Source organism: Schistocerca cancellata, chromosome 4, assembly GCF_023864275.1.
Source record: "Schistocerca cancellata isolate TAMUIC-IGC-003103 chromosome 4, iqSchCanc2.1, whole genome shotgun sequence".
In the NCBI taxonomy this organism is placed as follows: Eukaryota; Metazoa; Arthropoda; class Insecta; order Orthoptera; family Acrididae; genus Schistocerca; species Schistocerca cancellata.
In genome coordinates this window covers 175,038,908-175,183,086 of record NC_064629.1, presented here as the reverse complement: position 1 = coordinate 175,183,086, position 144,179 = coordinate 175,038,908, and the positions used below count along the sequence as shown (strand labels likewise).

The 144,179-nt window shown below is 43.6% G+C and overlaps 1 protein-coding gene across 1 annotated transcript; it reads right to left on the bottom strand.

Annotated features, from left to right (window-relative positions):
• Positions 1–76,400: 76,400 nt before the first annotated feature.
• On the bottom strand, positions 76,401–134,183 carry LOC126185033 (28S ribosomal protein S21, mitochondrial). Its single transcript, XM_049927773.1, has 3 exons — positions 133,996–134,183; positions 86,940–87,006; positions 76,401–77,009 (listed from the first exon to the last, which is right to left on the bottom strand). Exons 1-3 carry the CDS (start codon positions 134,079–134,081, stop codon positions 76,893–76,895), a joined length of 270 nt encoding a protein of 89 aa, XP_049783730.1. The 5' UTR covers positions 134,082–134,183; the 3' UTR covers positions 76,401–76,892.
• Between the last annotated feature and the right edge of the window lie 9,996 nt (positions 134,184–144,179).

Below are 144,179 nucleotides of genomic sequence, written 5' to 3'. Positions count from 1 at the left end.
TGAAGGTATGTCCAGCATGTGAATGTGTGCCATTACCTGGTTAGAATGGAATTGGTTAGGCTGCAAGCCCATTAACTACGATTGTGAGCACAGGTCTGCAGATTACCTCTCTACATGCATATAAATGAGAGTAAATGTAGTTTCACTTAATCATTTCTGCATATGTTCAGAAACTGGCCCTTTCATCCCCTAGTGGAAGGTCTTTCCTGTTAATGTATTCCTTTATTAAATATTGTGTAGTCTGCTGGGTTTGCTTGTGGATTCGTCATCTGTGCACATATTTGTCTTTGATGGAAGGTGTGGTCAGCGTGTGAATGTGTGCCTTTACCCAGATGTAATGTTACTGTTCAGGCTGCAAGCCCAGCCACTACGATTGTGAACACAGGTCTGCAGACTATGTCTGTATGAGCATATAAATGAAGGCAAATGCTGTTTCTTTCAAAAGTTTCTGTCTACAGTCAGCAAATCAGGCTTTTTTTCCACCTTAGTGGAATGACTTTCCCGTTTACATCTTCCTTTAACATATATTGTGTGGTTTGCAATTTATGCCAATTGAATCACAAACTGTGCACAGATTTATCATTAAAAAAAATGGTTCAAATGGCTCTGAGCACTATGGGACTTAACTGCTGTGATCATCAGTCCCCTAGAACTTAGAACTACTTAAACCTAACTAACCTAAGGACATCACACACATCCATGCCTGAGGCAGGATTCGAACCTGCGACCGTAGCGGTCACGCGGTTCCAGACTGAAGCCCCCAGACCTGCACGGCCACACCGGCTGGCGATTTATCATCGATGGGAGGTATGGTCATCATGTGATTGTGTGCCTGTACCTAGCTCGAACTTTAACAGTCTAGCTGCAAGCCAGTTCACTACAATTGTGAACACAGGTCTACCCTACCTATCCCACCCCCTGCTCAGGTGCCACAGCTGCCACTGTTAGATGCAACACAGCTAAGGCAGATGCTTCAGTTTCAGAGCCAGCAAATATCCCTGCTACTAAACACGGTACAGCAGCTCCTGACGAACCAAACTACTAATGCAGCACAAGCAACATCTACCACTGCTCCAAGTGCTATACCGCCTTTTCACCACTTTCATGAACAAGAAGAGGAATGGCTTGAGTGGTTGCAACAGTTTGAAGCCCATGTAATTTCACACAACATATCAGGTACTGTGAAACTCCCCTATTTCTTGTCTATGGTAGGAAGTGCAGTGTTTTGCCTCCTACAGAAGTTATTCCCTAACGCCACTCTGAGAGAACTTTCATATGATCAGGTTGTAGATTCGTTAAGTAACTATTATGACCAACAAGTGAATGTGGTAGCAGATAGGTATCAATTCTTTAATTGAAAAAAATGATCAGAACAAACTTATCATGAGTGAGTATAGTAACAGATTTGGGGGGTATGACAAGGAAACGCAAATTCAAATGTGCTTGTGGTACTTTATATTCAGATGTTATGTTGCGTGATGTGATCGTGTCAAACTCACAGAACAGATTTTGAAACAGTATGATCCATCATTTCAGCAAGTAGTGAAATACTAGATCAGTATAATTCAGGTGCCCTTTTGGCCAATAAGTTTGAGCAGGCAGCATCTTGTCGGGTTGAGTCCCTTGTTTGTGACCAGCCCATTCGGCAGTAGCAGCTTGTGCTCGCCACACCATGTAAACAACTCTCCACACCACGTAAGCAGCTCACTAAAGAGGCAGCAACACAGATGAACAGGATTAAGCCATGCCCTCAGTGTTATTCACAGCACAAATGCCAAGACTGCCTCTCCCAACAAGCACAGTGTTATGCTTGTGGCAAGAAAGGACATGTACAATCTGTATGTTTGCAACTGAACAAACATAAGAATTCTGCCCACCACAAAAATGTAGTCACACGGCCAATGCCATTAATGCAGTATATTCAAAGTCTGCAAAGCCATTAGCAAAACTAGCAAGCGAGCAGTTTCTTAAGTGCTACACCAGGTCAACAAACTTCTTGTTCATTTGCTTCTTTGTGGGAAACATGTGAAATTTCAGTTGGACATGAGAGCCTCTGTTGCATTTCTGAATTGCCATGCATATGAAACATTAGGCTCCCCACGCATGTCTAAGTCTGCCACACACCTGACGGCTTATAGTGGACAAGACATTCTCGTTCTCAGAAAATGTACTTTGCCTGCCAGGTATCACTCTCATATACGAACAGTGACTTTTACAGTGCTACAATCATGCGATTGTGAGAACATATTTGGTCTTAATTCATCTGATTTGTTTGGCTTTAACATTCAGGACAATGTGTTCTCAGTGTCTGCATTCCATGCAAAATACGTGTAGCCAGCTTGCTGAAAGAATTCCTGGAACTCTTTTTTCAAGGTTTAGGCAAGGCCAAAAATTTTGTTGCACAATGCTCAGCTGAAATTTTGTCAGGTCAGAACTGTCCCCATTGCATTACAGGCCAAAGTCGCTGATGAACTTAAAGAATTGCAAGATAGTGGAGCTATTGCGCCCATACAAGCTAGTCAGTGGGCAAGTCCACTGGTTTTGTTCCTCAGACCTTTGGGTCACATTTGCCTCTGTGTTGACTTTAATTCTATGGTCAACCCACAAACTGTGATTGATACTTACCCATTGCCACGCCCAGAAGATCTCATGGACAAATTAGGCGCGGGATGCTACATTCCAAAAACTGATTTGTGCGATGCTATCTTCAAATACCACTCAATGAAGAATCTCTAAAAGTATGAGTAGTGAATACACATTTGGGCTTGTTTAAATATTTGAATTTGCCTATTGGCAGTGCTTCTGCACCCGCCATTATCCAATGGGATTTGGAACAGCTGACTGCTCAAGTGCCAAACTGTTCAACCTACACTCCTGGAAATGGAAAAAAGAACACATTGACACCGGTGTGTCAGACCCACCATACTTGCTCTGGACATTGTGAGAGGGCTGTACAAGCAATGATCACACGCACGGCACAGCGGACACACCAGGAACCGCGGTGTTGGCCGTCGAATGGCGCTAGCTGCGCAGCATTTGTGCACCGCCGCCGTCAGTGTCAGCCAGTTTGCCGTGGCATACGGAGCTCCATCGCAGTCTTTAACACTGGTAGCATGCCGCGACAGCGGCGACGTGAACCGTATGTGCAGTTGACGGACTTTGAGCGAGGGCGTATAGTGGGCATGCGGGAGGCCGGGTGGACGTACCGCCGAATTGCTCAACACGTGGGGCGTGAGGTCTCCACAGTACATCGATGTTGTCGCCAGTGGTCGGCGGAAGGTGCACGTGCCCGTCGACCTGGGACTGGACCGCAGCGACGCACGGATGCACGCCAAGACCGTAGGATCCTACGCAGTGCCGTAGGGGACCACACCGCCACTTCCCAGCAAATTAGGGACACTGTTGCTCCTGGGGTATCGGCGAGGACCATTCGCAACCGTCTCCATGAAGCTGGGCTACGGTCCCGCACACCGTTAGGCCGTCTTCCGTTCACGCCCCAACATCGTGCAGCCCGCCTCCACTGGTGTCGCGACAGGCGTGAATGGAGGGACGAATGGAGACGTGTCGTCTTCAGCGATGAGAGTCGCTTCTGCCTTGGTATCAATGATGGTCGTATGCGTGTTTGGCGCCGTGCAGGTGAGCGCCACAATCAGGACTGCATACGACCGAGGCACACAGGGCCAACACCCGGCATCATGGTGTGGGGAGCGATCTCCTACACTGGCCATACACCACTGGTGATCGTCAAGGGGACACTGAATAGTGCACGGTACGTCCAAACCGTCATCGAACCCATCGTTCTACCATTCCTAGACCGGCAAGGGAACTTGCTGTTCCAACAGGGCAATGCACGTCCGCATGTATCCTGTGCCACCCAAAGTGCTCTAGAAGGTGTTAGTCAACTACCCTGGCCAGCAAGATCTCCGGATCTGTCCCCCATTGAGCATGTTTGGGACTGGATGAAGCGTCGTCTCACGCGGTCTGCACGTCCAGCACGAACGCTGGTCCAACTGAGGCGCCAGGTGGAAATTGCATGGCAAGCCGTTCCACAGGACTACATCCAGCATCTCTACGATCGTCTCCATGGGCGAATAGCAGCCTGCATTGCTGCGAAAGGTGGATATACACTGTACTAGTGCCGACATTGTGCATGCTCTGTTGCCTGTGTCTATGTGCCTGTGGTTCTGTCAGTGTGATCATGTGATGTATCTGACCTCAGGAATGTGTCAATAAAGTTTCCCCTTCCTGGGACAATGAATTCACGGTGTTCTTATTTCAATTTCCAGGAGTGTATGTGGACAATACTGTCATAGCAGGTCGTACACCTGAAGATCATATTGCAAATTTGTGTTCTTTGTTTCATGTGTTATCTGATGCAGGACTTAAGTGTAGACTGGGCAAGTGTGAGCAGGGTATGGACACCCAAACAGAACAGATGATGTCACAGTGTCACACATGTGCAAAAAATCAGTTCGCTCCACCACAAAAATTCTTTACTTGGCCTAAGTCGCAATCACCATGGCAACGTGTGCACATAGACTTTGCGGGACCTTTTTGGAACACTCGTTGGTTCATTGTATTTGACTCATCTAGCAAGTTTCCTTTCACTGTGCCAACGAACTTGACAACTTCACGTAGCACAAGTCAGGTGTTGTCCTCTATTTTTTGCCTCGAAGGTTTACTTGAAGTAATAGTGTCAGACAACGGCCCTCAGTTCCTGTCAAATGAATCTGAAACATTATGTGAACGTAATGGCATACAGCATCTAACTAGTGCACCATTCCATCCACAGTCCAATGGCGAAGCAGAACGTTTTGGCTCAAATGGCTCTGAGCACTATGGGACTTAACTTCTGAGGTCATCAGTCCCCTACAACTTAGAACTACTTAAACCTAACTAACCTAAGGACATCACACATATTCATGACCGAGGCAGATTCGAACCTACGACTGTAGCGGTCACGCAGTTCCAGACTGTAGCACCTATAACCACTCGGCCAACGGAACATTTTGTCAGACCCTTCAAGCAGCAGATGGCCAAACTTAGCTCTGCACACACCAGGGATTAAGCATGCAACTGTTTCTCGCCTCCTATCGTTTGCACCCACAAGATGGACGATAGCTGGTGGAATTGCCATGGCCGCTTCTTGTTTGATCGAAGGCCACAAACATTCCATTGGAGGAGAGTCACGATGAGCGATGGGAAGGAGGGGGAAAATGAAGGGGTGTCACTTCGGCAGCTGCCGAAGACTAGTCTTTGAAGACTCTCTGCTAGTCTGGAGGATCCTACTCCATGAGGTTTGCAGAGGTGTCGGCATTCTCTGTCTGTCGGTCTGCAGAGTCCAGGGCAGAAAAACGGTTGGTGGTACGCATTGGAGACACGGAGGTCAGCTGGGTGAGGTATCATGTGGTGACACTGTTGAAGAGGATTTCCGAGTTGGCAAAGGAGAAGACGGTTCGCCCCTGCTTAATTTCTTGGAAGCTGTGCTATTGGCAGATGACAATTCAGATTTTTGTCGGCTGGAGGGATGTAAAATGTTGCCATGGGAGTATTCCTTCTGTACTTTCTGGTATGCTGGTTGTGTAGCAGGTGGCTTCACCAAGTGAGGCAAAAATTTGGTGGCTTGTAGCAAAGCTGGAGGAGAAGGAGACAGGGATGCTACCGTGAGACTGAGTGATTTTACAACCACAGTGTTGAATTTGAGGTCGCATGTCTGCGTGGCCATGTCCATGGAGAGAGACGTGGCAGGAACAGTACTGTAAGTATTGGATGGTAAAAGGCTTGGTTTCCAACAAGTCAACAACTTGCAAGGGAGAGGGTAAGGTGCTTCTTTCTTCACCCGGATCTCCTGGGTGGCCCAATCATCGAAACACACGGGAAAATATCGGGAGGAGGCTGCATAGTCGCCATAGCAACGGATACAATGGGGAGAAGGAGCCAGTCCATTCCTGCTGTGAGCATCCCTACCACAGGTTACACATTCAGCAGAGTGTCAACAGAACAGTCGATTGTGGTTGCAACGATGACACTGGTAACAGTGGACCAGGTTCAGAATATACAGTCAGACTGTGATAACTTCATATGCTGCTTCGATCTTTGATGGAAGCACTACTCTTTCAAACGTGAGAAAAAGTATGTGTGAGTGGGCACTAAGGAAGCATCTACCTTTTTCATCGCTCAGTGGGCTACAATGATGCCCTGATCGGAAAGGTAAGTTTAGATTTCTGCCTCGGTCAGATCTTCGAGCAGCCTAGTGCAAATAACACCACACGAAGCATTTGATGGCCTTCAACACGAATGGGATAGCCACGGAGGAGCGAAGCTGCAAGCAGTTGTTGTGCTTGACAGTCACAAGTAGTCTCCAAAAGCAAAGTGCCATTGTGTAAACGAGAGCAGGATTTCACAGAGCCAGCAATTACATCAACACCTTTCTGAATAATAAACGGATTTACCGCAGAAAAGGACTGACCATCCTCGGTACGTGAAACCACGAGAAACCATGGTGTAGCTGGGAGAGTGTTTGAATCGTTAGCCTGATCCCGTTTACGTTTCGTGGACGTAGACTGTGAAGAAGATGATTGGCTCATTGTGAGAAAATCCCCATGATTACCAGCATCTCCAAAGGCGGGCTCCTTCCAACTGGTGGGCCCCCTCAGAGAGAGTGCACCGCCTGACATAATTGTTCACACCTCAGGTCACTTGTCCCAAACACCTGACAGAGAGCAACTGGCAATTTGGGAAGGTGGCAGCTCAGGCGATCACCCCTCCCTAGGCCTGGCCTGTACCACGGCTACATGCGGACCCTATCTGTCGACCCAGCCCTGGGAATTACGAGTTACCCTGTTACCTGTTATGCGTCAGATGCGTGGGCCAGTCTTTGGGAGCACACATGGAGGAAGAAGAAAAAGAGGAGCCTCAAACACTGAAAGCTGAGTAAGGGGAGAAAAAGGGGAGCAAAGAAAGCAAGAAAGAACGAAAAACCATAGAAAGACTGTTCTGAAGTCAAGTTACTGAAAATGGAGAACACATTCCCAAAAACTTCCCAGACATGTTCCCCTAGAGAGGGGAAAAGGAATACCAACAGGATAGACTCCGCCGCTCGTGGTCTCGCGGTAGCGTTCTCGCTTCCCGAGCATGGGGTCCCGGGTTCGATGCCCGGCGGGGTCAGGGATTTTCACCTGCCTCGAGATGACTGGGTGTTTGTGTTGTCCTCATCATTTCATCATCATCCAGGAAAGTGGCGAAATTGGACTGAGCAAAGATTGGGTAATTGTACGGGCGCTGATAACCACGCAGTTGAGCGCCCCACAAACCAAACATCATCATCATCAACAGGATAGACATGCAACAAGGAAGAGAAAAGATGCTGCAAAGGCTGTGGCCCTGTAGTAGCCAAGCACGAACTCACCAAAGAGTGGTGCGCCCCGTGGGGCATGCAACGTATTTAGCTCAAACCTATATTTGCAATATTTTCCTGCGACTTGTTAAGGCTAATGCCACACTAAGCGACTTTCTCCCTTTGATAATAATCGAGGCTGAAAAAGTCGCCTAGGGTGACGCACTTCAGACGATTATAATTGTGGTGGATGAAGTCACGTCGACATATCTGGGTGCCACACTAGCAACAAAAATCACTGCTTCTGCAGCTGTGTTGCGACAAGCCACGAGAGACACCTTGCACGATGAGCTGTCATTCAGAACTTAAATAGACTGCTGCAGTAGCATTATACATCAATATATCTCATTCGTCGTTACCTAAGGTTTAACTGCCAACAACGTGGCGGATGCATTCAACTATTATGAATCGTCCAGGTGAAGGAAAGTCTGTGTTGTTACACAAGAAACTTGGGAATTATCCGGAGAAATTCTCTGATTATTACTGCATGTCTGTACCATCTTTCAACTTACTCTGTCGAATATTAAAACTCACTTACAAAATCAAGATACTAAGTTAAGAGTACATGACTGTTGGTGCAGACGCAAAACTAGCAGTAACATTGAGGTACGTTTTTTTAATTAAATAGAGTAAATAATTTATTAAAATGAGCATACACTTAACATAACATTAATATAAACCAGGTTGCATCAAAAGAGTTTGCGTTAGTAGTTCATGTCAGTTGCCTAATCACTTATACGAGGGCAGTTCAATAAGTAATGCAACACATTTTTTTTCTCGGCCAATTTTGGTTGAAAAAACCGGAAATTTCTTGTGGAATATTTTGAAACATTCCCACTTCGTCTCGTATAGTTTCATTGACTTCCGACAGGTGGCAGCGCTGTACGGAGCTGTTAAAATGGCGTCTGTAACGGATGTGCGTTGCAAACAATGCGCAGTGATCGAGTTTCTTTTCGCGGAAAACCAGGGCATCTCAGATCTTCATAGGCGCTTGCAGAATGTCTATGGTGATCTGGCAGTGGACAAAAGCACGGTGAGTCGTTGGGCAAAGTGTGTGTCATCATCGCCGCAAGATCAAGCAAGACTGACTGATCTCCCGCGTGCGGGCCGGCTGTGCACAGCTGTGACTCCTGCAATGGCGGAGCGTGCGAACACACTCGTTCGAGATGATCGACGGATCACCATCAAACAACTCAGTGCTCAACTTGACATCTCTGTTGTTAGTGCTGTCACAATTGTTCACCAGTTGGGATATTCAAAGGTTTGTTCCCGCTGGGTCCCTCGTTGTCTAACCGAACACCATAAAGAGCAAAGGAGAACCATCTGTGCGGAATTGCTTGCTCGTCATGTGGCTGAGGGTGACAATTTCTTGTCAAAGATTGTTACAGGCGATGAAACATGGGTTCATCACTTCGAACCTGAAACAAAATGGCAATCAATGGAGTGGCGCCACACCCACTCCCCTACCAAGAAAAAGTTTAAAGCCATACCCTCAGCCGGTAAAGTCATGGTTACAGTCTTCTGGGACGCTGAAGGGGTTATTCTGTTCGATGTCCTTCCCCATGGTCAAACGATCAACTCTGAAGTGTGTTGTGCTACTCTTCAGAAATTGAAGAAACGACTTCAGCGTGTTCGTAGGCACAAAAATCTGAACGAACTTCTCCTTCTTCATGACAACGCAAGACCTCACACAAGTCTTCGCACCCGAGAGGAGCTCACAAAACTTCAGTGGACTGTTCTTCCTCATGCATCCTACAGCCCCAATCTCGCACCGTCGGATTTCCATATGTTTGGCCCAATGAAGGACGCAATCCGTGGGAGGCACCTCGCGGATGATGAAGAAGTTATTGATGCAGTACGACGTTGGCTCCGACATCGACCAGTGGAATGGTACCGTGCAGGCATACAGGCCCTCATTTTAAGGTGGCGTAAGGCCGTAGCATTGAATGGAGATTACGTTGAAAAATAGTGTTGTGTAGCTAAAAGATTGGGGAATAACCTGGTGTATTTCAATGCTGAATAAAACAACCCTTGTTTCAGAAAAAAAAATGTGTTGCATTACTTATTGAACTGCCCTCGTAATATTCTTCAAGCGACGAAATCGAGTGTTGATCCACCACTCCAGTAATTGGTGACAAAAAAGTGACTCGTCTCTCAGGTGTAGAGGTTTGTGTGCTTGTCGATATCGATGTACCCGACAGCGCAGTATTTACAAAGGAATCAGTAGTAGTGCTGCTGTCTACAGTCTTTCGAGTGTAAGGTTTTATTAACTGTAACGTTTTATTTGAAAGTGTAGTTTATCTTCGGTAGTTATTTCTTTTAAGTAAGGAAAAAATTTTGTCAGAAACAACGCATCAGGATCCTCTTGTAGAGCAGCACAAGTTGAACTACGTGTCAAAACTCTTATCAAGTCTCTTTCAAATGCGTCCTGAAGTTTCCTTAATTTTGCTTTAGGAGCAGAACGTTTAGCAGCAGTGTTACGTGGCGGTGCACTGTCTTCATTATGCTTTCCGCTTCATCATCCTCAAGGATAGAGGTGTCATTCACATTTTCTGAGGTCCTGAAATTAAAAGAAACATTTTTGGAAAAACCCAAGTATCACCTTGTACTGTGCAAATGTGCGTGATGTGATGACTATATAGTAAGTCTGGATTACGCAGGTAATTAACGACCATATCCATTTAAAATACAGTTAAAAGTTACAAAACTTTTTACTTTCTGCCTCACTTTCGTGGTTTCTTGCAGGAAAGTCATCTGTCTCTGGTAGACATATGGTTTTTTTGTAGTCGTTGTGCTATCTTTCTTCTTAAATTTTTGTAACTCTTTCAGGCAGCGACTATATGCAACACGCACATTTTTCCACCGCTTTTGTACTTATTTTCCTGTAGGAAAGTTGAAAGTATTTATTCTTACACTTGTTCATAGAATTTCATTTATTTCTACCAACCTGGTATTGTGTTTTACATTCTATTTGTTTATAACAGGTATCTTGAAACGGGATACTCCATGAAGTCTGTACATTCTGGGTTTTTACTAGGTCGCTTGACTATTGCTTCTAGAATTGAAGATACATGAGTACATGCCAATGCCAACAAAAAAGACTTACAAGAAATAGCTCTGAATTTTGATAAAACTACAAATTTTCCTCACTGCGTACATGCCATTGACGGTAAGCATGTGCTGGTTGGTGATGTCCTGGAATATTGGAAGTGAATTATTTGTCATAAACAGTTTCATTCTGTAGTGCTTATGGCAGTTATGGATACTGACTATTGTTTGTGATACATTGATATAGGAGGATATGGACACGTTTGTGATTCAAATACTTTAAAATGAATTAACTTTGGAAGATCACTGTATAATAGAAGGTTACTATTTCCAGACGCCAAACCTTTTAACCAAACAATGAAACGGTGCCGTTTGAATTTATAGGTTATGGAACTTTTGCTCTTGATAAACACTTGATGTGAGCCTCTGCAAGTAAATCGCTCTCATTCTCAAGGAAGTGTTTAATTATATGCAGAGTAGAGCAAGGCATGTAGCAGAGTGTTTGTTTGGCATCCTAGCTAACCAGTGGCGAATTTTGCACAAAGCCATAGGTGTTAATATCAACTTGACTGAGAGCATTATAAAGGCTTATTGACAGCTGCATACCTTTGTGCAGAGGCCTGATGGCTATCGGTTTGAAGATACTTGAACCTGTTCTCTGCAATAAATGGAAAACATAGGAATAAGAGGTGGTGGAGGAGGAGAAGATTAGTGGTAGGACTGTAGCGACCCCAGCTCGCTGGTCGCTACACACTAACAACTTGGCAACGTCGCGAACGGCTGACGCCAGAAGACTGCGCTCTCCAGTAGGCAGTCGGCCTCTACCTACCGCGGCATGAGCATCAGTGTGTGTTTTGTTGTCGGAAGCGTGCTATCTGTAGTAACCGTGTTAATACTGTTGTCGATCAGCTTGTATTGAAGACGATCGAGGAAATAAAGTGCCTTAAAGTGAAGTGTACCCTTAATAAATACCTACAAAGTGGTGACCCCGACGAAAGTATCATGGAGCAGTTACAACAACAGTTAGGACAGGAACAAGAAGCGATGAAGCACTTGCAGCAACAATTACGCCACCAGGAAAAACTTATACAACAACAGCAGCAGCTACTGTGCAATCAGCAGCGCCAACACATGGAAGAGATGGCCGCACTACAACAGTGACGCACGGAGCAGCTTCTAATGTGGCTGGAAGAAAGGAGACCGCCTACCGCAGAACAACAATAGCGGGCAGAGGCGCGCTGCCAGGAAAGCGAGTGTCCGGCCTCCCTGGCACCCCCGCCGCCCCCCTGCCTACAGCATACGGCAGTTCTATCTGCACCTCAGGCAGGACCGTCCCATTACCTGCCTGCAGCCCCAAGGTCGCCGAGTCCTTCTACCCGCCGCCACCCCCCCCTCCCCCCCCCAGGACACCCCAGCTGCTTAAGTGAACTGCATGGCTTTCAAAGCACCAGCCCTCTGGAAGGAGTGTTCGTCACTTTGGTTCATGCACATCACAAGCCATTTCGTCATTGCCAGGATAACGCAAGATGCCACAAAATATCCACATATGGTGGCACTACTGGGCAACCGCACCAGCAGCGAGGTCAGTGATGTGATCACCGACCCGCCGGTTTCTGGGAAGTACGAAATTCTGAAAGGCGAGCTCATTCGGCGTCTCTCCCTCTCTAACATGCAGCGCTTAAGACAGTTGTTGCATAGGGAGGAACTCGGCGATGGGAAGCCGTCTCAGTTTCTGCGACATCTCTGCACCTTGGCTGGACCGGGTGTCCTGGATCCTCTGCTACGATCCATACGGATGTCACGATTGCCGGAAATGCATCTCACCCTCCTCACAGTGCCGGCCACTGTGGCCGAGCCGTTCTAGGCGCTTCAGTCCAGAACGGTGCTGCTGCTACGGTCGCAGGTTCGAATCCTCCCTCGGGCATGGATATGTGTGATGTCCTTAGGTTAGTTAGGTTTAAGTAGTTCTAAGACTAGGGGACTGATGACCTCAGATGTTGAGTCCCATAGTGCTCAGAGCCATTTGAACCACTTAAACCTCCTCACAGTGACGCAAGAGGAGAACTTTAGCAAGCTGGCAGAGATAGTGGACACAGTAACTGATGCTGCAGCTCCGCAGGTTTTCACTAAAACACCCACCAAAGACAGGCTGGACAACATCAGTTCGCGCCTCGACGAGTTGACGTAGCAGGTTGCAGCTCTCGGCATATCCAAACGGCAAGACTGCACACCATCACGTGGACGACGCAGCGTGCACTCCTCGCCCTCGCCGGACCGGAACGAGTGCTTTTACCACCGTCGTTTCGGCGACAGAGCACGTAGATGCAGGTCGCCGTGTTCCTGGGCGGGAAACGCGAATGGTAGCGCCCCACGCCCGGCGGGCAGGTCTGCCAGCAGCACCAGCCCGGGCAAACATCGCAAAGTTTAGAGGTACCATGCAGGACAACTAAGTTGCAGTTTTTAATGGATCGGACGTATGTGTATTTCCTAAGCGCCTGCTGTGGCAACAGCGACCGCGCGCAAATTACGACTTAGCAGCTTCAAATGGTTCGGTCATGTGTACATATGGCCTTGTGACTTTAAATCTGAACATCGGGTTACGGATGTCATTCGAGTGGCGATTTATAGTCGCAGACGTGACCCGCGCTATAATCGGGCTGGATTTCCTGTCCTATTACGACTTCATACTGGATGTAAGGAATGCTTCCCTTTTGGACCGTGTTACTTTTGCTGAAGTTGGGATGCCAGCCTACGCAGTGCAGTGAGTCGTCGGTACACTTCCTTGCGGTGCCAGCGCCGTTATCGCAACTGCTAAACGATTTCCCGACAGCCATGCGACCAGCCGGAGTGCCGTCATCGCCCCACCACTTGACAGTTCATCACATCAGGACCACGCCCGGTCCTTCAGTTTTCTCACAGCCCAGACGGTTGGCCCCCAAAAAACTGCGCATTGCAAAAGCAGAATTCGACGCAATGATCCAAGCAGACACGGCACTACCATCTGAAAGCAACTGAGCGTCTGCTGTGCACCTGGTACCAAAGAAACCAGGTGGCTGGCGTCCCTGTGGTGACTATAGAGGACTCAACACCCGTACAATTGCCGACCGATACCCCATGCACCACATCGGAGATTTTGCTTTCCAATTGGCGGGGTGCAACGTTTTCTTGACTTTAGACCTAGTAAAAGCCTACTACCAAATACCAGTGGCAACAAAGGATGTCCATAAAACTGCAATAACCACGCCCTTTGAACTGTTTGAATTCCCATACATGTCATATGGCCTCCAAAACGTAGCACAGACCTTTCGGCGTTTTATCGATGAAGTTTTGCATGGATTGGATTTTTGCTTCGCATACATCTACGATGTGTTGGTGGCATCATCATGCACAGAAGAACATGAAAGACACCTACGCATGCTTTTCCAAAGATCTGATGACTACAGAATCCTCATAAATCCAGCCAAATGCATTATTGGAACTAAGGAAGTGACATTCCTTGGATTTCGGGTTTCCACGACCGGTACGTACCCACCAGCTGAGCATATCACCGCACTCACAACTTACCCGGCTCCAAATACAGTGCATGAATTGCGCGTCGTTACCTGGGGATGATACACTTCTACCGTCGTTTCTTACCCTGAGCTGCTGAAGTGCAGGCACCATTCCATGCCACCCTCACTGGCCCCAAAGTGTGTGGCTCCACACCTGTCATGTGGACTGATGAATTGCAGACAACATTTGAAGCCTGCCAGACAAGCCTCGAGCAGGCCACTCTCCTTGCGCACCCAATCGCCGATGCCCCATTAGCCATTTTCTCAGACGCCTCATCCGGTGCTGTTGGTGCTGCCTTACAACAGAAGGTAAATGCGTGCTGGCAACAACTGGGTTTCTTCTCCAAGAACATCACAGAGAAACAGCGCTCTTGGCCATAATTTTACACTGAAATGTTAGCAGCCTATGAGGCAGTCAGATACTTCAAATTCATGGTGGAAGGGCATACTTTCACTATATACACAGATCACCTGCCATTGACTTTCGCGTTTTCACAGCCAAGAAATAACTATCCCCCAGTGCAAATCAACCAACTAAATTTTATTTCGCGGTTCACAACAGACATCCGGCATATAAGTGGTTCGAAAAACGTCACTGCTGACGACTTGTCTAGAGTGGAAAGCATTTCCGCACCTGTGAATTTCGCTGAACTAGCTGCAGCACAAAATGGCGATGAAGAGTTAAAGGACTTGTTCAAAGGCAAGACAGCTTTGCACTTGCATCGCGTACCACTGCCAGGTATTGAGGAGCTGCTATATTGTGATGAGTCAGCAGGCCGACAGCAGCCATACTTACTTGTCCCCTGTACGACGAAGGGTTTTCAATTCTCTACATGGACCACGCCACCCAGAAATCTGCACTACGAGGGCACTAGTAATGCAGTGTTTGGTGCGGCCTGGTATAGGGAGGGACTGCCGTACATGGACTCAGACCTGTGTTCCCTTCAAAAAGTGTAAAGTAACGCGGCATGTACGAGCTCCGCTAGGAAGATTTGACATCCCAGAGGCTCGGTTCTCACACATCCACCTGGATTTGGTAGGACCACTCCCAGTCGCCCATAACTACCGGCACTGCCTCACAGCAATTGACAGGAATAGCAGGTGGCCAGAAGTATTCCCGCTGGAAACACAGACAGCCGAGAATGTGGCGCACGCCTTCACCGGTGGTTGGATTTCACGTTTTGGCTGTCCCCAACAAGTAACATCCGACGAGGGTCGGCAGAAGGAAGCGGACATCTTCCGTGCAATGGCCGGGTTGTTTGGGATACACCTGACAAGGACTTCACCATACCACGCAGCCTCAAATGGCATTGAGGATCATCTGCACCATTCCTCGAAGGCCACTATAATGTGCCACATGGACTGACACCCTCCCGGTAGTGCTATTGGGAGAGTGCAGTGCACTAAAAGAAGACCTACAGGCATCTCCAGCGGTACTAGTGTATGGCGAACACCTGCGTCTACCAGGAGATTTTTTCACACAACAAACTGGACCCCTGCACTCTACTCAAGACTTCCTCACAGAACTCCGCAAGCAAATTGAGGCCGTGCAACCAAGTGAAACTTCACAGCATGGAAAACAGGCTACCTTAGTGTTCAAAGATTTGGGAACAATGAAGCACATTTTTCTCCAATGCGGTCCACTGCGCAGGGCACTGGAACCGCCCTACCAAGGCCCGTACGCAGTCATGGGACAGAATGACAGAACCCTCACTTTCTGCATTACAGGGGTAGACACAGTAGTGTCCGTCGACCGGTGCAAGCCAGCCTACCTAAGTACAGAAGACACCGCCAAAATGCAGGCCACCACCAGTCACAGGGCATCCGTCACACCACAGCCGACGGCACACCAACGTCACACAGAGCAGCCCTGCTTGCCACGAAAACAACCAGCTACCGGCCACCCAGACGCAGCAGTTACTCCGCAACAACAGCCGACCCACGAATGTCCAGCCACAACAGAAACCCGAAATGGACGAAAAGTGTGGTTCCGTTTCGACCCAGTGGACATTCACAGTTCAACATTTTTCTTTCCTCCTTGCTTTTTTTTCTCCCTTGTGGGGGTGTGGTGTAGCGATCCTAGCTCGCTGGTCGCTCCACACTAACAAGTTGGCAACGTCGCGAACGGCCAACACCTGAAGACCGAGCTCTCCAGTAGCCAGTCAGCCTCTACCTACCGTGGCGCGAGCATCGGAGTGTGTGCAGTTGTCGGAAGCTTGCTACCTGTAGTAACCGTGTTAATACTGTTGTCGGTCAGCTTGTATTGTAGACGATCGAGGAAATAGTGTATCAGTGCGTTAAAGTGAAGTGTGCCATTAATAAATACCTACAGGACTAAGAGATACATTAGAGATACATTTTGCAATTACTTCTGCTCTGTGGAAGGGTCAGTTCCTTGACAAAATTCATATATTGTCAACAAAGATAAATAGAGGTTTGTAGATGGAGATGTGATTGTTGTCATAAGCTATACTTAGTTTTTGTAATAGCTGATGGATTTCATGTTCACATTGTCATGTTACACTATTTGGTTTATGAATTAAATATATAATGCTATGAATACTTTCACAAGAATACTGTTCTTTCAAACAATCGTTTGTAGTTTCCCTGTTAACTTCTTCTCCTCAAGATTCTGTAAATACTGTTCCAGTGGATCAGTTGGACAGCGAACTTATAATAATTGAGATGGAGATGTACTCCTGCCTCTACAACATATGCACTACAGAATGAAACTGTTCATGACAAAAAATTCACTTCCACTATTCTGGGACTTCATATGCTTACGTCAATGGGACGTATGCAGTGAGGAAAATTTGTAGTCTTATCAAAATTCAGCGCTATTTCTTGTAAGTCCTTTTTTGTTGGCAGTGGCATTTACTTTGGTTGTAAGCTGTTGCAAATTTTTCTGAATGGATCTTCAGTTATAAGAGCAATAGTTGAGTGACCTAGTAAAAACTCGTAGTGTAGAGACTTCAGGGAGCATCCTGTTCCAAGACACCTGTTTAAGTATATACACAGTATCAGGTTGATGGAAATTAATTTCTATGAGTAGGTGTAAGAACAACTATTTTTAACGTTCCTATGGCAAAATAAGTATAAAAGTGGTGGAAAAATACCCGTGTTGCATATAGTCACTGACTGAAAGATACGGTGGCCGGCCGGGTATGGCCATGCGGTTCTAGGCGCTATAGTCTGGAACCGAGCGACCACTATGGTCGCAGGTTCGAATCCTACTTCTGGTATGGATGTGTGTGATGTCCTTATGTTAGTTATGTTTAATTAGTTCTAAGTTCTAGGGGACTGATGACCTCAGAAGTTAAGTCGCATAGTGCTCAGAGCCATTTGAACCATTTTTTGAAAGATACGGTCGCAGATCTGAATCCTGCCTTGGGCATGGTTGTGTGTGATGTCCTTAGGTTGGTTAGGTTTACGTAGTTCTAAGTTCTAGGAGACTGATGACCTCAGATGTTAAGTCCCATAGTGCTCAGAGCCATTTGAACCATTTGACTGAAAGAACTGCATAAAACTAACAAGAGTGGCAGTACAACGACTGCAAAAAAATCATATGTCTACCATACACAGATGTCTTTCCTGCAAGAAGCCATGGAATTGAGACAGGAAGTAAAAAGTTTCTTCTGCTATTTTGTAACATTTAAATGTATTTCTAGTGGATATAGTAGTTGGTTGGTTGGTTGATTTGGGGGATGGAACCAAACAGCGAGGTCATCAATCCCATCGGATTAGGGAAGGATGGGGAAGGAAGTCAGCTGTGGCATTTCGAAAGAATCATCCCAGTATTTACCTGAAGCTACGTAGGGAAATCACGGAAAACCTAATTCAGGATGGTCGGACGCGGGTTTGAGCCGTCATCCTCTTGAATGCGAGTCCAGTGTACTAACCACTGCATCAACTTGCTCCGTCATATGCTAGTTAATTACCTACTTAATACAGACTTACTACATACTTATCACATCTGCACAGTATAAAGTGTTACGTGGGATTTTTCAAAAATGTTTCTTTCAATTTAGGGACCTCAGGAAATATGAATGATGTCTCTATCCTCGAGGATGCTGAAGCAAAAAATCGTAATGAAGACAGTGCATTGCCACCTAACACTGCTGCTAAGCCTTCTGCTTCTAAAGCAGAAAAAAAGGGAAACTTGAGGACGAATCTAGAAGAGACTTGATAAGAGTTTTGACACATAGTGCAACTTGAACTGCTCTACAAGAGGACCGTAATGAGTTGTTTTTGACATCTCTTTTGCCCCAATTAAAAGAAATGAATACGAACGATGACTACATTTTCAAATAAAAACATTACGAAACTTCCTGGCAGATTAAAACTGTGTGCCGAGTGCCGGACCGAGACTCGAACTCGGGACCTTTGCCTTTCGCTGGCAAGTGCTCTACCAATTTTATTTATTTATTTATTTATTTATTTTTACGTGACGAGACATCCGTTCACGTTGATCATTGGTTCCTTGACTCAGTTTTTTTTATTACAGAGAGCACACACCCCTCTGACCGAACACGCTGAGCTACCGTGCCGGCTAAAATGTAAGCGAAACGAATATAGAAATTAAAATTTCACAGATGATGGGAGTTTTGAACTCACGACCCTCCACGCAACAGTCTAGTATCATAACCAGTACACCACAGTGACTGTAACCAAGATATTCCCGCACGACTCACGCCTCGCCCTCACAGCTTTAATTCCGCCAGTACCTCGTCTCCTACCTTCCAAACTTCACAGAAGCTCTCCTGCGAACCTTGCAGAACTAGCAATCCTGTAAGAAAGGATACTGCGGAGACATGGCTTAGCCACAGCCTGGGGGATGTTTCATTCTAAAAACATTACAGTCAATAAAGCCTTCCAGACAAAAGACTGTAACCAGTAGCACTACCACTGATGCCTTCATAAATGTTGTGTCAGCTACTGTAGAAGTCAGCACAGACACAAACAATGAAGGAGAGAAGTTGAAATGGCAAGTGACAGGAATCCAAAATGATCTGTCAGATTTATAGGACACTTTATTTCTAAAACCAGAAGAAACATAACTTCTCATTATGAAGTGGCTTCCTGTGCCTCCTCCATGCAACATCATTTACTCTCTATTACTATGCGCAGAACACTGGCTAAATATCGTTTTTCCTATTACTCAATACTGATGCTCTCGAAGTCTGCGACTGAACTGGGGCCGACCAGCGATGGGTGACTGATTAAATCAGTGTTGACAGGGGGCACTGAACTCTGTCTTCTTGGAAGTGTGGTGCTGCCCGTTCTTTTTATTGGGATGCAGTAAGCATCTTGATACCGTTTTGTGGAGCCGCAGCTGGGACTGACACTGAGCTCCCAGCTGTGCTCCTACATCCGTCCTGTGCTCCGAGGGAACATTGGTCAGATAACGCTCAGAAGGACACCCACCATCTTCCTGAGCCGGTCTGCCGAAAATGGAGTGGACAGTGATGACAGCGGCGGCGGCGTTGACAACGACAACGATGTTGGGTCCACAGCGGGTGCTGGGCGAGCACCAGGAAGTTGAGCCGCTGTGGCGGTGAACGTGATGGGTCTAGCAACATCAGTTCCACAGGCAGTGCCGAAGAGGCCTCCAGGGTTGGATGCGGCGGCCGCAAGGTCCCGGTAGGATGTGAATCTGGGGACAGAAAATCTGCAGCAGAATCTCGCAACCGACAAGCATGAACAAGGTTCTGATGGCGGCGCAGCAACCCAGCAGGACCCTGAACTAAATACAGGGCTATTACAAATGATTGAAGCGATTTAATAAATTCACTGTAGCTCCATTCATTGACGTATGGTCACGGCACACTACAGATACGTAGAAAAACTCATAAAGTTTTGTTCGGCTGAAGCCGCACTTCAGGTTTCTGCCGTCAGAGCGCTCGAGAGCGCAGTGAGACAAAATGGTGACAGGAGCCGAGAAAGCGTATGTCGTGCTTGAAATGCACTCACATCAGTCAGTCATAACAGTGCAACGACACTTCAGGACGAAGTTCAACAAAGATCCACCAACTGCTAACGCCATTCGGCGATGGTATGCGCAGTTTAAAGCTTCTGGATGCCTCTGTAAGGGAAAATCAACGGGTCGGCCTGCAGTGAGCGAAGAAACGGTTGAACGCGTGCGGGCAAGTTTCACGCGTAGCCCGCGGAAAATTGGCTCATGCCACAACTGGAGACCGACAGCGCCGACTTCATCTTTCAACAAGATGGTGCTCCACCGCACTTCCATCACGATGTTCGGCATTTCTTAAACAGGAGATTGGAAAAACGATGGATCGGTCATGGTGGAGATCATGATTAGCAATTCATGTCATGGCCTCCACGCTCTCCCGACTTAACCCCATGCGATTTCTTTCTGTGGGGTTATGTGAAAGATTCAGTGTTTAAACCTCCTCTACCAAGATACGTGCCAGAACTGCGAGCTCGCATCAACGATGCTTTCGAACTCATTGATGGGGACAAGCTGCGCCGAGTGTGGGAGGAACTTGATTATCGGCTTGATGTCTGCCGAATCACTAAAGGGGCACCTATCGAACATTTGTGAATGCCTAAAAAAACTTTTTGAGTTTTTGTATGTGTGTGCAAAGCATTGTGAAAATATCTCAAATAATAAAGTTATTGTAGAGCTGTGAAATCGCTTCAATCATTTGTAATAACCCTGTACATACAAGCGACCAGATTTCAAAGACTCTTTCCTCTCTCCCAGCGCCAGGTGCGACCAAAAACTGAGAAAAAAATACCATTGGTTGTACAAACCCGTTCAAAATCCTGAGCTGTAAACTATGGTCCATTGTCTATAACCAACACTTCAGGCAAACCTTCCAAGCAAAAAATAGATGACAAAGCCTGAACGGTACTATGCGATGTAGTCGAGTTCATGGCCACTGCAAACGGATATTTGCTAAAAGAGTCCACAACAATAAGCCAACGAGTGTTCCAAAAGGGACTAGCAAGGTCAATATGCAATCGCTGCCATGGCGATTGAGACTTTGGCCAAGCTGAAAACATTTATAGTGGACCGATAGAGTTTCAGCACAAGTGTACCACTGTGGTCATCTGTTAAATGTGGCCAAGTCCACTGCCGACGCACTAACCGTTTTGTGCGTATAATTCTCCAATGTCCTCGTTGGAGTAACCGCAACATATAACACTCCTCAACAGTGTTACCCTCTGAGAGGAATTCTGCTAGGTTGACCGTGTTGTACCTAACGGGAATGGCTTATCGGAAATGAAAGTCAGAATTACGTAAATCTTCGAACAGTAACAAACAAAATGTTGCCTATCTGCACTGTTCAACGGATAAAGAAAACGATCGCCAGCCTAACTAGGCAAGAGAATGATTAACATTCTCGTTCAAGAAAATAGTTATTAGTAACTTTAATGGATAAACACAACCTATACTTTGTCACACGCGAGTGCAGTGAACTCTGACACATATATATGTTTACGGTAAGATTGAAACTAACAGTTAGAGCAGCAGAAACTATTTGCAAAATTATAAGAGATACCGAAACACCCTATTACTTTCAGACTTTAAAGAAATTATGGTTTTTATAATTAGTGGTCTTTCCGTTACTTGCTACCGAGCATTAACACAATAGACAAACTGTGGATCCTTTTATATTATTAATATGCACTTCTAATACACAAGAGGGACAAACACTTAGCAAACATGAGTATATAACGTTTCACAACTGCAGCTTTCTACTTTTACTACAGTGAGACACAAAATTAACATATATGTAAGATACTGACTCACCTTCTGCGATTTACAACAATCAGTAATGTGATCATTTACTAAGCAAAACTTTATAAGCCTCAGTCTTAAGAACTTTTAATTTGAAGTTAGCAACAACACATTAATAAGCAGTTTTACTAGGAAAATTATTTTCAGCAAGCATCATTAACTTTAACTCACTCTCTTGCCACATTAACTTTAACTTTCTCTTTACTATGTTCAAGAGGCATTAATTAGAAAAAAACACTGGTTTTTTTCATGTTCTTTCAGTAGGGACACTCGGTAATCACTTTAGTTCAAACGGAGAGGATCCTGAGAGGTGTTATGATGAGGAAAAAAATCAAGGTAGGTACTGAAATTCAGATATAAATTACCTTATATTTGAGCACACTAACACATCCATTAAGCTGATCCTTCACTGTACATCATTGTAGCTTTCCGATGCAATGGTTGCGCAATGTGGTGGCAACTGCATGTTGGTAGGTGGAATTGCAGGTAGAATTGCTGGACTCTGTCATTTCTTGGTGGCGATGATAGATACAAATTCCAGAATAGTTCCAACTATTTATCCATCCATCCGAGGCATTGGAAAGTAGCAGAAAAAGCCTCTCTCGGAACCAGCACATTATGCATCTTTTACATGGCAGTGCACAGTTTGGTAGCTCATCCCCGACTCGTAGCTTGTCCCCGACTGACTATCAGTTCCACCTTTTCTACATAGGCCAACCACAATTTGCGCGCGCTACACAGTTCCGTTCCCGAGGGGAACCACTACACCTTTTACATACAAACTAACTAAGAACGCTAAGTGAGGATCAGCAGTTTACATAACAGTAACCAAATACATTAAATAAAACAGAACATTTGCACATATTGACATTTCTACAAAAAATTATTCACACAAAAATTACAATTACATACAGTAAGTTTTGTTCCCTCCAAATGGGACAAAGAATTTAAATGACAGATACACTACTTTGCATAGAACCAAACTATGACATCAAAGATTGTACAATGAAAGGAGTATATAATTTTGTGTTATCTATTCAATCAAACACATTTACAGATACTCAGTGTTATAACATTAAATAAAACAAAAGCAAAATAAATCAATAGAGTATTAGAGCTATAGTGTTACAAACAGACCTTTTAGAAACACTTTGCGAATACGCACACGCGATTGTCCTGAGTTATTTTGCAATAAAATCACACCGTTCTGGATGGAGAGGCTATGCTGACGAGCACAATATCAGCACACAAAATAATTCTGAATGTTTTTCACTGAACGAGGCCAAGCACTACGGATGGAGTTCAACAAAAGGTGCAAGTCAGGGTCTGCTTCTGTGGCTTGTGACTTGTGAAATTTTCCTATACTGCAGTGGAAAAGTCTGTAAAAGTTCAGTGTCCTGTGCAACAATCTGAAAAAAAAATTTGGCAGTAGCATCGAATACAGGATCAGGACCAACAGGAAGAGGAGAAGGGGCATCAGCTTTTGCATGCACTGACGTGGATCGGTACAATATTTCGTACTGATACTGCGACAATAATAAAGACCAATGTCGCAGGTTCTCAGCCGAGTGCAGCGAACAGGTTGCGACAGATGAAAGAAAGACTGAAGTGGCTTATGGTCCGTCCTAAGGTAAGACTTGCGATCAGCACGCATCTCGTGGTCGTGCGGTAGTGTTCTCGCTTCCCACGCCCGGGTTCCCGGGTTCGATTCCCGGCGGGGTCAGGGATTTTCTCTGCCTCGTGATGGCTGGGTGTTGTGTGCTGTCCTTAAGTTAGTTAGGTTTAAGTAGTTCTAAGTTATAGGGAACTGATGACCATAGATGTTAAGTCCCATAGTGCTCAGAGCCATTTGAACAATTTTTGGAACTTCCGATCAAACAGATAATGGTGAAACTTTGTCACGCCACAGATAATAGAGAGCGCTTCCTCCTAGATTTGGAAATGGTTACATTGAGTCTTGGTCAATAACTTGGAAGCGAAAGCAACTGGCCTGTCCTGTGAACCATATATGTGTCAGAGCACAGCTCCAATTCCATACGAAGACGAGTCCACTGCCAAAACGATGGCTTAGCGGGATCGAAATGAACAAGACATATATCATTTAACAAGGCATTTTTAAATTTCTGGAATGCATCCTGACACTCTTCAGTACAAACAAAAGGCACATTCTTCTGCCGCAAACGATGTAGTGGAGCCACAACCTGGGCTGCGTTGGGTATAAACTGCATATAATGTCATCTTTCTGAGAACTGACTACAATTCCATGATGTTCCATGGGGCACGGAGGCCTCGGATGGCCAGCAAATGTGAGTGAACGGGATGAACCCCTTAGCTACTAAGAACATGGCGTAAGTACTGAATTTTAGTCTGGAAACGGTACATTTGTCCACGCGACACTTCAAACCTGCAGCTGAAAGTATTTGAAAAAGTGTACGAAAGTTACTGGTATGTTCCTCTGTTGTACGTCCTGACACCACAATATCGTCCAAGTAATTTGAACACAATGGAACTTTTGCAGTAAGCTGTTCTGTTCTATGTAGTGTTGGAAAATGGCAGGCACGGAAGCATTGCTAGAGGGTATGCGCAAAAATCTGAACAACCCTAAATGTGATCACAAACAGTTTCTGAGATGCCTCTTCTAGCAGAATTTGCAAATACTCATTGCGTATGTCAATTTTTGAAAAATAGTGGCTTGCACGAAGCCTGTCCATTAATTCCTCAGGGTGAGGCAATGGATAAGTATCAATTATTGATTGTCGATTCACAGTGGATTTAAAGTCAACACAAAGACGAAGTCTTCCAGAAGACTTTGGTAAGATTACTAAGGGAGATGGCCATTGTCCAGCCTGGATAGGAGCAATAACATCTTTGTCTTGCTGTTCTTTAAATTCACTTGCAACTTTTTCTTTAAGTGCACAAGCGACGGAACATGCCCACACAACTTAGGTTGCACATTCGTGTGCCACAAAATTATTTGCCCTGCCAAGTCCTTCACAAAATAAATCATGAAATTATTCTATCAAATTAGTAACACTGTCTTTTGGGTTGAAAGCACAAACAGAGAGAACACTGTCCTGAATGTAAAGACCAAACAAATCAAATGAATTTAACCCGCAAATATTTTCACAGTCTCGCGAATGAACAATTGTAAATGTCACTCTTCTAGGGCGAGACTGGAATGTGGCAGGCAAACTACTTGCACCAAAGATTGGAATGTCCTGACCGTTATATGCAGTAAGTTGAGATTGGAATGTCCTGACCGTTATATGCAGTAAGTTGCATGCAAGATTTTGTCAACTGTGGCGAGCCCAGCTGATCATAAGTGGTACGATTAAGCAATGCAATGGAAGCGCCGGTGTCTAACTGAAGTTACACAAAATGCCTGGCAATGACTAAGCTCACAAACAGTTTGACTGTCATTGCACAGCACTTGGGTGGAATGAGCGCACATCCTGAGGTTGGACATTACTAGTACTGGTAGCCGGTTTAAAAAAACTACATTCATTGAGTGAGAAGGCACTCCGCGTGTACGAGAGTGAACGTGGGTAGAGTTCTTTTTCTGTTGCCAGCACACAGACTGTACATGACCTGGCTTCTCACAAGCAAAGCAATTCGCATTCCACCAAGGGCAATTTTGTCTTTTTTGCATGGAAAAGCGGCAGGGACATGATTTCACATCAAACACATGTGTTGACACAGTTTACTCTGAGCACGGCGCAGTGGTTTGTTTGCACGCAGTGGTCGGTTGTAAGGCCTTATCTGTTTGACACACTGTTACATTGCAGACTGGAGCTACCTCAAAGTTTTCCACAGCACTGTCACATGTGTCCTGATGTTCGTAATTGGTAACCCTTGTTTCGAAGTAGGCTCAGAATGTTTGGGAGTCTGTTCACGAATCCTTCTGTCTGAAAAGTTGTACAAATTATACATAATTGCACCACAAATCATTACGTCACTATAGCACTGTCCACAGCTACACTTAAAACGATGCTGTCGTGTCAAAACCTGAAGTTCAGTGACCCACTGACAGTATGCCTGTTCTGGATTTTTCCGCAATCGAAAGAGCTTGTAATGAGCTGCAGCAACCTCAACCTGATCCTCGTAATACTTACAAGGGAACCTCCCCATCGCACCCCCCCCCCCTCAGATTTAATTATAAGTTGGCACAGTGGATAGGCCTTGAAAAACTGAACACAGATCAATCGAGAAAACAGGAAGAAGTTGTGTGGAACTATGAAAAAAATAAGCAAAATATACAAACTGAGTAGTCCATGCTGAAGATAGGCAACATTAAGGAGAGTCTCAGCTTGGTAGCGCCGTGGCCCTCTGGTTAACGTGAGCAGCTGTCGAACGATTGGTCCTTGGTTCAAATCCACCCTCAATAGAAAATTTTAATTTTTTATTTTCAGACAATTATCAAAGTTCAGGCACTCACACACAATCAACTTCGCTCTCCAAAATTCCAGGACATATGCAGGATTTGACGGTGTACACACGGAAAAATTTGAAAAAGTTAAAAACATATTTTTTGACAGAGCACAGGGAAAACAGTGCGACTGTGAAACTGTTGCATTCATTTGTTGCAGTTTATGTGACAAACTCTTACGTTTTCATCACTTTTTTGGGAGTGATTATCACACCCACAAGAAAACGTAAATCGGGCAAGGTAGAAGAATCTTTTTACCCATTTGCCAAGTGTACAAGTTAGGTGGGTCAACAACATATTCCTGTCATGTGACGCACGTGCCGTCACCAGACGTGTTTTCCTGTGGAGGAATTGGTTGACCTATGACCTTGCGATCAAATGTTTTCGGTTCCCATTGGAGAGGCACGTCCTTTCGTCTACTAATCGCACGGTTTTGCGGTGCGGTCGCAAAACACGGACACTAAACTTATTACAGTAAACAGAGACGTCAATGAACGAACGGACAGATCATAACTGCGAAAATAAAGAAATTAAACTTTTCACTCGAGGGAAGACTTGAACCAAAGACCTCTCGTTCCACAGCTGCTCAGGCTAACCACGGGACCACGGCGCTCCTGATCGCACACTATCCTTGTGTTGCCCATCTTACACATAGACTATTCAGTTTGTATATTTTGCTTATTTTTTTCCTAGTTCCACACAACTTCTTCCTGTTTTCTTGATTGATCTGTGTTCAGTATTTCAAGGCCTATCCACTGTGACAACTTATAACTAAATCTGAGGGGGGTGCTATGGGGAGGTTTCCTTGTTAGCGAGGGCTGAAACTAAATCATCAAAAAGTAGCAACTGTGGTCTACTAATGGGGAATAACTTCTGAGCCAGGTGGTTAACTCCTGCGCCGGCCTACTACTACTGCTACTACTACGTGATCAGACCCAGTGGACCGCACGCATCCTCCTCCGCTGCATTCTGTCCATTACTGCTATCCGCCATGCGTTCACATCTATTGACACTTGGTTTAAATCTTCATGGAATCCATCCCTTCAACGCTTCTTGGGTCTCCCTGGCGGTCTCCTTCCTGTAGGTGTGAAATTCAGGAGCTTTCAAGGCTATCTGTGATCCTCCATCCAGGCCACAAGGCCGGCCCACTGCATTCGTTTGGCTTTGACAGTTCCTGCTATGTTGGGCTGCTGGTATAGTTCCTTCAGCTCTTGGTTGTATCCTCCATTCCCCTGTATCTGCACCCAGAACCGGACCGAAGATATTCCGAAGCACTTTTCTCTCAAAAACAAAGAGCTTATGGAAATCCTGTTTCCGGATACTTCATGTCTCACAGCCATATAGAACAACAGGCTGGATCAGGGTTTTGTACAGTTGAATCTTGAACTGTCTGGAGAGCTTCACAGTACCTTGCACTGGAACCGCGAGACCGCTACGGTCGCAGGTTTCTAATCCTGCCTCGGGCATGGATGTGTGTGATGTCCTTAGGATAGTTAGGTTTCACTAGTTCTAAGTTCTAGGGGACTAATGACCTCAGAAGTTGAGTCCCATAGTGCTCAGAGCCATTTGAACCATTTTTTGAAGTACCTTGCACTTGATGTGTAGCACAATGAGCGTTGAACTTAGAGTAGTACTCGGAATGGTTCAAATGGTTCTGAGCACTATGGGACTGAAAATCTGAGGTCATCAGTCCCCTAGAACTTAGAACTACTTAAACCTAACTAACCTAAGGACATCGCACACATCCATGCCCGAGGCAGTATTCGAACCTGCGATCGTAGTGGTCGCGCGGTTCCAGACGGAAGCGCCTAGAACCATCACGTTTCCGACTTTGATAAAGGTCGGATTGTAGCCTATCGCGACATTGCTGCTCGCGTTGGTCGAGATCCAATAACTGTTAGCAGAATATGGAATAGGTGGGTTCAAGAGGGGAATACGGAACTCCGTGCTGGATCCCAACGGCCTCGTATCACTAGCAGTCGAGATGACAGGCATCTTATCCGCATGGCTGTAACGGATCGTGCAGCCACGTCTCGATCCCTGAGTCAACAGGTGCGGACGTTTGCAAGACAACAACCATCTGCACGAACAGTTCGACGACGTTTGCAGCAACATGGACTATCAGCTCGGAGACCATGGCTGCGGTTACGCTTGAAGCTGCATCACAGACAGGAGCGCCTGCTATGGTATACTGAACGACGAACCTGGGTGCACGAATGGCAAAACGTCACTTTTTCGGATGAATCCAGGTTCTGTTTACAGCATCATGATGGTCGCATCCGTGTTTGGCGACATCGCGGTGAACGCACATTGGAAGCATGTATTCCCCATCGCCATACTGGCGTATCACCCGGCGTTATGGTATGGGGTTGCCATTGGTTACACGTCTCGGTCACCTCTTGTTCGCATTGACGGCACTTTGAACAGTGGACGTTACATTTCAGATGTGTTACGACCAGTGGCTCTACCCTTCATTCGATCCCTGCGAAACCCTACATTTCAGCAGGATAATGCACGACCACATGTGGCGGATCCTGTACGGGCCTTTTTGGATACAGAAAATGTTCGACTGCTGCCCTGGCCAACGCGTTCTCCAGATCTCTCACCAATTGAAAACGTCTGGTGAATGGTGGCCGAGCAACTGGCTCGTCACAATACGCCAGTCACTGCTCTTGATGAACTGTGGTATCGTGTTGAAGCTGCATGGGCACCTGTGCCTGTGCACGCCATCCAAGCTCTGTTTGACTCAATGCCCAGGCGTATCGAGGCTGTTATTACGGCCACAGGTGGTTGTTCTGGGTACTGATTTCTCAGGATCTATGCACCCAAATTGCGTGAAAATGTAATCACATGCCGGTTAAAGGCGCTACAGTCTGGAACCGCGCGACCGCTACGGTCGCAGGTTCGAATCCTGCCTCGGGCATGGATGTGTGTGATGTCCTTAGGTTAGTTAGGTTTAAGTAGTTCTAAGTTCTAGGGGACTTATGACCACAGCAGTTGAGTCCCATAGTGCTCAGAGCCATTTGAACCATTTGATGTAATCACATGTCAGTTCTAGTATAATATATTTGTCCAATTAATACCCGTTTATCATCTGCGTTTCTTCTTGGTGTAGCAATTTTAATGGCCAGTAGTGTACATTTACTCTCTATTACTACTAGCAGAACGCAGGCTAAGTATTGTCTTCCTATTACTCTGTACTGATACGCTCAAAGAGTGTGACCTAACTGGAGCCAACCAGCAATGGGCGGCTGGTTAAATCAGTGTAGACATGGGCAGCTGTAGTCTTGTCTTCATGGAGGTGTGGCGCTGTCTGCTCTTTCCACTTGCGCGCGGGTCAGCACGTTCTCGATGCCGTTCTGCGGCACTGTGCTGGTCGGTTTGCAATTGATGCTTTACGGCTGCATCATAAAAATTGCGCCATCAAGTATGTCGACATCGACAAGCAGACAAATCTGTACACCTGAGAGTCCAATCACTTATATGTCGCCAATTACTGGAGTGGTGGATGAAGACTCGATTTTTTTAATATTATAAGTGATCAGGCAGTTGACATGTACTTGTAATGTAAACTCTTTCAATGCAACCTAGTTTATGTTCATATCATCTCAAGTGTATGTTCATTTCAATAAATTACTTACTCTGTTTAATTAAAAAATCGTATCTGCTAGTTTTTCATTTGAGCCAACAGTCATGTAACTTAGTATCCTGTTGTAAGTTAGTTTTAATATTCGACAGCAGCAAGTTGGAAGATGCTGCGGACGTGCCGTAATAATCAGAGACTTTTTCCAGATAATCCTGAGTTTCTTATGCAACAACACAGACTTTCCTTCACTTGAAGAAGTCATAAAGAGTGGATGAATCCACCATTTTCGTTAGCAGTTACGCTTTCTACGACGACAAATTAAATAAAATGCTACCGCTGATAAATATTTAAGCTTTGAATTACAGCTCATCATGCATGGTGTCTCTCGTGGCTCGTTGCACCATGACTGCAGAAGCCACCGATTTTGTTCACTAATGTGGCATCCAGTTTTGTTGGCGTGGTTTCATCTGTCGCGATTATAATCGATCGAAGTGTGGCACCCCAGGCAATTATTTCAGCCGCGATTATTATCGATGGGAGAAAATTGCCTAGTGTGGCATTAGCCTTATGTCATAAGCACACGGGACGAGTTAGCTAACGTTGATGTGGCGCTCAACGAGTTTTCTGACGTCGCCTCCCGCTATTTCTCGTTAAGAAGTCATTTTGTTACGTCAAACACAAAATAATTTCGCTGTTATTTCGGCAACGTAAAGTAGAACTAACAGGAAGCACGAACGCTCTCTACGTCACAAGCAGAAAGCAAGACGCCATACTATACTTGTGTTCAGCAGAAGGCGATATTCGACGGGTTTTATGTTATATGTTATACCCTATGAATATACGCTGTTTCTAAGCAACAGCACGTTGAATTTCTCGAGATGAATCGTCATTGGAACGAGTTGTTGTAATAAATTCCGACACAGTCTGTTAACAAAGTTTCAAGAATCGGCTTTAAGTAATTAATCTACGTACAGGATGTTTCAAAAATGACCTGTATATTTGAAACGGCAATAAAAACTAAACGAGCAGCGATAGAAATACACCGTTTGTTGCAATATGCTTGGAACAACAGTACATTTTCAGGCAGACAAACTTTCGAAATTACAGTAGTTACAATTTTCAACAACAGATGGCGCTGCGGTCTGGGAAACTCTATAGTACGATATTTTCCACATATCCACCATGCGTAGCAATAATATGGCGTAGTCTCTGAATGAAATTACCCGAAACCTTTGACAACGTGTCTGGCGGAATGGCTTCACATGCAGATGAGATGTACTGCTTCAGCTGTTCAATTGTTTCTGGATTCTGGCGGTACACCTGGTCTTTCAAGTGTCCCCACAGAAAGAAGTCACAGGGGTTCATGTCTGGCGAATAGGGAGGCCAATCCACGCCGCCTCCTGTATGTTTCGGATAGCCCAAAGCAATAACACGATCATCGAAATATTCATTCAGGAAATTAAAGACGTCGGCCGTGCGATGTGGCCGGGCACCATCTTGCATAAACCACGAGGTGTTCGCAGTGTCGTCTAAGGCAGTTTGCACCGCCACAAATTCACGAAGAATGTCCAGATAGCGTGATGCAGTAATCGTTTCGGATCTGAAAAATGGGCCAATGATTCCTTTGGAAGAAATGGCGGCCCAGACCAGTACTTTTTGAGGATGCAGGGACGATGGGACTGCAACATGGGGCTTTTCGGTTCCCCATATGCGCCAGTTCTGTTTATTGACGAAGCCGTCCAGGTAAAAATAAGCTTCGTCAGTAAACCAAATGCTGCCCACATGCATATCGCCGTCATCAATCCTGTGCACTATATCGTTAGCGAATGTCTCTCGTGCAGCAATGGTAGTGGCGCTGAGGCGTTGCCGCGTTTGAATTTTGTATGGATAGAGGTGTAAACTCTGGCGCATGAGACGATACGTGGACGTTGGCGTCATTTGGACTGCAGCTGCAACACGGCAAACGGAAACCCGAGGCCGCTGTTGGATCACCTGCTGCACTAGCTGCGCGTTGCCCTCTGTGGTTGCCGTACGCGGTCGCCCTACCTTTCCAGCACATTCATCCGTCACGTTCCCAGTCCGTTGAAATTTTTCAAACAGATCCTTTATTGTATCGCTTTTCGGTCCTTTGGTTACATTAAACCTCCGTTGAAAACTTCGTCTTGTTGCAACAACACTGTGTTCTAGGCGGTGGAATTCCAACACCAGAAAAATCCTCTGTTCTAAGGAATAAACCATGTTGTCTACAGCACATTTGCACGTTGTGAACAGCACACGCTTACAGCAGAAAGACGACGTACAGAATGGCGCACCCACAGACTGCGTTGTCTTCTATATCTTTCACATCACTTGCAGTGCCATCTGTTGTTGAAAATTGTAACTACTGTAATTTCGAAAGTTTGTCCGCCTGAAAATGTACTGTTGTCCCAAGCACATTGCAACAAACGGTGTATTTCTATCGCTGCTCGTTTAGTTTTTATTGCCGTTTCAAATATACCGGTCATTTTTGAAACACCCTGTATATACTACAACCCCCTACATATCGCTCACATAGGGATGTATCTATGTATGTATTAAACTGGGGACCTAGAAACGATGGAGAGGCTTTGTCCCCCCGTAGTCCTCAGTGGTTCACAACCCCACAACAGGCTACAGCAGTCCACCCACCACAGCGCTGCCCCACACCGAACCCAGGGTTATTGTGCGGTTCGGACCCCAGTGGATCCCCCTGGGAACATCTCACACCAGAAGAGGGTAATCCCAAATGTTTGCGTGGTAGAATAATTATGGTGTACGCCTACGTGGAAACGGTGTATACGCAGCAATCGTTGACACAGTGTAACTGAGGCGGAATTAGAGGAACCAGCCCGCAGTCGCCGAGGCAGATGGAAAACCGCCTTAAAAATCATCCACAGGCTGGCCGGCACACCGGACCTCGACATTAATCCGCCGGGCAGATTCGTGCCAGGGACTGGCACGCCTTCCCGCTCGGGAAGCAGCGGGTTAGACCGCGCGGCTAGCCGGATGGGCTTCACATAGGGATCGTGAGGATATGATCAGAATAATCATTGCGTGCACAGAGGCATTCAAACAGTCGTCCTTCCCGCACTTTATCCGTGAATGGAACAGGGAAAAACCCTAATAACTGGTACAATGGGACGTATCCTATGCCATGCACCCAGTGGAGGATACATATACCCCCCCCCCTCTCCTTGCGGGGCCACCCGCATTGCCACCTGCGCCGCCCCCGCCAGTATGCCCACACACTATTCGTTCGTTTCTTTCGTCAGTCGCCTCGACTGAATCGAGTTATCGAGTGTTGTACTTTCCTATGTAGCACGCGCGCCTGCGTCATTGTATTTTATACGTTTTTGTCTGGCACATAGATAGTTCACACACACCTGCAAGAAAAGTCGCGGTCTTTCTAGTGATCTCGATTCATTATTCTGTCTGGCATTCGTTCGAGAAAAGTCGCGAATATTCTGCTTTCTTGTACAGAGGACCATAGATATGTAGCGTTATAAAAACGGGTTATTAGCAGAATAGGAAGCTAGTTTACATTCCGAAGCAGAATGGAGAATGAATAAGTAAAAAATGCTATCTGTAGCAAGTGCAAGTGTGAAGATTAGTCAAGAGTGAGAGTGATCAGTTGATTGTGAAGTATTGTTGAAGAGCAGGGCAGGTATGGAAGAGTTAGACGTAAAGATGAGTGTTCCTCGTCTTACAGGCAGACAAAGACACAGGGAAAACTGCGATCATAATGATGATCTATGTCATATTGGAAAAGAACTGTTTTTATTCCAACACTGGACCATGTTACGACTGGCGTGAGAGAACGTTTAGCTGTAGAAAATATTTATCATTTAAAATTCAACATACTTTTGCCCTCACAACTACTGAAACATGACGGTAATGATCTGGCACATAAATTGAATCAGTGCTTAACTGAACTACTGTTCTTTGAAGAATAATCAGACTAATGGGAGAGAATCTTCAATACAAGCACACCGAGCATAAACGCCCTTCATGATCGTGATTCTGTTATGCAAGCGTTGTCTGTTTGTCCTAGATCTGACTATCCTACTTTGCATACGCTGTACAAAACATTTGCTTGTCTACCTCCATCTATTGCTACATTAGAAAGAAATTTTTCAACATTGCGGCGTACAAAGACATGGCTGACTTCGACAATAAAGGAGGATCGACTTAATGGGTTAGTTCTGTCGAACAATAACCCTGACATTGATTGTCCTATTGACGATGTAATTAACCAATTTGCCAGGAAGAATAGGTGCATAGAATTCATCATTTAAGGAAGAGTACCACAATTGTAACTTTTTTATAACATAAGATGGCATTGTATGTGTATAATCAGTTTAAATAAAACTTTCTTAAACTTTGCATGTGAGTTGATTATCTTTTATTACGGTAAACGTAAAGGTAGCTCAAGATATCTTTAGCACCCCCTCATTGAGGTTTTTCTGTATCCGTCACTACATGCACCTCACGTTGGGTTACAGAGTATACAGGGTGGTCCACTGATCGTGACCGGGCCAAATATCTCACGAAATAAGCGTCAAACGAAAAAACCACAAAGAACGAAACTAGTCTAGCTTGAAGGGGGAAACCAGATGGCGCTATGGTTGGCCCGCTAGATGGCGCTGCCATAGGTCAAACGGATATCAACTGCGGTTTTTTTTAATATAGGAACCCCCATTTTTATTACATATTCGTGTAGTACGTAAAGAAATATGAATGTTTTTTTGGACCACTTTTTTCGCTTTGTGATAGATAGCGCTGTAATAGTCACAAACATATGGCTCACAATTTTAGACGAACAGTTGGTAACAGGTAAGTTTTTTTAAATTAAAATACGGAACGTAGGTACGTTTGAACATTTTATTTCGGTTGTTCCAATGTGATACATGTACCTTTGTGAACCTATCATTTCTGAGAACGCATGCTGTTACATTGGCAATACGTGTAACGACATTCCTCTCAACAGCGAGTAGTTCGCCTTCCTTAATGTTCGCACATGCATTGACAATGCGCTGATGCATGTTGTCAGGCGTTGTCGGTGGATCACGATAGAAAATATCCTTCAACTTTCCCCACAGAAAGAAATTCGGGGACGTCGGATCCGGTGAACGTGCGGGCCATGGTATGGTGCTTAGACGACCAATCCACCTGTCATGAAATATGCTATTCAATACCGCTTCAAACGCATGCGAGAACCATAGCGCCATCTGGTTTACCCCTTCAAGCTAGACGAGTTCCGTTCTTTGTAGTTTTTTCGTTTGATGCTTATTTCGTGAGATATTTGGCCCGGTCACTATCAATGGACCACTCTGTAGATGTAGATGTAGAATAAAATGACTGGAAAAGTCATATTGGTGGTTAATGAATTTTCGTATTTAGTCATTTTCGCGTTATAGCTTGTGTGTAATGAGAGTAAGCCATTTTAAAGCAACGACCCATTTGCGATTAATGAAAACATGTCGTTCTTATTATGATTTACATTATAATAATGAATCCGTAACATTTCGGAGAATAAAAGACATAACAAGGAGGAAGTATAAGGCGCATTTCAGCTTAGTGTAGTAGGTAGAGGCAGTGCCTCAGGTACATCTACATCTACATTTATACTCCGCAAGCCATTAAACGGTGTGTGGCGGAGGGCACTTTACGTGCCACTGTCATTACCTCCCTTTCCTGTTCCAGTCGCGTATGGTTCGCGGGAAGAACGACTGTCTGAAAGCCTCCGTGCGCGCTCTAATCTCTCTAATTTTACATTCCTGATCTCCTCGGGAGGTATAAGTAGGGGGAAGCAATATATTCGATACCTCAGCCAGAAACGCACCCTATCGAAACCTGGCGAGCAAGCTACACCGCGATGCAGAGCGCCTCTCTTGCAGAGTCTGCCACTTGAGTTTGTTAAACATCTCCGTAACGCTATCACGGTTACCAAATAACCCTGTGACGAAATGCGCCGCTCTTCTTTGGATCTTCTCTATCTCCTCCGTCAACCCGATCTGGTACGGATCCCACACTGATGAGCAATACTCAAGTATAGGTCGAACGAGTGTTCTGTAAGCCACCTCCTTTGTTGATGGACTACATTTTCTAAGGACTCTCCCAATGAATCTCAACCTGGTACCCGCCTTACCAACAATTAATTTTATATGATCATTCCACTTCAAATCGTTCTGCACGCATACTCCCAGATATTTTACAGAAGTAACTGCTACCAGTGTTTGTTCCGCTATCATATAATCATACAATAAAGGATCCTTCTTTCTATTTTTTCGCAATACATTACATTTGTCTATGTTAAGGGTCAGTTGCCACTCCCTGCACCAAGTGCCTATCCGCTGCAGATCTTCCTGCATTTCGCTACAATTTTCTAATGCTGCAACTTCTCTGTATATTACAGCATCATCCGCGAAAAGCCGCATGGAACTTCCGACACTATCTACTAGGTCATTTATATATATTGTGAAAAGCAATGGTCCCATAACACTCCCCTGTGGCACGCCAGAGGTTACTTTAACGTCTGTAGACGTCTCTCCATTGATAACAACATGCTGTGTTCTGTTTGCTAAAAACTCTTCAATCCAGCCACACAGCTGGTCTGATATTCCGTAGGCTCTTACTTTGTTTATCAGGCGACAGTGCGGAACTGTATCGAACGCCTTCCGGAACTCAAGAAAAATAGCATCTACCTGGGAGCCTGTATCTAATATTTTCTGGGTCTCATGAACAAATAAAGCGAGTTGGGTCTCACACGATCGCTGTTTCCGGAATCCATGTTGATTCCTACATAGTAGATTCTGGGTTTCCAAAAACGACATGATACTCGAGCAAAAAACATGTTCTAAAATTCTACAACAGATCGACGTCAGAGATATAGGTCTATAGTTTTGCGCATCTGCTCGACGACCATTCTTGAAGACTGGAACTACCTGTGCTCTTTTCCAATCATTTGGAACCTTCCGTTCCTCTAGAGACTTGCGGTACACGGCTGTTAGAAGGGGGGCAAGTTCTTTCGCGTACTCTGTGTAGAATCGAATTGGTATCCCGTCAGGTCCAGTGGACTTTCCTCTCTTGAGTGATTCCAGTTGCTTTTCTATTCCTTGGACACTTATTTCGATGTCAGCCATTTTTTCGTTTGTGCGAGGATTTAGAGAAGGAACTGCAGTGCGGTCTTCCTCTGTGAAACAACTTTGGAAAAAGGTGTTTAGTATTTCAGCTTTACGCGTGTCATCCTCTGTTTCAATGCCTTCATCATCCCGGAGTGTCTGGGTATGCTGTTTCGAGCCACTTACTGATTTAACGTAAGACCAGAACTTCCTTGGATTTTCTGTCAAGTCGGTACATAGAATTTTACTTTCGAATTCACCGAACGCTTCACGCATAGCCCTCCTTACGCTAACTTTGACATCGTTTAGCTTCTGATTGTCTGAGAGGTTTTGGCTGCGTTTAAACTTGGAGTGAAGCTCTCTTTGCTTTCGCAGTAGTTTCCTAACTTTGTTGTTGTACCACGGTGGCTTTTTCCCGTCCCTCACAGTTTTACTCGGCACGTACCTGTCTAAAACGCATTTTACGATTGCCTTGAACGTTTTCCATAAACACTCAACATTGTCAGTGTCGGAACAGAAATTTTCGTTTTGATCTGTTAGGTAGTCTGAAATCTGCCTTCTATTACTCTTGCTAAACAGATAAACCTTCCTCCCTTTTTTTTATATTCCTATTAACTTCCATATTCAGGGATGCTGCAACGGCCTTATGATCACTGATTCCCTGTTCTGCACATACAGACTCGAAAAGTTCGGGTCTGTTTGTTATCAGTAGGTCCAAGATGTTATCTCCACGAGTCGGTTCTCTGTTTAATTGCTCGAGGTAATTTTCGGATAGTGCACTCAGTATAATGTCACTCGATGCTCTGTCCCTACCACCCGTCCTAAACATCTGAGTGTCCCATTCTATATCTGGTAAATTGAAATCTCCACCTAAGACTATAACATGCTGAGAAAATTTATGTGAAATGTATTCCAAATTTTCTCTCAGTTGTTCTGCCACTAATGCTGCACAGTCGGGAGGTCGGTAAAAGGAGCCAATTATTAACCTAGCTCGGTTGTTGAGTGTAACCTCCACCCATAATAATTCACAGGAACTATCCACTTCTACTTCACTACAGGATAAACTACTACTAACAGCGACGAACACTCCACCACCGGTTGCATGCAATCTATCCTTTCTAAACACCGTCTGTGCCTTTGTAAAAATTTCAGCAGAATTTATCTCTGGCTTCAGCCAGCTTTCTGTACCTATAACGATTTCAGCTTCGGTGCTTTCTATCAGCGCTTGAAGTTCCGGTACTTTACCAACGCAGCTTCGACAGTTGACAATTACAATACCGATTGCTGCTTGGTCCCCGCATGTCCTGACTGCCCCGCACCCGTTGAAGCTGTTGCCCTTTCTGTACTTGCCCAAGGCCATCTAACCTAAAAAACCGCCCAGCCCACGCCACACAACCCCTGCTACCCGTGTAGCCGCTTGTTGCGTGTAGTAGGTAATAATCAATAGATCGGACCCTCGTTCATGTACCGCTGCACCAATTTTTTTTTCCACCTTCGTGATTTCCAAAAGGTTGTGGAATTTCATATGAAATTAACAGAAATAATTTCTGTTATATTTATTGTTGTGTAAATATGAGTGCGCTATCTGTCAGAAATGAGTGTGTTTGAATTTGGTGAACTTTTATAAGCTGGTGTTTTTCCTGAGTGGGCGTGTATCTTCCATTTTTAACTTATTAAACATTCACGGATATTAAAATTTTTATATATGTATACCACAAAAAATGGTTCAAATGGCTCTAAACACTGTGGGACTTAACATCTGAGGTCATCAGTCCCCTAGACTTAGAACTACTTAAACCTAACTAACCTAAGGACATCACACACATCCATGCCCGAGGCAGGATTCGAACTTGCGACCGTAGCAGCAGCGCGGTTCCGGACTGAAGCGCCTAGAACCGCACGGTCACAGCGACCGACTGTATACCACAGAGAGAAAAAGATGACTAGCATGCGGCCAGTAGAGGAAATGTTCGTTTTAATAGAGCTAAGGTAGGAATTCTACGCACATCCATTTTTGTGAACACATAGTATAGTCCGCGAGCCAAATAAATCCGACAACGCCGATGGAGAGCGCTGGGAACGCAAAATCACACCAACCAGCTCGTTCCGTGTGGCCGACGGCGCTGTGTCTCTGGTGACGTGAGATATCCCCGTTTGGGTGCAGGTCAACGTTAACTACCTCGTCCCGTGTGCCGACGCCTTTCGCCTAAATGAACATACACTACTGGCCATTAAAATTGCTACACTAAGAAGAAATGCAGATGATAAACGGGTATTCATTGGACAAATATATTATACTACAACTGACATGTGATTACATTTTCACGCAATTTGGGTGCATAGATCCTAAGAAATCAGTACCCAGAACAACCACCTCTGGCCGTAATAACGGCCTTGATACGCATGGGCATTGAGTCAAAACAGAGCTTGGATGGCGTGTACAGGTACAGCTGCCCATGCAGCTTCAACACGATACCACAGTTCATCAAGAGTAGTGACTGGCGTATTGTGACGAGCCAGTTGCTCGGCCACCATTGACCAGACGTTTTCAGTTGGTGAGAGATCTGGAGACTGTGCTGGCTAGGGCAGCAGTCGAACATTTTCTGTATCCAGAAAGGCCCGTACAGGACCTGCAACATGCGGTTGTGCATTATTCTGCTGAAACGTAGGGTTTCGTAGGGATTGAATGAATGATACAGCCACGGGTCGTAACACATCTGAAATGTAACGTCCACTGTTCAAAGTGCCGTCAATGCGAACAAGAGGTGACTGAGACGTGTAACCAATGGCACCCCATACCATCACGCCGGGTGATACGCCAGTATGGCGATGATGAACACACGTTTCCAATGTGCGTTCACCGCGATGTCGCCAAACACGGATGCGACCATCATGATGCTGTAAACAGAACCTGGATTCATCCGAAAAAATGACGTTTTGCCGTTCTTGCGCCCAGGTTCGTCGTTGAGTACACCATCGTAGGCGCTCCTGTCTGTGATGCAGTGTCAAGGTAACCGCAGACATGGTTTCCGAGCTGATAGTCCATGCTACTGCAAACGTCGTCGAACTGTTCGTGCAGATGGTTGTTGTCTTGCAAACGTCCCCATCTGTTGACTCAGGGATCGAGACGTGGCTGCCCAATCCGTTACAGCCATGCGGATAAGATGCCTGTCATCTCGACTGTTAGTGTTACGAGACCGTTGGGATCCAGCACGGCGTTCCGTATCACCCTCCTGAACCCACCGATTCCATATTCTGCTAACAGTCATTGGATCTCGACCAACGCGAGCAGCAATGTCGCGATACGATGAACCGCAATCGCGATAGGCTAAAATTCGACCTTTATCAAAGACGGAAACGTGATGGTACGCATTTCTCCTCCTTACACGAGGCATCACAACAACGTTTCACCAGGCAACGCCGGTCAACTGCTGTTTGTGTATGAGAAATCGGTTGGAAACTTTCCTCATGTCAGCATTTTGCAGGTGTTGCCACCGGCGCCAGCCTTGTGTGAATGCTCTGAAAAGCTAATCATTTGCATATCACAGCATCTTCTTCCTATCGGTTAAATTTCGCGTCTGTAGCACGTCATCTTCGTGGTGAAGCAATTTTTATGGCCAGTAGTGTATATGTTTAGCGGCAGCTGCAGTTCATTTCCGTATCCACACAAATACTTGCGAAACATAAATTTACAACAGGCTAGAATTATACCTTGTTTTGCAATGCCTTTCTTGGGAACTGTAGGCTACGTTACAGAATATATCACATTTTCCATTGACGTCAAATGGGTTGTGTAAAACATTACAGTTCGTTTCAAGTTCATTAGTCCTCTATTCATTTTTTATTCACTAGTGTTACTGTTTAATTGTAATCTTTTGGCCTACACAATTTACTCGATGTTTCTACAGAGATGTTGCCAATACCAGCACAACTGATTACTACAACTCTTATTACAAATCGTATTAAGGAGAATGTTCCAAAACTATCTGCAATAAGGTAACACATTTCTTTAAATATTTTACACGAAATGCCTGTTTCGGCTTATTGCCACTATCAAGTTATGTCTATATATTCTGACAGTTAAATTTCGACAGTTCTTTACTGGTAAAGAACTGTCAAAATATCTGACAAAACCTTATTTTTACGTTTCGTAACTACAGAAAGTAATATTCTTACCAAGCCATTGAAAAAAAAAAAGATTTTTTACCATATGATCGTCATTCCCAACTAGACATCACTGGATAATGGTAATAAGCCGAAACAGGCCTGTCGTGTAAAATATTTAAAGAAATATATTACCTTATTGTAGCTAGTTCCGTAGCATTCATTTTCATTATATCTTATACTTACGTTTATTGTGCTGTATAATAGATTTGCGCTGAACATTTAACTAAACTGTCCTCTTAACGTTATGGGTGCGTATGTTATTCTGTTTAGAAGTCAAAAACTGTTATTTCATAACTAACACAAAATCCTAAGATGGAGCTCATGGTATCGCGACTATTACTATGAACTTGCCATCAGCTCTAGTGCTATAACACAAGCTTCAAAATGTTCATCACTGCAAAATCGGAGGGCGTATTTTGTATTGCGTCTTAATATAAATGGTATATCCGGCTTTCACTTCACTTCTCAGATTAGTTCGTGATCCCTGGATAACTATAAATTCTAATGCAGATTTCTTACCCAACGACCGCAAAGCCAAACGAAACAAAACTGCAGAACGACGCTTGATGAACAGAGAAACGAGTCGCAGTCCTATTGCCACACACCGCTCCTAACCAGCCAGGCAGTTGTATTGCAAGCACAAATGACATCAGATTGCCTGGGATTTCCATGCGATCAGCGACAGATCGCTGTGATTTGCGCATACAGAGCGATTAAAACAGAAGCGATCGGTCACCGCAAGGAGGTTAGAAAATAGGGAGTGCCCTTACGCCGCAAAAGTGAAACCTGCTCTCTGTCTGCGTCCATCGTATTGCTGCGTCTTGGTAAGTGTTGATATCGCTGTGCTGCTTTTCGAAACAGAATCGCAAATTCGTTAAGAATAGTTTATTGTGTTGCCTATGACTGTAGCAATAAAACTAGGAAGTCAGGTGTTACTTTACACAAGTAATTACATTAGCTAAATTAATATTTATAGTTAAAATATGGACTCTTCATTTCGACTAAACAACTTCAAATTGTTTGTAGGATCCCGAAGGACAGTGAAAAAAGAATCTTGTGTAGCAAGAAGGCATTGCAACGAAAAGATTGGAAACCATCTGAATATAGCAGAGTATGTTCTGATCATTTTCGCAAAGCTGACATTGATCGAACGTCGTTGTCGTGCGTTCATATCAGACACTGTGCAGTGCCATACATTTTCTCGTCGTTTCCGTCATACATGCAGAATGAAAGTTTCACGAGATGTTACTGAAATGATTGTAATGTTTCAGTGTGCTGCGTACTTTTTGGAATTTGAAGTTTGGCTATTATTCATGTTGTGTTGGTATCCGATATGTCTGTACTGCATACTAAAATTTAACGTTTTGAACTAACACAAGGAATAAATATTGTGACCCGACTAAAAATAATTCTTTCGAGATGTTTAGTCTTTTTTGTTCCTACACGTGTGTGTAGTGCTAATTATACTTTTGAAGATCCCTCTGCTTTCTTCGAAGCCATTGTACTTTATGACTGTTAGCAATATGTATGGATAAATATAAGATGAACATCAACAAAAACAAAGAGAGGATAATGGAATGTAGTCGAATTAAATAGGGTGGTGCTGAGGGTATTAGATTAGGAAATGAGACGCTTAAAGTAGTAAATGAGTTTTGCTATTTGGGGAGCAAAATAACTGATGATGGTCTAAGTAGAGAGGATATAAAATGTCTCAGGAAGTCTTTTCTGAAAGTATTTGTATGGAGTGTAGCCATGTTTGGAAGTGAGACGTGGACGATAAATAGTTTAGACAAAAAGAGAATAGAAGCTTTCGAAATGTGGTGCTACAGAAGAATGCTGAAGATTAGATGGGTAGATCACGTAACTAATGAGGAGGTATTGACTAGAACTGGGGAGAAGAAAATTTTGTGGCACAACTGGACTAGAAGAAGGGATCGGTTGGTAGGACATATTCTGAGGCATCAAGGGATCACCAATTTAGTACTGGAGGGCAGCGTGAAGGGTAAAAATCGTAGAGGGGACCAAGAAATGAATACACTATATAGATTCAGAAGGATGTAGGTTGCAGTAGGTACTGGGAGATGAAGAAGCTTGCACAGGATAGAGTAGCATGGAGAGCTGCATCAAACCAGTCTCTGGACTGAAGACCACAACAACAACAATGGAAAGAAGGGTGGGGTTAAAAAAATTTTCCGTGAATTGGATGGACTACTTAACCTCCTCTTACATGGTTTTGTGCAGCTTTCTAAAATCCTTCTGACGATTGTATACAGTACCTAAATGGCATGAAGCACACTGTGATGTGATGACTAGTGGTGACGAAACTGCTCGTGGGGCAGCGTAATTAGGTTAAATAGTCTTGAATACAGTTACTCTCTTATTTCATGTAAAAATTCATTTCATGTGATAAGAGAGATGTATCTCCTGACACCTTCGGAAGCTATCTTGTTACTACCAAATTAAAGTGGAGTTGGGAAAAAAAAAAGGAATGGATGGTTCCAGCTTAAGATCTGTTGAGAAATGCACTATCAGGAGACCAGTCTCCATGGTCACTGTATAACTCTTTCAAGTAGATAACCTGCTTTTGACCCATATATAATGTACAATTGTAACCTGTCTGTATTGCACTATTTGTTTCAATTTTTGTTTTGTTTTCTATTCTACTGGTGTCCATACGAATTATATGAGTTCATTTCACTGCGGTAACATTGTCAATTCAGAGCATAGATCTCGAGCACAGCATGCCTTAATATAAGCTGTATTTTTGAGCAATTATTGCAATGTTGCAGGTTCCCAAACAGAGAAGTATTTTGCAGAGGTCAACACAGAAAATGACCTCTGTGAGATGTAACCACCAATTCCGAAGAAATCAAGTTTTCCACTAATTGTGCAACAACTAATCCAGTGATTCTCAAACTTTTTCGGTACATCTTTACTTCATGTGCACTCTAGATTAGTTCTTGTTAGCTGCGAGTCTACACATATCAAGTGTCATTGTACTTTTATGTTCAAGTTTTTAGAATAACTTTGAATGGCAAAGTCCCCTCAGTCTGCCTTGTGTTTTACCTGTTAAATGTGTTTCAAGATAGTGCTACAACAAGGGCTGTAAGAGGAGCTTACGTTTTCAGTAAAGTTACTGTCACGGCAACAGGTTGTGGGAGCTGTCAACAAAATACTTTGGGATCTATGGATCATAGACTGAGAACACCTGCTTCATTAAGTATTCATTTCTGAGCTTCCAAAACTTGTGAAACGCTACTTTCGTAGTTTAATGCTTTTTTTGTGTACTGCCAACAGAAGTGCCACCAAATCCCGTCATACCACCTCATGAGCCCGTTGTAACAATGAAGCGTAAATTGGACACTATCTCAGAAGAAAACATACGGTACAGGAAAAAAAGCTTCTTCAGCAGACAAACTGTCGCCTCGAGAAGCGAAGCTCTGGTCTGAAAGACATTATAAAGACTTAGCAGAGGAAGAACTATTTCAAATGGCTCTGAGCACTATGGGACTTAACATCTATGGTCATCAGTCCCCTAGAACTTAGAACTACTTAAACCTAACTAACCTAAGAACAGCACACAACACCCAGTCATCACGAGGCAGAGAAAATCCCTGACCCCGCCGGGAATCGAACCCGGGAACCCGGGCGTGGGAAGCGAGAACGCTACCGCACGACCACGAGCTGCGGACAAGAACTATTTAGTGAAGACAATGTTTCGGTGCTCAAGATTATGTTGTTGTTGTTGTTGTTGTTGTTGTTGTCTTCAGTCCTGAGACTGGTTTGATGCAGCTCTCCATGGTACTCTATCCTGTGCAAGCTTCTTCATCTCCCAGTACCTACTGCAACCTACATCCTTCTGGATCTGCTTGGTGTATTCATCTCTTGGTCTCCCTCTACGATTTTTACCCTCCACGCTGCCCTCCAATACTAAATTGGTGATCCCTTGATGCCTCAGAATATGTCCTACCAACCGATCCCTTCTTCTAGTCAAGTTGTGCCACAAACTTCTCTTCTCCCCAATCCTATTCAACACCTCATTAGTTATGTGATCTACCCATCTAATCTTCAGCATTCTTCTGTAGCACCACATTTCGAAAGCTTCTATTCTCTTCTTGTCCAAACTATTTATCGTCCACGTTTCACTTCCATACATGACTACACCCCATACAAATAGCTTCAGAAACGACTTCCTGACATTTAAATCTATACTCGATGTTAACAAATTTCTCTTCTTCAGAAACGCTTACCTTCCCATTGCCAGTCTACATTTTGTATCCTCTCTACTTCGAGCATCATCAGTTATTTCGCTCCCCAAATAGCAAAACTCCTGTACTACTTTAAGTGTCTCATTTCCTAATCTAATTCCCTCTGCATCACCCGACTTAATTTGACTACATTCCATTATCCTCGTTTTGCTTTTGTTGATGTTCATCTTATATCCTCCCTTCAAGACACTATCCATTCCGTTCAACTGCTCTTCCAAGTCCTTTGCTGTCTCTGACAGAATTACAATGTCATCGGCGAACCTCAAAGTTTTTATTTCTTCTCCATGGATTTTAATACCTACTCCGAATTTTTCTTTTGTTTCCTTTACTGCTTGCTTAATATACAGATTGAATAACATCGGGGAGAGGCTACAACCCTGTCTCACTCCCTTCCCAACCACAGCTTTCCTTTCATGCCCCTCAACTCTTATAACTGCCATTTGGTTTTCTATACAAATTGTAAATAGCCTTTCGCTACCTATATTTTACCCCTGCCACCTTCAGAATTTGAAAGAGAGTATTCCAGTCAACATTGTCAAAAGCTTTCTCTAAGTCTACAAATGCTAGAAACGTAGGTTTGCCTTTCCTTAATCTAGCTTCTAAGATAAGCCGTAGGGTCAGTATTGCCTCATGTGTTCCAATATTTCTACGGAATCCAAACTGATCTTCCCCAAGGTCGGCTTCTACTAGTTTTTCCATTCGTCTGTAAAGAATTCGCGTTAGTATTTTGCAGCCGTGACTTATTAAACTGATAGTTCGGTAATTTTCACATCTGTCAACACCTGCTTTCTTTGGGATTGGAACTGTTATATTCTTCTTGAAGTCTGAGGGTATTTCGCCTGTCTCATACATCTTGCTCACCAGATGGTAGAGTTTTTTCAGGACTGGCTCTCCCAAGGCCGTCAGTAGTTCTAATGGAATGTTGTCTACTCCCGGGGCCTTGTTTCGACTCAGGTTTTTCAGTGCTCTGTCAAACTCTTCACGCAGTATCATATCTCCCATTTCATCTTCATCTACATCCTCTTCCAGTTCCATAATATTGTCCTCAAGTACATCGCCCTTGTATAGACCCTCTACATACTCCTTCCACCTTTCTGCTTTTCCTTCTTTGCTTAGAACTGGGTTTCCATCTGAGCTCTTGATATTCATACAAGTGGTTCTCTTTTCTCCAAAGGTCTCTTTAATTTTCCTGTAGGCAGTAACAGATGTAAATGAACAGTTGTTGTCACGTCAGTAGTAGGGAGATGGTGGCGTCACTGCACGTTTGATGTCAAATTGATATGCAAATTAATTAAATCGATCAATTAATCACCCCACCCTGACCACCCCCGCGCTCGACCACGCTCACCCCCATCCTCAGATGATGTCACGTGTTTTTCTCAGCCTGCTCATTGGCCCCAGCCCCCTCCCGTCACCCCTCCCCAAACCTGCCCTATTTGCGGAAATTTAGAAGTTTGGCGAGAATTCCGAATTTTTGTGGGAATTTCTTTGTCCCAGAGCTGCGTCAACGTCCCTCCCCACCCCACACCACCCGGGAATTGGCGGGCAATTAAAATTGGCGGTGCCCTTTCCGGAAATCGAACCCTGGTCCTCCTGGGTGGGAAGTCCAAGTGCACTCCCCCAACACAATTTAACCACCAGGGCCCTTGAAATTGATAGTAGCCAATAGGAACGCAGCATCCGATCACATCGGCAATATAAGGTGGGTCCAGCAGCTCTGCACAGCCTCAGTTGCAGTCAGTCACCCAGAATGAAGCGCCAGTCAAGATCGTCCAGCGCCGTCCAGTCACAGCAGCAATGGAATACGAAGAAGCTGCAGAAAAGTAAGTACCCTGTTCTTAACGTCTTGTTTACTGCCATGTGAGGGTCTTTGTGTCTCTGTGGAGGCTCTGAGCACTATGCGACTTAACATCTGAGGTCATCAGTCCCCTAGAACTTAGAACTACTTAAACCTAACTAACCTAAGGACATCACACACATCCATGCCCAAGGCAGGATTCGAACCTGCGACCATAGCGGTCGTGGGATTCCAGACAGAAGCGCCTAGTACTGCTCGGACACACAGGCCCGCTGTGCTTCTATCATCGCTTGTAACTGTGTTTCTTCTTTGCTCATCAGCAGATGTGACTGTCAGGGTCTGCAACTGTGACATGTCCCAGCCCGTTGGGACCCACATCCTGGGATCCTGTCATGCACCTGGTCAGCTTGATGGAGCACGACAATCAGCTGTTATTATCGGTTGAAGACACCCAGCCAGTCCCTGACTCGCTGAAGTGCACTGGGGATCCTAATCAGCACGACGCAGGTCGGTAATGGATTCCAGTGACACTGCATGGACAGAGTGAGGATGTAGTGGATGAGAAGATACCAATTAAGCCTTGTGCACTACTACTCTTCTTTTCAGTGTATAACTTAACTGCTGGTATTTCGAAATGTTTACATATTGGTATAGAAGCAGCCACAGAGAGTGGCGTATTGTGATAGAGATCGAGGATGCAGCTAAAAGTATTAAATTGCGGTTTACGGAGGTGGAATGGGATGAATTCTGTCATGCAAAAGCATATATCAAGCATTGACCGCTGAGTATCACCCAAGTCTTCCTCCTCTGCATATTTATTGTGCTGTTCTAACTATACTCATTACAACCACATCCATTTATCTACAGCACTCAACCATTAAAAGCTTTTTCAATCTACAGATGGTGCTATCCATTGGGTTGGAAAAACTGAACAGATGGCTATCTTGTGTTAAAGCTGTGTATCGAGACATTGCCGAATATCTAAGTATGAACAGTGTGCATGTAGATGATTTCGAACAGTGGGTTAGTATGGTGCCAGCGATAACTAATGTACTACCAATAAGTTTGAGAGAAATACATGCTGAATTCTGTGCTTACAAAAAGCCTTTATTTTTTATATTCTGTACTAGCGTTAGGATAAAGAAAGAGCCAGTTAATGTGGTGCATCATGTGTCTGATTATTGAATAAAGAAAAGTATATAACCATGTGTGTGTTTCTTATTTCTTACCTCTTATTATATTGCAAGTACTAAAGCTTTTGCCCCAGTATTTTCACTGGAAACAGGCAACAGCAAAATATTATGTCATTTAACTAAATTCTCCATAGAAGCCTCTTGTACACCAGTACCTGAAATGGTTGGTATCATGGAAAGCACATAGTGTTAATCATTTTCTATAAAAATCCTTTGCACGCCAGTACCTGACGTAGTATGTATCATAGCAGGGTGGGTGAAGCATCAAGACTTTGTTGTAAGTGACTGGAGCTGTGACAGAGCACAAAAAGACAAGAAGAAGAGGAATGGCACATCCCTTCCCGACAAGAGACATGCAATAATTGTAGGTCCATCCAACTGCGGCAAGACAAATGTTCTCATGTTGCTGCTAACACATCCAGATGGAGTCCGCTTTGAGCATGTATGCATATTTTTAAAAACACTGTTTCAGCCCAAATACCAACTGTTACAGGAGATTCTGCACGGTGTAAATGGTGTGACATACACGACATTCAGTGAGAGTAGTGATATCCCTCCAACAGAAAAAGTAAAGCCAAACACAGTTTTCATATTTGATGATGGTGCTGTGGAAACTCAAGATCAAATTAGGCGATATTTCTTGTTTCGGTCGCCATATGGCAGTTGATGTATTTTATCTGAGTCAGACATATTCCAGAATCCCAAAACAGCTCGTGAGAGATAATGCAAACCTAATCATAGCATTCAAACAGGACGATCTGAGCTTAAAACACATTTACCAAGCTCATGTAGGAACTGACATGTTGTTCAATGATTTTGTAAGGATATGTGCAGATTGCCGGAATCAACCACAATATGGATTTCTCATTATTGATAAAACAAGGAAACTGAATGATGGCAGGTACAAATGGAACTTCGAGGAGTTCCTATATAAACATAGCCATGTAAAGAGGTGAGTACATCAGTATACACATCAGCATGGATAAATTCACACCCATGCCGACAGCTCAGTTTTATAGGATGGGTGTACATAGACAAAACATTCGCTTGTGCGTGTACACAAAAATTCAAGCTGTCGAACATAAAGTTGGAGGTGTGGGCAAGAAACTAGACATGTACTGTCAAACTTTTCTGAGACTGAACAATACGCTGAATGATCGGGTTGATGCAATCGAGAAGAAAGTAAACGATTTAACTGAAGGGGGAATAGCTGTCATTGAGAACGGGACATTGCACGAACGAGTTAATGCAATTGAAAAGATGATAGGCAACTTAACTGAAGGGAAAATAGCTGTTACCGAGAAGGGGGAGCAGCATAAGAAGAAGAAGAGCGGATATATAAAACCTCATGCTGCACAGAAGTCTGATTAGTATACACCGACATGTTGACTAAGCATAAAGTCATCAAGGCACGGAAGCCCATTCGCGAGAATCATGGAAGGCAGTTTGTGAGAAGTTACGGTTGCTGAGGTTAGGGCATTTGAAGCGGGAGCAGACACTGCGGTAAACCTTTAAACCAGTTACTGACTCTCTTGATGAACTCTCAGTGAAATTCTGCAATGACGCTATTGCCAGTTTCATTAATCGTCACAGAAATGCTAGGATAGACAAAACATTCGTTGTCAGTGTTGAGAAACCATACATGTTGGGCACACAGTCTGTAACTTCAAATGAAAAAACAATACAGACTGGCGATAAACAATTTCAAAGGTCACCCGGTCTACTGAACCTTATTTTTCTAAGACCCACAAAAACTGTAAATTATTAGCCTAAGGATCTGGAAATGTATCGTGGAATATTGCTTTTAACTGATCTGCATAAGAATGCAAAAAGTCAAAGCAATGTGAAATACAAATCCATTACAAGACCTATTTCGGATGGTGAAAAAAATAGTGGTGATGGAATTGACATTCAGCATAGAAGAGTAAGCAATCGACTCTCGCAGTATACAGGGTGAGTCACTTACTATTGCCACCAAGAATAACTCCAAAAGTATGATAGTGGCTGAAAAGTTTGTGGGACAAAAGTTGCATGAGACAAAGGGGGCCATAATATGACGTTGTTTTTCTGTTGCTAAGTGGGGTCGCTTCACAGATATGAAGGTCAACTTTGTTTTTTTAAATGGGATGGTATAGTTTGGTACTTATTTTCTGATAGCAGCTATCGAGATGAATCCAATGATGTGTAACAGCCCCTATCATACTTTCGGAGTTATTCTTGGTGGCAATAGTTAGTGACTCACCCTGTATATATCATGACGACCCCAAGGAGCTAATAGACTGGCTACAACTGCTCAAGGCATCAGATGCTCATTAAAATGAAGTTGTTTCAATAATTTCTGAGCTTAGAGAGAGAGGCATCATCGAATAAGTATGGAGACTGAAGTTAGAGAGCTGCACAAACCAGTACGCAAAACATACCCTCAAAGATATGTTATGATAAGAGGTTTGGATGAACTGTGGCAGAGGGATCTTGTTGACAGGAGAGAATACTCATGTGTGACTAACGTATTCAAATATATTTTAATGATCATTGATACTTATTCTAAATATGCCTGGTCATTACCCGTGAAAGTGAAAACAGGGCAGGAAGTCGCGCATGTGCTGGAGATCGGGACGAATCGAAGCACAGACAACATTCAAAGAGATCACAGTGGTGAGTTTTACAATAAATATTACAAGGCCATGATGGAATATTCTGTAATACATCACTACTCGACATTCACCCACCTGAAGGTGAGTATTGGGGAACGTATGAACAGAACAGTGAAAAGTCAAATGTGAATGCAATTCAATCTTCGTGGCTCACACAGATGGATCAATATCCTCCCGCAAATAATTGCACAGTATAATCGAACCAAACATCAAGCAATAAAAATGAGACCAATCAACGTTCATGATAATAGACTTCCAGATACAGTATACAAACATATTAAAATTAAAGATCCAAGCAAACAGTAGTTTAATGAAGGTGATTTAGTACGTATTTCAAAACACAAGACAACATTTGAGAAGTCATACATGCCAAACTGATCAACCGAGATTTTCACAGTGCAAAGAACGAATCCTAGAACCTACCTTTTAAAAGACAGCAGTGGTACTGAAATTGCAGGATGCTTTTACACACAAGAGTTACACAAGAGCTCGGAACCAGATATGTATCTCATGGAGAGGGTCATACGGCGTCGAGGGAATAGAGCATTGATTAAATGGCTTGGTTTTCCCACATCACAAAACAGCTGGGTCAATGCTGACGATTTGTTATGTAACAGGGAGCACAGATCACAAGCACCTCCGTAGCATGACATGCGTGATAAGAGACGCATTAGAGGATAAGGTGGTATTCTCAACAAACTACCAGTCGAATTGCACATTCCTGGATAGAACTAATGTGGACCTGGAACAAAACTTCAAAAACGGTTGGCACACGGTTATAGAGGAATAGGTCTCTCATAAAAAAAAAAAAAAAAAAAAAAAAAAAAAACACCTAGAAGTCCTACCTGACAGGGCGCTTACAAATACAGATCTGCTTTTCAACATTCTGAGGTCTGTTTATGCAGAATACATTACTGAAGTCTATGTGGAAATCAGAATAATTCAGAATTGTGAATCTAGAAGTAGCTGGAGGACCTGGAACTCACTGGGTAGCATATGATATAAAAAGAAATACAAATGTCTACTATTTCGACTCATTTGGCGACCTGCAATCCCCGGAAGAATTGCAATACTTCACAGGTAGAAGACGTGTTCTACAATTTGCGACGCTACCAAGACTTTAATACACTTCTGTGTGTCATCTATGCATGTTCCTCCTGATTTTTACTAATGATATACAAGGTTGGGTATTAAGCACCCATTCACAAGTCAATGTTTAGATGCAATGTTGTACAGTCTGACATTAAAAGAACAATCGTCCGTACTACATGCGAATTACTTCCCACCAATTGATTTAAGCATTGGAGACTGGAGCACGACGCTGATTGGACTGGAGATATACAACGCCATCCCAAATATCACAGAGGCTAACAGTAAACTGCATCTGGAAATTTATGGTAAAGAAGGAAGTGTAGATATTGAACTTGATGCATATGATACTGACAATTTAAATGAAGTTTTAAAACAGCCTGGAAAAGGGATTGAGCTCCGTGCAAACATCAGTACACTTAAATCTGAAATAAGGATGGTGAATGCTTTGACCAATTTTAAGCATAAAGGTTCAGTAGTCCTACTACAGGGTTTCACAGAGAGACAGGTTTTGAAGACAGATCCAAATAAATTTTACAAATCGGACAGTGGATATCCTCCCTGTCAGTAAAACCCGTGTTGAGTGTAACATTGCAACGAACTCATATCTCAACGATAGATTGGTTCATTCCATTTACAGATTCTTCCCATCAGTTGGAACAGGGTATAAGATTGTTGAGACTCCTACCACAGTTATACACATTCCATTGATGGTTCAGACATTGGACTATCTGGAGCTGCATATTGTGGATCAGAACAACCAACTTGTTGACTTTTGTGGTGAGTAATTCACTGCACGACTACATCTACGACAAGATGGGCGTAAGGTATAAAACATCAGCGCACACAGCGTAGCACTTCGCAGCAGAACCGCAAGGTCATAACACATGTGAACTATGAGTTTCTTGTATCAGTAGGCTTGAAACCTCACAATGACGTCGTCACTAAATATCTCTCACCCAGTGGAGTATGATGAGCGAATCATATGCCAGGAATACTTCTCGCATAAGCCTTATGCTTCAACAACATTTAACAAGAACAATGAAATTAGGATTGTCATCCAGCATCAAGACGCTATAACTCTTCCATGCAAGAGTTTCATATATTTGGATGGATCCTTTAAGAAAAAAGATGGTGGTCATTCAGTGGGATCAAGGCTTACATGTAATGCTTTGGCATTCCTGTTCCAGGAAATACGTTAAGAACATAATGGGGTAGAGATTGATCGTACACGTAATGTTGGCATAGCATCAACCCTTAAAACATATGTCTCATCATCGCCCTCAGATTTGAATGGCTTAGAAAATGCACAATGGTTCATAGACGAGCCAACGAGCCTGTGGGCAGAACAGCAGAAGAGTACCACCGATTTACTGCATGCATACCTCTAAAAATGCTTATGGCGTACTTTGAGGACATGCAGCCAATTATTATGAATCCTAAATAGTACCTTGTTCTGGTACGGAGCGCAACAGATAGCAACTCACATTTAAGGAGCTCAAGAGGAGAATCAGATCATCATCAATAAAATCATATGGAAAATGCCACACATCACTGTGGCATATGAGGAGCGTTTGAAGCTTTTAAAAGTTCTGAATACTGGTACATATCTGCCATTAAGTTTCTGGTCATAGGAGATTTTTGCGTACCCGGTGCTACCAACAGCGAGCAAACATAGGCTATTAACACTTCAGTGCAGCTGGAAACACCACGATTCATCATAATTGCATTCCAGACGAATAGAAGGGGGAATTTAGCAAATGATTCCACCATATTTGACAACTGTAATTTAACTAAGGCCAGAGTCTACTTGCATTCGAAATTCTATCCATATGACAATTTACTGCTACAGTGGGATCAGATTGTATACAGTCTAGCATTTGACACGTACGCAAGGGTCCATGCTTCTTACTATGAAGGTGTTGAAGAGGAGGGATGCCCTCTCAGAGCATGGAAATTCAAGGAGCTGGCACCAATCATTGTGACAGACTGTAATAAGCAGAATGAGATAATTAAATCAGAACCAATAGATTTACAAATCGAATTTGAATCATCAAATTTCCCAGAACATGTTCTAGTTCTACATGACCATGTGATTAACTATCGCACACTTACTGGTATGCAGCGTACTGTATAAATGACCCAGTGCTGTGGCATGCCCAGAGCATTTCACAATGACAACTTGCAGTGTGAACGTTGTTGCCGACATTCAAGGGTTCTATGGTGATGAGTGTACACAATTCATATTTAAAGATGTTGCACTCATAACACACACAAGATGCTGGTATAACAGAGACATTCTCAGCAAGAATTGCATCTCAGAGGCCTTTCAATGATGTGAACTGTCCTAAAACATGGAGGACTGCAAAGTGGCTAACATGTTTCTTTCATGGACTCCACTGGGATGATCCTGGTATACCTTATAAAAAATTATGTCACTGCGAATATTTGATCATTCTGATACCATCATCTACATCAAAGGGGATGAGATCACATGGATACAGTGAATCTTCAAGTTTGCATCTATGGAAGACCTGCTATCCTGAAGCTCAAGAAGAAGATTTGTGAAAATAGTGTTGTGTCTGCTCAGGAAAATGTAAAATTACTTTTAAGTTGGATTATTGAAAATAAATGAATTTTTTACCTCACATTCTGTGTTTTTTTTTCTTTCTACCTAGCTCCTATTTAGATAGTATGTAGCTTTGCCCAGATCCTTTGTCTGTGGCTTTGTTCAAGCACAGGAGATATAATTTCAGCCATAGCACGGTAGGCAAGATCCCATGCAATCATTACATATATTTTGTTTTCCTCCATCTTAAACGTCACTTCCTTCATGCTTTAAACTAATATCTTGTGCATTTTGCACAGCCTTTATATACGGGTAGGGATTGGTGAAATAATAAGTAAGATATGTGGTAACAAATAACAATTTTTTATTCAGACATGAATACTCACAGCAGTAATACAGCTTTACATCCACAAATCTCGTTTTTTGTACCATACACGAATTAATACTGCTTTTAAATTCACAGTTCTAGTAACTGCTTGAAATTTGGTTTTTACAGTTAATAGTTTTTCAAAATAATAGTACTGTTTGAAAAAATTTTGTTTGTACTTTACATTGCAGTACTGTTTACGGCAATTGCAGAGGTATAGTTTCTCTTACATTAATACTATTACTAGTGCAATTCCACCCAAACAAAAGACCTAATTTATAATTTGAACTGGGTGGCTCTAAACATTTTCCACCTCAAGCAGCTGAAATAATTTAATAATACAATGAAATGGAAGGCCCTAAAATGTTCATCCCAAACACTGCACTAAAATGAACTGGGTGGAACTCACACTTACAACTAGTATAACTTGGATAGCTAGCAGTAGGTGAAACTTAATAGCTAATCTCTCTCTCTCTCATTCACACCATCAGACTCCCACACCCCCTCTTGTACTTCAAGTAAATAGTGTGAGTACGGGAGGGTTTTGATCCCGTCATCACAAATGGCTCTTTTTATCATCAAGAGGTGACGATCTGACTTTAGATTGCAGCACAGTGTACACCTCATGACCTCACGATCGAATACTAGTTTACTGTACCAAATGCGGAGGTTGCGGCGGAGCACCGCGAACACCACCGTACAGGCACTGCAAGTAGTCCTCGACCGTGAGGACATGTGATGCCGCACATCGCACACCCTTAGCCAAGCTCTCGGTGTCTCCATTTGTTGTACAGTAATTTTGGATCTTAGAGCCACAAACTCCACAATCGCGAATCCATTCACCTTATCTTTCATTAAGCTGATAACCTTCTTGTTCTGAGAAACAATACTGTAAGAATCATCGCCTGTGCATCCTGATGTATCGAATTCCTTACCGTGACACGTAATTACTTCATATGGATCACAGATCTTCAACCAGTAGTGAAGCTACATTTATCCATGTAAAGTAACTTTGGTTCCACGAAATGCGGTCTAGCAAACTCATACTGGAAGCGGCACATGTGGAGTTTGGAGACGTCCAGTATACACACACCCAAATAGATTGTTTTCATAAACTCTAATGAAACCTTCACATCTCCACAGCGTCAAAGTTCTCATTGAAAATTGTTACCCGCTTAAAATTTGGTCTGGTGATGGACTTTCTTACGCCCCACAGTCCATCGCATTCGGTCCTAATCAAAATATCATGTTTGTTTCTTACATTCTGCATGGTTTTACCGAAAATGGAATTATTCATCAACTTGTAAAAGTCTTTTTCAAAATCACTAGTTGCACCCACCCTCTTTTTGGTATTTAATTCAATATACTCCTTTAACTGATCGAAGGAGATAGCCCGGGTGATTCCACCTAGCTCCATCCCTCAGGTGAGACCCTGCTGGAGATTACAATAATGAATTACATACCTCTGCTTGTGTCCAATAGTGGTCACCATTTTAGGGATAGTGCTTCCTCGCAGAACTTGTTGCTCTGGACATAACGGCAATTGTCATTTCATGCAAACTAACAGGGTATATGAGGTCTGCCTCCATCACATACCCTACATCAGAATCAGCCGCCAGACCCAATTCCCCCCCCCCCCCCCCCCCCCCGCCTAATCCCTCTAATTCGTTTTTGGACACCCATTGAAACCCACCAACTGGCAGTGGCTGCATCATGGCATGCTCATATAAGTTATTCACATCAAAATACAGAATATAACTTGAACTGAGGGATGTGTTGAACCCCGCACCCATACACGAGTTATTTGCCTTGCCTTGGCGTGTCAATGGACACCCTGGCAAAGTTCTCCATGGATCCCATGCTCAAAGAAAAAAAAGCATATCGGCATTAGTCAAAAGTTCGATGCTGCACCTCATTTTCTTGAGCATTGCATGCCAGGACAACCCAGGTGCCATGTAATAAAAGATGGGGTCCACAAATAACTCATCTCCAGTTCATACTAATGTTAAAGTGAATAAAAGCAGGGCTCAGATTAACAGTAAAAGTACAGGTAAAACCTTACAGTCACATGGTACACGAGATGCACTTCAGAATAAGATGAGGATGTCTTGTTCTCAGTGGTTTTCAAATCATTATAGAAAAGATTGTCCTCCTTGTGACGTAAAAAATTTTAAGTGTGGTAAACAAGGTCATACTCGGACATTCTGTTTACAATGCAGCCAGGGCAGGCACTGGTCACCCGCACGGCTATAGTGTAGCTTTCAGTAAGTTAATGTTGTGGCAGCAGTGGCACCAACAGATGCTCCTTTTTCTGCTTTGCAGAAATCTTCTGCTGTAGTCTACAAACAGAAGAACAAACTTTTCTGTCGAATTAAAGTAGCTCAAAAGACAATTTAATTACAGTTAGACACAGGAGCACCTGTTTCTCTAACCAATGAAGACATCTATGAAATGAATGGTAGCCAACAGCTACAGAAGCCTACTTCTGTTTTGTCTGCATATAATGGACACAAAATATTAGTACTTGATGTGTGTAGTTTGCTAGCAACTTTTCATGATGTTACAAAGTTTACTATGTTCTAGAAATAGTGCAAAAAATTTCTGGTTTTAGACTTGTTTGATTTGTTCAACCTGCACATACAAAACAATGTGTTACAAATCAGTGTTTCAGTGTCTCATACTAATGTTTCTTACTTGTGTAATAAGTAATTAACTCTTTGAACCAGGTTTAAGAAGGGTTAAAGATTTTAAGGCACCCATTACTGTTAAAGACAATGTGCAATCATGATTTCACCATGCTAGGCCAGTCCCCCATGCAATATGCGAGCAGGATGCTCAGGAACTGCAATGATGGAAAGGCATTGGGGAGATAAAACCAATTTCTGCAAGTCAGTGGGTGTCCCCATTGGTTGTACTTCAAAAGTCATCAGGAGGTTTATGTCTGTGTGCTGATTTCAAAACCACGGCAAAACAAACTTGATGAAGTAATTTCCTCTTCCACAACGAAAGGAATTAATGGGCAGATTGGGATAGGGAGATCCTTTTCCATAATTGATTTACACGAGGCATACTTAGTCACCTCTGGATGAGCAGTCCAATCAATATTTTGTGATCTATGCTCAACTGGGCTTGTTCCAGTTCCAAAGACTATCTATCATTCAGAAGTGCTTTGGCTCTGCTGTTTTTCAGTGTTTCCTGGTATTGTTAACAGCCAGTCTCCTATCTGAATGATATAGTTTTGTGGGTCGTATGCCTGTGCAGAAAATTAGGCAAATTTAAAATGTTTGTTTAATGTGCTTGCTGCAGCTGGCTTAAAAACAAGGAAAAGATTTCCTTCTTCCACGAAGAACTTGAATATTTAGGACAGGTCATAAATGCGCAGGGTATTCATCATGCTGGAATATTTAGGACAGGTCATAAATGTGCAGGGTATTCATCCTGCTCATTCACACTTGTCTGCAATTAAAGAGCTGTCAGAACCTCATAATATCAAGGAACTACAGGTCATCATGGGGAAGTTAACATGTTACATTAAGTTTACTGCAAATGCTGTGAAATTTTCTGCCCTGCTGAACTGGCTGCGCTAGGTTAGCTGCAGATGCATCTTCTTGTGGGACTGGAGATTTGCTCTCCCATAGCAGTGGTACACCTGATAGGACCAGTGCTTTAGCTACAAAAACTCTCAACAAAGTGCAGTGCAATTGCACTCAACTTGAAAAAAAGGTGCTCATCATTGTCTCTGCTATTACAAGATTCCACCAATATTTGTACAATTGAAAGTTCTATTTGCTTACTGGTCATTGGCTCTTAATGGTTTTATTCAATCATTCAAAGACTGTGCAACTGTGGACAGCACACAAATTGCAACATTGTGCTCTGTTCTTGTCTAATTATCAATATGAGTTGTTTCACTGTCCCACTGAAAAACATTCGAATGATGACTTATTGTCTCAGTTACCTGCTGGTACCGACAGAGCATTCAATTTGTCTGAGGAGTAGTCAGTACTCCAAGATTTTGAAATTCAAAATTTTTCCTCTCGATTTTTGGTGTATTTCTGATGCAGCTGCTTCTGACCCAGCTCTCTGGGTAGTTCTGCAATACCGGCACCATGATGGACTCTTAGTCTGAATGTCCACAGCATGTGGTCTAGTGGCTAGTGTTGCTGCCTCTAGATCACGGGGTCCCGGGTTTGATTCCCAGCTAGGTTGTGAATTTTCTATACCCCGGGACTGGGTGTTTGTTGTTCTCATCATTTCATCACCACCACCATCATTTGTGACAGTGAGTAGATTGGACTGTATGAAAAATTGGACTGTGAGAAAATTGGGACTTTGTACAGGTGCTGATGACCACGCCATTGAGCGCTCCAAAAACCAGTCATCATCATCCTCATCATCATAATCTTAGTCTGAAAGAAATTCCCCACCCAGTGGCATGTCGCTACTTTTTGCGTCATCACACCTTGTCCACAAGGTCTGGTATTCTGCTGCTGCATGCAAAGAATGATGATGCACAGGCTGTGATTCCTAATTCCCTCCAGTACAAAGCTTTCTCACTGTTACATCAAGGTCACTAGGGCATAGTTCGCAGAAAGCAACTCACCTGATGCCACTGAACTTTGCAGGACATGGGTGCCAAAATTCAGCAAACGACCTTGTCCTTGTCTCTGACAGTGGAACACAATTCAGATCAACTGATTTTCAAAAGTTTTATGCTGACAGCAGCATACACCATGTAACTACTGCCCCTTTCCACCTTTGATCTAATAGTACAGCCAAACGGTTCATTCAAACATTCAGATGTCACACTGAGAATCTCTGTTCCTCCAAAATGCAGGAGAAAGCCTTAAAGATTTTTCTTTCCTCCTACCATTCCTTGCTACATGATGGGAAGTCATCAGCATAATTATAGCACAGTCATCACTGTACCCTGTTGCATCTTGTGCAGCCGCCATGGGAACCACTTCATTCTGCTGGGTGGTTGTTGTTGTTGTTTTGGGGGAAGAGACCAAACAGCGAGGTCATTGGTCTCATCGGATTAGGGAAGGACAGAGAAGGAAGACGGCCGTGCCCTTTGAAAGGAACCATCACGGCATTTGCCTGGAGCGATTTAGGGAAATCACGGAAAACCTAAATCAGGATGGCCGGACGCGGGATTGAACCGTCATCCTCCGCTGGGTCAGGAGGAGGATGGAGGATATTAGTGTTTAACGTACCGTCGACAACGAGGTCATTAGAGACGGAGCGCAAGCTCGGGTGAGGGAAGGATGGGGAAGGAAATCGGCCGTGCCCTTTCAAAGGAACCATCCCGGCATTTGCCTGAAGCGAATTAGGGAAATCACGGAAAACCTAAATCAGGATGGCCGGAGACGGGATTGAACCGTCGTCCTCCGCTGGGTCAGAGAAAGATTCAGCCACAGAATAAGGTCTGTTTTTTTCAGTTTTTGGCAAGAAACAGTGTTGGGAGCATGGTGTCATCAGATAGTATTGGGTTATTTGTCTTGCATCATTCAAAGTCCCTCTGGGCTGCATCGTTACCACCAGATGCAGCTCAGCTTTCTTATATCAGTGATTCTGCCACCGAATTTTTGCCCATACACCCAGCATGCTGCTGAGGTATGCAACAGCAGTCATCTCCATCTCTCCACCCACTGTGGTTGGTGCCGTACAGAGCAATACCAACGGAGATCAATGTCACGCTACTGCCACCAACATCGCTGTTGGTCCTGCTGCCAGAGCTGATGTCCATGGAAACGCTGTCCCCTGACACCTGTCACATTGCCCGTTTCCACCTGCTGCCCTCACAACTGCAGCATTTGTGTTCCTGGATGTGGGTGTGCCCCCATGGCTGATTTTTTGGCCGGAGTTCCTGGTCACTTGCAAGATGGACAGGGAACTACCATCAACTGTCGTTACAACAATTACGTCAGATTCATGTAGTATCGTCAGATCGCTCCTCTTAAGCTCAGTCAATTTCTCCATCTGCTCAGAATGCGACAATAAACTGTACTCGTCCCTGTGAAATTTATTATAATGGTGTTCAATACTAAACTTCCACTGACCAGCGAGAATATTGCCACATATTATACATATCGAATTTTCATGTTCTTGCACAAAGAAAAAATGATTCTTCCATTCCTTTTTAAAAGATAGCAAATCTCCACTTCCCCATTTCCTTGATTCACTCTGCATTTTCCAGTTCTTGAAATACAACATTCACTACATAGGGGCTGCTTCGCATCAACGTCCGCAGCTTAGCCTGGTATTACACTGCCGCGGTCGACGATTGGATGCGAGCAGCACACATGCAGTGCTGTGTGCTCATAAGCCACGTGCAACATTTGCCCGCCCCTGGTTTAAGACCTTAAAACCAGCCACACCCAACTCTAAAAGTCAATCCTTCATGTGAATCTCATACAGCTTTACTGCTTGTTGTCAATTAGGAAGAAGCCTTTTGATTGGAGGCTGAGCAACATTAGGGAATGCGGGTGTGTTTGGCACAGTTATATATTTATAGATATGTCGCACAATAAGTTATCGCCTGATGCGAAGCAGCAGCTTAACAGCCTCAGCACAGACGGTCCATATGGAGCTGGTTCTAAATGCTCCAGAGAGCAGCTGAAGTCCTTCAAAGCACATCATGTCCAACGTCTTAAATAACAGGTTCTTGAGGATTCATACACTGAGCACCCATAATCAAGTCATGATCACAAAGAGGCTCAGTAAAATTAAGCAGTCTGAGGATCACTTTTTAGGTCCCCACGGCGTGGCAACCAGGATGTAAATTTAGGAGTCAAATGGGAGGTCCAGAAACCTACCTTTAAAATTAAGAACAATGACCCCCATTTCAACTCAGGAAGAGTCAGTTGCAACTGATGGGTTGTTACAAGGCCACAGGAAAAACAAAAAAACAGAAATCATCAACAACCAAAGAACACTGGACAGGATGTTTAATTACTGAAATGATACTATTAATACCTATGGCAAAGACAGTCAACTTAGGATGTTACCTCGAGGGACACAATCCTCCTGTTCATAGCAGTCAGAGGGCGTCACCGACTGAATATCTAAAACAGATTGGTGAGGACCATATAGCCTTGAAAACCACATTCATTAAGTTGCCTGAAGATAACATATCTCCAGTTAGTACTGTAGGCCTTCCTGATGTCAAAAAATATATCCAAGGGCTGATGCTACCACAGGAAAGCCTATTGTACAGCTGCTTCCAGGAGGATCAGGTCATCAAATGTGGAATGTTATCTCCTAAACCCACACTGAAAGCCTTTAAGAAGCTGCCTGGATCCTAAGTTCCAGAAAATACAGTGGTCGACCATCAACTCCAAGGACTTTCCCCATGTAGCTAGTGTTGGCAACACTATGATAACTACTCGGGTATGAGCAGTCCTTCCTGGATTCTAAAAGTGGAGTTAAAATTGTCTATTGTCATGATGCCCAAATGAGGTTAAAAAGGATGAAAAGGATTTCTTTGCTCTGCCCTGTGAGGTACCATAACATACTACAATGAACCCCATTGTGACCAGGTGACATGTCACATGCAGAATCCAGCTCCCACATGGAGAAGGGGCAGTTGCATTCTTCATCAGTAGTGGAACTGATGTCCCAACTGCACCTCTCAACAGCTCATCTTTAGTGCTGTAAAGTTGAATTCTGAGTGCCAGCGACGGTAACTGTGTCTCGCAGGTTAGGCTGGAGACCTTCATTCCCCATTACAGCAGCTGCTATGCCCCCCCCCCCCCCCTCCCAGAAATCCACCTCACCATCTCCCATATGATTGTACTTTTAGTGGAACAGTTTATGGTTACCAGGAACTATTTTTGCAATCTCTTTTTGCTGTCTCTAATAATTCTGCAAAATTTTGTCCTCGCAATCTTAGAGGCCATGAGGTTCTCCGCAGTTGGCCGGCATTTGTATTTACACAATGGCCTGCCTCATCCACACTGAATAGAGGCATTGGTCACTCCACCAAAAATGCATGTGAGGACATGAGAAGGCTCTCAACTGTTCTGTCCCTGGGGTGCATAGTTGCAGAGCCCCAAACCCCATTATAGCTGAGTAAGGAGTTCAAAAAAACAATGTGTGTGAAATCTTATGGGACTTAACTGCTAAGGTCATCAGTCCCTAAGCTTACACACTACTTAACCTAAATTATCCTAAGGACAAACACACACACCCATGCCCGAGGAAGGACTCGAACCTCCGCCGGGACCAGCCGCGCAGTCCACGACTGCAGCGCCTTAGACCGCTCGACTAATCCCGCGCAGCGTAAGGAGTTCACTGAGAGCCTCTTCATCTAGCACCACATTTGGGGCAGGCAGAGGGAATATTGTCAACATATGATGCACATGCACTGATACAGAAACTGCCTGTATCATAGTTGTGAGAGAGAGAGGCAAGGAGTGGTAGGTGTTGCTTATGAAAACAGCCACTCCTCCTTTAGTTCTGTCTTCACAATGGCCACCCTTTTTGTAAAGGATGTAGCCACCACATAGCTCAAGGGCATCAGAGAATTTAAAATGTATCTCTTTAAGACATGGTCACATTGGTCTGCCCTGATCTAACAGATGTAGTTTTTCCACATGTCCTAAACCTATTCAAGTTCCACAGAAGTACGGAATCCGGCCATGTTAATGGTGAGGTTTTCCTCTGACTTTCCCTCTGGTGAGGAGACGGAGAGGGTGTGCAGGCAGAAGGAGGAGGAGGGATTGCTACTTAAGGGACTCGACAGTTCCCTTACGGTAGATGTCTGTACCACTGATAGTATTGTTATCATCTGATCCATCAGACAGGACCAAGTTTGAAGATCTGATGGCTTTGAATCTGATCGTTTTGGCCTGTTGTTTTTCATCCCCAGCCTGAGTTTTGGGGACAGTGGTACTGCTGTTTTAACAAAAACATTTTGTTGGTGCCCTTTCACTGTCTGCTGTGAGGGCCTGTTATCCTTTCCGCCATAAGGTTCTGCAGCCACCATTATTTCAGTGGTTGGAAGGCTTGGTTGTTAGACTAACAGTGCAGGATTGCAGCTGCATTTACGTGGCCAGTTGCCACTCCAGAACCGATACTGAAGTTCGACAGGCTGTTTCTAAGTGTCTCCTAGACCTGAATCCAAATTTCTTTTGTGCCTATTTCAACATGTTGATTTACTTGTTGATGTGCCTTACTTAGCTGTCAAAGTCTGGGTGCAAATACTAGTCTTCAACGCTGAGGCAAGCGACTTCACAAAACTAGGTGACTTTAAATGTCTTCTTTATATCAAGATTATGATATACATTTGGAGACTCTAATCTCCTAAATTTTCCTCACTTCTGCTAAAGTGGCATTCCTTGCTCCAAACTGGATGAGCTAAGGAGCAACTGACAGTCATGGGTGGGGCAGTATATTGAATACCTGGTTCACGGGCAGCAGATCTGCATCTTCCACACACAGCCTGACCATTGCAACCCATGGGGGGATGACCAAAATACTGAAACTTAAAGCAACACATTGGGTTAGGTACATAGGGCCTAAGTTTAGAGCAGAAAAAGCCTGAGAAATACATTCAGGTGACTCTGGTAAACTGACGGTCAGGACAAAGGATGATTACTTCCGAAGTTTACTGTCAACACTTTCCATGAAATTCTGAACTTCAGTGACACATTCACTTTCCTATTCCTGTTGGAATTCTTTAGTATCCACAGGGTGATCAGAAACAGTTTGGAAACTTTGTAAGAGTGTTGTAGGGTAGGTTGTGCTGAGAAGTGACTGTCAAGAAAAAAATTTGATGCATTGTGCTATTTCCAAGTTGATTAGCATTAAAGTTAGTCAATCAGGCCACTGTGTGCACAGATTCAAGTGGCCCACCAAATGCAATTAATGTCAATTGTTCTCATAGTGTAGATGATAGCATATCTGAATGTTCAACATTTGGCTTGGGTTCAATCCCATGTGAAATTATTGTATTGCTCTCATTTTGTTTTATGAAACCAAACAAAGCACATGTTCGGCAACACCGTCTATGGTGGGCCCCTTGAACCTGTGCACACAATTGCCTGATTGGCTAACTTCAATGCTAAATAACTCAGAAATGGTGCAACATATTGAATTTTTCTTAAAATTGTTTCTCAGCGCAACCTAACCTGCAACACCTTCACAAACTTTTTACATTGCTTCTTACCATCCTGTACACCCATAATGTCCCAATACATTACAACTCCTTTACTTGGGTAGCCTTCACCATCTAGATTTAAATTGCCCTGCATGTCCCTCTAGAGCTTTATGGATGTAGAAAATCAACAATTTGTCAAATGAACATTCTACATGTGTAACAACAATAAATACATTACCTACCATAGGATGTGGTCTGTTACTTGTACTGTTTTCTCTTACATTCACAGATGTCAAAGGTGGGCCAGCCACATGAAATCTCTTAGAGATATGGCTGTTAATACTGTCCAACAGATCACGCTAACCACTGTGAGTAGAAGAAAGGGATTTAGGCTTCATGGACTTCCCATGAGTAGGTAGGAAAGAAAGCATCCACCAAGAAAGAGCCCCAATTGCATGGGTTAACCTTATACAACTGAGATCCGGCAAGTGGTGGTGGTGGTGGTGGTGGTGGTGGTTGTTGGGGTGTTTAAGGGGGACTAAACAGCGAAGGTCATCAGTCCCCCATTCCAAAATCAGGCGAGCCGAAAATCTACGGAGCAGGTAAAAACCAAAGGGGGAGGAGACGTCCCCCCAGGCGCTAAAAGAACACAAATGGAGCAACAAACATTACAGACAAGAACAGGGCAGAGGAACACCAGACAGAAAGAAACAGAAGAAAGGAAGACGGCCGGAGACTGGTTGACTGACCACGAGAAAAAAAAAAGGGGGGGGGGGGGGGGGGGAAGAGTCAACCATCTCACGGCACACCAGAACAGCAACAGACACAAGGACAAAAGACACAGAAAGGGAAAGGTGCAGGACCTCCCTAAATCGAACCATAAAACGGACTACCACGGATAAAATTTAAAACGTCATCAGCCATGGAGGCATCGTCGGATAAAACCAAAGCCAAAGTGCCCGGGAGATTAAAAGATTGCCGGAGTGTGCGCAGTCGAGGACACTCCAGCAAAATGTGGCCGACGGTCAGCCGGGACCCACACTGACACAGGGGGGGATCCCCCTGACGCAAGAGACGGCCATGCGTCAGGTACGTATGGCCGATGCGCAGCCGACACAGGACCACCGAGTCCCTGCGAGAAGCCCGCAGGGAGGATCGCCACACAGCGGTCGTCTCCTTGACAGCCCGCAGTTTATTCGGGGCCGTCATGCCAAGCCACTCAGCAGCCCACATCCCAAGCACCTTACGGCGCAACACCAGCTGCTGGTCGCGAGCCGTAAGGCCGATCTCCAAAGCTGGGGTGTCTATCGCCCCTTTGGCCAGCCTGTCAACACGTTCGTTCCCCGGGATGCCAACGTGACCTGGCGTCCAAACAAAAACCACCGAACGACCAAAGTGGGTAATGGTGGAAACAGACTCCCGAATAGAGGACACCAGAGGAGAAGAGGGATAGCAGCGGTCGATGGCCTGGAGGCTGCTCAGGGAGTCACTGCAGATGACGACGGACGCACCTGAGCTGGAACGCATATGCTCAAGAGCGCGCAAGATGGCCAACAGCTCTGCAGTAAAAATACTGCAGCCAACCGGCAAGGAGCGTTGCTCAATATGGGCAGCGTGAGCAAAAGCGTAGGCAGTGCGACCATCAACCAGGGAACCATCAGTGTAGACAGGCTCACAGCTCGGAAATGATTCGAGGAGCGCAAGAAAACGGCGACGGAGGGCCACAGGTGGAACCGAGTCCTTAGGTCCCTGTGCCAAATCCAGACGGACGGACGGCCGGGACAAACACCAGGGAGGCGTAGATGTACGGACCCGGAAGGGAGGCAGAAGAGGGAATGACCCCAGTTCGGACAGCAGGGACTGGACACGGACAGCGACGGAAAGCCCAGACCTAGGTCGCCGTTCGGGCAGATGGAGGACCATGGCAGGGAAAAGCAGGCGACGATTGGGATGGCCTGGCGAGCAATGTATGTGAACAGCATAGTCGGCGAGCAGACGATGGCGGCGAATCTGCAGCGGGGGAACCCCGGCCTCCACCAGTAGACTATCCACGGGGCTGGTGCGAAAAGCGCCAGTTGCAAGCCGAACCCCACAGTGGTGTATGGGGTCTAACAACTTCAACACTGAGGGGGACGCAGACCCATAGGCCAGGCTCCCATAATCAAGCCGGGACTGCACAAGGGCCCTGTACAACCGCAGCAGCGTGCAGCGATCTGCACCCCAAGACGTGTGGCTAAGGCAGCGGAGGGCATTGAGGTGCCGCCAGCATTTTTGCTTCAGCTGAGTAACATGAGGAACCCACGTGAGTCGGGCATCAAACACGAGTCCCAAGAAGCGGCAAGTGTCCACCACTTCAAGCAGGTGGCCGTCGAGGTAAAGATCAGGATGAGGGTGGACCGTCCGACGCCTGCAGAAGTGCATAACTCGAGTCTTGGGTGCAGAGAACTGAAAACCGTGAGTCAGAGCCCATGATGCTGCCTTGCGAACGGCGACTTGCAGCCTGCGTTCGGCGACTCCTGTAGTCGTGGAGCTAAATGAGATGCAGAAGTCGTCGGCATACAAAGAAGGAGACACCGACGACCCCACTGCTGCAGCCAGACCATTAATGGCCACTAAAAATAAGGAGACGCTCAACACCGAGCCCTGCGGGACCCCATTTTCCTGTATGTAAGAGGAACTAGAGGTGGCACCGACTTGCACCCGGAAAGAGCGGCGCAATAAAAAGCTTTGAAGAAAAGCCGGGAGCCGACCACGAAGACCCCACTCATGCAATGTGGCGAGGATGTGATGCCTCCATGTGGTGTCATACGCCTTCCGCAGATCGAAAAACACAGCAACGAGATGCTGACGTCGGGCAAAGGCCGTACGGACAGCAGATTCCAGCCGCACCAAATTGTCCACTGCAGACCGGCCCCGACGGAAGCCACCCTGGGATGGAGCGAGGAGACCGCGCGACTCAAGGACCCAACACAAACGCCGCCCCACCATACGTTCGAGCAATTTGCACAAAACGTTGGTGAGGGTAATGGGACGATAGCTGTCCACCGCCAGTGGGTCCGCACCGGGCTTCAAGATGGGGACAATAACACCCTCTCGCCATTGCGACGGGAACACGCCTTCGCTCCAAATGCGATTTAATATCGCGAGAATGTGTCTCTGGCAGTCCCTGGAGAGATGCTTCAGCATCTGTGCGTGGATGCAATCCGGTCCTGGTGCTGTATCAGGGCAATCGGCGAGGGCAGCGAGGAATTCCCTCTCGCTGAAAGGAGCATTGTAAGTTTCAGAACGACGCGTGTGGAACGATAATGGCGTCTGCTCGGCCCGCTCCTTGAGAGAGCGAAAGGCGGGGGGATAAGTTGCAGTCGCAGAGCTCGTAGCGAAGTGCGCAGCAAGGTGTTCAGCAATGGCGGCAGCGTCCGTGCACACAGCGCCATCCAAAGAGATCCCAGGGACACCCGTAGGGGTCTGGTGTCCATAAATCCGCCGTATCCGGGACCACACGAGCGAGGGGGAAACACGGGAGCCCAAGGAGGAAACATACCGCTCCCAGCACTCCTGCTTACGCCGTGCAATAAGACGACGGGCGAAGGCACGGAGCCTCTTAAAGGCGATGAGGGTCTCCAGAGACGGGTGCCGCCTATGACGCTGGAGAGCCCGCCTACGGTCGCGAATAGCCTCAGCAATCTCCGGCGACCACCAGGGGACAGCCTTCCTCCGAGGGAGGCCAGAAGAACGGGGGATGGAAGCCTCAGCCGCTGAAATGATGGACGTGGTTAAAACACGAACCACCTCGTCAATGTCACCCTGTGGGGGAGACTCAATGGTTGCAGCGGAAGTGAAAGCTGGCCAGTCAGCCCTGTGGAGAGCCCAGCGGGGCAAGCGCCCAGAAGAATGACACTGGGGCAGTGACAAATAGATGGGAAAATGGTCACTACCACACAGGTCAGGGTGCACTCTCCAGTGGAGGGATGGGACAAGGCCAGAGCTGCAAATAGAGAGATCGATGGCCGAGAACGAGCCATGGGCCACACTGAAATGCGTGGGAGCACCGGTGTTCAAGAGGCTAAGGTCGAGCTGAGCCAACACATGCTCCACGGCCCGACCGCGAACATCGGAGACAGTCCCACCCCATAGAGGGTTGTGGGCATTGAAATCGCCCAGCAGCAAAAAAGGTGGCGGCAGTTCGGCTATCAGAGCAGCCAGGACATGCTGTGCGACAGCACCATCAGATGGAAGGTAAATACTGCAGACGGTGATAGCCTGTGGCGTCCACACCCGAACAGCGACAGCCTCTAAAGCTGTTTGTAGAGGTACAAACTCGCTGTGAAGAGAGTTAAGGACATATATGCAGACGCCACCAGACACCCTTTCATAAGCTGCCCGGTTCTTAAAATAACCCCGATAGCCACGGAGGGCGGGGGTTCGCATTGCTGGAAACCAAGTTTCCTGCAGAGCAATGCAAAGGAAAGGATGACGGCTGATAAGTTGGCGGAGCTCAGCTAGATGGTGGGAGAAACCGCTGCAGTTCCACTGGAGGATGGTATTAGCCATGGATGGGAAAGGCGTGAAGGGACTGGGGAGGCAGATTACGCCTCCGGGGCCCCTGCTGCTACTGAGTCACCACCTGGACAACAGCCATCCATTGCATCCGAGGGACTGGCGAGATCCATGTCCTCAGCGGACGCCAGAATCTCCACCTCATCTTCGGATGCAGAGGGAGAAGGTTGCGGAGGGACAGGTGCCACCGCAATTTCAGGATGCTTGGGAGCCTTTTTCTTCGACTGCTTTGCGCGCTGTGCCTTAGGTGGATCTGGCTGGGAGGGCCTCACTGGGTCAGTCTCAGGGACTGAAGACGACTGTGACGCCCTACGACCAGCGACTGGTGGTTGTTTGACAAACTTGCGGGCGTCCGCTTTGGCACTGGGCAAAGCCTGGGATGGGAGGGCCCCAAGGGACCCCTTCCGGGCGAGAGGAGCCGAAGAAGGCTCACGCTTCTCCGGCTGTGAAGGGGGAACAGATGTCCCCGGTGGTTGGGGTGGTGTTGCTCCTGAAAGAGATGGAGCAGGAGCAACAGGGAGTGAAGTGCCCCCCGCAACCAAGGGGGCCGGTGAATTCTGGCAGAGCTGAGAGCGAACTCGTGTTGCAGCAGTGGCATAGGTAGACGTCATGGGCACGGGATGGAGCCGCTCATATTTGCGCCTGGCCTCGGTGTAGGTTAGGCGGTCCAGAGTCTTATATTCCATTATCTTCCTTTCCTTCTGGAAGATCCGACAGTCCGGTGAGCAGGGGGAATGGTGTTCTCCACAGTTAACACAGATGGGAGGCGGAGCACATGGAGTATCAGGATGCGAAGGACGTCCGCAATCCCGACACGTGATGCTGGAAGTACAGCGAGATGACATGTGCCCGAACTTCCAGCATTTAAAACACCGCATCGGAGGAGGGATATATGGTCTCACATCACAACGGTAAACCATCACCTTAACCTTTTCGGGTAAGACATCACCTTCAAAGGCCAAGATGAAGGCGCCGGTGGCGACCTGATTATCCCTCGGACCCTGATGGACGCACCGGACGAAGTGAACACCTCGTCGTTCGAGGTTGGCGCGTAATTCATCGTCGGACTGCAGAAGAAGATCCCGGTGGAATATAATACCCTGGACCATGTTCAGACTCTTATGCGGCGTGATGCTAACGGAAATATCCCCCAACTTGTCACAATTGAGCAACCTCCGTGACTGGGCAGAGGATGCCGTTTTGATGAGCACAGAACCAGAGCGCATCTTGGACAAGCCCTCCACCTCCCCGAACTTGTCCTCTAAATGCTCCACAAAAAACTGGGGCTTGGTCGACATGAATGATTCTCCATCAACCCGCGTGCACACGAGGTACCGGGGTGAATATTCTCCACTGCCTTCTTTAGCAAGACGTTCCTCCCATGGAGTAGCTAGGGAGGGAAACGATCTCTGATCCAATTTCTTCCCGTTGAGGTTAGACCTCGATCGCTTAGAGACTGCTGGTGGAGGCCCACCAGCGATAGATGATGTACCACGCTTCATTGCGGGTCATCCATCCTGATGCCACCTACTCCGACCAAGGGCCCTCCCCACGGGCGCCACCCAGCCACAGCAAAGGCCACCTGGCAGGATGGCCATTGCCGGGAGTCCCGATGCCCCAGGGCGATGGGCATCTACTCCTTGGCATACGTGGGGAGTTAACGGCGCAGGCATCAGTAGAGCGATCCCTGTGTTGTCAGGGGGCTACAACCAAGAGGGTACATGGCGGCCCCACCACAACGGACTGGCTACCGTGCTGGATCTTAGGTGCAAAAATGGCCAAGGTCGTCGTCGCAGTTAAAAGAAACACTGCAGAGTGCAGTGTGGTAATCGCCCAAGAGATCGAAAACGAGCGGGACACCATTGCAACGACGGGGAAGACGGCTAAAGGTCTAATTGCACGTCGGATACAGTGCACCATGTAAGGCGCCCTTCCCCAATTGGCTCGCTCTTCGGAATAATTTAGAAAGATGGAGGTCAAACCCGAGAGGGGACCATCACATAAGGCCGAAACATGTGAGACTCCTTTTAGTCGCCTCTTACGACAGGCAGGAATACCGCGGGCCTATTCTAACCCCCGAACCCGCAGGCGGGGTCCGGCAAGTTCCCCAGAAAATGTCCACTAATGAGACTGTTCCGCTTCAACAGCCATCCATCTCATTGGCACACAGCACACCTTAAGAATGAGGTTTTTTTCTGTAGAGATGTTTACCATCCCCCTGCTCAGGGCAGTTAAGCAAAGATCACGCAATGCTCCACCACCGTGCCACACAGTAGTCACTGACTCACGTCCAGAGCTTACAGTGACAGAGGACTGGTGGCACAAACAACGCCCCAGCTCAGGAAACATACGATCGTCAAATCCATACCCACTCAATAGAGACTGAGCTCCCTCAGACATGACCTGGGAAGCGTGTGTGGCTTTCTGAATGCCATAGATGCAGCATTTTCTGAAATGCAAAGTGTAATAAAAGTTTTTGCATTTAGAGAGAGCTATTCCAACTGCAATTCAGTGGGTGTGCAATGTCATGAAAACAGGTGCTTTGATTTCAGCAATTTGTTAAAGGCAGACAGGTGGGCACGATCAGCAAAGGTTAGGGTGGCTAAGCACTTCTACCTCCAACGATACTGTGTGCTGTGTCGAAGGGTCGTTCTGAGTCAATAGTCACATTCCTGTTAGGCAGATTGCACACAAGCTCAACATCTCCACTGGAAATGCAGCAAATACCTTGCACAACACATTGGTCAACTAGAAAGTGAGTTCCCACTGTATATCACAACAATTCTTAGATGATAATAAGGTCAACTGAAAAGAATTCTCTCTACAGAACTTAATAGTGTATCAGGTAGAGGGTGTTCCATTTCTGTACTATATCATCACTGACAATGAGACATTGAAGCATCATCTGACACCAGATACGAAGGAAGCATCAACGTCACGGAAAAACTGCTTTTCTCCCCCTCCCCCTATAAGAAGTTCAAAACAGTGGGATCTGTGAGGAAAGCTATGGCCACAGTTTTTCGTTCATTCAGGATGTGCAGCAGGTTGATTCCCCCGCCCTTAGAAAGGCCAGGAATGCTGCCAGTTATTGTGCTGCACTGGGATGGTTGCAGAAGAAGACCTGGGAAATGACTACAATTGCTTCTGAAAGGTGTCACAATGTTGCACGACACTGCTTAAATTCATATGGTTTCAGTTACATATGATTTGGTTCAGCGTTTCTGATGGGTTGTATTGGAATACCCTTCATACAGCCCAGATCTTGTACCAAGCGACTTCCATCTCTTCAGACAATTCAGTGAGTACCCGGCCAGTTGCCACTCTGAAACCGATACTGAAGTTTGACAGGTATCTAGCATCACCACACCGAGGTCGCACAAACCTGTCCGTTCTCCCGTGTGCCGGTTAATAGCGCACAGTTGCAACCCCTGCAATGCTGGAACGTGCAGACACTCTCATTCGAGTTGATTGATGGATCAAAATCAAACACTTCACTGCTAAACTGGACATCCCTGTTGGTAGTGCTTACACTTTCATTCACCAGTTGGGGTACTGAAAGGTGTCTGCCCGCTGGATTGCTCACCGCCTAACAGAAGACCATAACAGCAATGAAGGACCATCTGTGCAGAATTGCTTGCACATTACATGGCTGATTGTGACAATTTTTTGTCAAACATTGTCACAGGCGATGAAACACAGGTTAATCACTTCCGACCAGAAACAAAATGGCAATTCATGGAATGGCACCACACCACCACTCCTCTGAAGACAATGTTCGTAGCCATATTCTCAGCTGGTAAAGTCATAGCGATGATCTTCTGAAGGGATTATTCTGTCTGATGTCTTCCCTCACGGTTCAATGATCAACTCTTTAAGTGTATACGGCTGTCCTCAGGAAATTGAAGAAATAACTGCAGCGTGTTTGTTGCCACAAAAACACAAATGAACTTCTCCTTTGCCGTGACAGTGCAAGGCCTCACAAGTCTGAACACCCAAAGCAGCTCACAAAACTTCATTGGACTGTTCTTTCTCATCCACCTTACAGTGTGGATCTCTCACTTTCTGACTTTGATCTGTCTGACACCCCTCATCTATTAAAATTTTCTCTCTGAAATATAAAGGGAGAATTATAACACGAACATTAACCCTAGCATTACCAACGTATTTTTTGTTACACGTAATACCAACGGGGGGCCTCAAAGGGCCATAAAGAATACCACAATTTATTTTATCATAAATCAAGTTTATTTACTTCTGATACCTCTAATAACAATTCAAAATGCTTAGACATTGTTTTTGTATACTGGATAATAAAAGATGTTATTATAATAGGAATAAAATGAACAAATCACGAGATTCAGTTTATAAATTTTTTGGAATAATGTTTCAAAATAGTGTTTTCTTATAAAAACGACTTTTTTAATTCGATACACTACATGAAGCAAACAAAATTTACTGTCTCATTCTGCAACGCATTTTTCACACAACACTGTCTTCCTGCAGTGTTTCCCACAGACGTGTTTGTGGCACTGAGAGCAGGTAACAGTTGACTTTCCCAGCTTGTTGTACTTGATTTTTTAGCTGCAGCTTCTTGGCAGCATAGGTGGCACCGTCCACGTGTTCCTGGTTCTGCTGTTGAGGATGATGGTTCTACAGAGCAGCTGAGCTTCCGTTGTGTGATGCTTTCCATTGCCATTATTACTGGCTTCTGAAGTCCATACAAATTTTGTGCCCGTTTATCTACTTGAGATCTTATTAGTTCGAGACCTAAGTTAGTGATAAAAACTCTTCTGCGGTTTAGCAAATTCTTTTTCCAATTCGGAAAGTTGAGGAGGAAGAGTGAATATGCATTTATTGCTGCTATGTCAATGAGTGTGTAGAAGAGGGACAAAGGCCATCTTCTTGTTCCTCTCTTTGTGCTGTAGTGTCTTGCCATCTGGTCTATGGTGTCCACGCCTCCCTTTGTAGAATTATAAAAAAGATTTATGTTAGTCTTTTTTGAGTCTTCATTCAACACCCCTTCTGAGTGATAAGTTGAAAGCATCAACAGCAGTCGTTTTGGCTTCTCGCGGACTAGCGTTGATGCAAGAGTAACTGGTGGCCTCTGTGTCTGAGGGTCAGTATAAGCAAAGATGGAAGAGTGTAAACTGCGGCCAGTTGTAGTCTTCAGCTCTTCAGGTACGTGTCGTCTGTTAGACTGTAGGGTGCCAACAAGTGTGAGGTGAAAATCATTCCATAGAGTCTCAGCAAGCTCCACTGAAGTATAGTACCGATCTGTGGTAACATTACAGCCTGATTTTTCAATAGGTTTTATTAGTCTCTTTACAATTTCCATTGGTCCATTTGAATGCTGTGTATTTCCTGACTTGCCTGTATAGATGTCCATGCTGATCACATATCTAGTCTCAGAATCAGACAGCATTCGAATTAGAATGCCGTATTTTCCAGGTTTTTCTTTTAGAAACACCTTGAATGGACAGCGACCACGGAACAAAGACAACATCTCATCCACTGTTGTATGTAGACCAGGAATGAAATACAATGGAAGTGAAGAATTGAAGCTTTCAAAAATTTCCCTCATTGGAGCAAACTTGTCAGTCTGGCGACGAATTTCTCTTGTGTTCTTATCATCAAACCTCAATATTTTAGTCAATTCGAAAAATCGGGTCCGACTCATTGATCCATAGTACACTTGTCGGCCCTGAAGCAAAGACCATAAATCTTGGACAGGTATCTTATTGTCATGATTTGAACCCATGATTAGCAAGAGTCCTATATAACAAAATAACTCATCTTCATCTGTGTGCTGAATACCTAGTCGAGAAGCCTCTTCATTTGAGTGTAGTTTTATTAGATTCATAATTTGAGGTGTAAAAAAGAGCTCTATAGCCTCTTTCGGAGACGCAATTCTTCCTTGTTGTCCTAGCCCCATTCTTTCTCGCACTATATTTTGTACAGAACGCCGATATTGTCGAGATGGCTTCGTAATATACTCTCGTCCACTTTTTGCAATGAATTTATCACATTCCGTATCATTATCATCTGGTGGATTGGCTTCAACCTCATCTTCATTCTCAGACGATGAATCAGTTCTAATTTCTTCCACATCATCATCCACTTCACTTTCCTCTAAATCTGATTCGTTCAAAACTTCTTCTAGCACTCTTTCAATGGAACTATCACGTAAACGATGTCTACTCATGTTGCTGGTTCAACAGCAGCAGAAACACTGAAAATAACAATGGTCCGCTTCATAATAATATGTCTGAAGGCAACAATGCCAAAATTCGTTTCATGGTAAGAATTTGAAACGAGAGACTCAACCTCGTAAATCTTTCCTTGCTATTACCAACGGGTGGGCTTCTAAGGCCCACAGAGAATAAAATCAAGTAAATGAATTTTAATTACATTTTTATTCCGAAATTCTGTAATGACTCAATAGTACATTCAATAACGAACAATTACCTTTGCTTTCAAGTTCATATATCAAAGGGTGTGGATACAACATAGAAAAACTGAGTCAGTGGGCCTACGAGGCCCCCCCGTTGGTAATGCTAGTCAGATGCGAGGTTTTGTGATAATGTTTGTTTACATAACACGAAGTCTATAAAGGGTATCTCTGAAATGTTAAAATATCAGCTTTTTACCATTCAATAGTTTTTGTAAGCCCCCGGGGTAGTTCACACAAGACATGTGTAATTTGCCAAATACTTATTATTGAATCATTCTTTGTAACAAATTTTTAATATTATCTCACAGACGTACAGAAAAATGGGTAAGATACACTAGATTCATTTTACAAAACATCTTTAATTACAGACAGGCTTGGGGGAAAAAAAACCACTAGCAGTCTTTGCAGATGACTGCAATATTGACACATGCTCCACTGATTTCCATCTCTTGAACACACACTCTTTTCCAATGATTCTGATTTTTTTTTTGTTACTAGTTTAGTTTTCAGTAACCAAACAGCATTTGAAAAATGTAAGACTAGCAACTTTGTTACAACAGTCGACTTATTAATGTAATTTACCCATATAAGAAACCAATGAAACTGAGTAATAAATTATTTCATTCACAAAACTTACAGATTTTCTTTCTACAGTTTCCTGGCAAACATTTCTTTAACAACTGCTAAAGAAATAAACCAACTTTATGAGAAACATTACCAACAAAGCAGCTGACACTACTGAAAACAAGATATTGCAAGGCCTACATTAATAACATCCCGGAAAGGGTTCTGTACGATTTTTTCTCATAACGAATTGTATCTTGCGACTCATATCTTCATTATAAATTGCCTTACACCTTTCATAGTTAACTCTTCTTCTCACCTGAAAATTTAAGAAGGGTGAAATTAGTATCTATTGCTGTGGCTGAGAAAAGAATTGATAATGCATGATAATTGAGGATGGGGAATGATGACTAAATGAGGTTACATTTACAGCCTACACTAATTATCATTTACCTACTTTATGTGAACACTTGTATTAAGTTAAAAAACTAAGATGAACAAGAAAATATCAAAATGTTAATTTGCATCCACATTCTTGGAGGATCATATTTACCTTAAATTTTAAAATAAATGTCTGGTTTCATTATGTAATGAACACAGGATAAGAAAACTTTGCAATACAACCTTGTTGCACTGTTAACAGAATTAGCTTCATAAGAGGCTCTAAATGTAATTTTAACAACAGTTGTATCTATACAAAACCCATTTTATCCATCTTTATTTTGTAGGTATCAGAGAATATTACGGCCAATTTCTGCTTATTCATCATACCAACTAGTCAGTGTTCAAGAACTTGATCTTTAGGAACTAAAATGCCACTCCCAACCCTATCATTTTGTGCAAACAGATGGCTGTAATGGTTGTATGATGAAGTGGAAGAAAAATCTCTGAGTAAATGTGTGTTTCTCACACAATGCTTGTCAGGTTTGCAAACACATGTCTAAACAATATATTAGCCACTGAAATGTCTAATACTTTTCCTAATAAGCTTGTTGCCACCATCTCCACTATCACAATAAAGCAGTGTACTGATATTGGTGTATTGTACTGGTTGGTATTGGGCCCTGTGGAACTTTAATGCCTGCCACATGAAATGGATCTATATGGCCATTAGAGGGCTCACACAGCAAGTGCGCGGCCCACATTGACACGTGGATACACAAGCCAATACTGCTCCTGACATAAGAGAAACTCAAAACCTAAGCTGCAATCGGGCACTGAAAGAAATTCTATGGCAACAAGCGAAAAATTGTGATGCATCTGGACTCGAACCGCTTTACACAAGTGATTGCCTTAACCGCCTAGGCTATCCAAGCACACTTTCCATCAAACCTAAATTCTCAACTAGTAACACACCACCTATGCAGTATCCACTGTCCATTATCCTCACTGCTCACAGCTTCACCTGACTTCTGTAAGAGTTCGGACGTAGTGTGCATCTGCACTGAAGGTATCATTATTTCAATGTCAGGCACATATACATGTTCATTTTAACTGAAGACAATTAAATATCTTGAAAACTCTACACAATGAATCAAAAAAGTTATAATTCCAATTTATTTCTCTCTGAGGGGGGCAGCCGATAATGCCACACTCGACCTCCACCCCACCCTGTGTGTGGGTGGTGGGGCACAGACCGAAGTAGAGCACCATGCACCTATGAAAAAGCAAGGAAGTATTTCTTGGCAAAAATTCGGAATTATGTGGTATAACAGAGAGGCAAGATCACAGGCAGATGTAGGAATGACACATGATATAGGTGGTCAGGATTTAATGACACAAACTGGGCAGTTGTATGTAGCATGTGATAGCGCACAACTTGAGGAAAATACTGTGCTGCCTAGGGTTTAAAAAAAAAAAAAAAAACAGTATGAGACTCTGAAAAAGTTTGTACAGGAAACAAACACCTACTACAGAGAAGTAAACAATAAAACACAGACTGGAAAAGACCCGCAACAGATTTATGAAAGTGTGGAGAATGTTTTACGACTGACTCTAGGCTGGAAGAGCTAATGGTGCTTACTACAGTGTTCAGATGTATGGTAAGGAATATCCATCCAGAAGGGGAGTGAATTACTTTTCCTGTACCTGATTTCGTAGACAGAATCCACCTTAAAGTGAATAATTTGCCAACAGAGGTGAAAAAAACTGGAGAAGTTACTGAAAGAAGTTCCTGCCAAAAGCAATTAATCGTCGTTCTTAGGTACACTGTACAAGCACTTTGTGATTATACACAGTCATATAGCATAGGATTACATGCAAGTAGGGCACAATTGTCAAATATATACTCATAATTCTTAATGGAGATAAAAATAGGACAGCTTGAAGCCACAAAAAGTGTCAGCATATTACTTGAGGCTAGAAGAGTGGCAAAAGAGTTGCAGTTACATGTACTGTGCCTCCATGAACTGTATATGAAGACATGAAAAGCCCCCAGTATGCCAACAACATCCCAAGGCCAAACAGTGACAAAAATATCACAATACTGTTCAGAACACGTAATCTGTGTGGAAATGTTAACCAGAAGGGTGAGCTGCAGTCTGCTTTCCATGTATTTTCAATTTAGTGACAAGTATCTATTAAGAAGACAGGATATTAGTCACCCAAGATGAACTACGCCTTGTGTACTCCATTGATGTAAACATGAAGTCAGTAAGGTCACATAGATGCCTGATTGATGTTCATGGATGAAAACTATGAAAAGCCATTATGGAACTCAACATACAGATACTGAATGCACCTCATAATCCACCAATCTACAAAGGGATGGTCGGAGCAATGTCAAATATTGATGTCACTTTAGCAAATACAGCAGCAGCAGCACACTGTGTGAAAGGCTGGAAGGTTGACAGTGGAATGGCATTGAGTGATCCCAATATCATACACTATATCATCACTGGAATGGAAATCCAAGACGTCACAGAAAATGTACACCTATGGTCCACATACAACACCAAGGATGCTGACTGGGAAGAACTAAGAAGAGTGTTTCATCATCTGGGATGCCAAATGCTGGGTCACATTAGAGCAAAAGAACTGACAGTGGCTATACATAGAGAAATGGAGGCATCAATACCTGTCAGAAGAGGTCACTCAAAAGGAGTACCTTCCATCTGGACTGCGGCACTGTGGAAAGTAACACACGAAACAAGAAAAGCCAGGAAGCTACACCAAAGCAGCATGATCCGAGAAGAAAGAGTTCAAAGGCTGCGTAGATCCATATCTGTTAAATAACATTTTAAGGAAGAGTTATGAATAACAAAAATGGAACGATGGAAGCAATTTATCCAGGCTAACTTAGAAACTGATCCCTGGGCTATACCATATAAAATACTCTGCAAGAAATACAAACACCAACACTGTTATCCATACTCAAAAGGAATAATGGGACAGTAACAGAAAGTTGTGGATAGTCAGCTGCCCTAGTAATGGACACACTACTTCCTGACGACAGAGAAGAAGGCGAGAAAGAAGTCAGAATAAGCTACAAAAAAATAATAAACTCATGTATCCCTTTGCACAAGAAGAAATTAGCCAAATAAGTTTAAGTCTGAAAAAGAAAAAATCTCCAGGCCATAAGGGACCTCTGCCAAAGTAACACAACAAAGTCTTTCCCAGATTATAAAAATTTATAACAGAATAACTGTTTCACATAAGAAGTTACATTTGATGCCGTTAAATAGGTTGGTATTACTAGTTTTTTTAAGACCACTTACGTTACGTGGGTGCTCAGAGAATGTCAAGGCGGTATTCCAGTTCCCGCTATGTGTTTCGTAATGTGTGTTCTGTCACATACCCACAGCAGCTTGTGTCCTAGCCTTCAATTCATCAACATCAGCAACTGGTGTGACAAAGACTCTGTCCTTGATATAGCCCCCCCAAAAAAAGTCAAGGGGTGTAATGTCTGGACAGGGGAGTAATGTCCAGATTGGTGGATTGGAAGGAACGGTCAAACACCCTGGCCACCCCACTCTCTTGCGCGAACTGTACAGTGGGTGTGTCTTACAAGGGAGGGTTCCTGCACCATGGAAGAATGCTGAATTGATGACAATTAGTACAGTGCAAGACATGGATCTGATGGTAACCAAATCCTACAAACCAATTTGTCTTTTGAACATTCTTAGGAAGATATTTGAGAAACAAATACGCAAGGCTACACAGAATGAACACCTCACCAAACTTGTTTTTGGGCAAAATCTACTATTATTCCAAGTTCTTACCACACATGGCCCACAATTTGCAATCACCACAGTCAGTTGAGTAAAAAGTGTGTGCATTACAACTGGGCGCCTGTCTATGACCAGGCTTTCATCCAACTGAAACCATGCTGAAATCCCCTCCTTGCCTCATGCCATTCTCTTCCAGTCACCATTTGGTCACAGCAGGCAATGCATCTACCAATGGCATCAGGGCAGTCTTGGCACACGTGGGGATGGCACTGAACAGCATATAGCACACGTATCCCAGACATTGACCCCTACACAGCAAAACTATTTCCAGATCGAAAAGGATGCACTGGTGATACTGTTTGCCATCAAAAACTTTCATGTCTAGCTTTTTGGGACAAAGTTCTTTCTACTTATGAATCAAAATCCATTGGCGGCATTATTTGGGCTGTGTTCCAGTCCCCCAGAGCAGATGGCCCCATGCCTCCAGTGCTGGGCATTGTTACCGAGTGCACACCATCATACCATCCAGTATAAGCCCGTGGCACAGCATTGCAATGCATGTGTGTTGACACATCTACCCACTTGCCTGGACCCTGATTTCCACAGCAGGAGGTTCTCTGCTTCCACACCAATGCCGAGTGGCTACATATGTTGGACAGTTTCCTCATTACAGCTGCTCATGTCTCCACTGCCACATGCTGGGACCCCACCTTGCAGTAGTCCTCCACTACGTGACCCACTGACTGGCGACTGAAATCAATTCCTGGAAACATATTTATCACAGACTCTTGGTTGTAGATGATTTCATTCTTCTGGACACAGACTGACGTGCACTGAGTGGTCATTTCAGCAGAATTGTGCCAATGGATGTTGGGATGTACGATATGAAGGCTTTAGCTCGATGACATGAACTAGCTGGGTATCAACAGCAACATCAAAAGAATGGTCCGTTGGCTGCATCGCAACAGCCCCAAAATATTTTGCCACCTGGCCTACCCACTCCCCTCACCCCCCCCCCCCCCCCTTTGCGACCACATACATCACTATTTTGCAGGCCTGATTTTCGGATCAATGTGCTAGCTTATTATGGATGATTAATTGAAGTACCCCTTATGTAGTATGCACAGCATCCATCACGGCCAATGGCACCCTCGCCGTCTTGGGCCAGCCCAAGAATGGGGGCCATATAATCATTAATGGAAGGTGAAGATACTACTGGGAGTGTAACTAAAATCATGACAAAAATTGTGAACCAAGACCAAGCATGTTCTACACCAAAAGGACCATCTGATGGATAGTCAGAGGAGATAAGAAACAGTAAGTGTAAGTTTGGAGTACAGAAAGAGGGCGCACTGCTGCAAAGGTGGGGGCCCATGGTAGCCATGTATATATTCACCAAAGACTGGTGAGTGCCCTGGTGGGAAAATTTCTAATTGTTGTTATAAATGGCAGCTTGCTCTAAATGTAAAAACATGTAATTCCATGAAGACGAGTAGGAAAAACACTCCTAAAATGTTCAAATGCAGTATTAGTTGTGTGCTGCTTGACACAGTAATGTTTATTAAATATCTAGGCGTAATGAGGTACAGTGACATGAAATGGAATGAGTACTTAAGGACAGTAGTATGGAAGATGAACAGTCGACTCTTTATTGGAAGAATTTTTAGAAAAGTGTAGCTTATCTATAAAGGAGACTGCATATAGAACACCTATGTGACCCATTCTTGAATACAGTTCAACTGTTTGGTATCCCAACTAGGTCAGAATAAAGGAAGACATTGAGGCAATTCAGGAGCAGTACTGCTAGATTCGTTACCAGTAGATTTGAACACCACAGAAGTGTTATGGAGACGCATCCTGAAGTCAAATGGGAATCCCTGGAGGCAAGGTGATTTTCTTTTCATGAAATATTGTTGAGAAAATGTAGAGGACAGTAATTTGCTTATAACTGTGGAATGCATCTACCTCAGCCAAAGTAGATTTCACATGATGGCCATGAAGACAAGAGAAATTAGGGCTTATATGGAGGCATATAGACAGCCGATTTCCTCTCACTTCACTTATTAGTGGAACACGAAAGGAAAAGACTCATAGGGGTACAAGGTCCCCACTGCCATATACCATACAATGGCTTACAGGGTACGAATGTAGACATATCAAATAAACTGAAGTTGAATATATTTGTATCAAGTTTATTGAAAAAACACGTGGATCAAATCTCTGCCAGATGTAACACCGTTATTGTCCCTCTACAATGCTGCCAGTTCTCTCAACTTTCATAACACATATTATGCATATGCACTCCACTCATTTGCTTCTCTGTTCTCCTGCTTCTGCAACACCTGTCTTGGAAGCTGAGAATTGTCTTTGAGCTATCTTGCTTCCTTGCTTTATATCCATATATTCGTCTTTCTGAGGAGGGAACAATGCAGTAACCAGGCCAGCAATGCCCTCTACTTCATTTCCTCCTATCTTCAGTTCTTCCAAATTCTGAAATCAAATGTTTTTATTTCAGCTTCTGGTGACTAAAAATGACTGGCAGAAATGGCACATGTTTGCATTGGTACTTTATTTCCCCCAATACATGGAAGCAATTGATGGGAAACATAGTCCTAGAGTGTCTTATTGTTAGTAGAAGTTACATTTACAGTTACAAAGGGTCATTTAGCATTGTGCTGTGGAGTGTCACAATGCCTGTTACAACTCTTTGAATGTATGTACTGGTTGTCACGGATGAATTACGGGCAGAAGTTTATTCGAGAATGTGTCCATAAGTACACTAACTTATAAAAAATGTGTAACAACATGGAGATTCACCTTAGGGGAGAGGGGATGGGGTGGGGAGGGGGGGAGGAGGGGAGTGGCATTGCCCTATGTTTTGCTAGCAGACTACACTTCTCCATTATAGGAACACATTATGAATCCATACGCAGGAAGGCATGTTCAAGGCTGAAATGAAAGAAATTTTAGTTACCAATTTTCTAAGGCAACAAAGGTTGTATGAAACACATACGATATTATACCTACAGTTTTTGTCTCTGCTGAATCAATGTTGCTGCAATCCAAGAAGTCATAAAGTGTCACCTGTACAGCGTGTGTCTCCATAATTTTTTAAGGTGAATTGCAGATGCAAGAAACCAACATACCCCACAAGGAAGGTTCGATTCTTATAATTTGCAGACAGAAGAGATGAATCAAGGAACACAAGAAACAAGATGACACTGCATCTGTTATTATCGCACCACAGAACATACAATGGAGAGCTTCTAACTCTAATAAATAAACCCATGATGAATTTGCAAATTACTTTTTAAGCCCACATGAAAATGTAAAATGATAAAATAAAATGACATTATATATTAATGTTGCAGTACAGTATAAAATACTGTGTACCTCTCTGTCCACAGTGTATGTTGTTTCTTTGGGTTCATGAACATCAAGAAATCCCAAGAACTTATATTCAACCCATGTCAGCTCATACTGAGTCGTGCATTGTCTGCACCCTGTCCAATCTCTCTCACTGTCTTCCATCTTTCACTTCTCCCTTTGGTACTGTACAAAAGCAAGTGACATTTTTCAAATAAAGGAAACTCCAGGTAGGAATATCAGCAATGCACTAAAAGATAGTGCTTCTTATTGTAAATAGAACATGTTAAGTTGCAGACAGGCACAATTAAAAGACACTTACATTCTGGAAACATCCCCTAGGCTGTGGCTAAGCCATGTCTCCGCAATATCCTTTCTTTCAGGAGTGCTAGTTCTGCAAGGTTCGCAGGAGAGCTTCTGTAAAGTTTGGAAGGTAGAAGACGAGGTACTGGCAAAAGTAAAGCTGTGAGGGTGGGGTGTGAGTCGTGCCTGGGTAGCTCAGTTGGTAGAGCACTTGCCTGCGAAAGGCAAAGGTCCCGAGTTCGAGTCTCAGTCCGGCACACAGTTTTAATCTGCCAGGAAGTTTCACTTACATAAAGCTTTCAATCACAGCCTTCATCAGCAAGAAAGAAACACAAGTGATTCATACACACAAGCAAGCACACCTCATGCACACATGACAGCTAACTTCAGAAGCTCAAGCCAGAACGCAACTAACACATGAGATGCAAGTTGCAGCCTGGAGGGTAACGGAAGGGGAAGGGAAAGGGATAGTAATGTATACATGGGGCGAGTGAAGAACGCTGTCTAGTGGAGTGTGCAGAAACTAGAATGCCAAGAGGCAGGAGGTTGTGGAACATAGAGGTGGGGAAAAAAGGAGTGGAAAAGGAGATGAATGAAGAAAGATTGGCAGGTGTGTTGGCAGAGGGCAGCAAACAAAGAGGATGGGAGATGAAAATGGGAGGAAATGATAGGACACAGGGGGTGGAAACTGTTGGGTGGAGTGTGTAGAGACAGTACGTTACCGTAGGTTGATTATCCCAGACTCAACCTATGGTAACATACTGTCCCCACACCCTCCACCCAACAGTTTCCACCCCGTCTGTCCGATCATCTTCTCCAATTCTCATCTCCCACCCTTTTTGTTTGCTGCCCTCTGCAAGCGCAGCTGCTCATCTTTCCCTGCTCCTCTCCTTTTCCACTGCTTTTTATCCCACCTCCCTGCCCCATAAGCTCCTGACACTGCGCCTCTTGACATTATAGTCCCTGCACACTCCACCAGACAGTGATCATCTCTCCCGCCACCCGTACACTACTATCCATTCCCCACCCCCTCCAGATTGCTGCTTGCATCCCACGTGATAGTTGCATTCCAGCCCAAGCTTCCAGAGTTGATGGTCATGTGTGTATGAGGTGTGCTCACTTGTGTGTATGAATTTTGTGTGTTTCTCCTTTGCTGATGAAGGCTGCATCAAAAATCTTTAAGTAAGTGTCTTAACTGTGTCAGTCTGTAACTTAAATTCTCATCTTTATGATAAGTAGCAATCTATCTTCTACTACATTGCTGAGTGATACTTCTCTGTATGCAGTTGCTACTGGTGTTAAAAAAGCAGCAGCAATTTTCTGCAGTGAGTTGTGTCTAGTGTTGTCATTTTTGTAGTCTGATTCTTACATTCCATAAGCAATCCTTTGATTTACACAACGTTGAAAATCCTCAATTTGCTGCCTCATCCACCGCATTATCACACTGTTTACGAAGCAGTGACAGTACCTGTAGATGAAATCACAGGTCATGATATAAATATAAGTTAGTGCTGTGCAACCACGATATGTGGCTGCTGGCTAGAAACCTTCTTTTCTTTGATTTGTACCACATTGCAAACATCAGCCACATAGTATAGCTGGACACTTGTTAGAAAGATGTTTCAAACTCATTGTGCATGCAGCTTAAGGAGCAGCTACATTTTGTTTTCCCTGCCAAAATCCTCATTTGCCTGGTAGAAGCAGGAATATGTTGTGATTGGGAAGCAGGATTACGATTTTTTTGGCTGTCCATATACACGCATACTTAGCACATGCATTGTGAATTGTTTTGTGAAGAATGAGGATTCAAGCCGACGCAGTTGAGGCAAAGAGAAGCAAAGCACCCAGGTTCGAGTTCCAACCGGGCGCAGGTTTTCAATTCACATCCTTGATTAATTGCAACGCCCTAATGTGGCCACGGTTGGAAAAATTTCCCTAAATACTAATACTGATTTAAGTTTTCTAAAAGAAACACTTAAGGTACAAGCTGGGATAAACCATGTAAAAGGTTGTACCAACTTCCCTTGCCTCATTTGTTCACTCAAAAGTTCTGTTGCATTTGTAATCAACTCTACTGGACATAAGGGTTTAATTTTCTTTCCTTATGCACCCACTCCACGTAAAATATGGCATAGGCTACTACTAAAATATGTGCACAACATATTATCAGTAAACACAAATATGTCTTACAAGGGTAACAGAATTAATATAGTTAAGAACATGTGTTAAATATAACAAACAAAGTACTACTCAAATGATTTACGACTTACTGGTCATATGTATATTTTGCATTCTACTGTATTTACAATAGCTGACACTTAAGACATGCTCAGCAGTTACAAACAAGGTATACTTAGTATTGTGGCCTTTACTAGTGAAGTGTAATAAAAAATACTGGTATAAAAACTTACTTGATATGGTTTTTCATAATACTGTATCCTCCTGAACTGATCAAATATGCCTTCCTTCCCCAAAATTCTGCAAATGAAACAAATCAAAATTATCAACTGCACATTAAGATACCATTTCTATCGTTATTATACTGAAAAAGCAGAAGTAAATTTGACTGCTGACAATATAAGTATTACATTTAAGTTTAATCGAGAAACATTGACAGAAAAAAGCACAAATGAAATTTTCCATAAAATTAATCATTGGTTCTCTGTAAATTGATTATCACTTAACTTTAAATAAAGCAATTCATACATGGCAAGATTAAGTTGAACAATAACAGCGGAATATGAAGAAAGGACAAAATGCAAAAACAGAACATGTGAAATTTAAATTTTAAGATTCTGTTTACTTTCCACACTTCCAGCTGTTAACATCATATATTAACTTCTGCAGAAACTCTACACTACGGCTAGGTATTCATTACACAAAAATATGCATTATGGAGAATATGCAGAGTAAATTTCAAGCCTCTGCCTGACAATTTTTCACCCAACTACGCACACAAATAGAAGTTTCACAATATATTTACATCTTCATTAAGTCTGTCGCTAACATGCATTGAGAATTTGAAAACATTAGCATTCATAAATATTTACCTGCTTTACAGTGTAGCCTTAGACACTTCCTTTACTTCATGTAATACTTATGATATTGAATTATTTCATATGTCTCCTACACTGTGCTGTCACAATGCTGTTAGCACTTTAAGGTCTATATATAAACACCACCTTGTATGCTTTTAAGAAATACTTTAATATCTACAACTGGTTATGTTCATCGAATACAAGGTTCTCAACCCCTGTCACCATAAGATGTTCAATGAATGTAACGAGCAGTGGAAATTAAAGCACTTTTTAACAGCATGTGAGGTTGTGTTTAAAATACACCTTAAAATATAATATTGAAGGTTTAGTTCTACACTGAAGTTTTTATGAATCCTATTTAGGTCTGACATTTGTTTACTTATGCCAGCATACTGAAGGTGCACTAAAAACAAGCTCCGTACATTCTTACACATTTTTACATGTACTGCTTGTAGTGAATACCTGCGCTAGTCTCATTTCCTAGCCACGTGAGTGAAGATTTAAGTTTGTTTTAGAAAAATCTCATATTCTTTGGAATTCTGTTAGAAGCATTTAGTTGACAATATGTACAGCTGAAATAACTGACGTTGTGCCTTCTTTACAGGCACAAGGTCAGTAATTTCAGCTGTACATATTGTCAACTAAATGCTAGGCCCAAGTGGACTTCTAACAGAATTCCAAAGAATATGAGATATTAAACAAAAAGTGAATGTTATTGTTGATGCTTTGTTTAGGTTACCTGTGGGGGAAGTGGAGGGGGGGGGGGTGATGAACACAGTAATGGAAATAAAGAAATAAATTCAAAACTATGTACATTAAGGAAGTGAAAGAACATAAAGATATCAGGAGAATTTGCAGTCAATTCAGGAGAAACAAAAAGCATGATGATCACTAGAAGTTAGTTAAAAGTTACTTGGGGAAGAAAGTTTATGGGAAACTACAGCTATATTATCAAGTTTACAAAAGTGTATTATTCTACAGACCCAGTCCAGATATTGGCAGATGGAAAGTTCATTGGCCTGAGCAGTACACTGACCACTCATTAAGTACACACATTAAAGCTTTGGCCACTGCAGTTCATTGAAATGGATACAGAAAATTCAAGGAAGTGTTTACTACCACAATATTGCTAGCAGAATCAGAAAATATCTTACTACTTGCGATAGATGGCAGAGAGTCTGTCGTAACTGCGACTGTTCCAGATGCGGGGTTGCCGAGAACGAAAGTGCGTCGGGATCAAACGGGAGTGGTCCGCAAACAAACAAAATGAACAGGAAGGATGGACACGAACAATGACGGACAACCAAGCAAGACCTAACGAACAACAACACACAAATAGCAACAGGGTCACAAGCAAAACCTCACGAACCCACAATGTCCACTCGTACATGGAAACCAAGTAAACACGCAGCTCCACCGTGGTGCCCTCACATTATACGCGGGCCAGGAGCGCGCGTGCAGCCTCAGGTTATGGCGCGACGGCTGGAGAGACCTCTAGTGGTAATCGAGGTCCATGTTGTCTGGTGCGGATTCGAAACCCACGGCGCTGGGTACCAGATCGCTCCCCCCTGAAACTTGCGCGTAGGGATGGAAACGCCCCACACGGTGCCGAGGCGGTCGGCAGATGGGAGAGGACCCAGGCTCGTCAACCACCGGTTGCTGGGAGGAAAGGACATCCGAGGTGTCCATGACGGCCAACCCAGAGGCCAGGGCGGCGGAGGCAGCCACCGATCCACCTGGGGCAGGGAGGGCAGGCCCACGGGGAGGCAGCAACCGGGGTCAGTGGCGGTGACTCAAGGACCACATCTGTACCCAAAGGAGGTAGAGGAGATGGAGGCAGCAATGGGAGTCCCATGGGGGCACGGGAGCAAAGCTGGTTATGATGGCGGTGCTCCAACCCTTTTGATGTCTGCACCGACATCACACGCCACCACTTGCGGCCGCGCCATAAGACGCTCATTAGCCGCCTCAGCAATTTCAAAGGAGTCTGGAATGCAGAGAATCTCTTCCAAGGAGGGGTTATCGAGTTTCAACGCTGCAGTGCGGACCTCAGGATCGGGATCCAGCTGAACCACCACATCCCGGATCAGGGAGTCCGCATACGAAGCCTCACACTGCTGATTGGTGCACGTAAAATCACATTGACGGCTGAGACCCTGCAAGTCCGTGACCCAGGAACGATATGATTGACCAGGCTGTTTATGGTACTGGGGCAACTCCTGCCAAGAGGTGACTACACAGTAGCGTTGGGAATAATAGCTTGTCAGCAAAAGGTATATCTCCTGGAAAGAGAGCCACAGGATCGGACAACGGTGCCAACTTGCAGAGAATTGGGGAGGCCCAAGACAAAAACAACGACCACTGCAAGGAGTCATCTGTGACTTGAAAAGCCGTGAAATGTTGTTTCAGTCGATGTAAGTGTATTTCCCAGACTTCTTTAGCATCATTAAATGGTGGGAACGACGGCGGACGTGGGAAAGCATCGGACACCCAAGGACTCGGAAGCTGTTGCGGTAATGCGTCCCGGGCATCGACTTTGTCTGTTAGCAACAACAGCAACTGTTGTACGGTGTCTAACTGGAGGAGCTGCTGCTGCTGCTGCTGCTGCTGTTGCTCCAGAAGACAGACCAACTTCGCCTCCAAACTAACAACTACCACCATCCCATCCGCATTGCCAAAATGTTGTAACCGCGACCAGAACAGTCGCAGGGTTGCTGAGAACGAAAGTGCGGCGGGACCAAACGGGAGCAGCCCGCGAACAAACAAAACGAACGGGGAAGGACTGACACGAACAACGGCGGACGACTGAGGAAGACCTAACAAACAACAACACGCAAATAGCAACGGGATCACAAGCGAAACCTCATGAATCCACAACGTCCACTCATACACGGAAACCAAGTAAACGCGCTCTCTGTAGGCAAGATGTCAATATCAGACTGCCTGCTGAACAAGAGGCAGGTGCTTAATACCTGACAGAGTACGTTGCTATTGGCCACTGGGACCACATGCTCCACCGTGGTGCCCTCACATTATACGAGGGCCAGGAGCGTGCGTGCAGCCACAGCTTACAGCACGACTGCTGGAGAGACCTCAAGTGGTAATCGAGGTCCATGCTGTCTGATTTGAAACCCGCGGCGCTCGGTACCAGAGAGTCGAAGTTACGAAACATGTCGATGTTACTTGCAAAGGGAGGGACCTAGTTGGTATTGGTCTACTTGGACAAATGCCTAATGCAAAATGAGGGTACTGTTACATATTTTTCATTGTAGACTTACTTTCTAAATTCACTAACCTTCATCCTCTGAAAAAAGCTACTAGTAGGAAAATTAAAATCAACATTATGCAAGGCTATTTTCACACTGTATTCCAGATGCTATTCTTTCAGACAAAGGAAGTCAATTTATATAGAAAACCTGGAAGCATTTGACTTATGATTATAATATAAAATACATACTTATTTCTGTTTATTCACCATTTTGTAATCTTACTGTGAAAGGGAGGTAGGCCGTCTGTGCAGAACTTACTGAAGCAAAGACCACTCAAACTGGACACATTATATTGGTTGCTTTGAAGATTTACTAAACAGTTTACATCACAACCAGCTTTACTCCATATAAAATTCCACACGATAAAGAGCCTGCTTACCTTCGTTTTATTAGAACACACACATAATAACAAACACAACACTTTATTACTTCAAGAATATTGCCACTGGTACAGAAAAAACACTTGCCATGAAGTGGCTGCCCTACTAGTCCTGGTCATAGCGGTTGAAGTAAACATCTAACAGAGTGAGGCTGGCCGGGCCCGCACTAATAAGCATTGGCTGGTCCGTAGAGTGCACTACGGAGAGGCTGCATGCGCATCCGAGATTGGGGACCTCTACTGGTGCTGACATCTCGACTTCTGAGATGCACCTTACAGCTGCACACCCAGATCGTGGGTGTGGAATCTTACATGGATCATTAGAGCCCTCCCTCTTTGGAGACGGAGCAAACTAATTCCTTGGGCCAGGACTGGACAGCTCTGATGTGGAGACCCTGCCCACATCCACGGAGGCCTCGATGGCATGAAGGGAGAGCAACTCCCGGTTGAAAGAGACCTCGGGATATGGACAAAAGTGGCCTGCATGAAGAGTGCCCCAATGCCCCTCTGTGGGAGCACGATATGACAGGACCAACAAAGGGCATTCCGAGACAGGATCAGTGGCAACTTCCGGCTGTGGTGAAGGTGACTGTCTAGGATTGAGGCCACGCAGGAGACATCGAACCAGTGAGGGGTGTGTCCACCAGCTGGAGAAGCTGCTGGAGGCCATGCCATGCTAAGGCACATCGGGTGACACTGACACAGATGGAAAGTGAGACTGGAACTCCAGCAGATAGGAGGCATCAAGTGACAGGGGCACTGTTGAAGGTGGGTGCCCAATCACACTGAGCCAATTTTGATGGTACAGGACCTTCCGGTCTCCCATCCGGAGAGTGTAGATCCGGAGGCTGTTCCGACGCATAATGGTTGCTGGTAACCAAAACCACACACCAAGGTTGGCATCCCCAGTGGAAATCGCGGTACAGCGGAATGTGACAGCAGGCAAGAACCCCGACGGAGGAGGTGGAGCAGCATTCGCGGCTTACACCCATGGAGAAGCTCAGCAAGGCTACGGGAACTGATAGGAGCTATTCGGAAGGCTGTCAGAAGAAACAGTAAAGCCTCCTTGATAGGAAAGTCCTGGAGATATTGTTTTCATATGGGCTTTAAAGGTGTGAATGTGCGCTCAGCCTCCCTCTTAGATTGGGAGGAGGGGAGGGGGCGAAAGGGAGGGGACTGAATGTGGCAATTGCCCAACCACACACAGAAATCCCAAAATGCCTGGGGCAGGAACTGAGGATTTTCCGTTTAAAACCCGATTTTGTTCTTGACATTGTTAAGGCATGTGTTGTTTTGCACAATTTCTTTCTTGAAAACAAAGACTACAACATCGAAGATACTCTGTCCTTAACTAGACTTTAAAGTATAACAAGAAGTGAACCTGCACGTGGGGAAATTCCTGCAAATAATGTACAAAAAATGATGACAGACTATTTTATGACATATGAGGGATATGTGAAATGGCAATTATCTAAAATTTAATGTGCCACTGGTTAAAAAGAAGATGTTGTGGATTTAGCCGCTTGAAGCGTGAGACGGATAGGTTTACTTTTGGTTTTATGTTTGAAGTTTGAGCTTTTATTGATTATGTAACCATGTAACATCACCAAATTTAGATGTAGTCAGCATCACTACATTTAGTAGTAGACAACATTACTAAAAGATTTAGATCAGGTGATGTTAGTCAGTTACGTAAATGCTTGAGGCTTATGAAACGATTTTTGTTGATTGACACATGAAGTAAACAACATTACTGTGTGAATACAAAGAAGTTTTACTTAGTTATAGGTATGCAATGTGTTGAATTCAGAATTATAATTTACGAGTATATTTGAAATGTGCACTAGGAGCACAACTAGTATGAGCACTACTGATTTTAATTACTCACCTTGTATAGAAAACTGATATTCTATTTCTTATGTGATTGTATATAATAAAGGAACTTTTACTTGATACTTACACATACTGTACAACAGACAGGATACACGGAGATTATTCTGGTTGATATATGCACTTCTGATGATTTACTAAATATTGCAGAAAGAGAATGATATTTTGCTTGAAACAAAACCCTATGGAGCATCATTCTCCTGTAGAAGGGACCTGCTACAGAAGGCACCAATCTGTGCCTGAAAAGTTCAACATGAAAGAAAGTTCCAGATAAAAATTGAGAGTGGGCCACAAATGCCAAATTTATGTAAGGTGACAGGGATGTGGCAGCGCCATATGGTGTCATAAACTTTATGAAGACTGAAGAAGACTGTAACAAGGTGTTGACACCAGGCAAAAACCATTCGGATAGCAGACTCCAGGTGGCCTAAATTATCTGCAGTACAATGGCCTTGGTGAAAACCAGCTTGGGCTGAAGCCAAAATGTAGATAGATTCAAAGCTCCAATCAGCCTCTGACTCCCCATATGTGCAAGTCACTTGTAGAGAAGACATTAATTAAACTGTTCAGACGATAACTGTCCATTTGAAGTGACGGTTTACTCAATTTGAAAACTGGAGTAATGACACATTCTCACCACTGGGAACAGGATTCACCTCGCTCCAGAGACTGTTAAAATGGGCAAGTATATGATGTTGGCTAGCCATCTATAACTGTTGATGTATTTGGTTGTACACCCAGTCTGATCCAGGAGCCACGTCAGGGCAGAGAGCAAGGGCACCGGCAAATTCCCACTCACTAACTGGGGCATTATGAGGCTCCAAGCAGTGGGAAACAAAACATACAGGAAGTCATTCCAGACAGTGCATTGGAGGCCACAATGCTGGTCTTTAATAACCACAGAAATTTCGAGGGTCCACAAAGGTAGTCTTCAGTCAGGGAGAAACCTAGGAAGAAAGAATTGCTGAAACAGCTGTCAAAAGGATGGTGTCAGTCAAAATCTGTATCGACTCATCAATGCCTTTGTGTGATGGAGTGACTGGGATGGCAGCCAAGGAAAAGGCATCCCAATCTGCATTAGTAAAGGCCTACCAGGAGACTGATGCAGAAGAAAGATGAGACAATCAGATAAGATCTCTGTCGTACAAATCATCATGTACTCCCCACTGAGCAGAGAAGAGGAATCCAGTGTGACAGATGGAAAGATCAATGGTTGAGACAGTGTCGTGTGCTACACTACAGCGTGTGGGAGCCCCAATGCTGAGGAGGCACAAAACAAGCCTGAATCTCCAAGGACAAGGAAGGACAGAGGGAGCTGTAGGAGAAAAGTAAGAAGAGCAGGACGCATAAGATGATCGTCTGGGAGGGGGGGGGGGGGGGGAGATAAAGATTGCATATTGTTACTGCAGAGTTTAAGAGGATACAGACAGCCACTGCTTCCAGTGCAGTATGAGGAAACCAGTAACTAACAATGTCTGTGTGGACCAATGTACAGAAACCACTGCAGGCTCACAAATAGCTGACCCAGTACCAGCAGAAGGCTTGGAAACCACAAACAGTCAGCAAATGAGTATCCACAAAACAAGATTCCTGCAGTACAATACAAGCTACAGGGTAGAAAGAAAGAAGAGACTGCAGTTCCAAGAAGTGACAATAATAACCATTACAATTTAATTGGAGGAGGGTACTACAAGAGGGCAAATGGATGTCAAGTTGGCCAGTATCAGTTATTGTGCCAAATCAGTGTCCATCACTGGTAAGGATGTCATTGTTTGCCACTCGTAAGGACGGAGTGACATCCATGAATGTATGATCAGACCCCTATTGGAAGGGAGGGGATGACGTTCCCTGGGACGTCAGGGGTGGGCGGGGGGGGAGGCCCCTCGTTCCAAGTCTTCTTCTTCTCCTCCTCTTCGTCCTCCTCCTACTAGGTGAGAGGAGGTGTGGTCAGGAAGAGAGCAAGTCATAACAATATCAGGATCCGAAAGATGAGAGGCCTTGTTGCCCACTGAGTGTGAGCCCCACATCCAACTCAAAGTAACAGGCTTCACACCAGAGACAGGGGGCTCCTAGAGGTAGCCCCATCCCTAACATGTGCCAGAGAAGAGGGTTTTTTCTCGGACCAAGGAGGGAGGGAATGGGAATCCCCAGGGAGTAGGGAAGGGACACTAAAGACACCAGGGCAGAGACGGTCAAATTTCTATCTGGCCTCAGTGAGATAGAGGGTCAAGAGTTTTGAATTCTTGAGTATTCCTTTCCTTTTTATAGGTTGGGCAATCTGGTGAGAGAAGAGAATGTGGTCCGGAACAGTTCACACATTTGGGCAGTGGGGTGCAAGGACTCTCCACAAGGAGAGAGCAGCTGCAGCTGCCACAAACAGTATTCACCTCATATTTTGAAGACATGTGACCAAAATGGAGGCAAAGGAAACAGCACATGATAAGATATAGGGATTCATGTCACAATGGTAAACCATAACTTTTGACTTTTTCCAGAAGGGTATCCGCCTCGAAAGCCAGGATGAAAGTGCCCGGTACCAGCATGACCGTCCTTAGGACCTCTCTGGACTCATCGGATGATTTGAATACCATGCTGTTCCAGATTGGTCCATAGTTCCTCATCAAATTCAAAGAGGAGGTCCCTGTGGAAAATAATGCCATAGGTCATATTTAAGAACTGGTGTGATGTCTCCTAAGCACTCGTACACACAGAGGGAAGCTGACTGTCTCGCAGAAGACAACTTCATCAAACTTATCTTCAATACATTCTACAAAGAAAATGGGCTGATGGTGGCAAAAGTCTCCTCATCTGTTCTGGAACAAAACCAAGTAATGCGGAAAGTGTTCTGTCCTAAGTTGGTGGGCGTGGCCCTCCTCCCAGGAGTGGCCACAAAAGGGATTGTAATTAACAAAATTACTGTACATAACAATCTTCCAACTGTCAGTGAATGTATATCAGACCTACAAGGGGGCCAGCACAACATGAGATTCTGAGCTGCACTGTGTGATTTAACAACATAAGAAATAAACAGCATTCAGAGTTCTACTTTTGAGTACACCTGTATCACTTTTTGACCTTTCACATTATTGGAGAACCATGGTGTTCTCTAGCCCGTCATCACTTAAGAAATTTACAGAATAAGTCAGCTGTAATACAGCAACAAAAAGAACTTTTAAGTTCATTCAGATTGTTTTCTTTCCACACAATCTCAGTTACACCCGTCAAACTTCAAGGACTTTTATTCCAGCTACCTTCTTTAACATTAATATTCATAAAGACTTCCACTTTGATTGATTGATTTATTTTTTCTACTATTATCCCGAGGTTACACCACAGCAGCAGCCGTGATAAGGTGTAGCAGATAGGATCATAAAACTGAGTCACCAATGTTTTCGAGCCAAGTGCAGGGTTCAATTAGGTGACAGGACACTTAAGGTATTTATGCATGGATTTAACTGCAATGAGGTGACAAGTCATGGGATACCTCCTACTATTGTGTTGGACCTCCTTTTGCCCGGCACAGTGCAGCAACTCGACGTGGCATAGACTCAACAAGTAGCTGAAAGTCCCCTGCAGAGAAATTTGGCCATGCCGCTTCTATAGCCATCCATAATTACGGAAGTGTTCCTGGTGCAGGATTTTGTGCACAAACTGACCTCTTGATTATGTCCCATAAATGTTCGATGGGATTCATGTTGGGCTCTCAAATTTTTCATTATTATCTTCAAACTAATCACAAACAACTGTGGCCAGTGACATGGCACATAGCCATCCCCAAAAATTCCACAATGTTTGGGAACATGAAGTCCATGAAAGGCTGCAAATGGTCTCCAAGTAGCCAAAAATAACCATTACCATTCAATGATTGATTCAGTTGGAGCAAAGGATTCAGTCCATTCCATGTAAGGACAGCCCACATCATTATGGAGCCACCACTAGCTTGCACAGTGCCTTGTTGACAACTTGGGTCTATGGCTTTGTGGGGGTCTGCACCATGCTCAAACACTACCATCAGCTCTTACCAACTGAAATCGGGACTCATCTGACCAGGCCACAGCTTTGCAGTCATCTAGGGTCCAATCTATATGGTCACGAACCCAGGAGAGGTGCTGCAGGTGATGTGCTGTTAGCAAAGGCACTCGCATCCGTCATCCACTGCCACAGTCCATTAACACCAAATTTCAGCACACTATAAGAATGAATATGTTTGTCATATGTCCCACGTCTATTTCTGCCATTATTTCATGCAGTGCTGCTTGTCTGTTAACACTGAATCTATGCAAACGTCGATACTCTCAGTTGCTGTCAGTCGCTGTGTTGTCTGTTGTCCATGGTAAGAGATAATGCCTGACATTTGGTATTATTGGCACACCTCAGACACTATGGATCTCAGAATATTGAATTCCCTAACGATTTCTGAAATGGAATTCCCATGTGTCCTGCTCCACCTATCATTCTGTGTTCATAGTCTGTTAATACTTGTCATGCAGCCATAATCAAGCCGGAAACCTTTTCACATGAATCACCTGAGTGCAAATGACAGCAATACTACCACCATTTGTATATGTGCACGTCACCATCACATGACTTTTGTCTCTTCAGCGTATGGTTGATCAGGAAGGTAGCAACAGTTAATGCCTTCTCTGAAACCTACCTGGAACAGATAGTTAGGAACCCAACTCATGATGGAAATATATTGGATCTAATGGAAACAAATAGACCTGACCTCTTTGAGGATGTCCACGTCAAAACTGGTATCAGTGACCATGACGTGGTTGTGGCCACAATGATTACCAAAGTACAAAGGACAACTGAAACAAGCGGAAAGATATGTACATTCAGTAAACTACATAAAAAAATCAGTAATGTCATATCTCAATGGGCAACTTGAAACTTTTATCACAAGTCAGGAGCATGTAGAGAAACTCTGGATCAAGTTTAAAAGAACAGTAGACCACACCCTGGATAGAAACATACCCAGTAGAATAGTTCATAATGGGAGGGAACCTCTCTGGTATACAGTCACTGTAAAGAAACTTCTAAAGAAACAGAGATTACTGCATAATAGGTGTAAAATAAAGCGTAGGGCTATAAATAGAGAGATGCTGACGCATTTGGCTGTAAAGACAGCAATGTGTGATGTCTTCAATTATTACTGTGGCAGAATATTGTCAAATGACATTTCACAAAATTCAAAGAAATTCTGGTCGTATGTAAAGACTGCTAGTGGCACCAAAGGACTGATGACCACAGCAGTTAAGTCCCCTAGTGCTCAGAGCCTTTTTGGCACCAAAGTAGTGCCCAGTCCCTAGTGAATGAGACAGGAACTGAAACTGAGGGTAGCAAAGCAAAATCTGAAATGCTTAACTCCATTTTCAAATGTTCCTTTACAAAGGAAAACCCATGAGAATTGTCCCAATTTAGTCCTTGTAGCACTGAAAAGATGAATGAAATATGTATTAGTATTAGCGGTGTTGAGAAACACGTGATATCGTTAAAACTGAACAAAGCTTCAGGCCCCAATGGGAACACTGTCAGATTCTACACTGAGTTTGTGGCTGAGTTAGCCCCTCTTCTCACTGTAATCTATCATAGATCCCTTGAACAGAAAACTGTGCCCAGTTGTTGGAAAAAGGAACAGGTCACACCTGTATACAAGAATAGCAGTAGAAGTGATCCATAAAACTACTGTCCAATATCCTTGACATCGATTTGTTGTAGAATCTTAGAATATATTCTGAGCTCAAACATAATGAGGTATCTTGAACAGAATGACCACCTCAACACCAACCAACACGGTTTTCAGAAACAACGATCGTGGGAAACTGAACTCGCACTTTCCTCACATGACATACTGAAAGCTTTGGATCAAGCCAACCAAGTAGATGCAGTGTTTCTCGATTTCCAAAAAGCATTTGACTCAGTACCGCACCTACGCTTACTGTCAGAAGTATGCTCATATGGGGCATCAAGTGAAATTTGTGACTGGATTGAGGACTTTTTGGTAGGGAGGACACAGCATGTTATCTTGTATGGAGCGTCATCGCCAGATGTAGAAGTAACTTCAGGTGTGCCCCAGGCATGTGTGTTGGGACCCTTGCTATTCATGTAGTATATTAATGACCTTGCAGACAATATTACTAGTAAAATCAGGCTTTTTGCAGATGATGCAGTTATTTATAATGAAGTACAATCTGAAACAAGCAGCATAAATATTCAGTTAGATCTTGATAAGATTTCGACATGGTGCAGAGATTGGCAACTTGCTCTAAATGTTCAGAAATGTAAAATTTTGCAGTTCGCAAAATGAAAAAATGTAGTACCTTATGACTATAATATCAACAAGTCACTGTTGGAATCAGCCAATTTGTACAAATACCTGGGTGTAACACTCTGTAGGGATATGGCTGTAGGTAAAGCAGGTGGTAGATTTCGGTTTATTGGTAGAGTACTGGAGAAGTGTAATCAGTCTGCTAAAGAGATTGTTTACAAATCACTTGTGTGACCCATCCTAGAATATTGCTCAAGTGTGTGGGATCCGTGCCAGATATGACTAACAGGGGATACTGAAAGTATACATAGAAGAGCAGCACGAATAGTCACGGGTTTGTTTAATCCATGGGAGAGTGTCACATAGATACTGAAGGAATTGAATGGCAGAGCCTTGAAGATAGGTGTGAACTATCCCCATGAAAGTCTATTAACAAAGTTTCAAGAACCGGCTTTAAATGATTACTCTAGGAATATACTACAACCCCCTATGTATTGCTCAGACTTGGATCGTGAGGAAAAGATTAGAATAATGGCTGCACACACAGAGGCATTAAAACAATCATTCTTCCCACACTCCATACCTGAATGGAACAGGAAGAAACACAAATAACTGGTACAACTGGATGTACCCTCTGCCATGCACCTCACAGTGGTTTGCAGATTATAAATATGGATGTAGATGTAATAGTGGGTGGGTGAGAGAACAGCTCAGACAGGGACACAGCATAAGACATACAAGGGAAGTTACTCTTTATTACAGCAAGCCATGTAACTTTCAATGAATGCTGCACTACACTTCAAAGTGACACAATCTGAACATTCCATTGATCTGCAACAGAGGAAGCTGATACCATCCTACATGTTCTAGTACCATGCCTGATATCAATAAGTATTTTTTCTTTATCAGGTCATTTTATGAATGGCACATATACAACAGTTTCACAAAGTAGCTATTTTCTTATTCCAGCACGAGTTTATTACATTTTGTTACTCACTGTGTAATATCATGAGCAAACAGATGTTTCTGGTTTAACTCGTATAGGAGGTGGCTGCCATGCTTGAACCAATCAGTCAACAAGAAGCCAGGAAGGTCGCTGCCATATAGGAGGGTCTTCAGACAATAAGAAACTAGTTTGAAGTCAACACAGCAGACTGATGGGAGAATACGAAAAATTGATTGGACTGATGAAAAGAAAAAACCAATACAGAAGAAATATAAGGTAAAATTGTTTATCTTTGTGTTTATTTATTATTTTCAAAATGAGTGACAGTGATGTTGAAGAACATGTTTGGTGGTAGGGAACTAAGATAAAAAACCAGTCATGAAAAAGTGGCAGTTAATATTGAACTTTGTGAAGACAGTGGATTCAAATCTGAATTAGGAACACTATGAGAAAATGAGTGACAGATTATTGGTGAAATGTCAAGGATATTGCCTACAGAATATTAAAAGATCAGAGAAGACAAAAGTAAAGTACAAATATTGAGTGATGTGACCGTAGAACCAAAAGTATAGTCAGAAGGGTATGTAGAAAAGTAAATATTAAATATTACTAGTAAGAATCAGTGCTTAGTTGCATTACTGAAGGATGTGAACAGAGATTTATGTCATGACCTCCATTTAATGAAGCAACAAGATGACATTGAGTAATGTTGATGTGATGAGGAATATTAATTACGTGTAATAATGAGAACAATGAAGTAACAATGGATAATATAAAGTGTATTATCTAATACTGGGAATTTGTTAGGGACCTTGTCTTTGTGGCAGTCAATTTTTACAAATGCACTTCATTAGTTAATTAATTATTTCTCATTCTTTAATTATAATTTAAGATTTATGTTGCTTAGGAAATATTGATAAATATTAACACATGACTGTGTAATAAAGATAATACTTGCTGTGAAAGAACATCTATCTGATTTGAGGCAACAGTCTAATAATTTATTTGAAAGCTATGGGAGTGTGGTTAAAACAGTTTAGTAATGATGATTTCAAACAATAATTAAACTTGAAAAGTGTGTCCAAGGATAGTTAAACTGAGAAGATAGAGAATTAAAGAAACCTGACAGATATTAAGAACAGAATTTCAGTGATTTTGAAGTAAATAAATTTTGGCTGGTTGGATGGTTTTAGGGAGGGGGTGGAGGCATTAGTAAAGGACCAAATACTGAGGTCATCAGTTCTTCAATCCAAGAGTGGTGAAACTGGAAGTTGAGATGTCCAACAGGAATGTTTTCTGATCTAATCAGGAGATTCCGAACAGTAAATGCAAGAAGGTTAAAATGTAAAGGATACCTTTTGTACCATCAATAATAAAAGCAATATGATGGAGATAAGGAAGTCAGCAAGTGGGTGCCTTTGAGACTCTGAATGTGGCAGAAACATTCTACCCACAGCTGTCCCACCCCTGATCCTTTGAAGTTAAGAGCACCCACTATCCAATAAAGTGCGACATTCAGAATAGAAAATTGAGTATAGCAGAAAGGAGGCGAACTGAATCCAAAAGCAATTAAAACAGAGTAAAAGAGGAGTGAAAGAGTAGCCTGGTCGAGGAGGTACAGTTGGGGATCTGCCAGACCTAGCATACAGTGGGAGACATCCTGTCAACAACAATCACGTTATATCTGAGACTAAAATCTACTTTCGGAGAGGAAACTGAGAACCAGTTCAATGATCTGTGAATCATACACCAATATTAGAGGCAATGAGTCAACTAGTTCATACTTAGCCTGGAGGGCCCACAGGAGGCGGGTCATTTCACCAAACTACAGGGTTATTACAAGTGATTGAAGCGATTTCACAGCTCTACAATAACTTTATTATTTGAGATATTTTCACAATGCTTTCCACACACATACAAAAACTCAAAAAGTTTTTTTAGGCATTCACAAATGTTCGATATGTGCCCCTTTAGTGATTTGGCAGACATCAAGCCGATAATCAAGTTCCTCCCACACTCGGCGCAGCATGTCCCCATCAATGAGTTCGAAAGCATTGTTGATGCGAGCTCGCAGTTCTGGCATGTTTCTTGGTAGAGGAGGTTTAAACACTGAATCTTTCACATAACCCCACAGAAAGAAATCGCATGGGGTTAAGTCGGGAGAGCCTGGAGGCCACGACATGAATTGCTGATCATGATCTCCACCACGACTGATCCATCGGTTTTCCAATCTCCTGTTTAAGAAATGCCAAACATCATGATGGAAGTGCGGTGGAGCACCATCCTGTGGTACGTTTAGCTCCCTGCTTGCTTTATTCGTCTACTTCCACGGGTTACGCGTGAAACTTGCCCGCACACGCTCAACCGTTTCTTCGCTCAATGCAGGCCGACCCGTTGATTTCCCCTTACAGAGGCATCCAGAAGCTTTAAACTGCGCATACCATCGCCGAATGGAGTTAGCAGTTGGTGGATCTTTGTTGAACTTTGTCCTGAAGTGTCCTTGCACTGTTATGACTGACTGATGTGAGTGCATTTCAAGCACGACATACGCTTTCTCGGCTCCTGTCGCCATTTTGTCTCACTGTGCTCTCAAACGCTCTGGCGGCAGAAACCTGAAGTGCGGCTTCAGCCGAACAAAACTTTATGAGTTTTTCTACATATCTGTAGTGTGTCGTGACCATATGTCAATGAATGGAGCTACAGTGAATTTATGAAATCGCTTCAGTCATTTGTAATAGCCCTGTATGAGCTACTGTCTGGAAGGCTCCACAACGACAATATGGGGGTGGCTCATTTGACAAAAAAACAACTATGGGTTAACTTGGTATGACCAATGTGAAGACCATGTATGACAGTGGATTCCTCCCAGAAGGAAAAGCCCCATACTGCAGTAGTCTCCTTGATTGTGCAGAGCTTATTAGATGGGGCAGTAGCCCACCAGATGTTCCAGTTCTGAGCGTGCAGAGATTTTATGTGCCCTTACAAATCCGCACCTGGGATCGTTAATTTGAAAAGGGAGCAAATAAGTGTGTCTCAAACTAAATGTGGGCCAGTTCATCCCCTGGGAAGCCCACATGACTTGGGACACAGGGAAAGAAATCTGAGCAGTCAATGTGATGAAGGTCAGTGAGAATGTCATGAATATAGGAAACCAGAGAATAGTCAAGAATAGCATCAGTCAGTAGCCTGGAAACTACTCATCGAGCCAGTACATGGCCAAAGGAGGCCCATTTAATTAAATGGAGGACTCTGCTAATGGCTATCAGCTCTTCCGTAAACACACTACATATTCCCACCAGTGAATGGTGCTCCATACTGGCCAGGGATGTAAAAGCATATACCATCTGATCCACAGTCTTAGAGCCATCAGTGTAAAAAATGGTAGCAACCTGGAACTCTTGAGGAATTCGACGTTTCAGATGCCAAAAGGTCATTTGGGCGACCGAGACTAAACCCTAGGAAGAGATCGGCTGTACTCCATGACCTGCACACCATCGGTGTGGGAGTGTGCAAGACAACACGGGGAGCCCTCGTACATAAGATATATGAGAGATGTTCAGGGAATTATCGAATAGTGATTGCATAGCAAGAGTTGGTATAGTCGAACCTGAAGGGGGTGATTCCCGCTTTGGCAAAGACACTGTCTTACGGGACTGATCTGAAAGGCAACACTGTTCAGATATACTGCACAATGGTGGAGTGGGTATACCAGCTCTAAAGTTAAAGGAGCTGCTGAGCCATAAATCTGGCAACCATAGACCGGTCGGGACAAAACCAGGAACCAGTAAACACAGATAAGAGTAGTATGATCTGCACCCCAAGATGTGTGGGCAAGGAAGAGTGTGTTATGCTTCCGCATGCAGTTAGTCTTCAGGTGAGAAATGTGGGACAGTCAAGTCAGCTTTTTTATGAAAAAGGAGGCTCAAGAAACAGGACTGTGCTACAACGTAGAGGTGCTGGGTACCTAAGTAGAGGTCTGGGTCAGAATGGACTGTAGTACGATGGCAGACATCCATGACTTGCAATTTACAGGAGAAAATTGGAAACCAGAGGAAAGAGCCCATGCAGAGGACCACCAGATGGCACCATGGAGCAGGCGTTCAGCAGAGGCTACCAAATGGGAACTGTACCAAAAGCAAAAATCATCAACTTACGATGCAGGGGTGACCAACAGCCCAACAGAAGTCACTACCTCATTGACGATGATATGAAAGAGAGTGACACCCTCAACACAGAGGTCTGTGGTACGCCATTCTCTTGGACCCATGGGGAGCTGAGGGAAATACTAAATCTAACCCAGAACATCTGGTGGAATAAATATTGATGAATAAAAATTGGTATGGAAATCGAGAACCCGAGTCATGGAGGACAAGTGAAATGTGATGACACCAAGCAGTGTCATTTGACTTATGCAGGTCAAAAAAGACAGCTTTCAACCTAAGTAAATGGTGAGTTGCGGATTATCCCTTCCAGAAACCACACTGATCTACATCTACATACATACTCCGCAATCCACCATACGGTGCGTGGCGGAGGGTACCTCGTACCACAACTAGCATCTTCTCTCCCTGTTCCACTCCCAAACAGAACGAGGGAAAAATGACTGCCTATATGCATCTGTACGAGCCCTTATCTCTCTTATCTTATCTTTGTGGTCTTTCCGCGAAAAGTAAGTTGGCGGCAGTAAAATTGTACTGCAGTCAGCCTCAAATGCTGGTTCTCTAAATTTCCTCGATAGCAATTCACGAAAACAATGCCTCCTTTCCTCTAGAGACTCCCACCCGAGTTCCTGAAGCATTTCCGTAGCACTCGCGTGATGATCAAACCTATCAGTAACAAATCTAGCAGCCCGCCTCTGAATTGCTTCTATGTCCTCCCTCAGTCCAACCTGATAGGGATCCCAAATGCTCGAGCAGTACTCAAGAATAGGTCGCACCAGGGTTCTATAAGCGGTCTCCTTTACAAATGAACCACATCTTCCCAAAATTCTACCAAAGAACCGAAGACGACCATCCACCTTCCCCACAACTGCCATTACATGCTTGTCCCACCTCATATCGCTCTACAATGTTACTCCCAAATATTTAATCGACGTGACTGTGTCAAGCGCTACACTACTAATGGAGTATTCGAACATTACAGAATTCTTTTTCCTATCCATCTGCATTAATTTACATTTATCTATATTTAGAGTTAGCTGCCATTCTTTAGACCAATCACAAATCCTGTCCAAGTCACCTTGTATCCTCCTACAGTCACTCAACGACGACACCTTCCCGTACACCACAGCATCATCAGCAAACAGCTGCACATTGCTATCCACCCTATCCAAAAGATCATTTACGTAGATAGAAAACAACAGCGGACCTACCACACTTCCCTGGGGCACTCCAGATGATACCCTCACCTCCGATGAACACTCAGTATCGAGGACAACGTACTGGGTTCTATTACTTAAGAAGTAATACACGATAGGTGGACATAAAGCCCTGAGATTCATGCATCCATCGTAATATGCAGGCAACCATCCTTTCAAGCAGCTTATTTTCAGCCTAGAAAAGGAGAAAAAAAAGAGTGAAATTTCAACACTTAAAAAAATGAACTCTCCAGGATAGGGACTGTCTCAAAGTCTACGGGGTAACACAGCACCACAAGCAGTCACAGAGCTACGACTTCTGCATTCCAGTTGGCATGCTGTGTAATAATGTGACAAACTGGAGGGACAAGAATTAGCTTGGTGCAGTCCTAGTATGCTAGAAGTTGATTTTACCAGCCAGTTTGAGGATGGTTTCAGAATGATTCCCACATTCATCTAGTCACACGTTGACACTGGGCTACACTTTATCTAACCAATCCAAAAACTTTAGTTTCCGAAACACATTTTGCTCAACTTCAGTTATTCCAGCAGCCAGTAAACAATAAAAATCATGAAAGTAAGGCAATAAATCAATTAAAGTTTCTACATTTGGAGAGGTATTAGCCTTCACAATATTAGGTGAGGAGGTTACATTATGACCACAGAAAATATTGTAATCTAGTCAGTTACTTTAATTTTTAAAATATTGAAGAAAGAATATTGTTTTTAATGAATTCTTCTACCAAGTTCCATCGATGTTTTAGATTTTTCACTTAAACTCAAAAATTTAAGTCTTGGTAGTAGATGGCACTTTCCCCGATGAATGTCTTATTCATTATCTCCAAAGGACCTTACTTACACATCAACATTTGTTTAAAAAATATGTTGTGAGTAAAAGTCAACAACAATTAATGAAATCTGCATTTGTTAATTTTTTGTGGTGGCCATATAGTACCCCTGCCCTTCCCCTTGGTCGTACACTTAATTGAAAGTGCATTGATATTGCTAAGAGTCTGATAAAAGATTTTTCAGTTTCTTGATCCTACTTACACGTCAGTAAATCTTTCAAAAGCATGTTGTTAACATTAACAATTCTTTTTTGCGGTGCACATGAAGGAAACCCCCCCCCCCACCCTGTCCCACCCCACCCTCACTCCCTTGGTATTGCAAATGTGACATTTCTACAGGGCTATTACAAATGATTGAAGCGATTTCATAAATTCACTGTAGCTCCATTCATTGACATATGGTCACGACACACTACAGATACGTAGAAAAACTCATAAAGTTCTGTTCGGCTGAAGCCGCACTTCAGGTTTCTGCCGCCAGAGCGCTCGAGAGCGCAGTGAGACAAAATGGCGACAGGAGCCGAGAAAGCGTATGTCGTGCTTGAAATGCACTCACATCAGTCAGTCATAACAGTGCAAGGACACTTCAGGACAAAGTTCAACAAAGATCCACCAACTGCTAACTCCATTCAGCGATGGTATGCGCAGTTTAAAGCTTCTGGATGCCTCTGTAAGGGGAAATCAACGGGTCGGCCTGCAGTGAGCGAAGAAACGGTTGAACGCGTGTGGGCAAGTTTCACGCGTAGCCCGCGGAAAATTGGCTCATGCTACAACTGGAGACCGACAGCACCGACTTCATCTTTCAACAGGATGGTTCTCCACCACACTTCCATCATGATGTTCGGCATTTCTGAAACAGGAGATTGGAAAACCGATGGATCGGTCGTGGTGGAGATCATGATCAGCAATTCATGTCATGGCCTCCACGCTCTCCCGACTTAACCCCATGCAATTTCTTTCTGTGGGGTTATGTGAAAGATTCAGTGTTTAAACCTCCTCTACCAAGAAACGTGCCAGAACTACGAGCTCGCATCAACAATGCTTTCGAACTCATTGATGGGGACATGCTGCGCCGAGTGTGGGAGGAACTTGATTATCGGCTTGATGTCTGCCGAATCACTAAAAGGGCACATATCAAATATTTGTGAATGCCTAAAAAAACTGAGTTTTTGTATTTGTGTGCAAATTATTTTGAAAATATCTCAAATAATAAAGTTATTGTAGAGCTGTAAAATCGCTTCAATCATTTGTAATAGCCCTGTACTGATAGGCAGCAACAATGTCTCAATCAATCATCCTTTCTTCCTATTTCAGATTTTTAATTTAGTTTCAACCAAACATTATGGGAAAATGAATAAATTATTTTTGTGAATATTTTCTAGCTTTATTTCGTAACACATTGAATGATCTGGATTTAATCACAGGACGATGTAATTTTGGATTGTAGAATCAAAAAGGTGGTATCCAAGTTCATCTTAATAACATAAAAGATGTACTTAGCATATCCTATTTAAGTATGCTTACCATTTAGGTACCAAAATAATCTACTTTAAAAATACTGAGGAGATAACAATCAATCTTTTGGGAGACAATAAGTTTCGCGTACTTTTATCAAATTTAGTTCTTGGGGCATGACATTTTTCAAATTCATTGAATTAGTTATATCAATAATGGCAATTTTGAATCTTGCACTTCCTCCGCCCTTTGGAAAATATGGTTGGAAACATTTAAGTAGCCAAGAAAATATTGTCGCCATAGGTAAAATATCCTGTCGGGGCAGTGCATGGGATCTGAGGCAGAAACCAAAAGAATTGAGACAAGAGACACTGAGAATAAAATTATGTATTATTATTATTATTATTATTACTATAATCAACTTTTGAACAATGGCTCTTCATTGAAATCCAAATACAACTCCTTGGGAAATGCTGATTAAACACTTTAACTATCAATAAACGTAAGCCTGGAGGCCAGTTCTGAAGCATGATTTCCATGGAGCAAGTTATGTCTGCACTAAGATGATGTTAGATTACTCTATACTGGAGCCACAACAGCAGCAACAACAACAACAACAACAACAACAACAACAACAACTCTGCCAGAAATCCACAAGAACTCACAAGAGCTTGAATGGTGATAAACTGGCTGAGCTGTAGATGGGAAGTCCCTTTATCCTTGTGATACATGGCACCGGTGGCATCTCATCCCAGGGGCTGCGGCACTCATGTGGCTAGTGGTTGGGTGGTGCTGGTCACTGTCACTGCCACTGTCTGACAATGGGGGAAGCTCTAGTAGTGCCAACCTCGGAGTCTCAAACAATTGTGTCCCCCCCCCCCCCCCCCCCACCTGTGTGGTATTGACTGGTCACAATATCACAGATGCCTGCTGGCATGCTGCTACTGTACATAAAACTACTTTAAGTGTGGGGGATCGAGCATTTACATTGGCAAGGGGGCACATTTTAAAGGTGGACGATATCTGATCACAATTAGAGTAGATAAATATTTTGAAATGTCAGCCATTGAAAGCACAAAACTTGACATCCATAAAAAGTTAGTAATTTTGTGTGTGTGCCATTTGCCTAGGAGCAATGTGGGCACATTTCTTAAATTACCTGAAGTGTTGGACAATCTCAGCTCCCAAATCCAAAAATCAAATGTGGAGATGTGAACACAAAGTGTTAAGGGTGAAAATAGTAACAATTTCTTAAAACATCTTGAATACTTTTGCCATGTTTGTGATCACTGCAACCAAGGCAACCTAAAGTTCAGTACCAGTCTTAGACCATGTTATTTATACATATCACCAGGGAAAATTGTGACCTACCTACACTAATAATAAAACTGTAAAACTGTGTCTGAACACATTAATCTCCCAAATTACTAGTGAATTTTCTTAGAGTTTTCACAGTTAACTTGAGAATAGCTTGGGGCAACATATAGACTTTATTTAATCAAACCTGGATCACAGGGGAAAAAAAGATATCTTAATTTCACATTTTATCTCAAATCGTCTGCTCAGCATCTTAGTTCAGATGTTTACCTCAGTGACATGATAATCATGGCATAATCAATCAAAGAACCAACAAATGGCACTGTTAGTTACATAGTACACCAGAGAACTACTACATATAAGTCCTTTAACTCCGTGACAGATGTATTGCATATAACACGAATTAAGGAAACAAATTCACTCTTGAAAAACCTATTTCCTGTTAGTTTTTAACTTTTTCATATTTGTGAAAATGCTTTTATTGGTTGATATGTTCTACGTAATACGATTCAATGCAATGAATACAATGCTTACACAATCCACAATGTGTTTCATCCGTACTTTCATGCCAATATTACTAAATGTGAAACTCAAAAAAAAATGTTTAGCAAGCTGAAATGTTTATATGAATCCATACAATAGTCAGTTCATTTGACATCAGACCGCTGCCTAAGATCACTTGGTCATGCCAACGTATGCCACAGAGCTTGTAGAGGGGAAGAGTTGGAAGTGTTTGTTTTATTGAGTAGTAGATCCACCCCGAGGTAAGCCCACAGTTTAACAGTTATTTATTAAAAAAAATGGTCAGGCATGTATTTATTTCAATCTTCTATTAGTCCCCCTCCCCCTCCCCCTCCCCCTCCCCCTCCCCCTCACCCTCACCCTCACCCTCACCCTCACCCTCACCCTCACCCTCACCCTCACCCTCACCCTCACCCTCACCCTCACCCTCACCCTCACCCTCACCCTCACCCTCACCCTCACCCTCACCCTCACCCTCACCCTCACCCTCACCCTCACCCTCACCCTCACCCTCACCCTCACCCTCACCCTCACCCTCACCCTCACCCTCACCCTCACCCTCACCCTCACCCTCACCCTCACCCTCACCCTCACCCTCACCCTCACCCTCACCCTCACCCTCACCCTCACCCTCACCCTCACCCTCACCCTCACCCTCACCCTCACCCTCACCCTCACCCTCACCCTCACCCTCACCCTCACCCTCACCCTCACCCTCACCCTCACCCTCACCCTCACCCTCACCCTCACCCTCACCCTCACCCTCACCCTCACCCTCACCCTCACCCTCACCCTCACCCTCACCCTCACCCTCACCCTCACCCTCACCCTCACCCTCACCCTCACCCTCACCCTCACCCTCACCCTCACCCTCACCCTCACCCTCACCCTCACCCTCACCCTCACCCTCACCCTCACCCTCACCCTCACCCTCACCCTCACCCTCACCCTCACCCTCACCCTCACCCTCACCCTCACCCTCACCCTCACCCTCACCCTCACCCTCCCCCTCCCCCTCCCCCTCCCCCTCCCCCTCCCCCTCCCCCTCCCCCTCCCCCTCCCCCTCACCCTCACCCTCCCCCTCACCCTCACCCTCCCCCTCCCCCTCCCCCTCCCCCTCCCCCTCACCCTCCCCCTCACCCTCACCCTCCCCCTCCCCCTCACCCTCCCCCTCACCCTCACCCTCACCCTCACCCTCACCCTCACCCTCACCCTCACCCTCCCCCTCACCCTCCCCCTCACCCTCCCCCTCACCCTCACCCTCACCCTCACCCTCACCCTCACCCTCACCCTCACCCTCACCCTCACCCTCACCCTCACCCTCACCCTCACCCTCACCCTCACCCTCACCCTCACCCTCCCCCTCCCCCTCACCCTCACCCTCACCCTCACCCTCACCCTCACCCTCACCCTCACCCTCACCCTCACCCTCACCCTCACCCTCACCCTCACCCTCACCCTCACCCTCACCCTCACCCTCACCCTCACCCTCACCCTCACCCTCACCCTCACCCTCACCCTCACCCTCACCCTCACCCTCACCCTCACCCTCACCCTCACCCTCACCCTCACCCTCACCCTCACCCTCACCCTCACCCTCACCCTCACCCTCACCCTCACCCTCACCCTCACCCTCACCCTCACCCTCACCCTCACCCTCACCCTCTCCCTCTCCCTCTCCCTCTCCCTCTCCCTCTCCCTCTCCCTCTCCCTCTCCCTCTCCCTCTCTCTCTACCTCCTCAACCCCTCTTTCTCTGTCCCCCTCCTCCTCGCCCTGTTCCCTGTCCATCTACTCTTCCCCCTGTGTTCATCTCCTCGTTCCCCCTCCTGTCTCCACATTTTCAACCCTCCCCCAATTGGCAGATCATAACTAATATGTGTACCATACTTGGTTGAAATTGTTCCAAGGGGTTAGGATGAGTTTTTTGACTGTGGCTTTGTTCGTGTACGCCTATTTCAAACACATTTCACAAGTATTTAACATATTTCACACATATTTAGAGATGAATTTCACTCGTTTCCCTAGTGAATTTCATCCTGCAGTTTCTTCCATGTAGCTCCATGTTTGTGACATTGTATCTCCTGAACTGTGTGTCGTACAGTGATATATTTTTGTAGGTACATTCTGCGTCACATGTGGATACTGTCTGTGAATTGTGTTCTCAATAGTTAGTACCAAAGAAGCAATAAATTTAAACGTCATACACAATGCGGCAGATTTCCATGCATCTCAGTGTTTATGGTGTCATATCCACTCATCTGTGTGTCATACAATGATATAATTTTGCTGGTACGTTCTATGTTATATGTCTGCAAACTGTCTCATGAGTACATTTAGTAGTAAAGAAGTAATAAAGTAATACATCGTGCTTCATGTGGCAGTTTTACTGCATGACCAGCGAAAATGTAGTAACTGATGAACTTTTCCCCTTTCATCATTTTGTGTGGGTTGTCAGCAAAAAAATGTTCGTAAAGTTTGATATTATGTGTAAAGTTTGTTGAAAGTTACTAAATGCTCTCATTCTCAAATACTGAATGAATAAAATATGGGTGGCTACACTCGATTTTCAGCCCCCCCCCCCCCCCCCTACCTGTAAAACATAGTTATTATTGGTCATTTGGTGTCTGTTTTTCAAGACCCACATCATTGCTCCACATTTTATCAAGGACTCCACTTTGATTGTGATGAAGCTGTGCAAGCAGAGGTGAGCTTGTGGCTCCTTCAACGAAGTCAAACCAGGGTTGCCACATGTTTTCCCAAGTGAGATTCTCTGATATTTCCCTGATTTCCAGACAAGTTTTAGCTTTTTTCCCAGACACATTTTGTGATCTCAAGGATAAGTAAAGACATATGACAAAAATATGTGAGGACGTCTGTATTTCTCCCCTGTATGAGCAAAAATATTAAGTACTAACATCAACACCTTTTGCAATGAACTGTTTTTGGATGGCAAAAGCAGGCCAAATCGTATGTGTGTTTCATTAAGACCACTGTTGCTATTTTATTTCAATAAAACAAAACATATGGTTACAAAAATATGCATTTCCTTGGAGTCGCAAGACAGATTTAAAATACCTTCACTGATTTCAGAAATAGCCTCAGTAAAAAAGTAGGCCTCTGGAAAAAAGTGTACTAGGCAGGGAAGAGTTGTGTAAACCAGCACTATAGGTGACCACCAATAAAATGTTGGTTCTGCTATGTTCAATATTGTTGTTACCGTTACTTCTATTATTTAACAGGTATTGTGCGATTTTTCTTTCGAGAAATAAATGAGTATACAGCATACAAACCACCAGCGACTGCCACAATTTTTTTCTTCTTATCGTCCATACTTTTTAATATATAAACTACTTTCAAAGTGCCAAAATGTACTACTATAAATAAAATGTCTACAAAATGCCACACTGTACAATACACTTTGATCAGACAGTCACAATTCCTGAAATCCCTTGCCCGTAGCCTCTGGCCTGCCGAGAAGCACCTTGCTCCTGGATCCATGGATAAATCACAAAAATCCACTGCATTATGCCACACACAAAGAGACCCAGTCTGTGGGCAGATTGGTGAGACTAGGTCCCACTGGCATTGCCTGCACATTAGTGGGAAACAATGGGCTTCAGATCAGCAACACAATCCATTACGGACACCCGCAGAAATGGCCTGCAGTTTTAGCCTGTCACGGGAATCCATTTGTGTGGCCAGCTATTCACATACATAAAAAAACGATGTATGACAAATTCTACAAATTGTGGCCCTAGTGCTAAATAAAACAAAGCGCACCAGCTCTTCACATCTACAAGCTCCATAGCATATGTTGGCACGACTCCAAGATCTTAGGCAGCAGTCTGATGTCATCATGAACCAATTTCTGCATGGATCACCTTGCTAAGCTTGTTTCGAGTCTGTAACCACTTTCTGACTCATTAAAGCCTCTAATGAAGTCTCCAGCATTGAAAGATGAAACTTTAGGCAGAGAATTATGCCTTGGACCTTGGCCCTATGCCCAAAAATCAAATATCAGAAATATCATTTGATATGTGTGTTACATTTTAGCAATGAAACCGCTGAACCAATTTTGGTAAAATTTGGTGCAGAGATAGCTTTAGCCCTGAGGAACAACAAGGGCTACTTTAGGGGGGGGGGGGGGGACCCTAAGGTGGTGAAGTAGGGAATGGAACATTTTTACATCAGTGAACATAAACCATGTTAAAAAAAAATATTAAATTTGTTGCACATTGTATATGTTGTATAATGTATAGCTACTTCAATAGCACAATGAACATACATGTGCTCCAATCCACTCCTCCTCCCTTCCCCCCACACCCACTGCAGGCATTTCGGGGCTACGACATAGTGCATATCGCTGCATTGTGTGTTGGGGCAGGTGGGTGGGGATGAGGGGCAAAATCACTAAGCTACACTTACCCAAACTGGCAGACATGTGAGGGCAACTGATGTTACTTCATGCACAGTAGCTTGCTTACTTACTCACCATCACTCATACAAAACCACTGATATGTGAGCAAAGCCACAGGTAACAGCTGGTGTACACATAGAAGATTTAAGCCCCTCATGTCATTAATGCTAGAAATAAAACTACGAACAGGCTTGGAAAATTCCACAAAAATGTTGGTCTATAAAAGAATCTACTCTAAATCTAAAAGACATTATTTTTAAGGCTACTGGCAAACCAGACCTGGGACGAATTGTATGCAGAAAACAATGTAAATCCAAAAGTCTCTAAATTGTGCCTATAGTTTACCGAAATTTTTGGGGAGACATATCCAAAAACGGCAACTTCAATATGAGCAGCTGAAAAATGTAAATGGATAATTGCAGGTATTAATAAGTCCTCCAAGACTCCTAAATACCTCAGTTTCTTATAAAACCAATAATCTATACTAATTTTGAGTTCCTAAATTATCATCTTAGTTACAAAAAGATGTACACTATGGTACAGCTTGTTGGAAAAAATTTCATGGAAAAATAACATGTAATACAGAAAATAAAAACAGCATATTAGAAAACTGATTCACATTTTGTGAATCCACTTTGATGTCACCTGTTTGTGACGGATGAAAATTTGCGGTGGACCGGGACTCGAACCTGGACTTCCCACTTATCACAAGCGATCACCTTAACAATTTTGGCAATCCGTGCATGTCTCCAGGGCTGAACCAAACTTCCAGATGTCATGGAGTTCCCAACTCTTACACACTCACAATTCATGACTCCCATACAGGGACAGTCTTGATCCCCACACAGGGAGAAAAATATTTTCTACCATCATGTTAGCCTGTTGAGGCACGGATACAACACTGATAGATACTACATCTGCATTTATACAATGTTTGTATGTTCACATTAAAATGTCCTTCAGATATGCCTGCTGTATAAAATCAGACATTGTAACCATAAAAAATTGATTTTGCTTCCATGGGGATCCACAGCCTCTGTTGTTGTTGTTGTTGTTGTTGTTGTTGTTGTTGTTGTCGTCGTCGTCGTCTCATTCCAAAGATTGGTGTTACTCTGTCCTGTGCAAGCCTTTTCATATCCGAGTAACTACTGCAACCTACATCCTTCTGAATCTGCTTACTGTATTCATCTCTTGATCTCCCTCTACGATTTTTACACCCCACGCTTTCCTCCAGATCCCTTGATGCCTCAGAATGTGTCCTTCAAACTGATCCCTTTTTCTAGTCAGGTTGTACCACAAATTGCTCTTCTCCCCAATTCTGTTCATTACCATCTCATTAGTCTGTTCAGTACCATCTAATCTTCAGCATTCTTCTGTAGCACCACATTTCAAAAGCCTCTATTCTCTTCTTGTCTAAACTGTTTATCGTCCATGTTTCACTTACATATATGTCTACACTCCATACAAATACTTTCAGAAAGGAATTCCTGACACTTACATCTACACTCAATGTTAAAAATTTCTGTTCATCAGAAACGCTTGTCTTGCCACTGCCAGTTTACATTTTACATCCTCCCTACTTTAACCATCATCAGTTATTTTGCTTCCCAAATATCAAAACTCATCTACTACTTTAAGTGTGTCATTTCCTAATCTAATTCCCTCATCATCACCTGATTTAACTCGACTACATTCCATTATTCTCGTTTTGCTTCTGTAGATGTTCGTCTTACATCAGCCTTCCAAGACACTGTCCATTCCACTCAACTGCTCTTCCAAGTCCTTTGCTATCTCTGACAGAATTACAATGTCACTGGCAAACCTCAAAGTTTTTGTTTCTCCTCCCTGGACTTTAATTCGTACTTCAAATTTGTCTTTTGTTTCCTTTACTGCTTGCTCAATATACAAATTGAATAACACTGAGGATAGGCTACAACCCTGTGTCACTCACTTCTCAACCACTGCTTCCCTTTTCTGCCCCTCGACTGTCATAGCTGGCATCTGGCTTCCATTGTATTTTACCCTTTACCATCTTTAGAATTTAAAACAGAGTATTCCAATCAATATTGTCAAACGTTTTCTGTAAGTCTCTAAGTGTGCTTTATTAACATTGAAAGGAATTCCTGACATTGTGCTGTTAGCTAATTTCTGCCATGAGCCATTATTATGAACATTTGCTATATCACGTATTACATAGCATGCTCATCGCATTCTTTTATGTCACATACACAAAGCCAGAAGTCGTATTTCATTGTAACACACTAAGTGCTGCAGCCTGACAACTAAAACAGCTGTTTTAGTTGTCAGGCTGCAGCACTTAAGAGCATGTTATTATGGAGTACTACTCCTGGTTTTATGTATATGACATAAAAGAATGTGATGAGCATGATATGTAATACACGACACAGTGAATGTGCTTGGTAATGGCTCATGGCCAAAATTAGCTAATAGCATGATGTTAATAAAACACAACAATACCACTTACAATGAACAATGTATTCTTTTATCATAAAAAATAGGATAGCTTGGCACATTATAAGAAAAAGTAAACGGAAGAGGCAGACAAGTACAATACATACAAATCAAAGTGGATACTAGATTAGTAGAAAGTCCACAGGAAGTAATACATTTTCATGTATGGCAGAAAAAGTGCAACAAAATTTCCATAAAATAGGTATATAATTCTCGGTGAATTATGTTGCCAGTAAAATGATGATGTATCCAACAATACAGCATAAAAGCTGGGAAGATATTACAAAAATTAAAATTAGTCACCAGGTCTAGATGATGTGCCAATATGTTCTGAAGACATGCACGACAGTTGGCCCATACAAATTCCATTAACCAACATCAAATGAAATATTTGTTTTGAGCATATAAAGCACCCACTACAGAAAAGTAGTGTGGGAAATATTAAAAACTGCGAGTTACTTTGCCTACTCTTATCATTCTCAAAAATAATAGCATCAAACACGAAAGACTGCCTAAGGCATATCCTGAATAAATATAGCCTTGTTAATGAAGCACAGTCTGGCTTCTGAGCTAGCAAAAATACAAATTCGGTCGTAATGGAAGTTACAAAAGTGGTACTTAAATCTTCTGACAAAGATAACTGTGTTACAAGTACATTCTATACCTGTACAAGGCTTTTGACACTGCTAACCCTAAAACATTATTAAACAAACTACAGGTAAAGACATTATGTATAGGAGTAGTAGCTAGTAAGTGGTTCCAGTCACACCTGGAAAACAGTGCATAAAAGAGAGTGATAGTATACACTTCACATTATACTATCAATGATATTCCAAGGCAACATAACAAACAAGAAAAAAAAATTCTCATACATCTCCCAAGGATGTTACAGTTCATCAGTATGTAATAAATTAATACCAAGCATACAGATGACACAGTGTGAACTTCAACTTAATGAGGAAAAATAACTTCACCACATTAAACATAAATCTGTAAACTGTCTACAAAATACATAGTTTTACAGATGAGTACTGATTAATTACCAATTGAATGTCAAAAGAATTTTATCAGCATGTTATGCTCTTGTGATCCTATCACTGGTGTGTAAGAGCCAGTACCCTGTGGTCATATCATATTCAGTAAAAGTAACATATCTACATCCACCCATGACTACACAATCCACAATAATGTGCTTGGCAGAGGGTTCACAGAACCACTTTCAGACTATTTCTTGACCTTCACACTGTTGAACAGCTCATAGGAAAACTGAAAACCTAAATCTTCCAGTGTGAGCTCTTATACTCATTTATCATGTCTGTGGCACTCTTTCCTTTGTGATAATACAAAATTACCTGCCATTCTTTGAGCTTTTCTGATACCGTTCATCAGTCCAATCTGATGAGGATCCTATATCACGGGGCGATATACCAGAAGAGGGCGAACAAGAATCATAGTCTAGTAGACTTGTTGCAATGTCCCAATGTTCTGTCAATAAAGCACAGTCTTTAGTTTGCCTTCACCACAACATTTTCTGTGATGGTTCCAGTTTAAATTGATGGCAATACCTAGGTATTTAGTTGAGTCAACAATCTTTAAATTGGTGTAATTTATCGTGTAACAGAAACTCAAAGCTTTTTTTTTTTAAGTACTCCTGGTGGAGTTCACACTTTTTATTCTCCTTGGTCAATTGCCACTTTTTACATCATACAGATACCTTGGCTAAATTATTTTTCTATTTAAATTGCAATGGTTTAAAAGAAAAACTCCTTAGCATGTTGCACATTAAGTTTTTTATTTAACTGGGGCACCCATAGGTGTTAAAATAGGAAAGCTGAATATGCAGCACGCAAAAGGCATTTTTCTTTTAACTACAGCAATTTATATACAGCTGCTGCAAAAATGGCCACCAGATGAAACATGTTATTTTTGTATCTGTTTTGATCTGATGTCTTTTCTAGACAGTACACAACAACATTATTTGCAAATAATACTAGAATCGTGCTCAGATTGTCACCTAGATTGTTTATCTACATTAGGAACAGCAGAGGGCCTCTAACAATTCCTTGGGAAAGTTTCTGCTTCACTCAATGACTTGCTATCAACTACTATGGAATGTGACTTTTCTGACAGTAAATCATAAATTCAGTCACACATTGCGACAATACTCCATAGGTACACAATTTGATTTGGGGTCGCTTACAATGAATGATGTGAAAAGCCTTCTGGACCTCTAGACATACGGAATTCATTTGAGAGCCATCATTACCAATCATTACTTCGTGTAAATTGAGAGACAGCTATTTTGCACAAGAACAATATTTTCTGAGTCCTCGCTGGTTATGTGTCAATAAATCATTTATTCACGGTATTTCATAACGTCTGAACATAGTTCAAGTACCAAAATCCAACTGTAAACTGATGTCAATGACATGGGTCTATAATTCATCGGATCATTTCCACTTCTTTTCTTGTGTACTGATATTACTTGTACAAATTTACATTTTTTAGGTGCAAATCTCCTTCTGAGTAAGCAATTGTAAAAGACTGCTAAAATGGAGCTATTCCAAATGCGTACTCTGAAAGGAAACTAATTGGTATACAACCTGGAACGAAATACTGGCCTTTATTGAGTGATTTAAGCTGCTTCACTACACTGAAAGTATCTACTTCTAAATAACTTACACTGGCAGCTGTTCTTGATTCAAATTATGGAATATAGACTGTGTAATCATTTGTGAAGGTATTTCTGAAAACCATGTTTATTAACTCCGTTTTAGTGAAGCAATTGTGTCTTGTTGCTGGTATACTTCACATATGACCAGAATCTCTGGATTTTCTTCCAAATTTTGAATCAGAGTATCACAGTAGACACTATTTTTCTTTGCTTCTGCAAGAGTGTGCTGACCTGTCTTGTGTATCATGGAGAATCTGTTCCATCTCTCATTAATTTACTTGGTACAAAACTCTCAATTGACATCAACACTATTTCTTTGAATCTAAGCCACATAAGGTAAATGCTTACATATTTTCAAGTGCCAGGATAGAGACACATCTCATATACATTCGCGATCTACTACCAAGTAGAGATATAATTTTTTTTTTTTAATAAAGGTGTTAAAAATTATGAAATTTTTTAAAAAATATTTTATGATCAAACTATGAGTGCTATCTTCATCATTGTAGACCCACATAAACATAATACCACTGTCAATAAGAGGTGAAAATTTCAGAGCCTTAGTTTCATTAGTTTCTGAGGTAATGGGAGACATTAGTGAAACAAGTAGTTCTTCAGAAATCACACTTGAAAGTTGGGGTTGAAGTAAAGGAAAACTCACTATTGATTGAAGAAACGACCTAAAACTCGTTTTGTAATCTTTATCTTCCCAAGGATCACGCATATGCAGTCTATGTCTCTGTATGAGGGATATTGCTGGTTCTGTTGTATTTTTTACAATAATTTCTACCTAAGAGACCTACTGTCTACCCAGTTCTTGCTGGATTGCTTCTGTATTACGGCCAGACTTAATTGCAAATTGCTTCGGAATCTTTATTCTGTCTGCATTTCCATAATTAAGGGTGATCATAGCACCATTGACCCCAATCTTCAGTGTATTCAAGGCCACAAATACATTTTTGGGAATCCTGGTCCATACAACACTGTTGAAAGACTCAAGACTCATTTACAGTTTGAGTTTTTCCTCTGTAGCATTTCTTCAGAAGATCTAAACGTGCTAGATCTCTATATACTGGCTTTATTACTGCTCCAACAGCTTCAGGGATGGTGTTTCTATGGGTATATTTGGTTCCTGCTGCCTCAGCTTTGCTGTTTTACACCAGTCAATTGGACGTAAGTTGTGTAGTGGCTTCCTATCACTTGACGTCATGTGGAAAAACTTTACCCATACTGCCACTCCTTCCAGGTTGTTTGTATTCTTTCGAATGACTTGGCCATAGTATTCACTTAACTGATCTGTTTGTTTTGTCAATCAAACGTCCTCTAAGGTCCTGCCATCTTCAAGCTTTTCACTAGAAAGGTTCCGCCAGATTTTACGCAGCTGAGTACCCATTTGTTTCTGCACACGACAGGCACATACTAACTGTGAAGCAGTTAGGTCATCATAGAACCTACTGTTAGTTACTGATTTGAATGAATCGGAATCACCATCACCGATGAATTTAGCACAATAAACCTGCATTTTTCTTGAGAGCACTGAAAGATCTTCACAGCTGAGGCACTTTCCATTCCTCCACCGGATCCCACATATGTCCTGTGGCAGTTGTGTTCAAGCAACTGTTTCTTTTCATTATTGGCGCCCACTTTTGTGCATCCATGGCAATGTTTTGGCAGTACTTCAACTTCAAGCACCACCTTCTTCGTATCAATACTTGCAGCATCTGCACAAGAATTTTTAGATTGATTGCCCTTTTTCTGCAATGATCTGTCAGACGCTATGCAAATATCGTTGCCATCATTTTCTTTAACTGCTTAACCTGTTGCAGATTTCAGTGATTCTTCTGCAATTACTTTCACTGTTTCCCCTAAAGAATTTGTATATGTTGGAACACTAGTGGGGGAGGGGGGGTGGGGGCATAACAGATTCATAAGGGAACACAAAAGTTTTTCCAGTCCTAGGGCCTTTACCGATGCATCTAAGCCCATAGAAATGTCTGCCATTCATCTCCAAATGGTTATTGTTTTTATGTTTTTGAGATGCCCTCAACTCTAACAAGATTCTTCCAAACTAAGAACTAAACCATCTCTTTTGAAGACTTTTCATTTTTAGTATGACTTCACGTTTAACTGATATCACTGGCACTGGTTTCACTGCTTCTTGGAAGCACTTGGTGGTGAAGAACTTTGTTCTGTGTTGCTTGTCCCAACCTCATTCTCTGGATGTAAACTTCCAACAGGACATATTCTGTAGTATCTTCTCTACTTAAATATTCTCTTTGGTGGAGACATATTTTTTGTAACTGCAACCGGGACAGTCGCGGGATCAAAATGACAGAAAGCGCGATGGGACCCATGGAGAGGCCCGCGAACAACAACACAACGAGAGAGGACAGATACGACCAACGAAAAACAGAACAAACAACGGAGTCACAAGGAAACCTAACAAACACGTCCACTCATACACACAACGAGAAAGTAAGTACGCTATCTAACACGAGGTGATGTGTCCACAGACGTATGCGAGTTTAGACTGGCTGGCGGAGCGAGAGGCAGGTGCTTAAGTACTCTATGGAGGGCACCGCTATTGGCCGCTCGAACCACATGTTCTGCTGTGGCGACCTCACACTAAAAGTGGGCCAGGAGGCGCGAGCCGCCACAGCTTACGGCGCGATGGTGCAGAGACCTCTAGGGATCTTCGACGCCCATGACGTCTGGCGCAGATTCAAATTCCGCGGCACACGGTACCAGATCCCTCCCCACTGAAACTTGAGCGTAGGGGCAGAAACGGCCCAGACTGTGCCGAGGTGGGTGGCAGTGGGGAGAGGAGCTGGGCTCATCAACCGCTAGTGGCGAGGAGGAAGGGACGTCTGAGGTATCCATGACAGTCGATCCAGAGTCCATGGCGGGAGAGGGCGCCATCGATCCACCCGGAGGCAGAGAGGGCCGGCTGCAGGCCTGCGGAGAGACGGCAACCAGGGGCAGGGATGGTGACTCAAGGACCACATCCATATCTGAAGGAGGGAGGGAAAGAGGTGGCGGCACAAGTCCCGTGGCAGCACAAGGGCGGAGCTGATTATGATGGCGCTGCTCCAACCCTTTCGACGTCTGCACCAATGTCACACGCCGCCCATGGACCGTGACGACCGTGGCGGGTGACCAACCCACCTTGCGCCCGTACTCGCGGGCCCACACGGCCGTGCCATGGGCATACTGCTGCGAGGGCTGGGAGTGGGCGCAGGAGGAGGATGGCATCAGCAAATGGAGCAGGGTCCATGGCTGTCACCCATGAAGGAGCTCTGTCGGACTGCATCTGTCAATTGGCATAGTGCGATAGGTGCTCAAAAACAGGGTGGGGGCCGACATGGTTGGAGATGTGTCGACAGCCTTAGTCAACTGGTGTTTAAAAGTGCGGACAAGCCTCTCCTCCACGCCAGTGGATGAAGGGTGAAAAGGGAGGCTATGGATATGTTTGATACCGTTGGCCTGACAGAAGTCGTGGAAGGACGATGCCATGAATTGGGGACCATTATCGGAGAACAACGTGTGTGGCAGGCCCTCAATGGCGAGAACCTGGGCCAGAGCCTTGAGTGTAGCCTCCGTGGTGGTGGATACCATGTGGACAACATATAGGTATTTGGAGTAGGCATCAACGATGAGTAACCACATGGACCCCAAAAACGGACCCACGTAATCGATATGGATGCAATCCTAGGGCCGGCGAGGCACAGGCCAGGGTGCAAACGAATGAGGGGGGCTTGCTTGGTGATGCGCACAGACAGTGCACCCACGGACCAGGCACTCAATATTGCCATCGATGCCAGGCCAATACACGTACCGGCGAGCCAAAACTTTCATATGGGACATACCCCAGTGCCCGCAGTGTAACAAACTGACCACCCAAAGCCGCAATTCCGTCAGGATGACCATCCAGTGGGCATCCGACTCCGTGGCCAACAGAAGGACATCATCGACCACCGAGAGCCTGTGGGACAGGTGGCGCCAGGGGCTGAAATCGGACTGCATCCGACAAGTAACATAGGATGGCCACCCGTGGACCACGTAGCTGAGAACCTGCCACAAGATAGGGTCGCAGCGGGTAGCTGCAGCAATGTGAGCAGCCGTAAGAAGCAGACTGTCCAGCGCATCCTGGTGGACGGAATCAATGTGAAAGCAGAGGACCTCCTGTTGGTAAAAGGCAGGATCTGGGCCTGCTGGGAGACAGGACAAAGCGTCCGCATTAGCATGGTGGGCGGTGGGCTTATACCAGATGGTGTAAGCTTGACCGCTGGCCGTAAGATCACCGGAAGGGCCCGGGCCCAGAAAAAGCGAGGCTGTGCATCCGGCCATAGGGTGAAGTGCGCCTGAAAGCCGGAAGCACATCCGAGATCTGGTGCAAACAACGGCGCAAAAGCGGAGCACAGATCGTCCAAGTCCTGAAAGGGAACAGCCGTGGAACCCTACCTAACTTCGTCGGAAATTGAAAAGCCAAACACTTGAAACACATCCAGGCCAAAAATATTCGAAGCCGACAGATGGTGGACGACAAAGAGGGTAAGGAGCCAGGGAACACACTTGTACGTTGCCTGGACAACGAACTGCCCATGAAGAAGAATGGAACCGTCTCTGTAGGCGACCAAACGGCGAGAGGGAGGCGACAACGCAGAAGAGCCCAGGCAGGTATATGTCGCCATATTAATCAGGGAGGCGGTGGCCCCAATGTCGACCTGAAAACTGACATCCTCTGTGAAAATGCGGAGCGTGAGGAGAAGCTTCTGCGTTGATGGGTCATCCTGTGGGACAACTGATTGCAGAGCATGGACGGTATCTTGAGGCCCAGGAGGGGCAGGACTGGAGCAAGTCGAGTGACTACGACAAACTGATCGGATGTGGCCCTCCTTGTTACACAGCGTGCATGTTTTCCAGCAGTGGGGACAATCAGCCCATGAATGGGCAGTAAAGCACTGTGGGCAAGATGGAAGTGGGCCGCGCGACCTGCGACGAGGGGCGACAAAAGGCGCCGATGCCATAGAGACGTCGGACAACAAGGAGTTCCGACGGCACTGGCCTCTGTTGGCCGCGCCAAGTCGATGCTGCAAGGGCGGAACCCGCCGTGACACCGTGATCGTGCCATAAGACGCTCGTTAGCCGCTTGAGCAATTTCAAAGGAGTGGGCAATGCGGAGAATCTCTTCTAAGGAAGGGTTGTCGAGTTTCAACGCCGCAGTAAGGACCTCAGGATTGGGAGCCAGCTGAACCACCACACACCGGATCAGGGAGTCCGCATACGAAGCCTTACACTGATAATTGGTGCACATAAATTCGCATCGACGGCCAAGACCCTGCAAGTTCGTGACCCAGGAACAGTATGATTGACCATGCTGTTTATGGTACTGGTGGAACTCCAGCCGAGAGGCGACCACATGGTAGCGTTGGGAATAATAATTTGTCAGCAAAAGGCAGATTTCCTGGTAAGAGAGAGAGCCACAAAGACGAAAACAATGACCACTGCAAGGAGTCGTCCTTGACTTGAAAAGCCGTGAAATGTTGTTTCACCTGATGTAAGTAGGTTTCCCAGTCCTCTTTAGTGTCATTAAAGGGTGGAAACGACGGCGGACGCGGGAAAGCATTGGGCACCCGAGGATTCTGAAGCTGTTGCGGTAACACGTCCCGGGCATCGACTTTGTGCAGTGACTTTTGTAAGATGTCTAACTGGAGTTGCTGGTGCTGCATGAGCTGCTGCTGTTGCTCCAGCAGACAGACCAACTTTGCCTCCATACCAACAACAACCACCATTTACCTCATCGCCAAAATGTTGTAACTGCGACAGGGACGGTCGCGGGGTCGAAATGACGGAAAGCACGGCGTGACCCGCGGAGAGGCCCGCAAACAACACAACGAGAGAGGACGGACACGACCAACGAAGGACAGAAAGAACAACGGAGTCACAAGGAAACCTAACAAACACGTCCACTCATACACACAACAAGAAAGTAAGTACACTGTCTAACGTGAGGCGACATGTCCACATACGTACACGAGATTAGACTGGCTGGCGGAGCTAGAGGCAGGCGCTTAAGTACTCTATCGGGGGCGCCGCTATTGGCCGCTGGAACCACGTGTTCCGTTGTGGTGCCCTCACACTAAAAGCAGGCCGGGAGGCGCGTGCCGCCACAGCTTATGGCACAATGGTGCAGAGACCTCTAGGGATCTTCGACATTGATGACATCTGGCGCGGATTCAAATTCCACGGCGTGCTGTACCAGAATATTAATGAAAGAAACACAATCCAATGAGCAACAAGTCCAAATATATACAACAGGAGCTGTAATGTGCGTTACAAAACATAGATGATACCATGCATTATACCACAAAGAGGAACTGATATACAGCAACCTATGTAGCCAACATATGCAGCACGATACAAAACAACATAAATCACAACCTTCTAGACCAAACAGTTCCCACGATATCTTGTCACAACTGAACAAGGGCTCATGGAACCTGTAGAAACCACTTGTGCAATAAATTATTCCAACATAAATTAAAAATACTTACAGTCATCAAAAATCAATGAAACATATATCAAATTAGAGAGAAACTCCAAACAGCAATTTTCCATAAAAAAATAAAAACTGACATTTTATACTGACACTGTCTTTTGCACTCCTCTTAAGAAAATTTTTACCTGGTTTTTAGAAAGATATATTTTACATTTATTTTTAGTGGATTTGTTTGTTACAATTTTCAGTCTCCCTATAACAAGTTAGTGGTCACTAATGTCTAGATCTGTCATGTTGTTTTTTATTTGGTCAAAATTATCTGTTGCTAAGAGATATAGTAAGTTAGTGCAACTATTGCACTCCACTTGAGCTCCTTAACTAATTGTTAAAAATAATTTTCGGACAAAGCATTTGCTACAATTTCAGGTAATGTTTTATACCTAGCATCAACTTACACCTGTATTTTTATCTACATACTGATGGTAGATTGAAATCACCACCAACTATAATCATCGGAGGGAGGGAGGGAGGGACGGGTGGTGGTAAAAAAACATTATTAATTTACTCTGGTTGTCACATATATACCTCTACCCATACTAACTCACAGCAACTACCTAATTTCACCACAAGGTAAATCACTTTTAACAGCATCAAACATACCATCACAAACTGAATTTAATCTACCCTTTCTGAAAACCATTAGATCCTCGGTAAAAACATCAGCTGAACTTATCTCTGGCTTTATTAAGCTTTCGGTACCTGTGACAATTTCTGCTTCAGTGCTTGGAGCTGTGGTTGTTCCCCAACGAGGTCAGGACAGTTTACAACTATAATTCTAATGCCTCCTAGGTGTAATCCTGCACTGTATGTGAACTGCACCCTTTGAAACTGAACCCCCTTTTGTTCTTGTGCCAGAGCCTCAGACATTAAAATCCGCCCCGAGGTCTTAGCAGCGTTTACGCTGACCCCACGATGCCACCAGCGCACCACACCACAGGCAGCCAAGTACAATAGTTCTAGCCTAGTGACAAGCGGACATTGCATTTGCTCTGTATTCTCCATCACTAGCTGCAAGACTGATGGGGGGGGGGGGTCACATAGGAAGATAGAAGTCACCGCTAATGGTCACACCCACAACAGAGCAGACTATATCCTTCCATGTCTCTGTACACGTCAGTGCACACAGAGACCCGGCAGAAGACCTGGAGAAGATACTAACAAGACATGTCGAACCTTTGAGGACTTTCATCAATGCCTACATCACAATCACCACTTGCCATAAGTGACTGCTTAGAACCAGACAGTATTCAGTGATACAAACCATTGTAATCTAACAGAAGATGTTACATATCTACACTGCCCTTGCCGGCTTGGCTACATGTAAACTTGCAAGTAAATGTGTGTGATTTTTACCCATGCACCTGTATGTCTTTGTGTTTGTAATATAAATATCTACTTCATGCCTTATGCCTACAACTGTAGACGCAACACATCCAGTATACTTCACACAGCTCTTGCAAACTGTCTCACATGGATGTAATAGACCATTGATTTATTAAGTAGATCCAGACACCTCTCCACTCTATGGTGTAAGTTGAGGACTCTACAGCCTATACAATTGCATCCCTTCCTGAGCCTCCAATTCAGACCCTAGACTCTGCTCTGTACCAATGACAAATTATGCTACTGCTGCTCTCTGCCTTCATCTTACAAGCAACAATATTTGTCTTTGCCATTTCAGATAGCCACTGGAAACCAGATAGAATCTCTTCCAACCCAAAGTGACACACGTCATTAGTACCGACAAGAGCCACCACCTGCAGTTCGCTGCACACTGTGACGTGACACACATCATTAGTACCGACAAGAGCCACCATCTGCAGTTGGTTGCCCACTGTGCTCTTCAGGGATTGTGGAAGAATTCACTCCACATCTGGAATGACTCCCCATGTACGCTCACAGAGTTCACAATGGATTACTCTCCCTCCCTGGCCGCCACATCCATAAGGGGCTTCATCACACGCCCAAAATTGGCACTCCCAACTAACAATAATTCCACCCTGTGCGAATTCCCAGATCTTACAGGCTGAGAGGCTCCTCAGCAAAAGGGCAAGTAGCTGTAGCTGGCTCAGGATCATTATCAGCCACAGATAGTGCCTGAAACCTGTTTGTCAGACAAGCTGGGAAGGCCTTTAGCCCTGTCACCCAGAAAGGACCACCTAGCGTAATTATTGTATGAAATGTGTGGAAAAGTTTGTTCATTATCTAATACTGGGTTTCTGAATTTATCTTGCCATTTTAGTTTTTGTGATGAAAAGACCATAGAATATGGCAAAGTGAGTAAAAAATGGCACATATGTGGACATTAGGATTTATCACAGACCAGTCTGTTTGCACAACCTTTATTTGGCATTCACATTCACTGGCTTGTCAACTCTCAACCAAAACATCTTTGCAGCATAAGACCTCTGGCTATGCTACAGATCAGTCACTGCAACACAAAGATTTCAGAGGCATCCAGTATCACACTCTAGCATACTGTTCCTATGTACACTCAATTCTTAGCTATGGGATTCTTTTTTACATTTACATTAGGGCTATATTAACTGTATTCCACAGATCCCATGGAGAGTGGAATACAAGACAAGGATGTACATTTAATTTAAGTGTAATACAGTGAAATGACATTGTTTACTGCATTACAGTGCTACTTCTAATTATACATTAACCTAAAACAATAAATTTACAAGTTTATTTGGAGATACTCTTCAATGGCGTACAGAGTTGCCCAACAAAGTTCTTCAACTCAGTCTTAAGTTCCACTACATTATCCACATGACATTTAATGTACTCTGGTAGGTTGCTGAATACACACGTACCTGGGTATTTGACTACTTTCTATACAAATGTTAACTCTTTTAGGTCTTTGTAGTGGATGCTTTTGGTCCTAGTGTTATATTCATGCTTTTCACTATTTTGTGTGCATGGAGAAATAGTGGTAGTGGGGAAGGACATTAACGAATGTATGTAAAAACTGTGGAGTAGTTTTCAAAATATCCAGGTCTTTTTTAAGAGGTCTCTGTAGGATGTTTCTGAGTTAACAGCAGATATAATTCTTATAACACACCTCTCTGTTCTGAAAATACTATCCTGTAACTTGAATTTTCACAGAAAATGATTACATAACTCATTAGTGAATGGAAATATTCAGAATAAATGTTTCCTCATTTCTAAATTGCCTATAGCAGAAATCATGCAGACTGCAAATATATCTGAATCAAGAAGTTTCATTCACTCTACACAGCCGATTTCCCAATTTAGGTTGTGCCCCATCTGTAGTCCCAAAAACTTAACACTTTCTACTATTTGCATTCCACTGCTTGAGAAACCTATTTTTAAAGCTTGTGAAGTTCTGTGATACATACTGAACTCTATGTACTCAGTGTCGTTAAATTTAATGGCAATCCATTTGCCCTGAACCACCTCTTGCTGTTTTCAAATATCTCATTAGCTGCCCTTTCAGTATGGAGACTGGTACCAATTCTTACTCCTATTGTTTTGTTTTGTTTTAGGTCGCAAAAACAACTAGGTTAATAGGTGCCCATGCCAGAACCATAGAACACTAAGAAAAAAAAAGGGAGTTAAAGTGACTACACGTTAAGCCCTATCGACAGAAGAAAAGACACTAAAAACAGGGACTTGGAGAAAGGTCCATAAAACACGCCATAGAGAAATGGAGGTCCTGAACTAAAGATTAAATGTCCTTCACCATATTGTTACAATGGATAAAAAGTAAAAGTGGTCAACAGCCCACTAGTGATTCGCTAAACTCGCCAATAAGTATTTCGTGATGATAAGCATTTCAGAATTAGAAAGGATTGGCATTGTTTTGTCCTTCCTCTGATGATGAAGACAGTTCATCTAGTTTGCCTGTTCTGAAGAAGTAAGTTAAAAGATATACGGCTTTTAACAAAGACTGGTTAGAAAACATTGATTTTTCCACATGGGTGAGGAAAGAAAACAATTTCACAATAAAGTATGGCATCCCTACCAACGACTATTTTGGACTCATATCTAGGTATTCTATCACAAAACTCCTGTAGCGGATCACAGAAACCATTTACCACATCTTCATCTGATTCTCCTGTTGAAGCCCACACAATTACTAAGGTCACACTGTGATATTTGCCTTTAATAGGCAGAGTAAATATTCTTTAGTTATGTGGAGTGAAAGCAATAACAGATCCATGCATATCTTTGGAGACTATGAAACCAACTCCATACTCCTCTTATCTTTCATCTTTTCCTGGATAAGAGAGGGAGAATTTCTGCTTATGAATCAGTTCTACACTATTTCCTAAAAGTGCAACAATTCCCATTCCATACCTTAGCACCTCTTCGGCAATACTGTTCATAGCTCCTATCTGTAACAGTGTACACATGTCTCATGTTCCAAATTTAGGCAATAGTATGCCCATATTCCTATTCCTTGGTGCAATTTGTCTTTGTATCGGCAGTCGTAATGACAGGTTTTTACAAGGCAGGGGTATAGTTCATGCACCTGGAGGACCAGGCTTTAATTTTGGAGTTAGCCCCTAGAGGGGTTGCCAACGTAGTTTATATCCCCCTCTAACCTATGTGTCGGACACACTTTGTCTGGCTACTGCACTGGGGCCAATCAGGTTTGGGTGACAGCCAACAGCTATGCAACTGCCGGAATAGCCCTCAACTTCTTCAGAGCTCATAAGCCTCTCCGCCCACCACACAAGGTGTCTTTGACAAGGTGATATCCCTTGGAGATTATACAACTAGCTAAATACATTATTAAGTTCAGGTGAACAATATTTCATTCTTTTACGACTGATTTCATCATGACCACCAAAAGATTTATTTTTAAGAGACTTAATAGTACTGAAAGCTTCCTTTGGGTTGTTGGATGTAGTCGAATTTTGTAAAAATTGTTATGGAGGGTTTTTTCTTTAGGAACTTAAGGTCATCCGCTTAAGAAATGTTTCGGTTTAAATTATGTGCTATTGACTGGAAAAAAAATTCGTTACAACTTTCTGTAAATTTAGAGCTATCTATGATCAGATGACTCCATTTCTAAGCCAAGGTTTAGATGCGTTTCATCTGCTTCCACTGATTAATTTCTAAGGAAAACAGTTTTCAAAGCAATTTATGACTACACTGCAGAATGCATTATATATATTTTTTATTTGCACCAGAGGTGTTGTCCACATCTTTCTAGTCTGTATTTGCAAATTCTTCTTGAATTCCTCAATTCCTTTTATTACCCTTGCACTTTTCTAATTATTTTTATTTTTGTCATGCACTCTGATACTGAATTTAAAGTTGACCATTACGGTCTGAGAGGTCATTAATTGTAGGAATTATGACTTTGAAGTCTTGATGCATCTATAAAAATATTGTTGGTATCAGCGCTGTTAGCTCCCATAACTTGTTGTAGACTGTATGAGAGGAACTGGATTATGTGAAATGGCAAATGACCCATGTATAACTGTAGAATAAATATGCAATACAAATTTTAATCAAAATCTCCACTTAATAATGTATATCCAGAAATTTAACAAAGCACCAAGTTGTTTAATAAATAAGTCCAGCTAGAGACCTGTATATTGTGATTATTTTTACTTCCCATGAAAATGTAGCTCTACAGCACAAGTTTCAAAATGCTGATCACTTGAAAATCTGTGGGTATCAATGTTTCTATACTTACATTCCTTCATAATGTAAGTGGAGAGAACAGAAAACAGGGACACAATTTTCAAACTACAGAAAAAAGGCCATATAATAATAATTAAAAGTAGTAGTTGGGTGTAAGAAAATATGTATCCTGACAGTGTCAAGTTGGCTCACCTGCCCATGTGTTATGCATATCACAAAAAACATTAGTAAGTATGCCACAAATAGTTCAGTTGAAGAGGAATATTCTATAAGAGTAGTTGTTGGCTTTGGCCAGTGACGTAGGAAACTTGTGACAAATGTCATAAACAACACAGGGAATACAATGTGATTTCAGTGGCCATTTTCTCAAATGGGCTACGCTACAGATAAGGTGTTTTCTTCAGTTGCACATTTGTTGGCTTTGCCAAGAAAGCTTCTGCTGTGTTTTCCATTTCCTCTGTTTCGGACGCAGTGCGACTCACCTACTCAGAGAACGGATCTGGTGCTAGAGTGGTTCTGAAGGACAGAGTGGAAATGGGCTAAAGTTTACAATGGGCTGCCCTTGCACAGATGTTGACAATGCCTGTGGATGTACGATTAAGAGCGAATGTGTTATTACTTTCGACAATAAAAATCAATCACTTATCTTCTGCCATCCATCTCCCTAGCCCCATGATTTAAACAATTCATATGAAACACTAACTCACAATTCAGCTGTTTCACCCACACAGATTTCCCCAAAGGCCCTTTGTAAAGTTTTACCACAATAGGTTTTTCACATGTTATACTTTTCAGCTGTATTAAATAACGGCTTCATGTGTTTTTATTTTTTCAGAAACATTTTATATCAATGTTTCACATAGTAGTTACATCACTGATTTACCTTTTGTGCAAGTTGCAATCTCAGTGTTGGCCATATAGTTGTGATTTCCCTTCCAATCATATACTGAGTTAGGTAACTATGCCACTATAAATGCAATGGACTTGCATTCAGGAGGAGTGGGGTTTATTCCCTGTCCTGTTATCCTGCCTTAGGTTTTTCCAAGCCCCTAAGGTATGTGCTGGAATAGTTCCACTTATTTCGCCATGGCCGACTTCCTTTCCTACTGTCACTTAATTCTATCCTAGTTTGTTCGTGTTTTGTTTACGTAGGTATTACTTTTTGTAATGTTTGACATGTCCGATACTGTTGTTCTAAATGGGCCAAGAACTAATAAATGATCATTTTTACTTTCACACTGATTGGCTATGCCAAATCACAATCGAACTGTCACCATCTAACCTAACCTAGAACTTGCTAAGCTACTGATCAGTTTGTCACAACAGCAGCTCCCCCCCCCCCACCCACATTCATCAGCTTCGCCAAATAACAACAAAACTGAATACACGCAAAATAGGTAATGTCACAACAGCCATTAACTTTATGTCTGTAGTCTTAATCGATGACATCTAGGCTAATGAATATTCGTCTTAAAAGTTCTACATATGAACGTGCAACAAGCACCAGTGACGGTATGGACTTACAATTACAAAGGTGAATGAAAACTCTAAGGAGCATTTTATATTAAGGGTGGATATAGGGATTAAGTGAAGGTTTCAACACTGATTTGCCAACATACTTTAAATCATTTAATCAAACTTTGAGCCTCTCCACACATCAATAACGCCAGACTACGATATAGTCTTCATGGTACTGCTCTGTGAGTTGGGTATACACATATTTTCACAGATAAAATCTATAAGCCATTGATGTGTCCGATACCATACTAACATATAATGGACATTACCAAAGAGAGATTAAAAGTAACTACATTTGACGGCCAAAGTTATGTATTAGAATACTTTCCTTCCTCAGCCTCCCCCCCCCCCCCTCCCCAACGAACTGATCAGTAGCGCAGCCCAATGTCTACGTTAGGTTGGACGGTGAACATTTGGTTGTGAGTTGGTGTAGCTCTAATGGTTCCAATGGCTCTGAGCACTATGGGACTTCACTCCTGAGGTCATCAGCCACATAGAACTTAGAACAACTTAAACCTAACTAACCTAAGGACATCACACACATCCATGCCCGAGGCAGGTCGAAACTGCGACCGAAGCGGTCGCGCAGTTCCAGACTGAAGCGCCTAGTCTGTGTAGCCAACGAATTTGAAAGCATGGATAGTAGTTGTTGCAAACTGACCAATAGCTACGCCTAATGTTTATTTCCGCGCCGTACTGAAAAATGCAAGGTGTGTTCCTATACGTAACTTTTACCGGTTTGTCTTGCAGTAGCTAAAAAATATTAGTCGGTGAGTCTTTAAGTGGGTCGAGTAATATCAATTCATTTACTGATGTAGGAAATAGACTCTGACAAATACTAATACAGAAATACACGAATAACTGAAATACGATAAAATTACTATAGTAAACGACACAGCGGTTACCGTACCTATTTAACAGCTTACAGGCGTCGTCAACATTGCCGTTCTTCACCATAACAGTTCTTGCTATGAATCTTGCATGATTTGTAGTCATTGTCTGCACAAAGAGGTAGTTTTAATAATATGCTGCAACAACACAACACAATTAAACAACAAACAACTCTACGCAGTAATCGATTAGCTGTAATCGAAGAGGAAAACGACTATCGAAATAGTATAATCGATAGAAATATAGCAAATATTGCAGGTATTACACTATAATATTTCTTTGTCAAAGTTGAAATGTCACATATTTATGTCCGAGAAATTTGATGATGTAATAAGAAACTTTATCAAATCTTCCCTGTCTTCAAATAAATATGATTAAATCTAGGGCCTCGCCATAAAAATCATTCGTCTTCTGTTCACTGCAATGTGAAATATTACTGCCTGGATCGCTGCTATTTGACGTCTCTGTAGTGTGTTCCTTCGACTCTTTTGTTTTTTTTTTTCCATATTCAGCCAGCTTTTCAGGAAGCCGAGTAGAGGACGTGGTCACACTCAAAAATAAAAGATTCTTTCTTAGCTTTCCATTCTACTTAGTCAATTTTTGAACTCTGGATCCCACAAATTAAAAAGCGATTCATCTGTTTCGTACTTTTTCTTCAATTTTTATAGTTGTTGGAACACTAATTCCATTAATTAAATTAGCCCCTATTTAAAAATAAAAATATTTCTTATAACACATACAGTGTATTAAACATTTATTTACCTTCAAATAAATTTATAAATCGCTTCACACGTTTCTGGTATTATTTTGGTTAATGTGCAATGTGATACTCGAGTACTGTGTTATAAACTAGAACAGCTCTCTCCTGTATCAAGAAATCGCAGTGTCACAGTTTACCTGTCTTCTGCACATACAGCATTTCTCAAGAGAGTATTCTGTTTTGTAGTATGAGAAGCCACTGTACTGAGCAAATACTAAAATACACTCTCATCCATTCGTAAGTAATTTATATATTAAGTCTTAATCCACTTGTAGTTCTCGTAACAAATTTTGTTGAATGTTTTCATTGTCTTAACGTAATACCTATGGCTTCTTCCAAGTATGTTTCCTTTTTTCCGCCGCTTCTCTTCTAAATACACACACAATGCAATTAGTGGTACTAGCAACTGCAGCGCATAATGACAAGTTCTTGTCCGCTATCTTGAAATTTGACGAAAAATATGACGACAGTGTAATATCCCTTTTTACCGCCACTTCAAAGATCTTTGTCAAAGAAATATGATAGTGTATACTGGCCTAATGGGGATGAGCAAAGGTTCACGGACATGTCTGTTGCCCGTCCACACGCAACGATCTGTCTCTGCGGTACCTGTGCAAATATCTGTGAATGCGAAACACTGATCTCCTCTCATCTGGTACTTTCCCCTCTTTGGGGAAGTGTGTGGCGGAGTGTGTAGCCTTTTGGATTTTAATCCACGAGTTAAAGCGTGTGTGTGTGTGTGTGTGTTTTCTATGATTTTTGGATGTCTGTGTATATTAATGAATGTTCTGTGTGTGTCTGGTACTTGCCCAGGGTTGGCGAGCTGATTTGATTTTAGGGGAGAAGGAATAGGAATTGGAGACAGAGATTTTACCTTCAACTTAGTCGTCAAAGATCGTCATCGGGCATTTGTGATTATCGCGGGACATGTCGTACCAACCTATCGAGCGGATGAGGTCATTTCCAGATCTGAAAGAGCTATCGTAGAAGGCCCTAGCCAGGTCTTGGAAACGCTGTTTCAGTAAAGGGATTTCACCTGTGGCGTGCAGATCATCAGTGGGTAAACCTAGAGATAGATCCAGTGGGCTCCTGAGGGCACAGTTCTGCAACCTCTGGAGTTTGTCCAGAACCTGCTTCGCCACGTATCCCCAGACAGGGCATGCGTACTCCGTTACTGGGCGTATGAGCGCCTGGTAAACATTTATTCCTACAGAGTAGGGAAGGGTCCTGGTTGTGTTAAGGATTGGGTACAGGATGGACAGTCTGGCACAGACCTTCCTGTAGACCTCGTCTATGTGAGGCTTCTACGTAAGATGAGGGTCTAGGGTTACTCCAAGATACTGGGCGGTTCTGTGTCAGAGGAGTTGGGTTCTGTGTAGGTGAAGGCCAGCGGCTTCCGAGCCTCTGGGTTATCAGCATAACCTGCGTCTTCTCAGAGTTAATGGTGATGTACAAGGGGCACACCCAAGTCTCTGTGTCATCTAAATTCCTTTGTAGCCTACGGATGACCAGGTCCTTCTTCACATTCCGTGGCTTTCGTCGTCTACGTATTCTGTGGTGTGCACCAGGGAGGCCATTGGTGTGTCCAAAGTGAGTTTACCTTCAAATTGCCGTAGTGCTGCTGTATCTCCCTCATTGATCTCGTCATTTGGGGTCTATAGATTGCAGCTGTTGTTAGCGGTTGCAGCTATTGTGAGCGGTCCTGTGGCAGTGGTTACTTCTACTGCCACCACTTCGATTTTATTGGTATCTGCTGCCAGGGGAGTGCCAGTTAAGACCTTCGTTGACACTATTAGGTTTCCCGGTTGCATTGTTGGCCCTAATGCACTGGTGGACATGGAAGTCTGGATGGTAGTGGCAGAAACCTTCTCGTTGGTTCCGCAGCCGGCTTCCAGCTCCTCGCCCACAGTTTACCTAACCCTGGGGGGAGGGGGGGGGGGGGGAGGGAGCAGAGCCTGGCTCTGTGGTAGCTGGGGTGCTCGAAACGGCCGGCAACGCGGCCCACGGCAACAACAGGACAGTCCTCTTGTCAACAGCGGTAGATGGCCGTGATCTCAAGCCACCTTGGCGCTTGACGTCCCGGAAGGCAAGACAGCACAATTCTGCTTTCCGGCGTCTCCAAAGGTTCCACGCCCACAGATGATCTTCCTGACCGCCAAATTGAATTTTAAGGAAAACGCAGTGGGTCGTTCCTGCGCCCTTGGTATGCAAAAGTTTGAAAGCTTTGCCCACCCTTGAGACGTAACCTAAAAGCAGGTCCCTATGGCTCAGTGCAGTACCGTATGTACTCCTCCAGCTCCACACACGATCTACAAAGTCCAGCTGTCACCGAGCGAGTGCTAAAAATGTGGTTTGTTCATACGACACAACTTCAAATCTACCACTCGTCCGCCATCTGTCAGTGTAGAAAAGAAATTGCAGAGGCAAGCAACTACACTCTCCAACCCTAAATGGTAATTCCAGTACAAGATTTGTGCTTCATTTCGCAGTCAGCCGATGGAAACATTCTGATATAAGTTGGTTTAAATACGGATCAAATGTGTAGTGTTCTGGAGTGATTGGGGAAATATTTTTGTCCACAGTCATAACTTAAGGAAACATACACTCCTGGAAATTGAAATAAGAACACCGTGAATTCATTGTCCCAGGAAGGGGAAACTTTACTGACACATTCCTGGGGTCAGATACATCACATGATCACACTGACAGAACCACAGGCACATAGTCACAGGCAACAGAGCATGCACAATGTCAGCACTAGTACAGTGTATATCCACCTTTCGCAGCAATGCAGGCTGCTATTCTCCCATGGAGACGATCGTAGAGATGCTGGATGTAGTCCTGTGGAACGGCTTGCCATGCCATTTCCACCTGGCGCCTCAGTTGGACCAGCGTTCGTGCTGGACGTGCAGACCTCGTGAGACGACGCTTCATCCAGTCCCAAACATGCTCAATGGGGGACAGATCCGGAGATCTTGCTGGCCAGGGTAGTTGACTTACACCTTCTAGAGCACGTTGGGTGGCACGGGATACATGCGGACGTGCATTGTCCTGTTGGAACAGCAAGTTCCCTTGCCGGTCTAGGAATGGTAGAACGATGGGTTCGATGACGGTTTGGATGTACCGTGCACTATTCAGTGTCCCCTCGACGATCACCAGTGGTGTACGGCCAGTGTAGGAGATCGCTCCCCACACCATGATGCCGGGTGTTGGCCCTGTGTGCCTCGGTCGTATGCAGTCCTGATTGTGGCGCTCACCTGCACGGCGCCAAACACGCATACGACCATCATTGGCACCAAGGCAGAAGCGACTCTCATCGCTGAAGACGACACGTCTCCATTCGTCCCTCCATTCACGCCTGTCGCGACACCACTGGAGGCGGGCTGCACGATGTTGGGGCGTGAGCGGAAGACGGCCTAACTGTGTGCGGGACCGTAGCCCAGCTTCATGGAGACGGTTGCGAATGGTCCTCGCCGATACCCCAGGAGCAACAGTGTCCCTAATTTGCTGGGAAGTGGCGGTGCGGTCCCCTACGGCACTGCGTAGGATCCTACGGTCTTGGCGTGCATCCGTGCGTCGCTGCGGTCCGGTCCCAGGTCGACGGGCACGTGCACCTTCCGCCGACCACTGGCGACAACATCGATGTACTGTGGAGACCTCACGCCCCACGTGTTGATCAATTCGGCGGTATGTCCACCCGGCCTCCTGCATGCCCACTATACGCCCTCGCTCAAAGTCCGTCAACTGCACATACGGTTCACGTCCACGCTGTCGCGGCATGCTACCAGTGTTAAAGACTGCGATGGAGCTCCGTATGCCACGGCAAACTGGCTGACACTGACGGCGGCGGTGCACAAATGCTGCGCAGCTAGCGCCATTCGACGGCCAACACCGCGGTTCCTGGTGTGTCCGCTGTGCCGTGCGTGTGATCATTGCTTGTACAGCCCTCTCGCAGTGTCCGGAGCAAGTATGGTGGGTCTGACACACCGGTGTCAATGTGTTCTTTTTTCCATTTCCAGGAGTGTATAAGCATTTGCCATGACAACAGCAAGGCAAAGAAAAACAATGTGAGATTTGTGATGGCTCTTATAACATATGAAAACACACAGGTGTACGAAAGGAGAGGTAGGAGAAGTATTGAATAGAATACGATGTACTGTAATGTTAGGCTTGTACCAATGACGGTAATGAATTAGTTTCTTTTAAGAACATGCTTACCGTGTGTCCAATTCCTTTCTTAATAATGTATTAGTTCCTTTGCTTTATGAAATTGCTTACCACATATCCTGTTTCGTTTTTATCTTGTTGTGCACAGAATGTGAAGCTTACACATGCTTGAAATGACAGAAATTAAGATCCCATTTGGAAAATTTACATGGAAAAGATATGGTGATAAAATTGGAGTTTGTCTAGGCCTGTGGCATTTAAGGAAACATACATACAAAGTGTTTTGTTGTATTCATAATGGTTTTTACTGTTGGGGTAGGAAACTTTGACATCGAGCTATCCCATAATGTTTTACTTAGATAGCATTCAGACCCGTAAACAAAGTGCCACATTTCAACCTAACTTAGATTACAGGGTACACTACAGATAATTTGTCACCTCAGCCAGATATTTTGTGGGATGGTGGTGGGCACAATCACACACTAACCATATTCTGTAGAATAAAAGAAAGACAAGAACAATATTTGTAGATACCAGTAATTAACTTTTTGTTAATGCATGTAGCTTATTTCATTGCTTACGTTCTTCAGTGTTGTAACTTTTTTTTCCTCCTTTTGTGACATTGACAGCGCAAACTCCCCCCTTCCACCTGCCCTCCCAAAAAAGAGAAAAAGATCTTGATTCAGAATTAATTGTTAAGTTGAAGAATCAAACTCATGTTCTCATTATGCTGTAAAGCTTTTTTCCAGTTATGAAATACGATTACATTGATTTTATTTCAGGATTAAATGCGTTTTCTTAAGGAAGGCAATTTTACAGAATTGTTGAGCGACCATTAATTTATCGCAATTGGTATTTGTATATTTAGAGTTTCAAGTAGAACTCTGCACATTACAAAAGGTAAGACATGTCTCTATGATGGCTATGGATGGCAATGCATGCTGTGCAATGTTCTCCCATGATTCTCGCAAATTTGGTGCATAATTCTTGCGGCAGGGCTTTCCATTCAGCAGCGCAGTTGACAATTGTAGGACGGTTGTTGGTGCATGTGGATGTACTGCAGTATGTCTCCACAACTCACCCACCCGTTCTAGATCGGAATTAATTCAAGGGAATGGGCAGGCCAGCCAATTCACCAAATATCTTCTTATTCCTAGAGCTCTTGCACCTATACTTTTCGGTGCAGCCATGCACTGTCATCCATAAAAATTGAGTCATAGCTGACTGCACTCCTGAAAAGCCAAACCTCTGAAAGTAGTAATGTCACAATAAGTTGACCTGTAAGTGTACTGTTCAAAGATTTGGAGGCAGTACGCCCATGCAACATTATGGCTCTCCACACCAAACACCTAGACTACCAAAATGATCATTTTCGACAGTGTTCTGTGGTGCATTTCGTGTGGCGTTATGGTGGGATCACTAATGCACCCCTAAAACATTTCCTGACATTGTCATTTTGGTGGTCTAGTTGTTATGACGTAATGAGACACAGTATTGCAAGGGCATACTGACTTCAAATCTTTAAACACAGTACACTCATCAATCAATATTACTATGACACTGTACTCCTTCCCAATGTTTCGCATTCGGGCATGACTCCATTTTTATGGGTGACAGTGCAGGTAGAGGATCTCTTGGAAGGTATGGATATTTTGTGACTGGACTTGCCTGCCCATTCCCCTGACTTAGATCCCATTGAGCATGTTGGGGAGACACAGTGCAGCATTGCCACATGCACCAACGACCATCCAGCGGTTGTCAGCCACACTGGTGGAGGAATGGAACACCCTGTCACAAGAACTCCTTACGAACCTTGCAACCAACGTCTGAGCATGTTGCAGAGTTTGCATTGCCATCCTTGATGATCACACATCCTGTCACGAACCATGTCATGCCTTTTGTAATGTCCAGAGGAATATCATAAATCATAGTGGCATTTCTGTTTGTCATAGTGCATTACTTTCAGTTAGTTTTGTACTATATTCAAGTAGTTATTTCTATGTATAGTTTCATCGAGTTATGTTACTTGGCAGTGACATGTTGAAGTTACTTTTGTCCTCATATTTTTCAAGCCAGAGTAATATGAATGTATGGGTCTGTGAATGCTTCTGGGACCCTGTCGTTGTTTACTGTGGCATGAAACTAATATGTTTAGGTACAATCTGTTGCATGTAGATGATCACCATAATCAAATCCTGAAGACTACAGAGAACCGTGTTCCTATTACCATTTCCATGCTGTCAGCGACTTGTTGCTCTTACTGACTCACTGCTGTTATCAACCTGCTGTAGTTGTCAACCCCAAGACATTATATTGCATTATAAATCGAGTGCAAGTAGAGATTCCAGATGTCGTCCTGTTATCGGTTTTTTAGTGGTTACATTTTCCTGACAACCTGTCGGCAAATGCCAAGGCAAAGCTGTGCTAAAGTTTGTCTCTCTCACTTCGACAGAAGCCATCTCAAAAGAAATTTCTGGCATTCTCCAAGGAAAACAACTTGTATCAAAATTTGTATTAATTCAAAGTATGCATATACTTATTATATATTGTACAACCCACTGCTCAGATGCTATTTGATACACACTTATGAAGTCACTCCATTATGAACACTTAATTAATGCTATGAAATATTTATTTCTTAAAAAAAACTGGAGATTGTTTTATGTTGGAATTGCTCCCTGAATCCAATTATGAGTGATTATGCTAGTTGGAAACACCATTAATGTTAGAAGTATATTTTATGTTATTTAATCACTAGAAGCAAGACAGTGTCTCATGTAGAAATAAAATAATAATTGTAGTCATGAAAAACTGAAATGAAAAATATAAATGTTGATACTTTTATACATCCCAAGTTTCATCAGCCTTTTTGTTAAAATTATGTATTGTAATGTAATTGTATGTACAATTATTGGTACAATAATTGTGATGTCTTTAAAGTGTGTGAAAACCAATTTTTATTGTTTGATAAAATAGTTTTCAAGCTGTTGGTTAACTGTTCTGTTTATGCTAGATAAACATTATGCACCTCCTTACTTCATTCAGATATAGAAGAATAATCCATCCTACAGGTAAAACTCAAAGGTGGTGCCTTTGCGATACTTGATTTGAGTGTTGTAGCAAAAACAGGGAATAATGTTCCACTGACAATGTGTATCCAATGAAAACATTTTGCAACAAAGTATGATGCATTTGTAATAGTGTATGATGCTTATCAGTCTTCATATGCTTTCAGTATATTGAAATACAAACCTAATAATGCCATTAAGCGCTAATAAAGCATTAGTGACACATTATGATTGTATTACTTTTCAATATAGAACAAATTTGTGAAAGATGGACACATACACTTAAAAAGCCCAACTACTGTTCTTACTGGTATTGAGTACACGATACACATTACATATTCTGATGGTGAAAAGTTAGAGGTGAGTTCAGGAAAAATGCATGTGAGGAAGTGGACTTATATTTACTCACCAGTTGAAAGCAGTACAATATTTGAATTCATTCTCTCTCTCTCTCATGGTGTTTGGATATGTGAAAGGCTAAAAAGATGAAAAATGCACAACAGACACTTTTCGTGGCAGGAAAGAGAGAAAATCTTAAGCAACACCATGTAAGCACCTAGCTGTAATGTGCACCATTAAATTTAGTTTTATGCCTACAGTGCATGTGGTGGTACCAAGTAATACACTGAAGAAGCAAAGAAACTGGTAAATCTGCTTAACATCATGTAGGGCCCCCACGAGCACACAGAAGAGCCACAACATGTCGTGGTATGAACTCAACTAATGTCTGAATTAGTGCTGGAGGGAACTGACACTATGAATCCTGCAGGACTGTCCATAAATCCGTAAGAGTACAAGGGTTTTGAGATCTCTTCTGAACATCACGTCGCAAGACATCCCAGATATGCTCAATAATGTTCACATCTGTGGAGTTTGGTGGCCAGCGGAAGTGTTTAAACTCAGAAGAGTATTCCTGGAGCAAATCTGTAGCCATTCTGGACATGTGGAGTGTCGCATCGTCCTGCTGGAATTCGCCATGTCCGTCGGAATTCACAATGAACATGAATGGAAGCAGCTGATCAGACAGGATGCTTACATACATGTCACTTGTCAGAGTTGTATCAGGGGTCCCATATCACTCCAACTAAACACACCCCACATTATTACAGAACCCACCAACTTGAACAGTCCCATGCTGACACGCAGGTCCATGTATTCATGAGCTTGTCTCTATACCTGTACACATCCATCTGCTCGATACAATTTGAAACAAGACTCGTCTGACCAGGCAACATGTTTTCAGTCACCAACAGTCCAACATCTGTACTGATAGGCCCAGGTGTTTCGTAAAGCTTTGTGTCAGACAGTCATCAAGGGTATATGAATGGGTCTTCGGCACTGAAAGCCCGTATCGATCCCCACTTCATCACTACCTCAGAGATGCTGTGTCCCATGGCTCGTGTGCCGACTATAACACCACGTTCAAACTCACTTAAATCTTGATAATCTGCCATTGTAGCAGTAGCAACCGATCTATCAACTGCGCCAGACGCATGTTGTCTTATATAGGCGCTGCCGACCACAGTGCTGTATTCTACCTGTTTATGTATCTCTTTATGCCTGAACCAGTTTGTTTGGCACTCCAGTGTATATCGACATGCCAATGATCAGTCTCCACATAGAGCAAATCACCTTCCTGACTGAAAGCAACATCTTGGTTTTATGACAAATGTGGTATAAATAATTTCTTTAGTGGGGTACATCAAAACTGAATGTGTCCCTTTGTTGACCTATCGCAATTCTGTAGAATGTTTACGTTTTTTGCTAATGTCCAAATTTTTTCAGTTTTGGGAATTTGTTTTCAACACATGTTGTCATGCTTATTAGTTCAGGTATTGAATTTCGTCATGGACTTACGTGGAAGAATGTATCATATCTTTGTTTCATAAAAATATTGAAATTTATGATGAAAAGTGAATTGATCAGTTTTCAAATTTAAAAAAGAAATCATGGGCACTTATGATATGAAATCTGGACCAAGCCAGAAGAAATATTACAAGTACGCTGAGTCATCTAGTAGTGAAGAACAGTTTAGTGAATTAATTAAAATGGCGAATTTTTTCTTTCAAGTGCCATATCATGCACAGAATGCCCTAAAGAGCTCAAAATACTGACTGCTGCATCATTGATTATACTCAGCTGCTTGGTGCATATCAGGGAAAGCCAGGACAGCCATAAACTATGAGAGTCTATACCTACCCATGGGAC

Excerpts from the sequence above, each read along its gene's own strand:
- LOC126185033 (XM_049927773.1), bottom strand. The coding sequence starts at position 134,081 with ATGACTACAAATCATGCAAGATTCATAGCAAGAACTGTTATGGTGAAG. Across the intron at positions 87,007-133,995 it reads GCCTGTAAGCTGTTAAATAG|AATTTTGGGGAAGGAAGGCA; the intron begins GTACGGTAACCG and ends TTTCATTTGCAG. Across the intron at positions 77,010-86,939 it reads ATTATGAAAAACCATATCAA|GTGAGAAGAAGAGTTAACTA; the intron begins GTAAGTTTTTAT and ends TTAAATTTTCAG.